The sequence below is a fragment of the Rutilus rutilus genome, assembly GCF_951802725.1.
Source record: "Rutilus rutilus genome assembly, chromosome: 19".
Classification (NCBI taxonomy): domain Eukaryota; kingdom Metazoa; phylum Chordata; class Actinopteri; order Cypriniformes; family Leuciscidae; genus Rutilus; species Rutilus rutilus.
The window spans coordinates 11,057,299-11,191,627 of record NC_140232.1 but is presented as its reverse complement, the minus strand read 5'-3'; the positions used below and the strand labels follow the sequence as shown (position 1 = coordinate 11,191,627).

The 134,329-nt window shown below is 36.9% G+C and overlaps 8 protein-coding genes across 10 annotated transcripts in view; 2 read left to right on the top strand and 6 right to left on the bottom strand.

The window, feature by feature from the left end:
- LOC311278078 (E3 ubiquitin-protein ligase NEURL3-like) overlaps positions 1–1,256 on the bottom strand; it is a 3,778-nt gene extending 2,522 nt beyond the window's left edge. Inside the window, exons 1-2 of the mRNA XM_084388659.1 lie at positions 1,148–1,256; positions 18–530 (exon numbers count right to left, since the gene is read on the bottom strand). Coding sequence (XP_084244785.1) covers positions 18–530; positions 1,148–1,166 — 532 coding nt within the window. The 5' untranslated portion in view covers positions 1,167–1,256. The remainder of the gene's footprint in view (positions 1–17; positions 531–1,147) is intronic.
- A 10,930-nt stretch (positions 1,257–12,186) lies between these two features.
- On the bottom strand, positions 12,187–14,930 carry LOC311278865 (E3 ubiquitin-protein ligase NEURL3-like). The gene is made up of 4 exons (XM_084389954.1): positions 14,859–14,930; positions 13,303–13,806; positions 12,750–12,896; positions 12,187–12,663 (listed from the first exon to the last, which is right to left on the bottom strand). Exons 1-4 carry the CDS (start codon positions 14,875–14,877, stop codon positions 12,488–12,490), a joined length of 846 nt encoding a protein of 281 aa, XP_084246080.1. The 5' UTR covers positions 14,878–14,930; the 3' UTR covers positions 12,187–12,487.
- Positions 14,931–21,912: 6,982 nt separating this feature from the next.
- LOC311278852 (uncharacterized protein) lies at positions 21,913–26,709 on the bottom strand. Its single transcript, XM_084389946.1, has 11 exons — positions 26,560–26,709; positions 25,975–26,472; positions 25,773–25,892; positions 25,536–25,658; positions 24,896–25,146; positions 24,574–24,717; positions 24,268–24,482; positions 23,852–24,119; positions 23,616–23,776; positions 22,622–22,860; positions 21,913–22,511 (listed from the first exon to the last, which is right to left on the bottom strand). Exons 1-11 carry the CDS (start codon positions 26,561–26,563, stop codon positions 22,252–22,254), a joined length of 2,283 nt encoding a protein of 760 aa, XP_084246072.1. The 5' UTR covers positions 26,564–26,709; the 3' UTR covers positions 21,913–22,251.
- Positions 26,710–31,205: 4,496 nt separating this feature from the next.
- On the top strand, positions 31,206–34,337 carry nkx6.3 (NK6 homeobox 3). Its single transcript, XM_084389062.1, has 3 exons — positions 31,206–31,909; positions 32,935–33,104; positions 33,755–34,337. Exons 1-3 carry the CDS (start codon positions 31,492–31,494, stop codon positions 33,983–33,985), a joined length of 819 nt encoding a protein of 272 aa, XP_084245188.1. The 5' UTR covers positions 31,206–31,491; the 3' UTR covers positions 33,986–34,337.
- A 3,448-nt stretch (positions 34,338–37,785) lies between these two features.
- Positions 37,786–70,151, bottom strand: inpp5l (inositol polyphosphate-5-phosphatase L). Its single transcript, XM_084389562.1, has 16 exons — positions 69,596–70,151; positions 56,018–56,059; positions 55,083–55,183; positions 54,711–54,798; positions 51,271–51,334; positions 49,974–50,077; positions 49,342–49,394; positions 48,904–49,023; positions 46,916–47,000; positions 46,725–46,820; positions 44,574–44,648; positions 44,416–44,489; positions 42,551–42,662; positions 42,264–42,332; positions 42,107–42,166; positions 37,786–39,909 (listed from the first exon to the last, which is right to left on the bottom strand). The coding sequence occupies exons 1-15, from the start codon at positions 69,653–69,655 to the stop codon at positions 42,125–42,127; spliced, it is 1,185 nt and encodes a 394-aa protein (XP_084245688.1). The 5' UTR covers positions 69,656–70,151; the 3' UTR covers positions 37,786–39,909; positions 42,107–42,124.
- A 3,164-nt stretch (positions 70,152–73,315) lies between these two features.
- Positions 73,316–113,901, bottom strand: LOC311279090 (glycerol-3-phosphate acyltransferase 4-like). Of its 3 annotated transcripts, XR_014625520.1 has the most exons (14): positions 113,811–113,901; positions 111,371–111,877; positions 103,642–103,714; positions 101,695–102,028; positions 98,606–98,680; positions 98,344–98,433; positions 96,154–96,247; positions 95,948–96,063; positions 90,876–90,931; positions 90,010–90,095; positions 81,868–81,996; positions 80,715–80,740; positions 80,490–80,569; positions 78,066–78,118 (listed from the first exon to the last, which is right to left on the bottom strand). XR_014625520.1 is itself a non-coding variant. In XM_084390353.1 (13 exons), exons 2-13 carry the CDS (start codon positions 111,536–111,538, stop codon positions 78,010–78,012), a joined length of 1,410 nt encoding a protein of 469 aa, XP_084246479.1. In that variant the 5' UTR covers positions 111,539–111,877; positions 113,811–113,901; the 3' UTR covers positions 73,316–78,009. The 3 variants fall into 3 exon arrangements, 2 of the variants coding, with proteins under 2 accessions (XP_084246479.1, XP_084246480.1); XM_084390353.1 differs by lacking the exon at positions 80,715–80,740 and having other exon boundaries at positions 73,316–78,118; XM_084390354.1 differs by lacking the exons at positions 80,715–80,740; positions 113,811–113,901 and adding an exon at positions 113,569–113,798 and having other exon boundaries at positions 73,316–78,118.
- Positions 113,902–120,758: 6,857 nt separating this feature from the next.
- On the top strand, positions 120,759–121,928 carry LOC311278864 (C2 calcium-dependent domain-containing protein 4C; the record flags this gene model as incomplete). The annotated part of the gene is made up of 1 exon (XM_084389953.1): positions 120,759–121,928. One exon carries the CDS (start codon positions 120,759–120,761, stop codon positions 121,926–121,928), a length of 1,170 nt encoding a protein of 389 aa, XP_084246079.1.
- An 11,106-nt stretch (positions 121,929–133,034) lies between these two features.
- On the bottom strand, positions 133,035–133,982 carry foxb2 (forkhead box B2; the record flags this gene model as incomplete). Its single annotated transcript, XM_084389453.1, has 1 exon — positions 133,035–133,982. The coding sequence occupies one exon, from the start codon at positions 133,980–133,982 to the stop codon at positions 133,035–133,037; it is 948 nt and encodes a 315-aa protein (XP_084245579.1).
- Positions 133,983–134,329: the final 347 nt, after the last annotated feature.

The window sequence follows — 134,329 nt, the reverse complement described above, 5'->3', positions numbered from 1 at the left end:
TACATCAGAAGCCTCACCAAGCATCATCACTGACGTGGTCTGTCCATAGACGTCCACCATCGCCCAGACGGGCCACTTGGCGTTCAGAGCGGTTTGTGTGGTTTGCTCTGTCTGTGTTCTGCCATCAGAGCTCCGTATGCGCAGACAGCCGTTCTTCTTCAACCAGAACTGAATCTCTGAGCCAGGGCGACAAATGCCCACGGGAACCACCACCGCCGCGAACAGTGGAGATTGGGTCAAGTCTGGGATGGCCAGAGGGGGTAAAGTTGTCTGCTCGGGTAAAATATGCGTGAATCCAACCCGCAGTGCTCCGTGCCAACGCCGCACGCAGTGCTTGACGACTCTCAGGCAAACTTTCTCCTGTATCTTCACCTGTCGCCCGCTGAACGTCAGTCCGTGGCAGAATGATGAACTGTCCCTGGTGACGCGACGACCCCCGTCACTCAGCGTTATCAGAGGACCCTTCACTTCTGAGTGGAAACAAATCGCTCTCAGGCTCCCGTGCGCGTGACACACGCACTTCACTTTCTCTGGAAAAGAAATAAAGGGTTTGTCATTTGAAATTCATATCTAAGTGACCACGCGGTGTGTTGTGGACATTTCTGTTATGATTCATTTGTCTTTTTTGCAATACACGCAAATACTTAAAAACGCAATACATGTAGGCCACTGTACAGTAATTTGCAAAATAATTTAACTGGTTCTTTGTTCGGTTCAAAAGAACCGATTTGCGAACTTAGTCGTTCCAGCTGTTCAACTCACTGACGGCAATAGCGCTTTATAGCCACTAGAGGCCGCCGCTGCTCAACTGTCAAAATCACTATTTTGGACAGTTTCGTTTCAAGCATCACGTTACGCACATTATTATCGAGCTCAGATTCTACAATGTTGCACGGTAAATAATAATTTTATATTATTGACGCATAATATAATCTATTTATTTATTGACAATTTTATTGTATAAATTACTGTAAACTAATTGGTTGGTTAACGTTCTTAAAACAAAAATAAATTACATTTAGAAACTTGCTAATTAAAAAAATGTAAATAGCCTACCAACATAACTATTTTTAAGCTTGACATATTGCTTTTTCATTAAATTATATTGTTGAAAATTTACAATTTGGCTCTAGTGTCATCTTCTTACCTTTCGTTTTCTCTGTCATCCTGTTTTCTTAAGCAGCTCCTGATATCTTCTGCAGGCTACATTCGTTTCTATATCTAAGTATGGGGGATTTGTTGCTCTTTAAATGCATGTGTTGTGGTTTGCACCTAAACACGAGGATACTATTGGAAGGAGTGACTAGGGGCGGAGCCCTGGAAAGTTTTATTTGAGGATGACTACTATTCCTCGGCAGTCGGCACTAAAATGACAGCAATAACTGCTCGGAAAATTTGAGATATTTAGTAATCCATTCGTTTTTTGTACGTATAAACTGGTAAGCAAAAGAAAGTATTTGGGTATTTTATTTATTTTTGTCTAATAGTAATGCAAGATTGCTAGCAATGCTATACCCAATGCCTGTAGTTGACTTTCAACTTCTAGTGAGTATAAATGCTAAAACAGCTAATAACCTAAAGATACAATAGTAAATATTTGGTTCAGAAATATGTATCAGTTATTCAGTTATATACAGACGGATCTAAAGATCATGAAACAGGACATACAGCATCAGCAGTGTACATGATTTAGGAACAAAATAGCAAAAAGAACAACTAATATCAGTCTATTCAACAGAAATGCTTGCAATATTGCTGGCTCTTCAGTGGGTGCAGAGACCAAATACCTGGTCATATTATGTTCAGACTCTTTTGCAGCATTTTCAAGTTTAAAGAGTGGGAAATCATCAGATAGATTATCAGATTTTACAACGTTTGTTCAGAATACAGCAAACAAGAACAGTTATTTTATTAGTAAGAATACCTGCTCATATAGGGGTAGAAGGAAATGAAGTGGTGGACCAAAAAGCAAAACAAGCATTAAAACACTCAAACTTAGAGTTAAATGTTCTAATGAGTAAATTGGAAATAAAAGGGCTAATTAAAGGATATGTGGCAAAGAAAACGGGACAGTGAAAATAAAGGACGACATCTATATAATATTCAGAGAATAGCTGTGAACGAGCGGAGAGGTTTTGGGAATAGAAGGGAAGATAGCATAATATCACATCTCAGAAATTGGGCACTCTGCTCTTATTAACCAGTCACTACATGACTGGAAAACATGAATCTGGATGTTGTGTCAGATGTGATCTTCCTGAAACAGTCGAGCATGTTTTGATAAAGTGTCCAAGTGGTCAGGGGTGTTCACTGATATGCTCACACAAAAATCGCTGCAAAAGATGCTTTCCAACAGGTGTTTTACCATTCGTTGTAAAACTGTGGACCTATTTTTCCAAACGCCTCACACTCGTACATTCTTCCGTTGAGAGCTTGAATAATAGACACTCCAGCCCAGTTGAGCCCAACCGGCGGAGTAATACCGTACCTCACAGCACATCCAATACAAGTCAATGGAGTTGGACAAAAACTACGATAAAACCTGTTGGAAAGCATCTTTTGCAGCGATTTTTGTGTGAGCATATCAGTGAACACCCCTGACCACTCGGTGAGTTTCACGTCTTTGTAAACGAAAGTTTAATGCGTTTTAGGAAGGATTGTTCCAGTGCACCTATACAACCATTGTGCAGGTGGGGGGGTGATACCACAGAAACCGAAAATTCTCGGGCCAAATTTCAATCTTAACCATTGTATTTCATCAGAAACGATCTGAAAACAGGGCTTTAAGTGTAAAATACCGAACTTATGAAGGATCAGACTTCACATGATACGGGAGACCATTCCAAAGCTTGGGTCCAGCGACAGAAAAGGCCCGATCACCCTTTGATTTGTAGCGACACCGAGACACATTTAAGAGGAAGTGATTGGAAGATAAGTGCCTTGAGTAACTGTTTTGAGTATCTGGATTACATGACTTTAAAATTGTTACATTTTCTGTGGGCATTTTGTCAGTCTGACCCATGTCAGCCCATGGAGCTGAACATTCTGACTTTGCGGAAAGTAGTTACATATTAAAATTACTTTTCTTGAGTAAAGCAACTAAAGCAATACAACTGCTAATATTAATTGTGAACATTGTCTTAAGTTATATATTGTTCAGGCTGTTGTGTGCCACATTTTGAATAGTCTGTAACCCCGGGGATACGTTGCCAGATTAGGGTAAAAAAAAAAAAAGATAATCCACAATATTGACAATCAGTGGCATCGCTAATAACTTGACCCCTGTACAGTTTATTACATTATTGGTCACTGGGTGGGGGGTTGTAATGGGGATGATTGGGAAAATACCTGGAAAAATCATTGCCAAGAACACTCAGTCCCTCACGTATGGCAAGAGATGACCATTGAATGACCAAGAGTCGGATACGACTCGGGAAATGGGACAGATGTGTTGCTGACTATTGTTGCACCAGTTTACTTTCACTTTTACTCGTTTGCTTTTGTGTTTCATTCTTGTCATATATTTTTGTAATTCAATAAACTTTTGTCATTTCTTGACTGTGAATGCAGAAATTAACAAATACACTGGACAAGCAATGTGTATAACTCGATCAATTGAGTGTTATTCACTTTGCCATTCAGACATTTCAATGAGCCATTTGTGCAATTCCAGTTTTTCTAAAAGTAGGGCTATTTCCTGGATCAAGGGCACTTTTTTCAGGGTTCTGTCACTGTCACAGTCCTGACACTCCTGTTTTGTCTTGTCTGTGTGTCTTGTTTCCTGTGTTTTCATGTCATGTTTTGTCTTGTGTTGTGTTGCATGCACATGCAGCTTGTGTTTTTCACTGGCTGCGTGCTTTCATGTTTTCTTGTGGCACATGGCTGGTGAATGTGTTGAATTGATTGTCATGTTTCCTTGTGCCATCTGTTCTCCTGTCATTGTCTAACCCATCTTGTTACCTGATTATTGATTTATTTGCCCCACCTGTCCTCCCTCGTTATCTGCTCTCCATATTTATTCTCCCTGTGTTTGCAGTTCTGTGCTGGTTCGTCATCGTAATACCCTGTTGTGTCAAGTCAAGTCAAGTCAAGTCAAGTCAACTCATCCCCTCCCCCTCGGGGTAGTTTTTGTTTGCATTTTGTTTTATTTTTATTATTAATAAAGACCCATTGTTCTGCACTTGAGTCCTCACTCCTTTCACCTACTCAAAACCTGACAATTTTAGCTTGTGTTTTGCTCTTTGGTGGGTTTAAAGCTCAAGAGCTTTGCAAAGCAGTCAACAACAAAAACACAGTTGTATTTCAATTTCATTTTGAGTGTTTATACATTTATGATATAATTTACTCATTCAATCATTCACTAATCTCATGATAACCACCATTTGATAGGGATACTAAGGAAGACTTTAGAAACAGAGGGCTTTAATACACAGAGAACAGCTGGGGCAAATGAACTCAATAGCCGCGTTTCCATTACCCTTCAAATTGCGCAAATTGAAATTGCGAATTGAAAATACGCCCAATGGAAACAAGTCAATTTTGCAAAAACTCCCATTTATCGCAAAAAAAAAAAAAAAAGTTTACGCTCGCATGAGGTGGTTTTTCAGTCAATTCGAAAAAGAATTATTTCGCAAAACTGCAATGGAAACAGTTTTTTGCGCATTTACAGGTCACCTGACCTGACGTAGATGACGCGGTATGTTTGGACAGAATACGAGACAGAGTTCTTTATTAAATTCATATAAGACAAGAGAATTACAGGAATAATGGATTCTAAACCTCAAATAAATGCCACAATCAAGACCTCGAAGCAGAAATGAGGGAGAAACACCCAGAAACACCCCATATACATGTGCCGCTCACAAGTTAAAGGGTCGTTAATGGTCCAATATCCCCTTATCTGTTTTTACTAGTTTCCCAGATATTTCTATCTTATGTTAATAGTGGTCTTTGTGGTATCTCTATTGCTGACAAACAGATACTCATCAGTCAGTTGGCTGATGATACCACTCCTTTTTTGCATGATGCTAATCAAGTTCCGTTAGCACTAGAATATATCCAGCAATTCTCCAAAGCTTCAGGCTTAGTCTTGAACCTTTCGAAATGTGAACTCATGTCCATCAAAGAGTGTAATTTATCACAAATTTGTAATATTCAAATTAGAGATCAGGTATCATATTTAGGTATTATTACAACAAAAAATGACCTAGAAAGATGCTCTGTAAATTTGAATCCACTAATTGAGAGTAGGCTAGGCTACACAGAAAAAACTGTATGGCTCCAGCTCCAGCGAGATCTGTCATTAAAGGGAAGAATTTTACTAGCCAAAGCTGAGGGCTTGTCACGGTTAACATACGCTGCTCTTTCTTTGAGTGTTGACACCGCCATTCTTAAAAAAATTGATACCATGCTCCTCAACTTTGTTTGGAAGAATAAAATCTGACATGTTGTCAGAAAATCTGTACTTATGAACACTATAGAGTAGGGGGGGTTAAACTTTCTTGATTTTACCACTTTAAACAACACCTTTACAATAAACTGGATAAAAAACTTTATCAATAAGCCTGCATCTATCTGGAATTTGATCCCTAATGTTATTTTTTCCAAACTAGGGGGTTTAAAATTCTTATTAACCTGTAATTATAGCATAATGAAAAATTTTCATAGGCAAATGTTATTAGCTTGGTCCCTCATCTTTAAACACAAATTTACTCCTCACTCTTATATAATTTGGAATAATAAGGACCTAGCCTACTGTATAAACATAAATCTCTTTTCTTTGATAACTGGGTTAGTAATGGAATTATTTTTGTATCTCAACTTTTCAATCAAAATGGTTCAATTTGTAATTATTCTGAGTTCTTGGTAAAGCATGGAATTCCTGTTACTCCAAAAGAGTCGTGGCTGATGCAGTGCCACAAGGAGTTATCATGCTTTATAAAGGATCTCTTTGTCGCTCAGTGGATCTGTGTAAGACATTTATAGGTAAACAATGCCTTTCTTCATCTAAATCCAAAAACAATAAGAGAATTCGAGTCTTGTTTCAGGAGGGGTCTGTTTCTGTGCCTTATGTAATTTCTTATTGGAATGGTTTTGTAAGTGATATTCCATGGAAAAAAGTTTGGACATTACCTCACAAATACCTGATAACTAACAAAACGAGAGAAATTAGCTTTAGATTAATTCATAGGTTTTACCCAGGTAAGTGCTTTCTCAAAAGACTTAAGAATGACATTGATACCCTCTGTTCTTTCTGTTCAGAAAAACCTGAGACTGCTTTACATTTATTTTGGAACTGCTCTTTCACAGTGACATTTTGGTGTGACATTTGTGATTTTATCAATGTGAATCCTAACTTTGAATTAACATATAGAAATGTAATTTTTGGTTTTCATGAATGTGAAAAGAAAAGTGATATTTATTTTATAAACCTTATTTTTCTGTTAGCTAAATTTCACATTCACAAATGTAAATTTTCTAAATGCAATCCTCTTTTTTTGAGATTTAAACATGAAATGAAAATATACTTTGAGTCTATTGAGTTTTCTAAAAACTTAAAAGCTACTGTATGAGAACAGTGGCTGTGTTCAAGGACTTGGCACTTAATCTGGACTGAAAGACTGAAGGAACTTAGTCTGGACTGAGGGTCTCAGGAGTATGGTTGTAATGTAATGACAATGATGATGGCTGTTGTTAATGTTTTTGTGGTTTTTTGGGGTTTTTTTTTTTGAACATTACACATATGATGTTTGTCAATTTAAAAGATAATTATGAAAGTCAAGAAAGTCGCAGTTTGTCATAAAACAGAAGAGTAACATTTAGATTTATGTGAAAATCGCTCAATGAACTACATCTCTCGTCTCGCACTATGTACGTCACCGTTGCTCGTATGTGTGCACTGTGCAGTCTGGTACAAAACACTCAGGCATGACGGCGTAATGTTACGATTATAACGTAAGACAATAGAAAAAATGACAGACGTTAGCTTCAGTAAAGTTAGCTTCATTCATTGAGAGAAAAGGTATTGACGTCACATGTGCGCCTTTTGGGTTTGTAGTCTTTGTAATTACGTATTTTCACAGTCTTATACCTCAACAATTTTACATCAAACTGCGACTTTCTTGACTTTAAAATGTATCTTTTAAATTGACAAACATCATAAGTGTAATTCAGGGCACAATTCAAACGAGATCAAAATATTTGTTGCCTCTGGCCATTGACAATATTTTTCTGAATTAAGGTCCCATGGTGTTCAACCGGAAGGGGAGGGACTTAGGCTCTCTATAGTTTTTTTGTCAACATTTAGAAAAGAATCGCAAAAGTTTTGCGCAAATCTGTAATGGAAACGCGCCTAATGACAGTAACCATAGTAACTAACAGGATACAGCTGAACCAAATGAACTAATGAAGGAGGAGTGGCTAGAAACTGAACAATGAACACAGAGAAAGTCCAAACACAAACAGAAACGCGACATATAGGGCCTCAAACTATCTTTTTGCCACACCTGCCAATGGCCGGTGACTTTATATTATATATATATATAATATTTTTTACCAGCCGTGAAACTGTTTTGGCAAAAACAGGCAGTTATGACACCTAAACCTAACACTGCAGTGAAAATTCACAATTTCAATAGCACATCTAAACCGAACTTAACTAATATAAATTTAAAACATTATTAAAGACAATTAACAGTAGTTTTCAGGTAGACAGTGAATAAAGTAATTAAATACAAAATAAATAATACTGGATAGTCTTCACTGTATCAATTAACAGATGAATGCATATTAAAGTTACAAAAGTTTTTCAGTCAAGAGCAGTGAGTGATTTTTTTTCATTGTCTTTTGTTGTTTGATTAACATTAAAAACAGACTGAAGCAGAAATATTAGGCTGCTGTCTCTTTAAGACTTAATGCACGATTCAATATACACAAGCGTGTTCTTTCTCTACTGTTTCTTCTACTTTTTAAGGGTTAATGACACACCTTTTGTTTTATGATGCGTCATTTTAAACACATTTTACCTCATTTTAATTATTCTCAGGTTAGGTAAAGTAAGTCAAATCTGTCCTAAATAATAAGCATTTGAATTTCCATACTTACGATATTTAGATTACAGAAGACTTCTCCGTGGTTAGTTCAGCTCAATCTTTTGTAAAACAGAGACTTATGGCAGGTGAGCTTCTTAATTTCAATTATATATATTTTTTATTAAATACAGGTTAACTAGTTTACATAAAAGGTACTAATATATGAAATAAAAGTAAATCAAAACCAAATAATTTACAAGCTTTTAACTTCATGAGGCACAATGGCAAGGCATCTAACACCGGAGAGGCCATCCTTGGTGAATCAGCGTCTGACTGGACATGTCATTCCAGCTCTTTTTAAAATCCATCAACTTTTTGACATCTTCAGAAATTCCCTCCTGGAAACTCCCAAAAACTTGTTCATAGGTAAACCCCTCCTGGAAACCCCCAAGGACTTGGTCATTAAAGCTTTTGCTTCTTCGTCCTCCATCTTCTGGACCCTTTCTTCAACGCATTCTGTATCTCGTCCGCAACACGTAGACGGTATTGCTTGCATTTTTCTTCTTTCTTTGGCAAAGCTCTTTCTAATACATTTTCAATTTCTCTCTACTCTGCTATATGCTTAATAAATGCTTACAAGATTCAGTGTGGTATGTTTTTCTTTATAAACAATTTTCTCAATAAATGATTTTACAACAACAACTTCTGGTGTCTTGCTTTCCATTATATAAGGTTACCATTATGGTTGACTTCAATACATAATTGCTTCATACACAAAAAGGCATATTTATAATAGAAAAAATGTGCATATTCCATAACACTTTCTACTTTAGTGTTTTTTAAGCTCTACGATTGCCATTTTCAGTCTTGGTTAATGCACCTATGAATCATCCTGCGGAGTCAATTTCCTCAGACAGGGACACATAAATGGCCAAAAGTGTAGATACCAAAACCTTATTCCAGCTACACCCTTTTCTAACAGGTGCATAAAACCAAGTACAGTTATGCCCATGAACATACATGTAAAGTAGAGTGCATCTTGATATGCTTGAGGGACATCGTCCAAAATCAGACATCACTGACGCTCTTGTGTCTGAATGGGATCAAATCCTTGCAGCCTTTTACAGAAGAGTAGAAGCTGTTAGAACAGCAGAAGAGAAGACCAGCTCCCTATTAACATCCATCATTTTTAAATTAAATGTTAAAATTTTACTTTTGGCCAGAGGTGGAAAGTTACAAAGTACATTTACTTGAGTACTCTACTTAAGTACACTTTTTGAGTATCTGTACTTTACTTGAGTATCATTTTCTTCTGGAAACTTTTGACTTAACTTCACTACATTTGAAAGACAAATATCGTACTTTTTACTCCACTACAATTCTGTCATGGTCCTTGAGTTAGAAAGTAGTAACGTCACTAAGGGGATGATTTTGGTTGCAGGGGTTGCATTTTGGTCGGACATTTGGATTTCTGGTTGGAAATAAAAATCGCGTTGACGTCAGAACCCGACTGATGTTGGTTTCTGACATCAACCTCATTTTCATTTTCAACGTTGGGTTTGGTCTTCTAAATGCGAATTTTGTCATTGTTTTGGAGCACACTATAGATAACAGTAAGGCTAACATAAGCCAAAAAAACTTTAAATAGGGCAATATTTGAGGGAACAGCCATTCGGGTGTCCGAAACCATTGTGGACATTATTGCACGTATTTATTTATTGCACCATTAATGAACTTATTCAATCTCACATTCAATCCCACTACTGGAACTGTGTTCTAGAAATAAATTTGATATTGATATGAGGCTAGGCACGCATAGATTCAGAGGCATAAGGTACAGTAAGTATTACATACAACAATGCAACAATAATAAAACAATGCATTGACATTTACTTTTTACTTTTGATACTTAAGTAGTACTTCTGTACTTTTACTTAAGTAAAAATCGGCCTTCACAACTTTACTTGTAACGGAGTAATATTTGACCAGTAGTATCTGTACTTTCACACAAGTAAGGAAGTTGTGTACTTTGTCCACCTCTGCTTTTGGCCACATCTATTTCCCTAAAAACATTTCTGAACTGAACTGACTCAGAGCTTACTTCAGGTCAAGGGTACGGCTGTCAATACAACTACTGTGGATGAATGGATGCGTTCTTAAGTTAATGATAAGTTTTTTTATTATAATGCGATAATGTTTTCAAAATAACCTACCGAATTTATTGATATTGTCCATAAATACAGGATGTTCATCTCTACATGGTGTAAAGCTTATCTTAAGATAAGCTTCATAGATAAAGCATAAAAGTAAATAAGTTTATAAAGATGCTCAGAGAAATGTGTGTGTGTGTGTGTGTGTGTGTGTGTGTGTGGGGTGGGGAGGTGGGTATTTTGTATTATGCAGTTGGACAGGACATCATTTTAATTTACTAATTAATTTTCATATGAGTATGTGCTGTATTGAAATATTTACATTTTGATAGTGAACATATTAATATGACTAACCCTATTTTCAAACAGTCAAAATGCTCTGGTTTCAAATATGTTGCCAGAAAAAAAAAGCTATTGTTTTATCCCACTTGATGTAGATGAGGTCTGCACAGGTCCAGCATCCTTCCAGGTATGTTTATTCCTAATAAATGTGTTTTCTTTCCTGCCATAACAGTTTTAGATGAACTTCAACCTGTAATAAAATATCATACAGGTTGAAGAGAACCATTCTCAATCTTCTCAAGTTATAAAAGTCTTAAATAGACTTGTGCAATTTGTTTCATTTATTACCTTATTACGGATTCAGAATTAATCACCTCTAAAATTCTGGGAATTTCACAGGATGCAGTTCTGAAGATATGTCTGCTATGTCTCATCATGTTGAAAATGTAGGCCTACTAGGATAAAGGGGTGCGTTCCCTGAAACCAACTGTGGTTGCAAGTTCTGTCGTTACCAACACAATTAAAAGGAACTTGCGACCATATTTGGCTAACGATGCTTTTGGGAAACGCACACCTGACCATGTCAGTTGGTCCCTGACTCTTTTAGTTGCCCTCTACATTTATATTTCTATATGGGTCTCTTATATTTACATTTTCAGAATGTGTTTTAGTGTGTTAAACAATATATTTTAAATTAAACTTTACTCCTTTATTTTCAACCGCCCGTTTGAATCTGATTCAATTCCTTAATGACAAGTCACTAAGTATTTTATTGGTTTATTCCACGGGTTTAACCGAGGAACAAGTTTACAACGAGTCACTAAGCATTTCAAGGAAATCACATGTCAGTTTATCTTATTATTTTGTTTGACTTTTATCATGTGAGCACTCTGCATCAACATCTTTCACTCTGAAAGAGAGGAAACGGTCTTCTGGGAGGAAATAGTTTGCAACGTATCCAGTATTTTTCCTACAGCATGAGCAACAGTGGGGTTGGCGCTTCTGAGGAGCTGGAGTGGTCGTGGCCTGGAGGAGGAGAGTCAATGGACAACTTTCTACGTGTGCCTCGTAAACCAACCACATTACAGCCTGACAGTAAATCACTGTACGCGGATATCTATTTGCTATCTCTAAAATGGCAAGGCTTGTGGGTTGCTCTCATTCAGTGCTGAGAATTTACCAACATTAATTAAAACCTTTTAGCCAAATGAATGAAAATTGTATATGCAATTAAAATAAAAATAAAATACATATTTAAATAAACAATTGTGGGAAAAGTCATGTCCTGAGAACACACTTTTAATCTTTAACTTTGACAATTACAATTTTTCAGGTATTACACAGGTCAGTGTGGTTTTATTGAGTTCACTTTTAACCCAACAGCTAAAAGAAAAATATGATACTGGAATTTTAGTTCGTAGGACATTATTCACAAATATTATTCTAATTTAAGAGCATTTTGAACTAGATGTTTGAAAACAATAAACCAACTATAGAAGCACACGATTGTCAAATAAGACTTTTGCAAACTGTTTAAACTTCCCTGTGTGTCAACCCCCCCCCCCCCCCCCCCCACCCCCCCCCCCCACACACACACACACACACACACACACTTTTAAATGTAGGGTTCTTCTGCAGCACTGAAAGTCACATTGTTGAACATGAGCGTCATAAAAGAGATGACGAATAACTGAGCATAAAAAGTCAGTCCTACAAACTGTTTACATAAAATGCATTTAATACAAAATTAAAAAACATTGCTTATATTACATATTTACAATACATACATATATATTTAAATCATATTACATATATATTTACATAATAGATTAAGAACATAATCTGATACTTTCCATAAATAATCAGATTGTAAAATAATTTACAAATGAGAAATAGTGCAACTAGAGAGAATACAAAATATAATAAAAACATGTGCACAGTGCAGTGATAGATTTGTACATTAAAGCAATTCTGAAATGAATTGTACAAAATACATTCAACAAACCAGTTTAAATGGGATGAAAACTAGTCATATGGTTGTAAGGAACCCAAGGGATGACGACACAGAGGACAGGTCCCAAACGTTATGAACACCCTCATGGCGCACGGACTACAAACACATGTATGACCACAGCTCAAACGAATGTTTGCCACATCACTGTAACACACTACACATTCCTCACAGTCAGGAGTTTCATGATCTGAGGGGGAAAAGAGAAGAGATGAGGTGCTGAAACTACATGTACTCGATCATGCAATGACTGTCATGCACTTATGAGATTCTTACCTGTGTTGACGAGATTAGGGTCTCTCTGCTCCAGCATGCTCATTTTTTCCTTCTTTATTTGTAACATTTCTTTATCTTCAGTGTGTTTGATGTGTGTGAGAGCAGGACAGGACCTCCTGGTGAAGATGCAACGTCTCTTGTTGGAGCCTATAACGCGGATACACAGATCACATACACTGTTAGGCAGGGGAAAAAAGAACTAGGCATATATTTATGTCCCTGGTTTGCTTAAGCCTCAAGATTTTACAAAAAGATTTTTTAGAGCGGTCAAAGTTAACACGTACACTTAAGATACTAATGATATATATATAGCCTATATTTACATCAAAAAGTAAAAAAAAAAAACTTGCCTCTTTCTAACAGAAAAGTGTTATGGCGGTGCAATGATGAATGAGATCCTAATCAGGTTATTTTTGTGCTACAGTATATTTTTGGAAGTAATCAAAATATAGCACAAAAATAACCAGCTTTTTTTCAACAACAACAAAAAAATATACAATAATTTATGCCCTCAGAACACAATATGATACTGTACATCAGAAGTCTCACTCACCAAGCATCATCACTGACGTGGTCTGTCCATAGACGTCCACCATCGCCCAGACGGGCCACTTGGCGTTCAGATCGGTTTGCTCTGTGTGTGTTCTGCCATCAGAGCTCCGTATGCGCAGACAGCCGTTCTTCTTCAACCAGAACTGAATCTCTGAGCCAGGGCGACAAATGCCCACGGGAACCACCGCCGCCGCGAACAGTGGAGATTGGGTCAAGTCTGGGATGGCCAGAGGGGGTAAAGTTGTCTGCTCGGGTAAAACATGCGTGAATCCGACCCGCAGTGCTCCGTGCCAATCCCGCTCGCAGTCCTCGACGACTCTCAGACAAACTTTCTCCTGTATCTTCACCTGTCGCCCGCTGAACGTCAGTCCGTGGCAGAATGACGAACCGTCCCTGGTCACGCGACGACCCCCGTCACTCAGCGTTATCAGAGGACCCTTCACTTCTGAGTGGAAACAAATCGCTCTCAGGCTCCCGTGCGCGTGACACACGCACTTCACTTTCTCTGGAAAATAAATAAAGGGTTTGTCTTTAGAAATGAAGTGACCACGCGGTGTGTTGTGGACATCTCTGTTATGATTCTTTTATGATTCATCTGTCTTTTTTGCAACTTGTGTTTGCTCGGGGCTTTCCAGAACGTCCGATTCGCGAATCAATTCTTTTGAGGAGAATCAACCGGTTGAGAAAAGGTTCGAACGACTCGTCCAAAGATCGGACTCGAGCGTTTCTCGAGTCAATTCTCACTGAACCGAGAATTTATTTGTAATATAGGGTAAATTCAGGTCGATTGGGACACTTTTCCCAGTCATCAATGGCAAAACATTTACGACGACGAGACAGTTTTATCAATCAACACACACACAGGAAATAAGGTTTTAATATTCGCAGAGAGATTCAATTTAAATTCAGTAGGCCTATTGTTTAATGTAAATGCAAATTATATTAAGGTTCTAATTAATTCTAATTAACATTCATGAATCATGTCTGCAACAACCTGAAATGGGACACATGAAATGAAAATAAACACCCTTACTGAAGCTTAAAAACGCAATACATATATATAGGCTACAGTAGGCTACAGCATCAAAAAAAGTCACTCCGGAATAAATGTAATTTGCATAAGAATTTAACTAGTTCTTTGTTCGGTTCAAAAGAACCGATTCGCGAACTTAGTCGTTCCGGCTGTTCAACTCCCTGACGGCAATAGCGCTTTATAGCCACTAGAGGCCGTTTCGTTTCAAGCATCACGTTACGCACATTGATAATATTGAGCTGAGATTCTACAATGTTGCACGGTAAATAATAATTTCATATTATTGACGCATAATATAATCTATAATGTATTTATTTTTTTGACAATTTTATTGTATAAATTACTGTAAATTAATTGGTTGGTTAACGTTCTTAAAACAAAAATAAATAATTTACATTTAGAAACTTTCTAATAAAAAATTTAAATAGCCTACCAACAGAACTATTTTTAAGCTTGACATATTGCTTTTTCATTAAGTGATATTGCTGAAAAGTTACAATTTGGCTTTAGTGTCATCTTCTTACCTTTGTTTTTCTCTGTCATCCTGTTTTCTTAAGAAGCTCCTGGTATCATCTGCAGGCTACATTCGTTTCTATATCTAAGTAACTGCATGTGTTGTGGTTTGCACCTAAACACGAGGATACTATTGGATGGAGGGACTATAGGGGCGGAGCCCTGGAAAGTTTCCTTTGAGAATGACAGCAATAACTGTTGGGAAACTTTTAGAAATTTAGTAATCTATTCGGTTTTTGTACGTATAAACTGGTAAGCAAAAGAAAGTATTTGGGTAGTTTATTTATTTTGTCTTATAGTAGGCTAATGCATAACATAAATTGGCTTTTTAGTCATAATTTTACTAAATCATACAGCTTTGCTGGGAACATGAGTGTATAAATCTGAATAGCTTTGGATAGAAAGCAAATAAAGAGGCTCATCATATTGGAATAAGTAACTGTGCTGTTTTCCCTATGTATTGCCAGCAACACCTCCATGGTTATTCCCAATGCAGTTGACTTTCAACTTTTAGTGAGTATAAATGATAAAAACAGACAAGAACCTACAATACATAAATATTTGGATCAGAAATATGTATTAGTAATTCAGTTATATACAGACGGATCTAAAGATCCCGATGCTATACAGCATCAGCAGTTTATATACCAAGGTTTAGGAATAAAATAGCAAAAAGAACAACTAATCATATATCAGTCTATACAACAGAAATGCTTGCAATGTTACTTGCTCTTCAGTGAGAGACCAAAATACCTGAAGTGGTCATATTTTTCAGACTCTTTTGAAGCATTTTCAAGTTTAAAGAGTGGAAAATCATCAACTAGGCAAGATGTTCATCAGATGTGATCTTCCTGAGTCGAGCATGTTTTAATAAAGTGTAAAGGTTACGGCAATAAAAGAATACAACTTATTAAGCACTTCAGAGATATCATAGTTAATGAGCTTTTCCTGCAGAATGTGTTAAACAAAGATACAACTGTAAGAGTGTTTAATATTCTGTTTAAATATCTCAAAGACAGAGTTAATGGATATGATTTAAGATGTACGTGTAATTTGTTGGTTCCTTTTTTATTTATTTATTTCGAGTTTTCCCTCAAAGTCAATGCTCCACACTCCATCCCAGTAGGTGGCGGAATATGGACCAAAAGCTGGTTTGCCAACCGCCACAAAACGTCAAAGAAGAAGAAGAAGAAGAATTATACAGCTTCAACAACATTCAGAAAACACAGTATAATTTTAACTTTCACTTTGAGTGTCTGGGTCAAGGGTACTATATTTATGACATCATCTCATAAATCATCTCATGACAACAACCATTTGTTTAGTTTATAATTGTTTAAAAGGGGTAAATGTGGAAATGAATTAAATCTAAATGTATTTTCTTTTCAAGCATGTACATTCACAATGTGTGTGTGTGTGTGTGTGTGTGTGTGTGTGTGTGTGTGTGTGTGTGTGTGTGTGTGTGTGTGTGTGTGTGTGTGTGTGTGTGTGTAAAACTTAGCTTAACTAAAAGAAAATGACTTGTGAGTGATGCGGTCCCGAGGACTTTTCTATCGCTTCAGAGGTGTGTGTGTGTGTGTGTGTCTGTCTAAAATGTAACCCTGACCGTTTTACATGCCTTTTGTTAAATAATCACTCATTATTAAAATTGAGATATTTCGATAATACCTCAATTGTATGGAACGTAAATGTCTATGTCATTGTCCATCTTTATTATGTGGGTTTAGGGGGCGCGTAGATATGTACGGAACGTTTTTTTTTTTAAGCGGAAAATGTATTACTTTCAAATGTATTCATTTATAGTGTGTATATAAACAAATATATATTTTATAATGACATCATTATACATATACATATACATGTACATTTATATGTTTTAAACACAATTATGATTGCTGTAGTAGGCTAATATAGCAGGGCATTCAGTTACTTTTGAAAGGACAAACATAAGGTGTATTTCATTAGACTTTAACTTTGCCAGCTATAAAAAAAATCTAGCATTTCCTCACGTTTTACCACTGATTTTTAGTGACAGTCGATATCCACTGGCGATGACAGTCCCCCCCCCCCCCCCCCCCCCCGCCGTGCCATACCACACCCACTCTCCTCCCTTCTTCTCACAGCCATCCACGCCCATTTAGGTTGCATTTTTCAAAAAGATTGTGAGCTAGACTTGAGCAGTTGAGCTGAAAGAGGGGGGTTTCATGACCCTTTAAGGAGCCACACCTTACTTAACCAGTCAAAAAGAAACCTAAATATTGTGATGAGAATGGATAGGCACATTCTCTGTACACTCATAAAAAGCATATGATTAATTAAGCTAGTGTAGTCATTAACAGTGGCATTTAACAGGCAACGTGCACCACAATTTATATACTCTTTAGTCCAGTGAAGGAGGCATGAGAAAGAATTGCTCACCCAATACTGTTATCATTCTCATAGTTGAGTCTGTTTTGAGTACATCTGGGTCACATGATTTTTGAATTTTCTGTGGGCATTTTGTCAGTGTGACCTAAAACCAGTATGTAATGGGTATGGTTGGGGAAATACCTGGCAACAGAATATGCCCTGGATCAAAGGCACTTTAATTTGTGTTTTGCTCTTTGGTCGGTTTAAAGCTCAAGGGCTTTGCAAAGCAGTCAACAACATATTCAGAAAACACAGTTGTATTTCACTTTCATTTTGAGTGTTTACTACATTTATGATATCATTTACTCATTCAATCATTCACTAATCTCATGCTAATCACCATTTGGTATGTTTATAATTGCTTCAAAGGAGTAATGTGGAAATGAACTGAATAAATGTATTTTCTGTTCAAGCATACATACACTATACATACATATATATATATAGCCAGGGCATACAATTATTTTTATGCCACACCAATGGCCGATGACTTAAGAAAAAGCTTTACCGGCCATAAATATTTTTTGTTTTACCGGCCATGAAACTGTTTTGGCAAAAACAGGCAGTTATGACCGAAACCTAACCCTGCAGTGAAAATTCGCAATTTCAATAGCACATCTAAAACGAACCTAACTAATATCAATTTAAAACATTATTAAAGACAATTAACAGCATAGTTTTCAGAAACTGAATAAAGTAATCAAATGCAAAATAAATAATACTGGATAGTCTTCGCTTTATGAATTCACAGATTAAAGTTACAAATCTTTTTCTTTTTTTTTTTTCATTGCCTTTTGTTGTTTGATTAACATTAAAAACACTGACTGCAGCAGAAATATTAGGCTGCTGTCACTTAAAGACCCAATGCACGGATCCAATATACACAAGCGTGTTTTTTCTCTACTACTTTTTAAGGGTTAATGACACACCTTTCTACTTTAGTGTTTTTTAATCTCTACGATTGCCATTTTCAGTCTTGGTCAATGCACCTAATCATCCTGCGGAATCAATTTCCTCAGGCAGGCACATTTAAACCACCACACATAAAGTACAAGTGTAGATACCAAAGTCTTATTCTAGCAATGCCCTTTTCTAACAGGTGCATAAAACCAAGCGTCCAGAGCTATGCACAAGAACATACATGTAAAGAAGAGTGCATTGATATCCCAGACAGCAACATAGTGTCTGCCCAGATCCGATCCACATCTGGTACACGTTGAATCCACATGTACCAGATGTGGCCCGGATCTGGGCCGAGTCCGACACTATGTTGCTGTCTGGGATGCTTGAGTGACATCAGCCAAAATCAGACCCCTTGATGATCTTATGACTGAATGGGATCAAATCCTTGCAGCCTTTACAGAAGAGTAGAAGCTGTTAGAACAGCAGAAGAGAAGACCAGCTCTCTAGTAACTCCCATTGTTTTAAGAAACCGTTGCAGTTATATACAGTAGGCTATGTCTAATAAAATAAGGTCAAACAAATTGCACAAGACTTACAAGTCAACCCGACACACACACACACACACACACACACACACACTTCTCTGAGTGTCTTTTAGTAGTAAGCTTATTTACTTTATCTATGAAGTTTATCTGAAGATAAGTTTTACACCAGAAGTAGAGATGAACAGCCTGTATTTATGGACAACATCATTACATTTATTAGGTTATTTTCACAACATCGCTCACTTCCTCTACGAAGTGAAATGAAACATTATGGCATTATAATGTTCAGCTTATCATCAACTTAAGAACGCATTCACACATCCACAGTATAGTTTTATTGACAGCCGTACCCTTGACCTGAAGTAAGCTCTAAGTAAGTTCAGTTCACAATGCGCTAAATCAGAAATGTTTAAGGGGAAAAGATGTGACCAAAAGTAAAAAATTTGGCATTTCATTTAACATTTCAGCTTTTTATGCTTAAATTATGGGACTGTCCATAATCAAACCTGCAAGAGTGTAGCTATGTTGTCCATGATGGATTCAGAATTAATCACCTGTAACATTCTGGGAATTTCACAGGATGCAGTTCAGAAGATGGTTATGTCTGCTATGTTTCATCATGTTGGAAATTTACTAGGTTAAAGGACACCTGTACAGGGGTGCGTTCCCTGAAACCAAATGTGGTTGCAAGTTATGTCGTTACCAACACAATTAAAAGGAACTTGCGACCATATTTGGCTATCGATGCTTTTGGGAAACGCACACCTGCCATGTCAGTTGGTCCCTGACTCTTTTAGTTGCCCTCTAGGCCTACATCTATATTCTATATTATTGGTCTCTTATATTTACATTTTCAGAATGTGTTTTAGTGTGTTAAACAATATATTTTTAATTAAACTTTACTTAGGCTATTTATAATCAACCACCCGTTTGAATCTGATTCAATTCCTTAATAATGACAAGTCACTAAGTATTTTATTTCCAGAGGTTGGAACAAGTTTACAACGAGCTCAAAAGATGATGTCACTTAGCATTTCAAGGAAATCACATGACAGTTAGGCTATCTTACTTGTTAGACTTTTATCATGTGAGCAGAGTGAAAGAGAGGAAACGGTCTTCTGTGAGGAAATGCATTGCAACGTATCCAGTATTTTTCCTACAGCATGAGCTACAGTGGGTTTGGCGCCTCTGAGGAGTTGGAGTGGTCGTGGCCTGGAGGAGGAGGTTCACGTGTGCCTCGTAAACCAACCACATAGCTTTGACAGTAAATCACTGTACGGGGATACTACAGTAGTGAATGTATTGCCGTTGTTTTGGATCAAATGGGGATTATTATAACTGGGGTAGAATACACTGTGTTCTATTCTTGCCAGTTGCCATTCTTCTTCTTTGAAGCCCTCACATTGAAACGGAAACAATACATAGCCTATATATTTTATAATAATTCTGGGATGAGGCAGTTCCCACCCCGGTATCCGCCCCTTGCCGGTTAAACATGTCATTCGCTGCTGATGCGCTGTTCAAACTTGCGCTTTACTGAGCGCGTACACTCGACGCGCACATGCACTAAAAGCCTGTTACTGGACTAAGTTATCTTTTGAGTCTTAGGCCTATATTGCGCTAATACTGTCAAATACAGACATTGTTTACATAAACAAAGTTGGTTATGTCTAAAGTCAAAGCAAACTAAGAAAATTAATTAAAATCTGCTTATGCGCGTGTATTAGACGTGTCGCGTGCAGTTCTTAAAGAGACAGTAGCCCTAATAATAAACATGCTGCCGCTTGTCCTTAAAGAGATAGTTCACCCAAAACCAAACAGTTGCTGGTCCCCATTGACTTCCATACATAGTAGGAAAAAACATTTACTATGGAAGTCACAGGGGTACATCAACTGTTGTGGTTACTCACATTCTTTCAAATAACGTTTATTTTCAACAGAAGAAAGAAACTTATTTGGGTTTAAAACAACTTAAGAGAGTAAATTATGACTTTTTTGGGGGAGAACTATCCCTTTAATGTTAATAAAACAACAAAACACACAGAGGAAATCATTCACTGCTCTTGACTGAGAACTTTAAGTCTGTTGTGTTTTATTTTCATATTTGTTCATTTAATTACTTTCTCATACTGTTAAATACACCTATAGCTGAAAAAAATTAAGCAGTTTATTTCATTTGTATATTAAGTTGTGTATGTGTAATATGTATCTCTGTTCTTAATTTTTAATAACAAAGAAAATAATGACAAAGATTTTTATCTTCGCCACTTTGGCCTAAATGTCTGCCATTCTTTTTTATTTTATATTTTGTAACCTATAAGGCTTTGTTTTTAAAATAGGGAAATTAGTTTGGCTGTAATACTCAGTCACTTGCAAAATAGTAAAATCAACATGAAAAAAGAATCGTGATAAAATCGTGATTTTCCTGAAAAAAAAATCGTGATATGATATTATTGCCATAAAAAGTGCCTAGATGTGCTTAGATGCTAAAAATGTGTTATTATTGATCATTATATCACACTACAATTAAACATAATGAAACATTAATTTGAATTGAAATTGTTTTATTAGCTTAGCTAATATAATTTATTAGCTTTTTCTAGAGATTGCAGTCATACATGAAATGGTGAAAAATGACTTGAAATAATACTGAAAATAGGTTAAGATGAATGTTAAAGGTGTGCCCCCTAAAAGCACAAGTGGCCCCTGCCTGGCCCCCCCAGTTACTGTGGTCTAGAACCGCCACTGCACATGGGGGCTTTTCCTGAAGCCAAATATGATCGCAAGTTCCATCGATATCAACACAATTCAACCGAACTTGTAACCATAGTTGGGTAACGATGCTTTTGTGAAACGCTCTCCTGGTAGACAGTGTGTTACTACATAGGTTTGGCATCTAAAACTGGTTTACAGAATGATGATTGGCAGGTCCTATTCTCTTTAATCTGCAAACTGAACATTTAAGTATGCAGTGAATTTAAAAAAAAGCTATAGAAGATTCAAATAAATATGAAAGAAGAAGAATATGTTTTGATGTGTGCAGGTATTCATTGTTTACTTGAAATATTTGTATTTTTTGAAATATTTGACCTAATAGTTAGTTCCTACTCTACACTGTATGAAATCACAGTTGAATCGCTGAATTGCTGTTGTTTATCACTCCTCCCCACCAAACCAGAGAAAGAAACACTCAATTTGTTTATTTTTTAACCGTTTATAGATGCATGACTGACATTAGAGTTGCACTTTATTTAAAAGTGCATATACTTACAGTGTATACTTAGCCTACTTAAGTTAATACATATATAATACATATATAGGTTTAGGGGTAGGTTCAGGGTTAGTACCTAGTTATTACCCAGTTATTGTAATTACAGTACATGGGGAACAGGGCTGTAAAATAAATGTAAACATGTCAAAAATATACAGCATATAAAAATAACTGTACATAAGCGCTTTCTTTTCAAGTAATGAAATAGTAGCTTGTATATGGTAATTATATATTTCAGATGTGAATGTTTCCATTAGAATATTGAACTATATACGTTTATGTTCTCCCAAATTCAGCCGAATCTCGGATTGCTCTCAGAAGCATTCTGTAAAGTTCCACTTCATCTTTTACCACCCTGGGCAGGAACAATCCCATCATGCATGTATTAGCATATGGCAGACGGCATCCACGCTCCTCTGGCTGGTAGAAATTAATGCTGGGCTTCTGGGAGAACCCAAGCGGTGGGACTTCATCCGCTCCAGTTATGAAGGCCAAAATCTCCTCAAAACGCAACTCATTTTGTGGAGCTTTTTTATCTGTTGAGAGAAAAATTACAAGCTCAAGTCTTAACAAATTGCCAATTACAAGCACAAGTATGCAATTACACAGTTTATTTCACAGTTTACTTGCTGACTAGGAAACTCACCCTCAATCATCTGAAGCACCAGTTCCCAATAATGTAAAGTCTCCTCTTCAGCCGCTCTCTTCTTGGTCCCTGCTTTACTCCAGTGGATTTGGAACAGGGCTGTGAATGTGCTTCTGGAAAGGGGCTCATGCATGTTGGTAAAGATGGGCAGAAACTCAACCCAGTGAGTTCTTACCATATCCCAGAACTGTCCATAAGCATTCAGTCCCTTTGTGAACTGTTGAATCATATTTGATGTTCTGTGAAAATTAGCAGAGACTGTTAAATGACTATTCTTATATTTAAGCAGTATCAAACCACAAATATTACTAAGTAGATAATTATTTGTATAAATATACTAAACAGTGCTCTTGGAAGTAACGACTAGTCAAATTAGAGGACCGGAACTAACTGTCGTATAAATGAGTGTTAAGGCTCTTTCACGTTGAGTGCGCCGCAATAAAGTAAAGCAAATCGCCTACGAACGGAGCTTTCTGAACGTGAAACGATTGATTGCCTTCAGCTAATTCACGCCTGAGCGATAGGTGGCGCTGACTGAGAATTTTGTATGCTTTTTCAAGCTCTTCAGATCGCATAATTCAGTGGGAAATGAATACAAATTTGTATAAAGACCATGTAAGAATAAATATGTTCTCAGACACCAATGATACAAGAACTCAACATCCATTCTATTCTCTTCTGGAATACTTTTATTCAGTGTTTAGGCAGGTTTTCAAAACAGCGCCACCACTGTGGCTCAGGTAAGCTCAAATCTATTGGACGGCTCGTTTCATTGTTGACACACTAGCCATAAAAAATCTTGCTTTGTCAGGTTGCGATTGATCACGCCCGGTGTGAATAACTCCATAGGGATCTATTGTTTCGAATTCAAGAGCGTCATCACGACATACATTCTCGTCACTTAATCGCGCTCAGTGTAAAAAGCTCTTTAATTTGATAAAAGCAAGAGTAAATAATGTTTATTATATAAGAGATCAAATTTTTATATACATACCTAAGATATATGTAATGTCTAACTGCATAGGAGTAAATCTTTGGTACATCTTGGATGGAAATTCCAGGTCTGTATATTCCAGGGAATCCACAGTCACATATCCAGTCGCCATGCTCTCTCTGAAGCCTATAGAGGTCTTTTGTCGTTTTACATGACAAAATCTGAAAGCAAGATAAAATGGTTAGAGATCTTGTAGCTAAAGAAGGGAACAGATTGATGGAGAAAGAGATAGAAACCTTTTTCAGTTTGTCCTGAATGTCAGCATCTGGTATCAGGTGCCAGTCAAAGTCTTCCAGTTGACATTGTTGGGTGCACATCAGCTGGTACAGGCAAGGGTCAAAAGCTTTGAGTCCTGGTCCGCCATGAGCCACAGACCACGCAATCAGCTTCCCTGCCAACTCATACTTGTGTTCCTCCAAGGCCATCTGGTCATAGGTGAAGAACAAGTGTCCAGACGGTCCCTCAAAGATCCCCAGTGAGCTTTGCACCTCCATCATCAGGATTCTGAGGCCAGGGTAAAGATGGAACGAAATGCCATTCATGTCAAAGTCAAACAAAACTGTAATCTCACTAGTGCATGGTTCCTGTGTAAGAATGAGTTTTCTACTCTTTAATGAATCCAAATTAAAAAAAATGATTGTAAGTGACATACCTAAAAAACTCTCTCCGTGGACCTCCACAGTCGAGTGCTTGCTCACCAACAAATGTCACGAGGGGTATTTTGGTCCAAGGGAAATTGCAGTTGGAAAGTGCATCTTTAGCACTCTGCAGCAACTTCTTACGAGAAACCAATACTGAAACTTGTTCTTTCGCACTGAGATGCATGTGCTGAAACTCTCTGAGCAAAGAGCTAACGTCCATGTCCTCCTGTTGAAGAGATGTGAATACTGCCTTATGCTGCCTTTCTGCAATGTCAAAGGTGTATGTAAGGTGTGTGTGTCATAATAAAGATAATTACCACTGATGAGTTTCGGCTTGAATCTGAAAGGTAACTGTTGGTTGAAGGCAGCCGGTTCCTCTGTTGTGCAGGAACAGGTGGAGGAGAGCGTGATGGTGAGAAAGCATTTGCATTCATGACTGACGATAGTGTTTGCGCAGTCATCTGTGGAAAAAGTAGTTGTATAGTAGTGTCAAGTAATTGTTAACTAGCAGGTTGAGGTGCAAAAAAAAGTGCCTTCAAAGAACTCCAGTGCTTAAACATTTACATTAGTACTGTGGCACTTATTAAAGTATTTCAGAACTGATTAAATGAATAAATAAATAACAATTTCCTACTATACCTCATTTAAAACAATGTCCGTCTCAGGAATTAAATAAAGTTCGCTATCACCAAGCTCCTTTTTTATTTTCTTCAGAGTGACTTCATGTAATCTGCAAAGTCTTCCACGTTTATCAGCCTTTGCTAAATGGAAACCAATCAAATCCAGATTGACCAATGGATATCTGGAGCAAATGAAGCAATTCAGCTCTCTCCAAGTCCAGTTTAGATCTACTCCTCTTGACTCCTGACTCCTCCTCTGGACAGGTATGCCTAGAAAGCATCACATAGGACATATTGTAAGATTCTCAATGTTTCAAACTGGTGTCAATTGTAAACGTTATGCGCACTATGCTGGTGATGTTTTTAAAAGGATAGTTCACCCAAAAATGTAAGTTCTGTCATCATTTACTCACCCTCATGTTGTTCCAAACCTGTATGAGTTTCTTGCTTCTGTGGAACACAAAAGAAAATATTTTAAAGAATGTTGGTAACCAGACAGTTGACCGAGGCCAACATTCTTCAAAATATCTTCTTGTGACTTCAACAGAAGAAAGAAACTCATACAGGTTTATGAACAACTTGAGGGTGAGTAAGTAATGACAAAATGTTCATTTTTGGGTGAAATATCCCTTTATGCTGAAAGTAGCTATATAATGTACCTAAACCAGCTCTTGTGAGATCTGAACGTTCTTTGGTGCTTGGGGATGTCGTCTGGTTGGCAAACTGTACAAGGAAGAGACTCAGTTTCCAGTATGATGATGTTTTCTGGACCGTTCTGGTATCTAAGCAGGATTTTTTAAAAGTCAATGGAATCAGTACACTGGGTTCTAAAACTAAAAAATATGCTTGATGGATGGTTCATTATTGATGTTGGCGTCTTAAGAAAATCTTTTCACCTGTTTTATGATAACTATGCTCTTCCTCTGACATTTGTCTCTCAAGCCGTCTCGTCAACCAGTCTATGCCACCGTCCGCGGGACAAACCGGGCATGATGTTCGACTCCCCCTCCTTGAGCCTACAGCACATTATTACAAAAGATTTTATAATCAATTCTGACTGAACTGCAAAGAAAAGTCTTTTTCGCATTCGGTACTTACCCAAAAGGCGGACGGCACTTGTGCTCCCGTACAAATCAATGAAAACCCACAGTGGATTGTTCAGGTTCAGTCCTTTTGTTTTGAGGTAATATTTCTCCCCACCTTTCTCTTGGATAATAACCATGCCTGCATAGTTCATCCAAAACTGAAGCTCTACACCTCTCCTACACAAGTCCTCTGGCACCGGCACAACGCAGTATCCCTGTGCGTCACTGAGGTCTGGTATAGAGGCAGGTGGTATATTGTTTCTTTGTGGGCAGATGTTGGTGAAACCCACACGGAGAGCTCCATCCCATGATGAAGTGCAGTCCTCAATACATATACACAGCTTTTCGTCCACCTTTACAGTGCGGCTAAGAAACGCCAAACCGTTCATAAAGGTGGAGGCGTCTCTGGATGCGAGTCTCCCTCCTTGGCTGAGGGACACATATTGACCTGTCTGGTCCACATTGAAAGTCATCGGACCCAGGCATCGACTTCCACACATGCGATCGTGCCCTAAAATAATACAGATGAATCTTACAGTCAGATTGACAAACCAATGAACCTAAAACCACTTTATGTATTTTGACCAGTTGTACTCACTCATTGTTGGTTTGTCTTTGCCTCATGAAAAGGTCCTGATGTTCAAGATGTTCCTGATGTTAACTCAATCAAACAACTATTTGTGACTGCTTTTACTGTCCAAGTCGTTGCGAGTCCCATGAGCACAGAGCCTGTTTTACTTGTCACACTGGCTGAATGAAGAGAAGAAAAGAAAAGAAATGAAAAGAAGAAGGGGACGGGCTTACAGTATATGCAGGTGAGGCACAGTGAGGAAAATTACTAGCTTACTGTTTGTAATTTGGTTTTGTAATTACATTGTAATCACAAGGTTTCTTTTTAAAGTGGTTGTTAGGCAACTCCTGATTCAAATAAAGTATGTCTGTTTCATTTCCTTATAAATGTTTGAGAAATTAGGTGGAGCTGAAAGGTGAATCTCACAAAAACATGTTGAGATCACAATTTACTCCTGAATATACTGTATATATCATGTCATTTAAACAATGGCATAGATGAGAATTCGTATTATTTCTCATCAATTTAATGCATTAGCTAAGCTAACAATAAGCAATATGTTTTGTAACAGTATTTATTAATCTTTGTTAACATTATCAACTGTTCATTTTTAGTTCATATTAGCTCATGTCAATTAAATAACATTCACAGAGACAACTTTTGATCTAATAATGTATTAGTAACTGTTGAAATTAACACTAACTAAGATTAATAAATCATTTACCAGTATTTTTCATTGTTAGTTCATGTTAAATAATGTAGTTAACTAATATTAACAAATGGAACCTTATTGTAAAGTGTTACAGTTTAAACTTTCACAAATGGAATCACAAATATTTCAGATGAGTTCTTTGGTCGATAAGAAAAATCCAGAGAACAACAATCTTGACCAGTGAGTTTATTTCTGTTATGAATATAGAAAGTTTGTCATTTGGCTCATTGAAATACTGGTGAAACAAGACGTGGCGAATAGTTTCATGACAGGTTTATAAGAAAACAAACACCTAACACACTGTATTATTCTTAATTATGTTTAGGGTTTCAAACTAGAAATATGAATCTGATGCATGAGATTAATGCAGGGATTTCACATTATTTGAAATCGCCAAAGTGAGGAGGGCCCTGCATGTAATTTTAATGTAGAATACCAACGCAAATGTTTTTTTTAGTATGACTTACCTAATTATATTCATGTATCATACAGTAAATAGTTCAGATGGGTTTGAATATTCATGTAAAATCAATTATTGATTGAGGTAAAACCTTTTACAGCAGGACATTTCTCTGAAATCAAAACATATGGAAAATCCAGGGATTAGGACCATCCCACTTTCCTTTTCTGCATAAACATATATGTGGCAAGATACCGTCATAACGAAAGCAAAAGTATGACTCCTGACCACACATGACTAATTCTAAAAATATCTGTTTGTTTTGGCATGGGTTTGGTTTTTAACACAATAATATAAATTGCCAGAAACAATAATGAAAATAGAAACAATAAAAACTCAAAAGTTCTGTAGAATGTTTTCATTTTAATCACATCATCTTTCTTTCATCACATCATTTTTTATCTTTCATCATTCTGTGAAGCAATGCAGTGGTTAAAAACATGCGGAAACATAACAAGTAAATAATGATGAAACCTGCCTGACATGAGGGTTATCTGTAAACGCAGCAGATGACTTCAGGAGTTTATTTATAATGAATAAATAGATTTCAGATTAGCACACAAACACACTGCCCTTTTGTATTTGACCCTTCAGTACACATGAATACACAGACGACCTACTACATTTGTTCAGATATATACACAACTACACGTGCAGTGAGCGTCTGACCTTCCATTTCTATCTTGACGGATGTGTCGCGTTTATCAGTCACAATCTTTAACATCTTGTTGTTGTTGTTGTTGTTGTTGTTGTATGCAGAAGTCACTTGTCGCAGTGACTGGCTGCAGAAAACTGCACATCCACAATTTGCCAATGATATCAGTTGTCAAAAGTGTATAATTATCAGCTCTGTTTAACGTACTGTATTTATTTCAATCCATTCTGGTGAATAATGGACATTTTCACACACTGTGCAAGTCCAGATTGTACAGGCATGTTACTTCCAATTATGAAGAACTTTCCAAACCTATAAATACCCTTAGAGAACCTAGATGAACAGATGAAGAAGCCCTGATCAGATGAAACAAGATATAGTGTCACGTGTAAACAAAAATTCCATGTAATCGTTTGTCCTAAAACATCCCTTTCTCTAAAGTTAATATGATACAAAATATAATGAAAACTTTTTCAACACTCATTTGTTAACATTAGTTGATGAATGAACTAACAATGAGCAATACATTTGTTACAGTAGCCTATTTATTAATCTTTGTTAAAGTTAGTTAATAAAATACAGCCGTCCATTGTTTGTTCATGTCAGTTCTCAGTGCATTAACTAACGTTTTCTATTAAATCTCTTTGTACTAAATGTCTTAATACAAAGCCAAGTTCAAGTTGAGACAAGTTCATCAGCTTAATTCTCTCACTGATCACAGATTGTCAGTTGTTTTTAAAGCATCGTCAGAGTCAGCTTACTGTATTTTCCAGTGATGAAACAGAACAGTATTAAAGTAGCCTACGTATATATGCACATATTGGCCGTGTTGGTATGAGGACACAATACTTTATAAATGTACTGATTGGTTGATTATATGCTTCTAGCACTAGTGCGTGTTGCTCTTGTCTTCATGCGCTGACTGAGGGATTGTCAAAGGTCTCTATATGGAGATTGTTGTCTGACATCTATCGCCCTCTACAGAGGAAAACAGGTTAAAGCAGCCCACACAATTAAATACAGATAGGGAATTTTTCATTATAAAACCTAAACGTCATTGGAAGAGGTTTTTTAATAAATGTCTGGGAATCCCTGCATAAAAAAATAAAAATAAAAAATAAAATAAAATATGGTGACCAAACTGTGAGCATAAAGCATTGGTGAGTTCTTTCTTTCTTTCTTTCTTTCTTTCTTTCTTTCTTTCTTTCTTTCTTTATTTCTCATTCCTTCCTTATTTCCTTCCTTCCTTCCTTCCTTCCTTCCTTTCTTCCTTCCTTCCTTATTTTCTTTCTTTTTCCTTCCTTATTTCCATTCTTTCTTCCTTCCTTATTTCCATTCTTCCTTCCTTATTTCCTTTCTTCTTCCTTCCTTATTTCCATTTTTTCTTCCTTCCTTTCTCTCTCCTTATTTCCATTATTTCTTCCTTCCTTATTGCCTTTCTTTATTTTTTCCTTCCTTATTTTCTTTCTTTCTTTCTTCCTTATTTCCTTTCTTTCTTTCTCCTTCCTTCCTTCCTTCCTTATGTCCTTTCTTTCTTTCTTCCTTCTTTTCTTTCTTTCTCATTCCGTATGTTCCTTCCTTATTTCCTTCCTTTCTTTCTCCTTCCTTCCTTATGTCCTTTCTTTGTTCCTTCCTTATTTTCTTCCTTCCTTATTTTCTTTCTTTCTTCCTTCCTTTTTTCTTTGTTTCTTTCTCCTTCCTTATTTCCATTCTTTCTTCCTTCCTTATGTCCTTTCTTCCTTCCTTATTTCCTTTCTTCCTTCCTTCTTTTCTTTCTTTAATTATTTTCTTTAATTATTGTTATTATATCTAAGGTATATATATATATATTTATTATATACACACACACACACACACACACACACACACACACACACACTCTCACCTTTTTTTATACCTCAAAAACTGCCACTGACACTACACCACTTGTGAATGCTTGTGTCAAGAAATTTAAGAATTTATGCATGAACTTACACAATCAATATCTCAGTACAAACTATAATTGTAAAACCCTTCTTGAGCTGGACAGAATATCAAACAGTGTAAGACCAGAAAGTCAAGGACAATGCCCTAGTTAAAGGTCAGACTGACGATTTAACTTTTGCTCTCAGAAAATGGGTGTACGTTGCTGTAGATTCTTTACACTTATTTCATTATATAACATTGTTATTTGTCATTACCTTTGTGCGCTTGTTACATTTAAGTGTACATATAAACAATTGCTTACAAACCATTGCATCTTGCAATTGCATTACATCTTTGAATAAACACATTAAACATTTGACTACATATGAATCAAAAGTACTTTGATACTTTTAATTAAAATTGTAAATTGCTCTACAATCCCAGAAATACAATTTAGATGCAAATGAATATATTTTGAGGAATTACGCAAGTAGAGAGGGGAAGATTTTGCAGCCGATATTAGTAAGAAAAAAAAATCTGTCAGACATAGTCACCAAACATCTTATTCATCTTCCACAATGCCACAATCATTATGAAGAAAATGACTATGTCAAATATATTCCCAATGACCATTGAAGATGACAAAAATCCCATTTCCTTGTGTTACGCTTCCAAGCTGCTCCTCCACAGCCACGGCAGACGCCCCATTAAAAAGCTACTTATTCTCACCCAGACTTTTTAAAAAACTATTAATCTGTTGACAACCAATCAAAGGCTGTCCCACTGCGAAAACAGACCAATGAAGAGATCAGGCACGTTGAGCGCTTAACCAATCAAGACAGGGCATTCTGATTCTGTCCATCATTATGTTGGACTGTGTAAGGTACATCTTATTTATGACCTGCAACCAGAGAGCCAGTGGGACATTTGTCTGTGCAACTGAGAGTGGCGCTGGGTGTTCACTTCGGAGTTCCGGCATCCATTATGGACTAGTTAAAAGAGTTGAGAAGAGGAAATAAAAACAGACTCTTACCTGACCTTTCAGACACTTTGAACCTGGTGTGATGTGAGGACCACACTGAGCGCTGGAAATACTCCAGATTATTCAATCAGAACTCAGATTAGAACTGGACTATAGACCCTTCGGAGTACTGGATGTCAGGACCTTGGTAATCATCATCCTCATCCTCATCATTGGAAACAGAAGAAGAGCGCACACTAGTTTCCATGGAGTCCAATATTTCAGGGTCTTTCCTCTTCAACAACAGCTTGAACCAGTTCCCCTCAGACATCAAGGCCCCGGTGTGCCAGTACTCCATTCCCAACTCCTTCTACAAGCTCAGCCCCGCCAATATCAACGCTCAGCTCCAGGCTGGCACTCCGCATGGCATCAGTGACATCCTGAGTCGATCCTTGATGGGCGGCCCGGGAACCCCCGCGCTATTGTCCGGGTACCCCACCATGGGTGGCTTTGGGACAGCTGTGCCCAGTCCAGGGGTGTATTATAATCGGGATTACGCCCCATCGGGACTGAGCGCTTTCCCTAAAGCCGGCGTTGAGTGTTCGGGTATGAAGGGCAAAGGCAGCAGCTGCTGGGTGGATGGAGGGTACGAGTGGAGAGGAGCGAGACAGCAGTGTGCCAACAGTAAGTCGTTTGAAAAGAGTATATGTGTGATGTCATACCAACGATGTGACATTTACTAATACTAATTTACCTCCTTATTTACTATTTAGTACAGTTTTGTAAATTGTTTGGATATCATACAGAAGAATAAAGAAAAATCCCAATTAGACTGTATTTAAGGACTTGACTTGATGAGATCAGGTTAAATGTGAGTCCAGTTAGTGTGAAATTATTTAATATTAATATTAAAAAAAATCAGTGGAAATGTTATAAGATTTAATAAATCAGTGTATATTAAATTGACTACTGTAAATTATATTTAAATGAAAGGTTGTGGACAATATTTTAAATGACTTTTTTTCAGTAAACAAGATACAAAAATATGTTTTTAATGAAAAATACTTAAACTTATTAAACAGTTCATTATTTTAAGATTTAAGTGGAAAGTTACAAGATTTAACAAATCAGCGTGATATTATCCGTGTTTATAATATTGACTGTAAAAAAAGAATATTTAAATGAAAATATTTCAAATGACTTTTTTCAGTAAACAAGATATAAAGAATAATTGTTTACTTTAAATAACTGTAGGCCAATGATTTTTATAACAGTTCATTATTTTAAGCTTTAAGTGGAAATGTAAAAAAATTCTTGAAATATAAAATTTCAAAATATTATTATATTAATATTATATTCAAATAATTATTTGTATACAATATAATAAACATTATAACATAATTATATCAAACATTTGACATTTTCATAGACATTTGTTGTCTATAAAATAAAAAACTTCTTCTATAATACCAGATGTTTCTTTTATTTTGTATTTAAGGTTATTCTATTCATTCCAAGATCTCTTAGTTTCAGATGTAACTATGAATGTTTCTAACATAAAATAAAAAATTGTAAAAGTAAAATTGTTTTCATTTCACTGATTCCTGCTTTGAAGTCACGAGGTTAAATAAAAGAAAAATTAAGTCATATCAAATGTGTCAGCACATGCAGATTTAGTTGGGAGACACAATCTTGTGTTTTCTCTGTAGACGGTGGGCATCACACTGAGACGGCGGGGAAAAAGAAGCACACAAGACCCACTTTCAGCGGGCACCAGATCTTCGCTCTGGAGAAAACCTTCGAGCAGACCAAGTACCTGGCAGGACCAGAGAGAGCCAGACTGGCATACTCACTAGGCATGACTGAGTCACAAGTTAAAGTAAGATAACATAATATACTACACTGTAAAAACTATTTTCATGATTTGTTATCAACTTTGTTGCTTTTGTCAAATCAACTTCGATAATTAAAGGGATAGTTCACCCAAAAAAAATCTGTCATCATTTACCCACCCTCATGTTGTTCCAAACCTGTATGGGTTTGTTTCTTCTGTTGAACACAAAAGAAGATATTTTAAAGAGTGTTGATAATCAAACAGTTGATGGTTGACTTCCATATTAGGAAAAACATACTATAAAAGTCAATGGGTACAGTCAGTGGTGACGGCATTCTTCAAAATATCTGCTTTTGTGTTCAACAGAGGAGAGAAACTCATACAGGTTTGTAACAACATGAGGGTGAGGGTAAACCAATCTCCTTCATTCTCACATTTATAATTTCAATAAACAACCAGGTTACTTTTTTTTAATTTTTTTTATTAAACCCACAATAATAGTTTAATAGGTCGATGTAAAATCGCTTACGCCAAATTGGTTGTGGATTAAAGTTGGTAAAGTTGTTTACAAGCAAACAGCTAAGTAGGTTCTGTCTAACTGACATTCTCAAATGTTTGTTGTGAGAGTTTATTTATTTGTAACGAGTTTTAACAGCACCTGCGTGAAGCTGACACGATAATGTGTTTCCTCTCAGGTGTGGTTCCAGAACCGGCGCACTAAATGGCGGAAGAAGAGCGCGACGGAGCCCAGCTCCACACAGGCCTCACGGGTGGAGAGTGGAGGAGACTGCTCAGAGAACGAGGTGGAGGACGAGGAGTACAACAAACCGCTGGACCCCGACACGGACGACGAGAAGATCCGACAGCTGCTGCGAAAACACCGCAGAGCTTTCTCAGTACTTCGCCTGGGACCGCATCACCTCTGAAGGCGAACGCGCGTTCAACAGGCCGCTGTACCATTACACCAACATACAAACAAACACGCATATTCATACACTCAAAAAAACAAAAAACAAAACAAGGGGTCTCAAATTATACTAATACACAGTAATATGTAACCGTTCTCTGTAACACTTTCTATGAAAATTACCACCATTTGTTTTGCCAAAAAAAAAAAAAAAAAAGATACAGAAATTATATGGGGTGATCAAAATGGAACTTGCTATTAAACAGTCGCTTTTCAGCGGTACAAGTTTAAACAGTAAAACAGTTATGATATAGGCCTATAAAACTATTAAAGAAATGGCAAAATAAAATGTAAAAGACGACTAAATGTTTTGGGCAGTGTGTAGCCTAATTAATTCATTGTATAAATGTTGTAACAGAAAAAAAAAAAAAAACATTTGTGGACTAGAATTTTTAATAAAAAGATTAGGCTATAGTTATTGGGATATTGATCTTTCTTGCGTGACAGCTAGGCCTAATACTCTGTATAACAAATTATTTTAATAATTTTAATATTGAACTATTCATGGCTATTCATTTGATTATGCATTATAACATTTTATACATACCATTGTTATTGATTATTGTGTTATAATACAATGTATTATCTAAATATATAGCCATGAATAAACCGTTATAATTTATTATAGGCTATTGTAACTGATGACAATTATTTACGAGAACATACAATTGACAAAATTTACAAGGCCTTAGGAATCAATTTTAAGGCATTGAGAATACATTTATGTTGCATAATAAAAGCTTCAAAGAAAGTGTCACTGTAAAAAGTGATCAGTTGGCTTAACTTAAAAAAAGTGAGGAAACCCATTGCCATAAAATTAAGTAATTGAAAGAAAAAATGTCAAGTTCCCATAACTTAATTTTTTCAATTACGCATGAAGTTTATCTACTTCATTTTATGGCAACGGGTTTCCTCACTTTTTTAAGTTAAGTCAACTGATCACTTTTTACAGTGTACCCAGTTGTCTTTGAATTCTGTATTAAATATTGCTCAAACTTATTCAGAGCTAAAAAAACATTATAAATGCTCATGAAACAGGGATAACATCACTGTAAAAAGTGAACAGTTGGATCAAAAATTACTTCAATTGGTAACACCTAAAGAAATTAAGTTTTCTCAACTTAAATTATCACGTTATATCGTGAAAAACGTGATAATTTAAGTTGAGAAAACTTAATTTCTTTAGGTGTTACCAATTGAAGTAATTTTTTTAAGTTGATCCAACTGTTCACTTTTTACAAGGAGATATGGTCAAATGCAATCAGATACATAAATCAATACCGAATGAACTGCATCCTCACTCTCTTTATAACATTACGTCACTGTAGATCTGTACATTCTTCCCTTTCTTCCAAAAGTTACAAGCATTTCATGTTGTGCCAGTGAAGTTGAACTAACCTGCAACTGCAACCCTCTCAGTCCATAAATCAGGTCAAGTTCAGACAGGGATGTTTAGTAATAAGAGAGCATGTTTTCAATAATGCCATACAAGCACTGTAGAGATACTATTATTTATTGATTTTTAAAAACTCTTGAAGACAGGTTAGAAAGATATTCCCCCCAATAATAAATAAATGAAACCATAAATAACACTCAAATGTTTAACATCTAAAATGCATATAATCTAATGTATATGATCTGTAAATGAATTATTAATAACAATAAATTGCTGTTTTGAATGTTGAGTTTGTCCTGTTATTTTGAAAATCTGTTCAATCTTTTAACGTTTTAAAGAGGTAAATCAAAACTTTTAAGCATAGAATACTATGAAATCTTGAGAATATTAAGTTACATTTTAAGTGAATGCCTGAGTTTAACCTGTTGGGGAAAAAAGGCAGTTTGAACTGTCAATAAATGTAAAACTTACTCTGATAATTCTACAGCAAATCAGCAGGCACTGGATATAAAGTGGTCATTGTCAGTTTGATGAATGTCATTTAACTAATGGCTCCTTTGAGACCAGTTGTCTACAGGGAAGCATTAGTCAGATCTCAGATCCTTTAATCTAAATGAGAGAGCAGATGGTGGGAGAGTGAATGTGTGAGTGTGTGTGTCTTGTTTGGCATCTGCTTGTTATGGACGTCTTAACTGCACACCTCAATTAAAGGGTCTTACAATGATAATGACTCTGGAGTCTGGATTGATCAATTAATGTGAATGGGGTCAATGTGAAACAATTGACCAAACAGGCATCAATGGATCTTCTCAGTGATGCTAATTTTAGCACCAGTTGCAATATTTAAAATATGGAGAAACTCAACGGCTGCGTCTGAAAGCTGAACAACGCTGCCTCCGCAGGCAGCATAGGAAGTTAACAAGGCACAACCGGATCCAATGATCGTGTCGCATCCCGTCTCTATCTCTATCTAATGGATTTTTGTATCCTAGACGTATCATTCGCAGCCTTTGATAAAAATAAAAATGGTGTCTGAAAATTGCAGTTGGTGGTCAGTTTGTGTGTAAATGTGTATTTACTTTTCCGCACTTTTGATTTCTAGCGAGAAATTACTATTGTAGTAAATAAATATTCACTTAGTTGTCACCAAGTTGCCATGCGCAAACACTGCCTACGAAGTCAAGGCATTGAGGCAAGTCAGCTGGATTCATTATCATCAATGTTTTTGAATAATAAAAAAGGCTCAGTTCTAATCCCGCATTAAATTGTCAGTAAGGTTTTAAGAAAAGAAAAACATTTATTGTCCTGGTTTCACAGATATGGCTTAGATTAAGCCAGGTTTAGGACTTGGTTCAATTAGGATTTTTAAGTAGCTTTTAACAAATAAATGCCTCGGTGAGCATTAGAGACTTCGTTCAAAAACACAAAAAAATCTTACCAACCCCAAACTTTTGAACATTAGTGTATGTGTTCATATATTCAAGAGCAATTTACATTTTTCTATCTATCTATTTATTTACAGAATTTAAATATTCTGTTATATGTATCTATTAGGCAAAAAAAAAAAAAAAAAAAAAAAACACAATTCGACTGATCAGTTGATGAATATATACATTTTATTAGGAAATAAGACATAAAATATTTGAGAAAAACATTCATTGGTGCTGCAGATACAGTAAGAGGGTCTTTAGACCGTTTCAGGCCAGTCTAACATTCGACAGCACATTAGGTACACTAGATGCACTGCTACTGTTTTACTGCATCTTATGTCTGTTACAACCGATCTGCCAAACACAAGGTCTGTCAAAAATCATAAAATGGAGAAAAAACTATATTTGGCACATTATCAAGCATCATGTACATCTTCAATCACAAGAAAGTTTTTTTTCTCCTGCAGTTTTTAGGTATGAATATGACTGTTTAAAGGGATAGTTTGCCCAAAAATAAAAATTCTGTCATCGTTTATTCACCCTCGAGTTGTTCTAAACCGGTATGAGTTTAGTTTTTTTTGTTCTGTTGAACATACAAGAAGATATTTTGAAGAATGTGGGTAACCAAACTGTTGCTGGTCCCCAATGACTTCCATAGTGTGAAAAAACAAATACAATATCTGCTTTTGTGTTCTGCAGAAGAAAGAAACATACAAGTTTAGAACAACTCGAGGGTGAGTAAACGATGACAGAATTAAAATTTGTGGGTGAACTATCCCTTTGTTTACTCCCAACAATCTATAATTTCATAATGGCAAATGTTCTGATCTTATCGACAAGTTTCCTCCTGGCCCAGCAGTCACCATTTATTTGAAACTTTTCACAATACCACTGCCCGTTTCCTTGATAGACACTATATAACAATATATTTTTCAATGTTTCTAGGGTGGCTCCATGGCAGAACCTGATTTCACCAAGTATTAAATGTTCCCGGATCAACATCTTTGTTGATCCTGGAACCACATTCTAACCAGTAAGATTTGAGGGACAAGTGTATGTCAAGTTTAGGCTTGCAACCATGGTTAGGTGTTTCTACATCAGTGTTATTCACAGATTACTTCCCTCTGATTTTAGAGATAACTTATGGATAGGGTTAGGTTTAGGGGTAGGGATATGGTTAGAAATGTTGTTCCAGGATCAACAAAATATGTTCACCCAGGAGTTCTTTTTTTTTAAAGAAGAAGAAAAGTCAGAGTCACAGAAAGTAGAAATAACTTAAAGGTTAACATACAATAAGCAATGTGACTGATTTCACAATTGCTATGAAAGAAAGATCCCTTTTATTACGGACTATGAATGCTCACATCACTGCTAAGTAAAATACTTCCCCAAAACCAGTGCAAACATGAATGGCTACATACACGTGTAACTTAGCATGCTAATAACAGTGCACATAAATCTCAAGAGACTGTAGTGTTTGTGTTTATCTGTAAAATCTCAAATGCTAAACGACTCCGTGGCCTCCTATTGAACCACGGTTTGAAGCGATGCCCCAGAGAACAGTAAATTATGTTGACCATACCATGAATCAACTTCAACAAGTCCATTATTGACAGGTGGGCTGTACGATTTAACCCTCACACGTAAATTATGCGTGGGGGGGTGTTCAGATTATATTGATTTAATCAATAAATTCCGGTTTGGTTAAGAAATCACGGCCCTATCACATCTGGATATAATCCCTTGTAGAGATCGTTTGTTTGATTTGGGTTTTGAAATGAGAAACATGTTGCTGAGGACATTTAAAGGGATATTTTACTGTAAAAGTGTGTCAACTTAAATCTTGCATATTGTCGGGTTTGATTATTAATACATTTCTGAGCATCAGTGACTAACAAAGTGATTCAATAACAGTTGCGCAGCCCTACGTATTTACAATTTAAAGTCATTACATAAAGCAACGCATAAGGTAATTTACCACAAAGAATCCTACTATATGAAACGTGGTAATTAAAACTAGCTTTAAACACATTTAACGCTGGACCAACACCAATGAAAACCTTTATAGAGTGGTTAAACTTTACTAAACAATACGAAATACCCAAGATCCAACGCAAATAAAACAACAAACAGATCTGCGAACGCTATGCTCCACATTAGCATTCCACATTGCACTAGTGCTCTAATTAAAAGTCTGGGGGCTTCCAGGCCAGGGCACTCTGGGTGGGATTTCCATAATTCACAAGTGCTAATGGCTTTATAACTTGTCCCTTGGTGTCCTGTACATATTCTATTGATCCGAGAGTCTTGACTAACAACCCCGCAGAGACAATGACTGAAGCTGAAGAACACGCTGACAGCCATAAGTGCTGAGGCGAGTGTAAATGCAAAAACATACGGTTATGAATCCATACTCACACATGCATAAGAACTGAAAAGCAACTAGGTAAAAGCTAAAGTGTCAGGCCGCACTTTACTCGATGCACATGCACACGAACGATGAACGTCAATGCAAAGAGATTCCGGAGTGAAACAGCAAACAAAGCTTGTGCGTGTCGCAGCAGCTTGCGTTTGGATACGGTGTGCTATTTTCAGCATACTTGTACTTGCATTCGCATACAATGAGTAAAAAGCAAACGAATGGAGTTGTAATACCCACTCAATGCAAAGTCTTAAGCTTAGTTGTTTGTGAAAAGTCGGGAGTTGAGAGCTTTGAGAAGTCTTTGTGTTCTTTCTCTTGGTCCTTTTTTGATTTTGTCCTATTTTTCTTTGTTCAGAAATTTCTGAAGTCACGCTGACTGAACATACCTGAAGTCTTTGTTAAATGTGCATTATGATGAAAGTAAAACTAAGAGAACATATCAGAAAATGAACAGTTCTTGTCCTTTACATTGTGTGCCCACTTGAGTTTGCCAGGAGATTTCAGGGGGTCCTGTAGGGGTTTCCTCATTGTCTCGGTGTGTGAAAGTGAGTGTGTACTTGTTGTAGAGCCCTGGTATGATCGGAAGAGATGACCACAGAATAACCTCTAGGAACACGTCAACAACACAGGAAGTCCTGATAAAGAGAGAAGGAGTGTTAATCGACTTAAAAAGAAAACTTATTTATGAAAACATATTAATCTTGCACATGACAACTTTGTAAATTAATATTTGTTTGGTTCATGGGTATTTGACATGAAATACTTTTTTAAAGGGTGATTAAAAAATGGCATGTGACTAGAGACATACACTTCCCATTATATATGAAATCATTTTAACCCGAAATCTTGATAAAACCATTCAATGGTTTTGTTCATCTAGTGGAAATGTGTTGTTATTATTTTTAGTAATTGTAGAACAAATGTAAACCGTGCAAATAGAAAGAATTAACCAGGGTTTATGAATGGACTGAAATGGGTTTATGAATGTATAAGAATAAAACAGAAAATGTATATTGAAATGTATAATATTGCTGAGAAGTTCGTTTTAAATGGGAATGTGTCATTGTGTCTTTTGAAAATTTTGATTATACTGTATTTCATTCCATTTTAGTTTTGTCCATTTGAAATAAAACTGTTCTTTTATCTTTCTTATTCATTTGCCTTTTATAATGTTTGCATTTTTTTTAATTCTCTCTCCTTATTATACCAATGTCAAGCACTTTGGATTACCAATGAGTGTTAAATATATACATATATGGTATGTAAATAAACTTGCCTGCTCTTCTATAATCTGTCTGTACGGTATCACAATTTGTGCAGATTATTGTATTTCTTGGTATTGTCTGGTATTGACACTGCTTTTGTACAGTACTGTACTGAATGTACACTGAATCTGAACCTTTGTTTCCAGCCATTTTCGCAGTCTTAAATGTTTTACAATGTACATTGTATTGTCTTGTACATAATATTAAACAAACAAACACAAAAACCCCCTGCAGAGTCCACTTTAGACCCCAATTCCTCAATTTAAGCACCAAAGAATACTAATGTCCATAATTTAAGGCTTTTTGGAGATTAAACGACAGACCAGCTTCAGTAGTAAACCCATCTAAACACTAGACAAGCGTAACCTATAGAACACACATAAAACTGGCAGCAAAACAAAATCACTGCCCTAAAAATGCCAATATGGGACAACAATGCAGGATAGATCTGTGTTCTGTGTATCTGTAATTAATGAACACTGGTGCGTTTATGGTCCAGAGCGGTGGAACTGCTTGCGTAGGCTTGAGAGCCAGGGAATCCAACAGACATAGATCAGGAGACGAGCACCGGGACCCGTCTTCCATCATCTCGGCACAGCGTCACAGTAAATGAGGGCCGAGGGGCGGCTAACGGCTCCTCGGGGAAGATCAGAACAGAACGCTTAAGTGGACTGACGGACATTCTGCGACTCAAACTGGAAATGGGAGAGGTGTACTTGGGTGGTTGACAAATAACGTGGACATAAACCTTTTTTTCAACATCAAGATGTTATGCCCTTTTTCAAAGTCTTGATTATGTTTTTGGGGTCTAGTAGGATTTCATGTTTGAATGTACAAAAAACATAATTTTTTCACATATTTTACATTGTTGCAGCACCTCTTTTCCCAGACTGCCAGCAACGCTCTGTTTAGTTCTGGTTTCTATGAAGCCCCTCCTTCTAAAAAACACAATGTGCTCTGATTGGACTAGTGTGTTGTGATTGGTCAACCGCTTCGAATGTGTTTTGGAAATGTCACGCCATACTTACCATAACTGCGAGGTTCAAAACGCTACTAACACAACTCAACCAGGCCTCACCCCCCTTTTTTGCGTATGCCTTGGTTGGGAATTATTTCAATTAGGAATATTGTAGCTTTTGTTACCTATCAAAACCAATTTCATCACCTTTTTGTCTTTGCTATTTCACTTGTGTGACAAATTTATGAGTAAAAGTACAAACATTCCATATTTACTCAATGAGTAAAGACATGCATAATATAAAATGAGATGCATCATAATTATAAAATTACAACTATGCAATTTAAGAAGTTCGTGTCACACTGCAGTTAATCTTCAACATAACAAATAAAGTTAATTTTATTGGTGACATTTTTACAATTTGAGGTAATTCAAGAAATGATATAAGAAATAGAACTGAATTAAATGGCAATATAGTTTTATTGTATTTCTTTACATTACACCAGTATATTGTATTGTCCATATTATAAGAATATATTGGGAAAAAATGATTTTATACTTTGTTGTTTCAGGTCAAGCTGCAAAAGTGAAACAAATGAAATGCCTCACCCTTTGACTCTCCTAGTGTCAATGTGCAATTGTCTTCATTGGAAAAAACAGGAAAACAGGCTGGAGAAAAGATAAAAAATAACCAATAAAATAGTCATTGATTGAATCATCCGTAAGCATTCGTTGAAACATTTTGATTTGGAAGAGATCTGATCACCTTGTGGTCTCCCATGCAGATGTTGGAGCCCAGTGTGTCATAAACAACACCACTCTCACTCTCTTCCCTCTGCAGACAACAAACAATAAATCAACAAAAAGCAATACATGTAGCTGTTCATTCATCTCAAATGCGCATATTGCATATCCTTTGGTACCAGATTTAACACATGGATGTGTAATACAGATGAACATATTTAGTTATGGTGTAAAAGAATATGTAAGAAAAGAAGAAGAAGAAAAAAAACGTCATTCAAATCACAATAAACGTTATAAATGTAAATCTACCCGGTGAATGATGTCTCCCGCGCTGTGGGACATTAGGATGCGGTCACACCATGCCGGGCATCGTGTGTTCATGTACTGTGTAGGTTTAGTGTAGTCCTCACTGTATGGGTAACTGAAACATTAAAACGATACAAGCAGAACTCAGACATGAACATTACACTGTTTTGGACTGACAATTACAACTCATTATTTAACGCCTCACTTTGCAGGCACATTAAGAAAAAGTCACAAAATGTCAAGAAAAAAAAAAATCATAAGTTAACCGGTATTTCAGAAATTTTAATGGGTAAAATTCGTGATATCATGATGAAACACTACCGTTCAAAAGTTTGGGTCCGGAAAGATGTTTTTTTCTTATGTTGACCATGGCTGCGCATTTGATCAAAAATACAGTCAACACTATAATACTGTGAAATATTATTACAATAAAAAAAAAAATCGATTTTAATATATATAAATAATGAATTCCTGAAATGTCAAAGCTGAATTTTTAGCAACCATGACTCCAGTCTTCAGTAGTGTTGGGGGTAACGTATTACAAGTAACATGAGTTACGTAATCAGATTACTTTTACTAAGTAACGAGTAAAGTAACGCATTACTTTTAAAATTTACACCAAAATATCTAAATTACTTTTTCAAATAAGGAACACAAGATACTTTGTTTTCCCATTTATTGACTGACAGCTCTCCTGTCCTCAATTTGAGAGTGCAGAGGCGTTGTGTGTGAACATGATGGTTATTGTAGTTCTGCTAATGTGAACATGCATTTACTCTTCTCACTTGCACCAACACTGATTCAGTATTCCTCAAAATGAATAAAAACAGTGAAATGCTAACCACTAAGCAAACCTGCATGTTGAATAATATACTATTTATGTATTTAATTTCACTTTATTAACCAGTGTCTTTGCTGTTGACTTTCGGTGGAATTCCACCATACAAATAAGCAAACATGACTTTAGTTAAACATCACATTTGTGTTTCTTTCTTTTTTTCTTTCTTTTTTTTGCTGAAGTGAGAGTGTGGAACTTTCTTCTCGTGGGTCATCTCACATTTGGTGTGAAAGGGCCTTTGCATTTGCCAAAAATAGAACTTTTGTTCAGTTTGTTGTTTAGTCCAGCCCAGGCGAGAAAAAGTAATGTAATGCATTATTTTCCATAAAAAGCAACTAATTAGCGCAATTAGTTACTTCTTTTAGGGAGTAACGCAATACTGTAACGCATTATTTTTAAAACTAACTTTCCAAAATACTGGTCTTCAGTGTCTCATGATCCTTCAGAAATGATTATAATATGGTGATTTGGTTCACAGGAAACATTACTTATTTTTATCAATGTTGAAAACAGTTGTGCTGCTTAATATTTCTGTGGAAACCATTATTTTTTTCAGGATTATTTGATGAATAAGAAAGTTATTGATGAATAAGACATTTTTATATTTTCTAACATTATAAATGTCACTTTTGATCAATTTATGTGTCCTTGTTGAATAAAATTATTAATTTCTTCAAAAAAAAAAAAAAAAAAAATCTTGCCGGCCCAAACTTTTGAATGATAGTATTCAAAAGTAATGTATTTATGTAAATTAATAATGATAAAATATGAATCAGGAAATAATGTGATGTAGGACCTGATTTTACAGTGTCCATTCAGATTTGATTGGTCCATGAAAAGTACAGCTAATATTATTATCATATATATATTTTTTAATGATATACTTTGTTCTGCTTTTGAAAGACATTTCTTTTCTGCAAGGCCAGAGTCTGATATTATTTAGATTTTTACACTTAAACTATTGTGCCCTATTTAATATTGTGCACTTTACATTCTCAGGTGTTTAACGAGACTTTTTAAAGTTGCTCACCTAGGAGGAAAGCGGATATCCTCCTCTGTGATGACGTCGTGAAACTCGGAGATCTCCTTATCATACTTCAGCAGCTGAAAGACAGAACTCATTTCTAGTGATACACTCCTTTGATTCAATTATAATCAATGTCTTATTTCTTAAAACAAAGTTCAAACCTCTTTTCCATTGTTTTCTCTGAACACGGCCTGGTTCAAGTAAGCAAATAACTTGGTCTCTATATGAAGGAGAACCTAGTGATGGAGTGAGGAAAAAAAAGAATGAAGTATTGAAAAGAAAGCAAAGGAACAAAAAATGGGTAAAGAAAAAATAAACACAAAGAAAGACAAAGAGTAAAGACAAAGGTGAAAAGAGAAGGACAGAGGTTAATGCAGGGCATAAAAAACTAGCAAAGAACGGAGAGTAACTCCAACTTTGCTGGCACAAAAAAAAAAGAAAAAAATGAAGCACAGGTCTGCAGGAGTGATCTAAATGCAAGCTCGCATTTCCAGGACTGGCAAGAAGTCAATATCAACCGTCCAAGAACCATAAATCTGGCTGGACAGTGTACTGGATATGTCTGAGCGCACACAAAAAGAAAAAATTAATCATCTCCTGGATGCTAAGTCAGAGCCTTTAACATCTATGTTTACAAAACCTCAGGAAAGCAAGTGTCTCGGCAGATTTGGTGGTGGCTCTGGTGGTGAATTCAGATTTTATATATATATATATATATATATATAGTACTAAGTAAATTAATAATGGTCACATGTCAATTAATAATGGTCACAATGGCCAAAGTCTGATTCATACACAACCATTCAAAAGTTTTTGGTCGGTAAGATTTTTTTATGTTTATAAAAACAAAAAAAAATTCATATGCTCACGAAGGCTGAATTTATTTGATCCAAAAAAGCGTAATTTGAAATGACTGAATTTTCAGCATCAGCATTGTCAAAGTGGGTAACACTTTATAATAACTACACACTATTAATCATTAGTTAAGCATTAGAAAACAGTTAATTCATCATTTATAAAGCATTAATAGACATTAATAAGCAATTTATAAATACAGCTATAAATGCTTTATACTTGATTTAAAAGCATATCTATAATTTGTTTAATAATTGTATTTTCATACTTTATTAATGATCAATTTATCATTTCTAAATGAAGTATTGCATTATTTACACACCAGTTATTTAAGAGTTGTCAGTGGTTCATAAGATCACTTAGAAATTGTAAGTAAATGATTAATAAACTATTTAAATGTACATTCATATATCTTATTATTCAGACATATAGTAATAGTTACTTAGTGTGTTAATAAATGCTTTAGTAACATGTATTTCTACTGTAATTCAGGGTTAATTCAGGTAGTTATAAAACATTTAGTAGTTGTTAGTTAACTATTTTTGTGAGCTAATCTAAAGTGAGGACTAGTTATGCCTTGTAAAGCATTTACAAGGGAGATTTAAAGGCTGTTAATATTTATATGTTCTATATCACTGTGTTGTGTTTGTTTCCTTTTTCTGTTTAGAAGATAACTGAGTCTTTAAATATCCTTTATACATGCTTTACAAGGCATAAATAGTCCTCACTTTAGATGAGCTCACAAAAATAGTTAACTGACCACTACTAAATGCTTTATAACTACCTGAATTTACTACATTTACTTACAATTTCTAAGGGATCTTATGAATCAGCTGGCAACTCTTAAATAACTGCTTTGTAAATAATGCTATACTTCATTTAGAAATGATAAATTGATCATTAATAAAGTATGACAATACAATTATTAAACACATTATAGATATGCTTTTAAATCAAGAATAAAGCATTTATAGCTGTATTTATATACTGCTTATTAATGTTTATTAATGCTTTATAAATGATGAATTAACTGTTTACTAATGCTTAATTAATGATTAATAGTGTGCAGTTATTATAAAGTGTTACCTGAAAGGGTCTTATTTAATCGGCATTTATTTGAAACAGAAAAGACATTAAAAAATTTTACAGAGGATTTCTGTCAATTTCGCTCGATTTAATGCGTCCTTGGTGAATAAATAAAAATAATCTTACTGACTCCTAAGTTTTTGTTTATGTACAGAAACCAACAATTACTGGAATGTGTAAATAGTCCGTAAATTTACCTCAGGTTAACTTTTGCAATGTCTACTGAATGACTGGATCTTAATTTGTAGGCTTTTCTCAGAAATAATTGATATATGCAAATGTTTGTGGTTAATTTGATTAAGAAATCAGCATATAATATACCTAATTCAATATCTCTTTTCATCAAAACAGCTTTAAAAATAAATAATCACCTGGTGGTCATTGTCTTTCCCTTCACAAATGATTTTTTCTACCTCGTTGCTACTGTCTTTTTTTACCGTCTGGATATCAGCCGACATGGAGAGGTTCTGAACACAAACAAATACACATATTAATCGTTATATAATTTATGTGTGTATGGTCTCTTTGGTGTGTGTGTGTGGAGTATATCAGTCAGATTTACCTGTACTAGACTGAGTGTGTCAAGGCGGAAATTGAAATCCCCAAACAGAAAGAAGGGAAGAGAACTGTAGCTGTTATCTTCCATCCTGCAAGACAAGAGAAAGAATTTGATATGGACCACAAACCACATTACAACTCAATGTCTTTTCTCCTCAAAGGCAACATAACACAGCATTTAACTGATGCATTTCTGTGTAGGAGAAAATTCAACTGGAAATAATGTTGACTTGGACTCGATTCTATTCAGGCTTTGATTTGATCATGATGAGTGAACTATGATATTATAGGTTAATATTATTATACGTCCGTTCAGAGGTCACTCATCTGCCGGAACTAGACTCGCGTATGGCCGTTATTATCGGAAGCCAGTGATTATAGTTTATAAAGTTATAAATATGGATATTTTTCTTACAATTACGCATAGCTTCGCTTCAGAAGGCCTTTATTAAAGGGATGGTTCGGAGTAATTTCAACCTAGGGTCCCTGCACTAAGCCATCCGGCTGATTTCTCTAAATAAGCTCTAACTTTAATAATGTTCGACAAAGGGAAAAAAAGCTTCTGGGGGGGGGGGGGGGGGGGGGGGGGGGTTTGGCTCGAGGTCATGGTGCAAAGGACCATCCTTTTAACCCCCTGGAGCCGTATGGATTACCTTTATGATGAATGAATGTGCTTTTTTGGGCTTCAAAATCTAGGGTACCATTCACTCTCTTATTACAAAGCTGGGAAGAGCCAGGATATTTTTGGACAATTGTGTTTGGCTGAAAGAAGAAAGTCATATACACCTAGGATGGCTTGACGGTGAGTAAAGTATGGGATATTTTATATAAATATATGAGATCAGTTTGTGGGTGAACTAACCCTTTAAAGGTATAGTGGAGGATTTTCTTTTTCCGGGTGGATCATCAAGACTATTGGTCCTCCTAGTTGTCAATCATTCTGGTGATATGTTTACGTAAGGCCGTCGTACGTGCTCGTCCCTAGGTAGTTTTCGCTTTCTGCGCATGCGCACTTTCAGGTGTATATGTGTGGTGAGCTACGGTTTCAGCCATTCATTGAAGCTCGCCCGTTCTCACCGGGTTTTTTCAAAATGTCTGAGGGTCGCAAGAGAAAAAGTGTCTACGAATTGTATGACAAGAAGAGAAAGGCCTTTGAAGAAAGAAACAAGACCAGAGTGTTTTTGGGAAAATATTACACACGCTGGCGTGCGCTAAAAGCACAGGTTGTGTTTCCAACTGATGCCTCAGTCGCAAAGTTTCTACTCGACAGGTAAAGGAAAGTAGGCTTGTATGAGCCATGCCGACAGCAACTTGTAAACATAGCGTGCACGAGGAGAACTAGGCTCGTGCATGCTCTCTCGTGCACACGTTTAATAAGCGTTCCCTCTCGGGAGCAGGTAGAGTGTTGCGCATGTGCACTTTTTCAAAAAGTGGAGAGGGCGGTTCTTTTCTAAAATTCAGGAAAATCCTCCACTATACCTTTAATGAATCTAGGGATAACGTGCACTAATGCATGTTATTTAATTCTAATTTCATGTTGTCTTTGCATCCACTGTCATTTGTGACCCTGGACCACAAAACCAGTCACATGGAGCAATTTGATGAAATTGAGATTTATACATCACATGAAAGCTGAATAAATAAGCTTTCAATTGATGTATGGTTTGTTAGGATAGGACAATATTTGGCCAATATACAACTATTTGAAAAAAAAATCAAACCATTGCGAAAATCGCCTTTTAAAGTTGTCCATTTATGTTCGCAATTACGCTGCAATCACTCACAAAAATAAATGTTTTATAGTAGGAAATTTACAAAATATCTTCATGGAACATGATCCTTACTAAAAGAAAAATCGACAATTTTGACCCATACAATGTATTGTTGGCTATTGCCACAAATATACCCGTGCTACTTATGACTGGTTTTGTGATCCAGGGTCACATTTGTATTACTTGAAAGTATTTAGACAAATAATTCAGAAGCACAAACCTGTTGATGACATATCTGAGAGCTTTCTTGCGGTTTGCAGAATACACTGATGGACTAGCGTTGCAGGCTATGAGGTTGGAGGCGTCGTGAAACAGGTGAACGTTCACCAGGTCTAAACCCCTGCACACACACACAGATAAACACAAGATATATTATATATGGGGGTCTCTGTGACTGATGAGGGACATTAGCTGATAGGATGGAGTTCACAGGCTCCATTCATTTATCACTCAGTCTTCAGGTTCCTGTACTGCTCTATTATACTGCTGCCATGTGTCTGCTATTAATGCACTTCTGATGACATACTATTCCATTAACACACAGCAAACACAAAGTGTTTTCTTTGAGCTGAAGCCAAAAAACACTTACACGATAGACTGTAAAGAAAATTATGGGGGACATCTCAAAAAGTGAAGAAGAGTGTGAGTGAAAACATACTGGTTGTGAATGATCCATCGTGTCCTCATGTAGCCTTTTCTGGACCACTTGAACTGTAATGAAATGCACACACACATATGCATAATAAAATTAAGGAGGCATCCATATCATTTTATAGACAGAGTTCGAGTAATCAATTATCAAGTCAATGACAGTATTAAAAAATGAAAGTATATTTTAGTAATAACTGCATGTTTAATTTAAATGACCAAACATTTAGATTTTGCATACAACCTTGTTACTGCATGATTTTCCCCTCATTATAAAATATGTAGCATTCATTAAAATTGTGACAACTAAAAAAATAACATAATTTGGACCATTTGTACAGCATGATGGGAAGTAAAAATCGTATTCCACAATATTACAGACATGAATATGTTTAATGAATTAATGAAATGTTAATCAATTCTTGAAATAATCGTTGATAGTTTGTTCTGATTCCAAGTTTCTTTGTGTTTCAAGGTTTATGTAACAAATGCTCTATATGAGAGCATTTAACCAGTATAAGTGTGAGTAAATTAACCTGGTGCATCCCTAAAAATGTAGTCAAGACAGAAGTGAAACAGCAAAGAGAAATTCACTACAATTGTTTTTAAAAAAAAGAAGAAGAACACTTCACACACACTTACATCAGGCCAAAAGTTCTTGGGGAATTTCTCTTTTTCCATGGTAGTCACTCCTTCCAGGGAGCCCACGTACTTGTTATGGCCTGAGACAGCTTTAAACTCCTTCACTACAAGGAGGAGGAATAAACAAACAAGACATATTGTAAGAAAAACATGCAAATGCAAAATCAATATACTAATGTTGGAGTTGTCGTGCAGCTGTAGCCTGTGAGAGCAGGATCTATGAGACACTGATTTGATAGGGCACCAAATTCATTGGTCCACTGATCTAAATGGCTCTTCTATTAGTCCTCTTCTTGAGAGCTTATTCATGAGATGCTGTGGCTAGAACAGATGAAGGCTCGAGAAAAAAAGCTTATGAGGTTAAATCCTGTTCTATCAGAGACACTAACCAAACGAGTCAAAGGAGAACATTTATTTATGTTGTGTTGGTTGGAAATTCATCTCTCTGCTAATAGCAGTAAATGTCTTGTGTTTCGGCCAGTAAGATTGTGTGAATTTCTCAATTGGGCAATTGGGAAAATCCTTGTACCATTTAACCCACTTCATTACACAATTTCCACGAAATATTTTATCTTGATCTTAATCTTTAATACAGAATAAAACATTTTGAGAAGCAACACTGTTCCTCAACTGAATTCCATGTATTCACCTGAATATGTTTTTAATGTAAAGCATCTTTTTGATTTTACTTCACTTTATTCATTAAAAACTATTTCCAATGGAGATTGATTCTCATTTGTTTTCATGACTGTAGTTGTATCAGTAAATACAATGTTTTTTTATAAGCATAAATTAAAGCCAGTTCAAATTATGTATACATACCATATAGATACAAACATATTTTTTCTTTATGTTATACCATATTTGTTCTTTATATTATATTACAACAATTAACATTTTTGGGATGTACTTAATTGTCATGAAAATAATGTCACAATGCAAAAATCTTAATGGTCCTAAAAAAGAAAAATATAATTTCCTATTATACAGCTCTCCTGAATGCTGAATTATCAAATATTTCTGAATAAATCGCAGCTCATCCACAGGTAACAATGTATGACCAACTGACCACTCCATAACTGCTAAAATATTTTGTTTATTTATTGCTAAAAAGCCATGTAATAAGCAGGATGATGCACAATCAGCTAGTCATTATTGCAAAATAACCCCCGACGTGGTGATCGGGATTTTGTAATATGACCAGGACTTGTTCTTGAAAGGTTTTGTGAAATTCAACCATAATATTTTATAGTAGTATAAATACTTTATAGTACATTTATCTAAATAAAACTCTTACCATTGAAGTCATATTGTTGGATATTTTTCAGTGACTTGTGGATGAAATACATGCTTCCCAGAGCCTAAAATCAAATAAATAAATAAATAAATCAGTCAAGCAAACAATCATACATTATTTTGTATCCCGAGTGGATACAGGGCTAAAAAGTCATGCACAATAAGGGGTTAATGGAGATGTCCAATGTCTGAAGAGCTGCTTTGATTTTAGATGTTGTTGATGATGTACTCGCATCATAATCATTAAACCCTGACTTTCAAGACTCTGTTACAGTCGAATTCCTTATCCAATCATAAACTTGCCCATAGTTTTGGTACCCCAAAAAACACCTAGATATGCCCATGCAATACTCTACTCACAAACCTCACACACGCACACTCCCTGCGTTTTCTGACAGCACGCTGAATGAATTTAATGTACTAGCTGCTTGCTCTGGTGAGCGCACATCAATCCAGCTCCGCTGAGATCAATACGGACAGAAAATTAAAACAATCACACAGGGATTAAACACAGGGCCCTCCTGTTGGCCTAACACGAGCCGCATGGATGGCAGAGAAAAATGACCTGCCATTGAGGGATGTTTTGACATGAAGCACACACACACACAGAGTCAGGTTTTCTTCAGAATATCCATCCCAGGAGAAAGAAAGAAATCTTGTGAGAGAAATTGTACTTTTTTAATATGATAGTGCTTTCTAGATGACCAGTCTTGAGAGACTGGACATTACAACAGGCACATGTGCAACTCAAGCACAACAGCTCCGGCAGGGACCAGAAATGATTGGGGAGAGAGATGGGAAATTGGACTGGGAAATGACACAGACTGGATTAACCTTTTTTGGGTTTGTCTGTTGAGAATGCTATATTATAAGAGATTTCTTTTGAAAACATAAAAAATCTTACAAACCACAGAACATTTGACCAGTAGTGTACTTGTTTTGTTAGCCATGAGCAAAGACAACAGACTTCAAATTACATACTTCCAGATTTCAATTCTTTAACACTTTAAGGCTAAAGAACTAAAAGCCAATATATTGCATTGCTGTAAAGTGTCATTAAATACTGTTGACAAGGATTGACTGTATTTGAAATACCACTGGGCCATGGGGAAATTTTGGGTCTGTTTGATAAACAAATAATTGTGTGTTGGCAAAAAATATTCAAATCTTGCTAAAATTTTCCAGCTTTTTATAATGAAGGTCCTCATTGCAGTGCATGAACTCACACACACAGCCATCGGCTGTGTTAACACCCACCTTCATTCTCATTTGTCTCACATCATCTGTATTGATTTGTAATTAGTTTTCTGAGGGTTGTGAATCATCGCTTGACTGGGAAGAGAGTGTGCGTGTAAATGCAGAGAGTGTCTGGCACACATCGTACAAATGGTGTTTAGATAAAAAAATCACTTTTAAGTCAATACATTTTTATTAAACCCTGCACTGGCCTGATTGATGAAGATAGGTGTAAAGCTGCAAGTGTGCTGATCTCTCTTTAAGTGTGAATGTGTGTGTGGGGCTGTGGGTCCTGTTGAAACAGGCTCATGATGTGATGAGCCAATTTTTTGACAGAGATGATTTGTGTGCATCTATGACATTTCTATATTTGACATAAATTGTATAATTTGGGAACAAAAACTGAGGCAGGTGTGGCAAAGGGCCCACGTACAGAAAAACTCACTAACCTGCATCAACAAAACAAATACTCACCCACTCACTCACTGACTCACTGACTCACTCACACACGTAGACATTCAGTTTATTTATCATGTTCAGATGAGAGGGGCCTAATCAATAGTTTTAATCTGGAGTTAAACGTATTGACTCGGTCTGCTGCCTGGCCACTCCCGCACATTAACCCAGTCCATCAAGGTACAGACCATACACATTGTGTACAAACACACAGACAGCACCTCTCACCTGGGTGGGCTGAGGGTTAATACCCTGCCAAACACCAGCAACTTATTTCTATTCACAGATTTTACTAAGTTACTTTGAGTAATGAAAGGGGTGCCCCTGGGCTCTATTTTTGGTCCATCACTGTTTTTAGATAGTAGCTGGCCAATAATTTACTTAAAGGGATAGTTCACCCAAAAATGAAAATTCTGTCATCATTTACTCACCCTCAAGTTGTTCCAAACCTGTATGAGTTTCTTTGTTCTGCTGAACACAAAGGAAGATATTTGGAAGAACGTTTGTAATCAACAGATCTCGGTCCCCATTGACTTCCATAGTAGGAAAAAAATATACTATGGTAGTCAATGGGGACCGAGATCTATTTGGTTACAAACATTCTTCCAAATATCTTCCTTTGTGTTCAGCAGAACAAAGAAACTCATACAGGTTTGGAACAACTTGAGGGTGAGTAAACAATGATAGAATTTTCATTTTTGGGTGAACTATCCCTTTAAGAGGTCTTTGTCATTTTATATTTTAATATGGTCTCCCACTGTATGTTCCACTGAATAACTTAACATTTTTAAATCTGTTGTAGCACTTTGAACAGTTACAATAAATTCAAGGGTGTTGAAATTATGAATTTGGACTGATCCAAAGGACTGATCTTGTTTTTGAGGTCAACTCACTGACTCAATGATCTGGTCGCAGTCGCTAACAGCTTACTGTGGGGAACAATTATCAGTTAAAAACAAAATAAAATATCAGTCTGTTCCTCACGAAAAACTACTGGATGGCTTCAGAATACTATTTATTAATTATTTTGCAACACGTAAGTAAGCTATTTTTCTGTGAATGTGCAAGACTCCCAATTCATTAGCCACTACAGATAAATATCTAGAAGAAAAACAAAGTGCAGTAAACAGTCAAACTATTTGCACTATGCGTTTTTATGTTTGCGATAATACATTAAAATTATATGATAACAAATACGATCTTGCAATATCCAGCAGCATAATGGAAGCGAATGACAATGCAAGCTTCGCACAATCAACTTACAAAGGCCAAAGCTGCTGTTACATTAAACATAAGGTGGATAGATTACTATTAATATATTTAAAAAATATATTATAATTTTTTTGCACCTTGAAAGCCCCCTGTCCTCATTCACTTTCATTAAAGTGAATAGTGGCCAGGATACACATCCACTATTTACTTGTATATATAAATCTATATTTGGTTTATAATGGCAGTAATAAATGATTACAGAATTTATATTTTAAGTGGACTATCACTTTGACTTTGAAGCACTGCTGTGAGTGTAGGTAAGAATAGCACTAGAATCACAGTAAGGTGAGTATTGGAAGAACAATCTAAAAATGGTTGTAGGGCTCTATCTAGTGGACATACAAACCAACCACAGCACTGATGTTGCAAAAGACAACACATTAAGTAAGTGCATGACAGTTAAATGTGTTTCCCTTGAACTAAATCACTAGGGAAACAAGTGAAAATATCAGATATTGCAACAAATTTAACACTCACCGTGAAACTGTCCACAGCCTTGAAATGACTGTCTACATAGACACAGACTCTGTCGAAGTCTGCCATCTCAGAGCTGGACTCTATGGTCCTATAATCAGAAAAAAGGAAAGGATGAAAATTATATAATTCTATATATCAAAATAGAAACAATAAATCCTTTGTAATCTGTTTAATACACTGCTATCACATCATTCAAAAAGGACTGAAAAATAATGCTACTATCACATTATTTGGATATTTCTGGACATGCAACAATACATCAGAATACCATGGTATATAAACACGGTAATCAGGATCTGATTCTGACGACACTGCCACAGTACTTTTTAATAAGGTGACTTATTTTTAGCACACAATATGCCATATCCTCACCAGAAAAAGTTCTCTGCGTGGCCCATGTTTAGCATATAGTCCTTTCCACCAACTTCCTGGAAGTGCAGGGCGATGAAGCGTGGCTTGTACATGTGGACCGTCTAAAATGATAAGATTTACATTAGACATACAATTAATTCACTATTGTGTTTATCAGCTGTTGAATCACAGAATTCATTAAAGGGATCAAATCATGAGAATAATATAATAATGTTTTTTATTTATTTTTTATAAACAAACATACTGTAGCTAGTACTGTACTGTAACTTCTCCAGTCACATAGATGTAGAAGGGATAATATAATTCCTAACCCCAGAAAAACTAACCATTAGTAGAGTAAGATTCGGGGAAAGTCTAAATTGTTGTGGTCATGTCAGTCTGATCTTAATAGTTTGTGTGGCACATTTCAACATGGATTATTCTTTTCTTTTTTTTTACATTTTTATAGAAAAATACATATAAATATATATATTTTAAAAGCAACTTCCAAAAAAACGTTATTGCTATCTTTGATAAAGTTGCACAAATAATGTTACCAGGCAAAAAGACAACCACAGACTATTCAAATACAAGGTAACAGATTTTGTATGCATTAGATGCAGAGATTTCCCAGCAGGAAAATCATTAAATCTGTGATTCAACTTCGTTTTGCTCACAACGTGACAACAGCAGATAATATAACATGATTTAATGGTGTTCCAAAGACAGGTTGTATAAATGAGAAAAACACCTTTAGGTTTACAGTGGCTGAGTAAAGTTCACTCTGCAAAGGTGTGTGTTTACAGCAGGTTTGAACAGATGGAGAGTTTAGACAAAGAAATGTGCGTGTGAATATTAGAGAAAAAAAGAAGCTTTTAGTTGTTCTACTATGCTACATAGAGCAACATCAGATGTGAGTGTTTGAATGAGAGAAACGTTAAAGACATCAAACTCACCGTGAAGAACTCTCGCAGCCAGTCTCCCTCAATTTCACCCACCTGAGAAAAAGAACCAGATTTCCCTGTTAGGGCACTTTAATAATACTAATAACATGGTCAGGTTATAACCACTGCTTTAAGCTTTGAACTGCATTGTGGATCACATTTACTGGGAAATGGATCTCATTTCCATTCAGAGATATTAAGTTTGAGTGCTTTGATTGTGTCATTACAGGTAAATGTGCCACTGAAGGTCTTTATCAAACCAGTCCAGTAATAACAAGTGCTATTTTAGTTCTCTAGACAGACAGACAGATAGACTTGAGGTGTGTTATGCACTTTGCACATTTACTTTGTATTTCACAGCTGAATTTTAAATGATAATAAAACAATAAAGCAGCTGTGAAGCGATATATATCATGAAGAGTCTGAATGTTGTCACCCATCCATGGGGTGAAAGTACAGTACATCCCTCCCATTAGATTATCGAGTTACTCTAACCTCTTTACCAAACTGGACAAGAAGAAATGCATATAATAACAAATATGATATAACAAAGATGGTCGTATATGCAGCATATGCTTCTGACAGACCAGATCTAAAACTCAAAGAATGAAGCTATTGTGTGTTAGAAGATTTTGAACAAAGAAAAACATTAACATTTAAAAAACAGCATGAATAATTTAAGAACTGAAAGCAAAAAACATTTAAAAGTGAGTGTGTGCGTGTGTACTGGCGGAAAATGTTGTTTAAAAAATGTTAAACCGTTATCTGAAGCCTTTGAGAAGCAGGTTTCAAATACGGTTAAGTCTGATACTTTAGACATCAATCTATGAAAAGTAAAGGTACTGTTTCAATGTCATAAACAATATGTCGCAGGCTCAATTTTAAGACAATAACTTAGCATGTAATTATAAAGTGGAAGAGATTATAAACACATGGTTGAGATCCACAAACAAACAGAGCAAATGTTTAGATAAGTGTTAAACAGTGTTAAACCTTTCAGAAAAATAAACCAATGAATGGCCTTGTAAGACAAACATAACCTCAGATACTTTAATCTCCTGAGATATGGACAACACAAACACATACAGTCATTTGTCTCCACACCCCTTAGAGTGAAGTTGCGAGAAATCTTCTTTCCCTTCTATCCTCCCTTCACATTTGTTACTTCTCCCCCACTTCCTTCCCTTTACACATTCTTCTCTTCACTCACTTCACTTAGAAAGATTATATAAATGATTATAATGTTCTATGTCAATGCAAGTGAATTAAAAGTCACGTTTGGTATCATTTAAAATGTCTCATTGTGACTGGTGCAATGGTCTCGTCTCCACAGAAGTAAACCAAAAGGTAATAAAGATTTCAAGAGTTTAGAGATACTTTGCTTACTGTGGTGGGTGTGCCCCTTTCCCAGAGTCCTTCATCCAAACTAACTCCTGTTCCCTGACAAGGTGCAAACCCCTCAAGGTCTATAACCCTAGTCAATGCAAATTCCTGTTGTAAGTTCATGCACCACATTGGGGGGATGTTTTGTCTTTAGGCATTTAAAGAAATGCTAAAAAAGTCTTTCAGACACTCTGCATTATGTATAATATTTTTGTCAGGTATGCATCTTTTACTCCTTATTCCAGAGCATTATCTTTTAATTGATTATGTAATTGACATGATACATTTACCTGACTATTGCGTTTTTTTTTACATTTGGATTAATTCTGACTTACTCTGAAATGATTGACTCAAGTATAGATTACGTTAAGTCCATAACACCACAAGTCTACACTCAGGTTAGTAATGGACTAAAATACAGCTCAGCTGAAGTTTTAGAGCTCCGACTAACACATTGGCATTAGTCATGTATATTTAGAATGTAGAGGCTAATAATGGGTTTTTCCATCTAGAACAACAGAGTGTTGTTAGACCAATCTAAATAGGGACGAACCTCAACATCTGATTATTGTACAGTATTATTCTAACTAAGTGCGGGAAACCACGGCATGATTATACATTACCATTAGAGAAAGTTAAGTTGGTCAGCTTGGTTCTATGGCAATGGTTAAATATAGTCTTGCCTTAATTTAGTGTGTACAGACCTACGGGGACTACATAATATACTTTTGGTAATTAACAAGCATGGTGCGTTATCTAAAAAGTAGTAGTAAATCGCCTCTGTTAATGACCAATACTGACGAGTTTGTGATTATGAGGTCGTATACCCGGCCGGTGCGAGACTCAAAGTATTATAGGAATCCGGATGAACGATTGTGATTTCAATAGAGTTAAAGAGTTAAATAGAATAATCGAATGCGTGGCTGAACTATTATACAAATGACCAATAATCAATTGGGATTATAACCTAAATTAACTCTGCTCAGAGAACATTTGGTCCCTCTCTACAGAGAGTTAAAATAACTCTGAATCAGAGTTAAAGTTAATAAGATACTTAAGTGATTAATTAAGTGATGATTGGGCATTAGTGATGAACACCTGCTGTCAACAAGCAGAATCACTGAAGGAAAGAGAAACAACAAGAACAGAAAAAAGAGAAACAAGAACTAAAACTGACTTCCAGCCACAGCCTTAGATGAAATCAAATGAAGACAAAAGACATTAAATCTCTCAAGTTCTCAGCAGAGGAGGATTAAACAATTTCACAAACAGCATTACCAGCTTCACTTATTACTAACCAGATTGACTTAATTGGTGTCATACGTCTAAGGTCTTATTGAGAATTAACAGAGGTTTAGATGTTGACGATTTATTGAAAATGTTTGATCACCATTATGGTGATCGGTGTTTCCTTTAGTTGGGCAGTGTGACTCTTGGCTTTTTTTGCGAGTTTGTGGTTTTTGTAACAGTTTTTTACCAAAACACGTAATTTGTTACAAAGAAAGCCAGAAACAAAGATGAGCAGGTGATACAGTTTTCAACAACAAAAAGTAGAATAATGCACTTATCTCATCACTGTCCAAAAGTGGTTATTTGATGTTAATAGATTATATTCACTAACAATTCTCTCGGATCGGACTTTCTGAATTTTGTTTTTTAAAATACATTATGGGGAATTTCTTGTTGTTGAAAACTTTATCATCAGATCATTTTTGGTTCTTCATTTTCTTTGCAACAAATTACGTGTTATGGTAAAAACTGTTACAAACTCAACAAAACAAAAAAACTAAGTGTCAAACTGCCCAACTAAAGGAAACACTGATCACCACAATCACCAAACATTTTCAATAAATCACCAACATCTAAACCTCTGTTAATTCTCAATAAAAACTTCTGACGACGTCTGACAGAAATAAAGTCAGTCTGGTTAGTAATAAGTGAAGCTGGTAATGCTGTTTGTGGAGTTGTTTAATCCTCCTCTGCTGAGATCTTGAGAGATTTAATGTCTTTGTCTTCAGATGATTTCATCTAAGGCTGTGGCTGGAAGTCAGTTGTAGTTCTTGTGTTTCTCTTTTTCTCTGTTTATTGTTTCTCTTTCATTCAGTGATTCTGTGTTCATCGTTAATGCCCAATCATCACTTAATTAATCACTTAAGTATCTCATTAACTTTAACTCTGATTCAGAGTTATTTTAACTCTCTGCTGTAGAGAGGGACCAAATGTTCTCTGAGCAGAGTTAATTTAACTATGGGGATTTTGCTGTGTAAATTCGTGCTTAAATTACTTGAGGCAGTCTCTAGGGAATGAAGCAGTGCATTCAATATGCGTATACTTGAATCTGAAGATTCCGCTGAAGATGCCGCGGCAGGTAGAAATGCCTTGTATTTGAGAGTAGGCAAAGGAATTAGGATCGACTTGATAAAGCCAGCAGCCATATAGCTCTAAAACATGAAATGGTTTCAGGAAGGAGCTTAGATATTTCAGTTATGAAGGTTGATATTGAGAACTAGGTTCAATGATATATTTCAGACGTGTGATATTTGTAAGCACAAATTCAGGTATTTCAAGCACACCCTTGTGAAAAAGAAGTACACTTTAACATACGGTTAAAAACTGGGATTGTCATGTTTTTGGACACTCAATTACATGTTAATTGTGTAAATGAAAAATGATTTATTATAGTTTAAATTTATATGAAATCTAATAAGCTGAACTTGCTTTTTTGACCTATTTGATATGATTATAAATGCAATATTGAATAACACACTACAGTAAAAATAATAACCAAGTATTTTAAACTTTAAAAGTATTTTAGTCAACAAGAAAATAAGTGTAGGCCTGCTTCTTTTCCAAACATTTTAAGAAAAAGTTTAAAACACTTTAACGTAAAACTTTTAATTTGACATCATTTCAAAGTACACTTTTAAACGTTTACTTAAGTGTTAAGAAACAGTCATGAAAGTGCACTCGTTTTAAAGGGGTCATATGATGCTTTTGAATGTCTTACTTTTCCTTTAGTGCGTAATATATCTGTTTGTGCATGTATAATATCTACAAAGTTACAAAGCTCATAGTCTCCCACAAAAGTATGTATTCTATCTAACAGAGAACACTGATCCTGACCTGCCTAAAACGCCTCGATTGAAGTCCAGATATGAAATATTATGTGATATATTAGCATAATGTCCGGCCAAAGGCATATGCAAAGAATAAAAGATGAGCCTTCAGTAAATTGTAGTGTTGTCTTCATGTCGTGGAGACGCTGTGAATTTGATGTGAAAGCAAAACCCCTTTGTTTGGCCTTCAGAAAAGTGATCTGTAGCTGTAAATGTCAGAAGAATGTAATGCTTGGTATTTAAATGTGATATCACAAGCATATCTGTGGTAAGAGCTCTTTTCAGTCTTCTGCATTCTTTTCCTCGTTATTATTTTCTCTTTTGCTTTGTATTTCACTGTAACAGATTGAAAAATGACAACATATGTTGCATTTGTGGTCTGCTCTCCTGGTTTACTGTATGATACATCCCATGAATGATTCACTGGAATGCACTAAGAATCTCTCGTTTCCTCTCCAAATCCTCACGTCTCTTTCCAAGTTCGTTTTCACACAGATGCTTTAAAATGTAATTCTTTCCAATTTGTACCTCTAATCCCTATTAGCAGGACATTTATAAAGCAGGTAACTACAGTATTTGTTATCTGTCAAAATGACAGAAAACACTTTGAAATATTATCACTCAATGAACATTTTTGATTAAGGCAACATAAGTTAAATAATATAGACAAATATTACTAAAGTGAGTTTAACACGTCCGTAATAAAGCTGCAGAAATATCACACTTTTGGGGTTATTCATGGTGTGTTGTAGTAATTTGTTAATGCTTTTACACAATTCAATTTCCTTTTAATGTTTGATGGTTAAAGGGTGAGAAGAATAATGTCACTTCATTGTACAATGTACATTTTTTTAAGTGTATTATAGAGCGAGACTTTCACTGATTGTTTACAGTTTAACGCAAATTACTCCCATAATTCACTCAAAGCATGATGGGGCATAGGAAAAAGGTGGATATGCTGAAGTTAATAAATGGGTGTGGGAATTTCCCAAATTTTGAACATGGCACTTGCAGGACTTTTACGGAATACCCGAAACCTCGCACCAAAAGGATAGCCATATACTTAGTTTAGTAAGCAGAAATCTGAAACATGATACTTCAAATTAGAGGAAGAAGCTGATCTCGATTGAAGTCACAAGACCGATTATCACGTTTATGGATAAAAATAAAATTAAAACAAGAAATGGGTCAAGCCAAAATGGGCCAAAAATGGCAAAATATTTAGTGGTCTTTTAATGGTCTTAACCATTTTAATAAATAAAAAATACCTAATCAGGAAATTAGCAAGAATTACACAAATACTGTAGATAAAGTAAATTATCTACAAATAACTTAACATAGTGCCTTCCCCTTTGTTTTCTTTAAATGCTTAATCCATGTGGGTAAACTTGCAGACAGCTATTTACAAGAACAGTCAATGTTGTTCCACCCAATGTTGATGGCTTCAAACAGTTCATGAGTCGTTGAAAAATGTCTCCAAGTTAAACCGACATAAACTTAAGTTTCATTGCGATTCATCACTCCACACAACTCTTCAGAACCACTCTGAATCAAACTTCCCATATTCAGCAAAAAACTTCATTTTGTCTTCGATGTTTTCCTGAGACAGCAATGGCTTTTTAAGAAGTGCTTAATTTGCTTAAATTTTGCTCATTTCTAAGATTTGTAATAGAATTAAGACTATTAAAAGTTTAGTGTTTAGCCATTTTGGGCTTGAACCATTTTCTACTTAAAAAAAATACAATTTCTGATAATAAAAAAACCCACTCAATTACAGTAACATGAGTATTTGTAATTCGTTACTTCAAACCCCTGCTCATGGATTTAGTAAAATAAATAGTAAAAAAAAAAAACATCAGCCACAGATGACTGAATGATACGCATCATATTCAAAAATATCTGTATCTACTTCCTAATAACACTGGCTGCTACAAAACAGACCAGTTTTATCAGTGTCACAGATATGTGCCCCCGTGGTATGCTATATAACCACAAGTGTAAAATTCCAGTTAACTCAACGCAGAATAGTAAGGTACAGGACTTTTCAAAGTTCATTTGAGAAATGTGTTAGAGGGCAGACCACTGCTAGTCTGTCTGCGGGTTGTCTAAAACATAGGTGTCTGCTTAACATTTTGCAGTTTCATTTGCTTTTGCGTCTCTTTTGACGCAATGACCACTAAAAAAAGTGAAAACACAGACCACTCCCTTCCTCAGCCTTGTCAAGCATGCAGTGAAACCAGGTCACGAGAATTTGACTGCACAGCCGTGAAAGAATGGATGGAAACAGCAGACCCTGACTGTAGTGAATTTGACAGGGCTCAGAATAGAATTGCATCTGATGCAATTTACAATGTTACTTTGATCTTATAAAGACCTTTTATGGACTGTCGTTCGCTATCTTTGTTTTCTTAGTTCCACTGAATTTGAAAGGGTGGGGAGGCCAATGGAAACTTCCTTCATTTCAACTCTCAAGAGGATTTCCCAAATTTGCAATGCATCATTTCCTGTTGCCTGCTCCTTACAGTTGACTTAAAATAGCATAGAACTAATTTCATTGAATTAGCGTACTTTTAAATGCACTGCAGCATCTATAGGGGACACTAGCAGAGGGACAAGAAAGCTTTAAACAGCTCTGATGAAGTGTTGATAAAGAGTTCATCAGATACAGTTGCACCTATGCGTTCGGTTATTCCATCGCAGACTGCGTGACTGTATGATTTGATCTGATATGCGTACATGTTCAACTCTCCAAAAGAAGCCATCGGTTTTCAAAAAACGATCACTCATTGCTGAAACGCTCATTGCATAACAAAAGGGCATTGACAAAAGAGTCTTCAGCCAGAAACATACTTCACAAGTATGCAAAAACTAAATTGTTGTTATTGAAGTTGCCATAAATGTATTTACTTTAACTTGTTTAGCAAGATTCTCTGCAAACTGTTGCTCTGCAATGACAGCACAATAAATACAGGAAGATAGTTTATGAAAACACACTAGAATCCTTAATGTGCCTTGCGGTCATACATTTTCTAATAGATTTTTGACAAATGCGATAACTGGTTATGAGATCTGATATGTATTGGAACAACTAATATACTATTTTTGTGCGAATTTTGCAACAAAACATTAAGAAATGTTTGAAAAAATAAATGTATTAGGCTAAATAAGAATTTATCTTCTGCATGAGAATATACGACATGATGTTTTTAGGAACATGAAGGGTTTGTTTAGCACAGTGACATTATCATTTTACGGTAATACAGATCAAATGAGTAAATATTTCAACATTTGGTAACACTTCATTTTAAGGTGACATACTTACACATTACTACATGTACTTACTATAGTAATAACTGTAAATGATGCATAATTACAAGTAACTAACCCTAAACCAAACCCTAACCCTGTAAAGTAAAAAATTTAGTAGACATCATGGTCATATTTGCTGACCACAATTTGATTTATGCTGAAAAAAAATGTGGTCATTGTCATAAAAATCTTAATCACTTATTACTTTTATATTTTCTTATTTATTTAGACTTTGAGGTGAACCACCAGGGCTGATTTTATCAAAAACATTGTAAGTCTAAGTGGATCATAGAAACCATTAGCACCAATTGTCTCTACTGTAGGCTCAATGCTTTTAGGAAATGCTGACATTAAAGGGTTAGTTCACCCAAAAATGAAAATTCTGTCAGTAATTACTCACCCTCATGTTGTTCCAACCCCGTAAGACCTTCGTTCATCTTCGGAACACAAATTAAGATATTTTTTATTAAATCTGAGAGCTGGATCACTCCTCCATAGGCTTCTAAGACATTATAACTTGCTGGCCCAGTGACTACAGTGGCTCAATCTTAAGTTTATAAAGCGACGAGAATACTTTTTGTGCTAAAATTTTTTAAAAATTAAAAATAACGACTTTATTCCACTATTCATTTCGAGTTTTTTCACGTAGTATAACTGCGCAGCGCTTCTGTGTAGTGCGTCACACGTAGGCTCACTATTGGCCGACGCTGGTCATGTGTGTGATGCGTGTGACGTACAACACAGAAGCGCTGCGCAGTTATACTACGTGAAAAAACTTGAGGCCCAGAGAGAAGGAAATGAATAGTGGAATAAAGTCGTTATTTTTGTGTGTTTTTTGCGCACAAAAAGTATTCTCGTCGCTTTATAAACTTAAGATTGAGCCACTGTAGTCACTTGGACTATATTAACGATGTCTTTAATACATTTTCTGGGCCAGCAAGTTATAGTGTTTTAGAAGCCTATGGAGGAGTGATCCAGCTCTCAGATTTAATAAAAAATATCTTAATTTGTGTTCCGAAGATGAACGAAAGTCTTACGTGGTTGGAACAACATGAGGGCGAGTAATTACTGACAGAATTTTCATTTTTGAGTGAACTAGGCTAACCCTTTAAGCATTTTCTGTGAGATTCGACCTTTCACTAAATGTTATCACCTCATTAGACATGATGAATCGCAGCTAAATACACCAGACTCAAGGATCTTGCAAAACTTAAAAGGCCTGGTAAACCCTTCTTGTGGATAAGAAAAAATTAACCATTTTTGGAAGTCTGCTACAACATTTATACTGACCTATTCAAAAAAGAAGCGACGAAGGGTTGAAGTACTTTGGGAAAAGATATTCATCTGTTTACAGTCACAATGGGCTGTGACATGTGCTTTTTCTCAGCCAAACATGGCTGGAGGAAACTGGGTACGGGGCCAAATTTCCACTTGTAGCCTCAGTCCTCCATACACACAATGAAGCCAATGCTCTAACAAATACAACTAAAACACAACTCCGGAAAGACTGGGCTGAACATACATAGTTTGAGGCAAAATTATCTCTATAACAAGATTTTAACATTTTCTAAACAACAAAAATAAAGCAACAATGCTATAGCGGGTTGTTGGACATTCAGACTGAAAGCAGAAGGTCTGGACTCTATCGCAGCTTTCATTGACCAAGGACCGCCCAAGAGGATGTTTGACTGACATGTAACGCAACCAATCACAGTTCGTTTTCTTCCGCAACAGGCTTAGGTGCGTGAAAATGTGAAGTCGTGATCACTTCAATAACAGACCGGGCTGCATCTATAAATGATTCATTCCAGAACGTTGTGCAAATTTACCGCAACAATGGAGCCGTGAATTTCACATACTTTTGAAAATCCAGTGTTTAGTTGATCCTGGTCAGCGCTCATTGACACAATTGTAAACACAACGCCGTTCTTCTTCCACGAGGGAGTTCGGCGTCACGGCATTTGTCTCCAGGCGGACCGTTAAATAAACACAACACACACGTCTCCTGGACATCCAGTAGAATTCAACCAATCAGATGACGACTTTGAAACTCCTGAAGTGTTTCCAAATAAGTGTGCCATATGCATCAGACGTTTAGCCAACGGTCCGTGGGCATTGCCTGGCTTTCAGGCAATGCTTGGGCCCTCCTTAAGTGTAAGTGTGTAGTTTTCTATCCAGTTTTAACATCTGGAAATCCAATTATTTAGAAATGTAGTAGAATCCTTCACCTCATCAAGCCTCATGATTTGACATGGTATCAATCATGCCTTTAGCGCAAGCAGTGGACTTAACTTACGTTAAAAACTTGATGAAGAAATTGAGCTAAAAGTTCTATCCAGTTTAACTCTTTTACCATACTTGACAGAATTTTACAGCAATCAATGTTTTCACGGTTATATGGTGGGGGGATGCTATTACAAATCTTCTGAAATAGTACAGTATCTCCAGATCCAAGAACAAGCGAAGAAGCAGAAACAAGCGAAAGAAGCATTGCTTACGCACATGTAAGCTAACACGATCATAAAACATTAAAAAGCATATAAATCAAAACTGCCAAATGCTACTGAATGAAATGTCGACCCAGGATGAGGTGTAGAACTGTGTTGATGGACTCAATCTGCTCCATCTATGTTTTGATCATCGTCCTGAATCTGACCCAGACGTGGTCTTTGACAAAAACATGATTTTCTCAGTATTTTGTTTAAAATGTTGTTTTTGTTGATAAAAAAAAAAAATGCATGTAGATAGAATAAAATATGTTTTTTTTTTTCAGAGCAGAGGCTCTGTTCTTTGTTCAGATATTCGTACAACAAAATATTCTGGGGGCCATTAAAGTTTTGTAAAAGTGATCAAAAATGCTGCGGTGCTGGGGAAAGAGTTAAAAGTGTCTTACTGTTGCATGTGAGACTAATCTACTGTCTATGGTTTTACAAGATGATATCACCTGGTGCTGGAATTAAACGTATACAGTCTACTTAACCATTGTTTTTCACCAAAATATCCACTGTCCACCATAATGTATGGACATTTTCATGTTTTAAGGTATCATGGTTTCCCTAAAAGTCGACTGAGCACACTGTGTCAGGCTTCAACCTTTATTCTTTAAAACTATCTAGAATCTATTTTTATACTAATATTATCAAGCAACATTTTTGGCCTTTATTAGAGAGGACAGTTGAGGTAAGACAGTGATTGGGGAGAAGAGAGAAATCGGAATGATTTGGAAGTTGCCAGTCTTTTCTTCCCTATTGTGACATTGTGAGCAAGAAAAACTGTAGGTTGGGACTTGTTTTTGTCTTTCAGGAATTGATTGGATCGTTGTGGTTTACTACTGCTCTGATCTCATGAGAGACCGGTTATTCTTCCTCGCATTAAAAAACCTCATCAGAGAAGAGATTTCTTTGGAAGTTACTTTGATTAAAGTCCCACTGCAGTCAATAATGTTATCCCTCAAAACTCATCTTTGATCACTACAATGACATACTTAAATGTTTTTTTCCTGTGAAAATAATTTCTTCATGCATTAAAATACCTTCAATGTAACTCTACACCCTTGCTTCATTTAACATATGCGGACCCATGAATTTGCAAATTACCCCCGCCTCCGCTTAATAACACGAGCTCAGAATACCTGTCAACACTTAGTCAACTTTACTGTAATAAACTCTACACATTGACAAGTGGAAATACTGGTTTATTCAGCCATATATGTTTGAACCAGAAACTGATTTAGAAGAAGTGTTAGAGTGAATTATAGCCACAGGCGATGTATCAGAATGGTAATGCGTCGGACTCTACAACGTCGGACACATAATGGTAATTAATATGATTAGCCTTTTGCTTGACTATATGTTATCAAACAGCTAATCATGTTTTGATAATGTTAAACAAACCATTTTCCCGTTCACCATTTCAGTCTGTCTTCTAAAAATCAGTATCTTTAGAAACACTTTGAACAACTTAGAACGTCAGTGGAGAAAGGCATATAGTTCATCATAACATTGTAATATACATCATATACATAATTCACCCAGCATATTGGCAAACATACCAAATGTTATTTATCAACAGAAAATGTACCAGGACCTGACATCTCTTGACAATCCCCTGCTTCACAGCATAGTAAATTATATGCTAATGCCTTGGCCACATCTAGACGGGATTGGTTACAACATATTTGTGACGTAGAGAACAAGGGCAATTTCGCGTAACAAAATTGGGTGTTTCTAAATTTGTGGTTGTTTCCAAACTGGTGGGTGTTTATAAATCATCCAATGAAAATTATGCCCTTCACCCGACCCCACCCCTAAACCTATACCCTCACTGTGATGTGGGCAAATCAGGTGACGCGGTCGAAAACGCCCCTCGTCTGTACTGATCTGGTAACTCCTATCACTCTCCTGCAGAGACCTATACTTGAGTTCAAACTGCGTTTTTGAAATATATTAAAACACCACATATAAACAACATTAAAAATTTGATTTTCACCACGGTGGGTCTTTAAAGATTACAAGAACACATTACTTAAAAAAAAAAAAAAAAAAAGATAAATCATTTATAATAAATACTGCAACATTCCACACACACACCCAAAGATTTGCACATTTTGATTCCATGGTGATTTTAAAATAATAACATACAAATCACTTGAATAAGGACTAGTAAACAAGTACTAGTGAAACTGAAAACAAGTACTAGTAAAACTAGTAATAAAAATGGACGAGTGTGTCAGTTTTAAAGAATGTAAAAACAACTTGCAATAAACTATTCCATTTTTATTCACACGCAGTAATGCCAACATTACTATTCACGCTTCATTATAAAAGCCCATGTATTTTTATTCTTCAGTTTAGACTGACATTCTCCCGTCTTATTCTAGTTCATTACTGCAGGCCAGAGTTTGTTGTAGTAGTCTAATGTTGCAACTGCTCAACTCCTCAGTTTCGCGGTAGCGCTTTGAATCCTCACAACTCGCTGTCAGTTTCCTGTTTTATTTGAATACACACAAGGGCCGGTCGCGCGGTGTGTGATAGGTCGTTAGACCTGTGGGGAGGTGCTGTCAAACAGCACACAGTGAATGGGAGAGGATATCACTCTAGACTGGGGACTCGTGCGCTAAAGGCCCAGTGGAGCGAAGGAAACCTGAAGTGGGTTCACAGCAGCAGTCCCTGCGATATGGAGGAGCCGCATGAGAAACGTCCAGCTCTATCACTGATGAGAGAGAGGCGTCGGAGCCACTCGCGCAGGACGCGTTCTTGCGTTCAAAAACAGCGAGACGCAGCGCTACAAAACGCTGGCGTCTCGAGAAGCGTTTTAAAAGTTCAACTTCTTTTAACTAGATACGGCGACTTAAAACGAGACGCACAAAGCTGAAAATGAAACGGTCAAAGATTCAGTGTTTACAAAGTGTTTACATGAAAAAAAAATTATACAGCGCAGAATGACGCATGGCGGCGACCCTTGTGAACGGCCCCTTAATATTACAACGGTTGAGTTATACAATTATACAGACTTAAATATAGCGCATTTCAGAGCCTTTTAAAACGCAGCTATCTAGGAGGGTGATTTGGCCTACCTATATTTATATAACGACTGTTTTTAACATTACCTAAGCAAACGCAGATACTAGCGCTGAACAGCAGGTTACTAGTCAAATGCGTGCAGTTGCAAAGGGACCAGTTTAAATAACAAAAGTACAAATAATTTGTTGCGTAACTCATTTATGATGTTGAGCAATATTCCACCTGGAAAATAATAAGGAATGTAAACAGAGGCGACTTACATTGTCAAACAGTGATCCAACGTTTGCAGTGACTAGTAAGACGTCCGTGTACATCTCCATGATAAGAAGCAAGCTGGAGACAAGTCTAATCTTACGACGGAAATCCCACTCGCAGGTCTTTATTGGAGGAATAACAAACGGCTTAAAGATAAGATTATAAAAGTCTAGCTATCTCGCCCTGAAGACAGAGCCCACGAGAGCAACGCTCGCATCTCTAACGTTACTCCTGCTGTCATGAGGAAACATTCACATTCACGGCGTTTCTCTTCTTCAGTTGCTCAGCGGTTGACACGGAGGGATTTCTCCTCCTGTCTTCATGGTAATCGGACTAGGTTCTTATTTTAAGCTGAATTAACCCAGCGTCGAAGCATCTGTAGCCTCGGAGTTCCTGCCGTTTCAGACTTAACCAAACTAGTTGCGCTGTCAATGTTATGTTGCATGCGAAGCTCCGCCCTACACATGTAGTACTGTGAGCTTCTGTACAAATGAGAAGCGTCAAAGTTTCCGTGTGTCATTCAGACCTGACTGAAGCGAGGTATCTAGGCCCTTCTGTACTTACTGAATTCATGTCAGGTCACGTACACACACAAAAAGTGTTGCATATAATTTGTATTATACACAAATACACACACACGCGTTATGTTTTCATGTTTTATGGGGACTTTCCACAGACAATGATTTTTATACTGTAAACCTACCCATCACAGAAAACTTTCTGCATTTTTACATTTTCAAAAAACTTTATACGTTTTTTAATAAATAAAAATACACCGTTTATAAGCTGTTTTCCTTGTTCCCCCACAAGGACAAGAATTTCAGATATTGCCATCTTTGTGTGGACATTTTGTCCCCATAAAGTATAATATCCCCATAATATATATATATATATATAAAATGTAATTTCATGTCACAGGTTCATAAAAAAGAGAAACCAAATACAATTATATTTTGTATTTTTACATTAACTATGTAATTAATTCATTAAAACCAAGTATAAATCCCATCAATTTAGTTTTTAAGCATTTTTACCTTTATTCCAAAAGAATAACTAAAGGAACAAATTTAAACGATATATTTTATTTGTGAACTGATGTTCAGCTGTTCTTTTTTAATAGTCAGCTTATTTTCATCAGTTATCAAGCTCGGAAACACTGATCACAGATGAAGATGTACCTTTAATCTCACCATTGCTCACTAAAAAATCCCTACAGTCATCATGGTTTTAGTCCATTTCGAGTTAGATTATGACGTGACAAAGCGATGATATTTAAATGGCTGAGTTGTTTACTTAGTTTTTAATTAGTCTTCCCATTAAATGGCATCATTTTGTTCATTCAGACCGATTCACGAAAGCGCATGAAAACAAGGGGTGGGATTTATCGCACAAACCAATCATATTTAACCATAATCAATAGCGCAATGGGTCTTATGTGACTTTCCCCCATTCATTCTCAATTACCCCCCACTAAACCCAGTGCACGCTAAAGTTTAGAGTGTCTGTTAAAAGTCAATGGGCTCTGGGGAGGCAAGAGAGACACAGCAAGTAACTTTATTTGCGGGTGTCGCTGTTACACAGTGTTACTTAAAAAAAAAAACAAGTGATTTATACACTTTTTAATATCACATTTTGTAATATTTGCATTGTTTTATTTTTCAAATATGGATTATATTCTCATACAATTTTTTGAAGAGGCACTGCCTTCCTTGCCTCCTCGGAGAAACAACACCCCTGATAAATACATATTATATATATTTCGAGAGAGAGGGAGAATTAGAGCATTAAAGTAAAATGTCTGCAACCACATTTAAATCTGTTTTTGGAGTTTGGAGATTTTAGGTCACTAATCCAATAAGTAATTTTGTAACATGAATCATGTGAACTCTTTTGTTCTAAAGGTCAGATTTCCTTCCATTGAAGCAAAAGATGCTATTTGGATCGTTCTCGCATGAGGCTGGAGAACATGATAATCAGGTTTTACAAAAACTTCTGTGGAGTGCAAACAACAGAAAGCAATCGAAAGCAAATTTCCGCATCTCAGGTTAAACTACAATATGTGTTATTGTTGAATAACGATGTCATATGCAATATTCATGGTATTTATAACATCTCATGCAATATTTATTGCATCGTGGCATATATTATGTAAAAAAAATCCCACTAGCAACAAAAACGGATGTCAATAGTTTCTGTTCTGCATCTGTGCTGTTGCAGAACAACAAATTAGATAAACGAAGACATCAGTTCATAATCTAGTTAGTTTGATGGATTCACAGCTGGTAAAGGTAAGGTAATTGTGCAGAAACTGACGCACATGCTCGGTGTTCCCTGGCAGACACTTAATTGGAGTCCGTTTGTCATTTTGAATGTTCCATCAAAACTGATTTGGAGATCTGGAACTCATCACATGGTAATGCAAAAGTGACATTCACCAGATGAAAACTATTGGCTATTTTAAAGATCTGTTAACATCTAAATCGAATCCTCTGTGCTGAACATGTGAAAACAATAAGCATGTGGTTTACTGCTGTTTTTTTCGTGTGTGTGTGTGTGTGTGTGTGTTGTGATCTATCCATCAGCTCTTTGGCTGGGTGAAGTCATTGTTTCCCCTCTTGGTCTACAGGGTGTTACCTAAGAGTTGGCACTCTTCAAGTGAAATGTCACCATGAAGGAAATTCTCTGTTTCTCAGGTCAGACTCCAGCCCAGCAACGGCAGGCTGAATAGATGTTTATAATTCATGTTAAGTGAAAGGACTCTGGCAAGAACAACTTGTCCCTCTGGTTCAGTGTTTGACACAGTTCTCCAGAAATACGTCAATATAGAGCCTAAAACCAATGTCAAGTTCTCCGTTTGTTTTTACAGCCTGCTCCACCTCCGCAGTAGCGATGGGACGTTCGGATCATTTTACTGACTCGGATCTGTCTCGTTCAGAAAAATTAACGAATCTTTTTTTGAAGTCATTTTGTTCATTTCAGCAGAATATTATTTAAATGTTACATGGTTATAGCCAAATGCCCTAACACATTAACTTACTATAAGTTGATCACATTTAGAATAAGAAAAAACTATTATGCAGCCACAGCCAAATGATGAGAAACAGCAATGATTCATTCTTTACTTAGGAAAAGAAAATGATTCATTCTTCAGGCTATATGCAATCTTGTTAGTTCACCTCACCTCCCTATCCACGTCATTCATTCTTTTGTCACGTCGCAGTCCCACAAGCTGAAGCTTTGCAGTCTGTACAGGAAACAGAAATGATTAGTTCACCTCTCGAATCTTCAGGTCCGAGTCCTTCGTTTTATCTCGAGTTATGGAAAACAACCATCATGACAGAAATTCAAAAAATTATAAAGTGTAAGAAATTTGAGACCAGAGACGCATCACGTAACTGTAAGAGTAAAAAAATAAAAAAAACGAACTAAACTAGGGAATTATTAACTAATTTCCAAATCCAACACGGCTGTCACAAAGAACGAATGATCGATGATGAACGAATCATTTCTGTTTCCTGTACAGAACCTTTGGGATGTTCGCAAAATGAACAAATCAGTGAGACAACTCGTTGTTCCCGAGACATATTAAAGACTCGTTCAAAATGAACGAATCGTTCATGATCGATCCCTACTCAGGGACAGGCTTTTTATGGGTGAGCCACAAAAAGCAAAGGATACTAGAAACGCTTCTCGTCATAAACTTGAAACTGACAGAATGTTGTGTTGAAGTTTTTTTATTTTCTTGTATGACATATTATATATAGTTGTACACGACTGTATCACATTAGAACATTTTGAACGAACAGTGACAAACAGGTGGATGATTGGCAGGTGCTGTTTTAGAGCGTGGCAGCAGTCAAATCACTGGCAACACACACACCCACTCACCTAATGTAATGACAATGTACAAATCTCACACTTTCTTCTTGTAGGATGGACTAATCTAAAGGATATTACGATTTTTGTAGTGTCTACTGTCCATAAAAGTAGCATTGTTTACTACAATATCAAAGAAAATGTCAAAGACACATACAAATCCTCATGAGAGCCAGCAAAACGAGTTTGTGGGTGTGTATGTTTAAAAAAAAGTCATGTTTTAAATCCTACAATGACATGTTTGAAACATAAAACATTATTGTTCTTTCATATTGGACATCAGGATCTATTTATAAAAAAAATAAAGGCAAGTTTATATTAACAAATGTTTTAGAACTTTTAATACAAAAAAAGCTGTGAGAATGTCTAAACCAATGAGAATGTGTTTTTGACCTGTAATGTCTCCCCACAGGTTTTGACAACTTACAAAATGAATAAATCACTAAACTGTAAATAATAATAATACACTTATCACTCAAGGATGATATATGGATGCATTCAATTGATTAAACCTAAAAGTAAAGACATTTATAATGTTACAAAATCATCATCATCACAACTGTTTTCAACATTTATAATAATCAAAAATCATTGTAATATGCTGATTTGTTGCTCAAGAAACATTTCTTAACGATCATGTGACTCTGGACACTGGAGTAATAAATAAATAACTTTTTAAAATACAATAAAATAGGATAGTTACTTAAAAATATATATTATTTTTCACAATATTACTGTTTTACTGTATGTTTATATATAATAAATGTGGCTATAGTGAGCATAACAGACTTGTTTCAAAAGCCTTTGAATGCTATACAAAATAAAATACTGTACAACTGCTGCTTTTTCAATAAAGTTTTTTGAAATACAGTAATTTAAATACAATCATTGTTTTGCAGAAGCAGATGTTTTTTTTTTAAATGTCAGAAATTTCTAAAAACAATAAAAAGAAGTTGTCATTCAATTTCGTATCTCAGAAAAGCCTGTCAGATAAAAGACTGAATTGCTGGATCCCAGAAGGATACTGAACTGATGAATTGCTAAACATATATGAGAAAAAAAAGCACAATGTCAGTGAATTGGAATAAGTCCTATATTATCAATGGCTCCCACAACGCTGAGCTTCAGTGAAATCTCCAGTTGAGTCCTTGAAAACATGAGCAGCTGTATATGGTACAATCCTTGACATGTTTATACAAACTCACTACGTTTCCACTGACAGAGCCATTTATATGCGCTCAGTAACTGGTTTAAAAGCGTAGAGAAAAGAGTCATTCCCACATATTGAGCCCAGCAGCCGAATTGCTTCACACGCTGGTATGCGGTCGTCCCATTTCAGATCACAGTAGAGATCTAAAGCTTTAATTACTCAATCAAACTTTATTACAGGCAGACTTGTCTTTAAAGATGTAATTTTGTGGAGTAACACAACATGGGGCCAATTCAATTCCACTTGCATGCTTGTAGATGAGGGATAATTATATTTAAATACTTGTCACACTTTCTTGAATCAAAACTCCATTGTACTGTACATGCCTCCTTGAGCTAATATCCAGGCTCTGTGAGACACGCTGCTCTTACAAACGACTAATGACATGATTATGATGATGGTTGAATGAGAAATCCTAATATAACCATCTAGGTTGGTGCAAGATGGCTGCACACACACATATGAAGGTTAATATTCAGAACTTCACAGCTTGAGTGTTTTTTTTTAGAATGAGATATCATCCAATACAAACTAATCGTATTCACTAGAAGCCAAAAAGTATCTGAGAAACCGCTTTACACATGTGGCTCAGGCCACTCAAGCTTTAACACGATAAGCTAAACAAGCAACATCTTGTTTGTTAGTGGTTGTAACCAAACATAGTCCTGAAACAAGACCTGTGGTACATTTTCTTTTTACAGAGCAAAAAGGGTTCTCGTTGTGAAACTACTAGCGTTCATTATGAGCCCTTAAGTGCTTTAGTTTTAGAGCTAGATAGTAGTTGCATACAGTGTTTTCTCCCGCACAGTATTTAGCTGTTATGCCAATGTTTTTTTGCAACGACATGGCAATTTCTTAGCTGAGTTAAGGCCTTAATGTTCTGTGCGAAAGTTCGGCACGATAAATATTTTAATTTGAACAACACGAACATTAGCATGCCGTAAATCCAGCACTTTTCCAATCGCTTTTCCATCACACTGAAAATATAATCGGCCAACCAATAAGATTTGCATCTTTGGTCACATGCCCAAAGCCGCTGCTGTTACATAAAACTATGACTTGGTGGAGTTCACAAAAAGACTGTTTTGCTAAGAGACCGAAGAGGAAACCGGAAGAGGCTCTGGCCCTCCCAAATCAATCCAAAATAGTATGCGAGACTAGAAGAAGTGTGTCCCAAAGCATAGTCTATTGAAAAGAGTATGCCACAAGTCCCCAGATGGTCTACTATTTCTGTGTGGATCCGCGCACACTCTTAACGGCCAATATTGCCCACAACCCATTGCGCTTTGAAGGAGAATTCAGTTCAGAACTACAAACACAAATAAAGTGTTAAAAAACTACAAACATGGTGGATGTGCGCAACCGATGGTTAGGTAGAGAGGTTTAGATGAAGGGGTTTGAGAGACTAATAAACATTTAAACTGATCAAAAATATCCGTGTTATCTTTCATCTGCAACAACACTAAACTTTTATAAAGATCCGTTTGGCCATTAACTTTTAAATGCATTATTGTGCAAAAATATTAGTTTCTCCACATGAAAGACCCACAGATCAACGTGCTACTTCTTTTCTCTCCGATACAGAAGGAAATGAAATGAAACGTGTTAACTGTGACAAGATGATTGGCAGGCCAGTTTACAGTGATAAGATGAGCGTAACTATGCGACAAAGTGACTGTTAAACTTATTTGTTTGAAATGGCTTTTAATTGATGGTACAGTGTCATGTTATCTGTTTTATTTCATTGTGTTAATGTTTATGCTATGTACATCACATTGGTCAACAGTTGTTTTAAATAGTGCTTTATGAATAAAGTGACATTGACATTGTTAAAAGACGCAATTTAATGAGGTGATAGTATATCCCAAAGCTCGTCTACTCTTCTGCTACACAGTCAAAAGTATGTACTTTTTCTTCACAAAAAGAGTACATACTTTTAGGGCGTAGTACAAGTAGGCAAATTGGGATGCAGCATAGGTCTCGGTGAAAACATGTAAATACTGTTCCTTCCATCACTTTACATGTTCAGCCTGTCTGCCTTTTTTACACATTGGTCTAAACAGAAAAAAAAAACGAAAATCTGATAAAATTGTGGTCAATAGTGCAACATTGTTTTTAGTTACCGACAAACAGTCATCGTCTGATGAGTCATCAGTTATCGCCTGAATCAGTCAGAAAACGTACTGAACCAGATCAGATTATTTAAAATGAGAAGAGATCCAATAACTGTGTTGTGTGCACTTTTTGAAAGCAATGTTATAGATCCAAACTTGCAACAGATTTTCTGAGTTTTGTTGTGCTAAAATGTATTTTAATTAAAAAAAAAAAATGTTAACATAGTCTTGCTATTGCTTAACAAGTTGTCCCAATTTTAGGGTTGGTTGATCTGAAAATAAAAATAAATCCTTTAGGAAACATGTATACAGTACATGCAGCATAGTGTTGTTTAAACATCACAAATAATGTTTTTAATCTGAATTTATGCAGTACCTGAAGAACATGAAAAGTTCATTGAGTTTTCAATTGGCTGTAACTCGGCCAATATCATTAAGACTCTTAAGGTTTGACTTCCATATGTGAATGGAAATCTGGCAAACAAGAACAAGAAAGAAAAAAAAATCTAACAATATATAACCAATTCTTCTCAAACCCTTCACACAGGCTTGATTTGTTACATGGACGTATTTTGAAAGGTCAATGCAGATTACATGTCTGCAAAGGTAATCTTCAAATTAAAATGCAGGTTTGCCATGCATATTTCTGCAGTTTTCTCCAGTTAAAATCCAGGATTAAAGTGACTTGCGCAGCAGAAGTATAGCAGAGAGATGGAAGTGCATAACGGAAAACTCTCGGACACCTACGTGCAGCCTGATGAGGCGTTTCCTTGAGCCATTCATGGCCATCAGATTTAATAGTTTATTGCATCCTAATGATACGTTAAGAGTAAATGATAATAAGAGAAAAAGAAAGAAAAAAATGTTAATTAAAAAATGAAAAAAACTAACCAAGTAATAAACAAAAAAAAGAGAAAGAAACCATTAAACTATCACATTGCATCCTTATGACTCCTCGTGAGCCACCCGGCCACTATAGACTGACACACGCTACACTGGCTTCGGTCAAAGGAACATTACGCATCAAAACGCATCTCGCGGACTGTTTTGATCACGACCTGACCTAACACTCGACAAGCTTTGATCCTTTTCACAAAGAGGAATAATTAAACAAGGACAGCTCTTGTGATTTGAAGTGAAACAAATCCATAACGCCGTTGTCCGGGTCTGTGAACCGTCTCTTGCCCTCCAGGTCCTCACCTGAATCATCATCCTCTCCTCAAGAACGACTGCGGTCCGCTTGCGTTCCAACCAAAATCTTGCTGTAGATTTTTTGTTGCTCCTCTTTAAAAGCGTCTTTCACTTTCCCTCGTTTCAAACCACCATCCCTAAAGAAAAACACAAACCCAGTTTCAACTAAAAGGACATTTATCTGAGAAAACCAGCTTTAATATCCAACGTCTGAATCAACATGCACCAATGCTACATTTTTCGATGTGCGAACAATGTGTATTGTGAAAAACGCTATACAAATGTGAATTGAATTGAATATGGCTAAGTTGGTTTGCTGGTCTCTCAAGCCCCGGGTATACTTTATTTTCCGCGTTCCACTTTGTCTCGTGCAAAGTTGAGAGTGCGAGCCTTTCAAAGTATACTCCTTTGGCCTCAAGCGTGGAAAGACACGTTCGCCGCATGTGCACAATCTAGTGCAGTGGTTCCCAATTCCAGTCCTCGTGACCCACTGCTCTGCACATTTTGTAGGTCTCTCTTATCTGACACACTCAGTTCAGTTCATGGAGTCTCTCCTAATGAGCTGATGATCTGGTTCAGGTGTGTTAAATAAGGGAGACATACAAAATGTGCAGAGCAGTGGGTCACGAGGACTGGAATTGGGAACCACTGATCTAGTGGATTTATCACTAGATAAATTTGTCACTCGCACATGTGCTGTTGTCCGTGTGGACACAAAAATTGGGCTGCATGCGGACGGTGTGCGTGGACAAAGACTATAGAATAACACAAGATGAGTCACCCGTATTGTTTTGAATGGGGAAAAGTGCAATGCTCAATATGGCGGAATAAGTCCCGCCTTCTAAACAAGAGCCAATCGCTGATTGGTAAAGTCATCGGGTCACTGCAGCTGCGGTTAGAATTGGGTTCCTATAGAAACAGTCAGACGCGTGCACATTAGCTTGATCCAGCCTGAAATATGTCATTTTCTGTCATGATTCGAGCGTTTAGAAACAAAATTTGTGAGACAGTTGTTGTCAGATTTCATTGGTGATTTCAAACATGAAATGTAAGCGTAAGCTTGGCGAACATTTTTGGAGAATTTTATGTTTCCCCATTCAAAGAGATCGGAGCTGCACTCGCATGCCCGAGAGGCGTTTCAAAGATGGCCGCCGAGTGAAATGACTTGTCTTAAAGGGGCATTCCACCCATTTGAACATCGTTTTTTATTTAAAGTGGGTCATATATGTAGTCGAAATGTAAAATAAATTTTGAATTTGGTGCCTTCGTGACCGAGGAAAGACAAAAAATAACTTCAGGACGCATTTGTATGAAAGACAACAACTCCCACAATGCACCACATTGCACAGCTCCGCAAGCCACTCCCACTAATCCAGAAAGCGCATATCTGCCTATAAGAGAAATCACTCTTCCGTCTACAAGGCTAGCTACCACCAGAGCTCGAAATTCATTTCACATTCACACAAAATGTCTAGTTAGTTGGCGAACTCATTACTCCTCGTTTGTATTTCTTTCGAAAAGGTGAATTATTGCATGGTACCTGGATGTTCAGTCAGAACATATGCGGTGCGAAACTAGGATAGTTCTCAACACAAACGTCCGTGTCCTCGTCTGATTCAGAGATTTCGTCCAGGAGAAATTGTCATCGTGCCGCAGACGGACTCTATCTCTGTGTTCGTAGCGGTTCGTAGTTGCATAGTGAGATCACCGGCGCCACCAGTCCGCCCTAACTCGAGCCAGTCCAGGCTCCTCGTCCGCGGCAGGCAGGTCTTCTGCCTCGGCTGCTCTTCGCTATAATGCGGCTTGTAAAGGTAGCCACAAACACCTGATTAAAGCATCAGACTTCCGAAATCCTCTTCTTCTATATCATATTGAGCACTCTCCTCCGCTATTGTCATAACTTTACATCTGTCTCCACAGCGCCTGTTAGCTTAGCTTCAAACAAGATGGAGGATATTGCTTTCAGTTTCAGAGAGTAAAGTCCCACCCACTGATCTGTAATAGGTCTGTAGCGTGAGCGGGTCCCACCCCCTGGGAAAGATGAGGAACTAGTGCTTGTAGTCTCAACAGAAATCCCCCCCTCTTACACTTCCTCCTACAATGACGCAAAATGACGATTTTTGCGTCATTGTAGGAGGAAGTGTAAGAGGTAAATAACGGATTTCTCCCGTCTCAGGGGAAAATGAGAGAGTGTTGCACGACCATTCAATAGTATGACTGGGTTTCTAACAATGCAAAGCTTAATGCAAATGGGTGGAGTGTCCCTTTAAAGGGACTTTGGCGTGGACGTCTAAGGACGCTTGAAATCACCTCACATGGACAGCAGAAGTGTACTTTGGGCTTTAGTCTGTAGAAGGGCTTTGTCAGGCTAGGAGACCAGCTTAAACCAGCCAAGACCAGACATTTTCTGGTTTAAGTCAGCCAGCTGCCACATATCTCTCCATCTACGGCTTATATTAGTATTTGTATTACTTCTCTTTGGCCTTAACATAGCTGAGTCCGACTTACCACAGCAGGTCCACCAGACCACCCTGTCTGGCAATGGCTGCCTTTACTCTGTTAGCAAACTGCACGGCATCCTCATCTTCCTGAGGGAGACAAAACAGACCTTGACAAAAACCTTGATCTTGTGCTTTAAGAGTTTGAAATTTATTTTTCATACTTTTTACAATTATTTTCAGCTCATTCTATTAAAGGGATAGTTCACCCAAAATTCTCTCATCATTTACTCACCCTCATGTCATCCCTGATGTGTATGACTTTCATAAACAAACAGACACAAACAAAAAATGTATGTAAGTGCGTTGTGAATTTTCATATTTGGGGAACTATCCCTTTAATAGCAGGTTTATCTAAAACAACAGTAATGTTGCTTAAATATTAAAGTCTCTTACAATAGGTTTACATACATCCAAGGTCAAAACACACTTAAATGTTCTCATAATACACATGGCACGTAACCATATTTCTTAAAGAGTCTGAAAACAGTTTGTGTAAAGATTCAGTCTCTCTAATCTCTGCTCTGATTGGTCAAACGGTCCAGTCTGTTGTGACAGAAATGCTTTAAGACAAACCATGTACAAATTCATAAGTCAACACCATTGAGGAGTATTTTCTCCTTAAAACTGCAGTGAACCAAAGACCGTCTCAAAAGCGCGGTCTCAAAAATCACTGGTGTTTCTGACATGACAAACTACCTTGTAACCAATCAGGTCAACGTGTGATCGTCAACGAGTGGATCTCTGAGCTGGTGTGAGTGACTGGAGGCGGGGCTAATTTGCATATTCATAGAACCGCGTATACTAAATGAGGCAAGGTTTTTTCAAGGAAAAAAAAATTAAATATGTAATTTTGGTGATGAAAGATTAGACTAAGGAATACAATTAATGACTACAGGAGGACTTTAAAACTTTGCAGACCTTTTGCATTTGCAAACAGCTATATATTACACACTGCATGAAAAGTAATATTCGAAAACGCATTATAGGAGCACTTTAAAACAAGCAATAAGTATATCAAGGAAGGGCTTCAACATTCTTCCAGTGATTTTCCAGAGAACTTCTGTAACATTCAAGGTGGGGCGGAACACATTAGCACAATGATTTACCTATGGTGACCATTTCCGTTTTTTTGGAGAGCCGAGAGCCTACACATGCATCAAAAACAATGGTCTATTTGTTTATTTGCATGCCCACATGCAAAAACAGATGTCTATTTCCAATCTGTGGTGGGCGGACAAAACTTCAGACAGGCTGTCCAAACCCACTCAGGCTCATTTGTGTTTGATTTGTGTATTAAATGGACCAACGCAAAAATAGGTCATTCATACCACAGAGATTTTACTGCATTCACAGAGATGATGAGTTTGCGTGCATGCCGGCCTTACCTGGCGGCTCATCGGAGGCAGGTACCACACACTGCAGACGATGGCCCAGCTACTCATCATTCTGAGCAGATAATTCACCATCCCAAACTTACTGCTGTTCCAGAAGGCGTCCCCAAACCGAGGGTCATACTGCAGAAGCACAAAGACACACATAAAATACAGTGCAATCCCCATCACAATGCTGATGAAAGATAAAAACATAATTTCCAAATGATTTTTTGGGCAAACATATCGAAACATTCTTAAAACAAGATCAAATCCATACAAGACAACAAACTGTAGACAATCGCACTTGTTTTCACATTATATTTCCTGAATTAAGTTTTGCTTTCGTTGTGAATTGTTACAAATATATGTTTTATGTAAGGAATAATTGACGAAGGGCCGATGAATTATGTGTGGCCGCTACACCTCGGGTGTGCATTATTTTCTAATAATTCACCAGATCGGAGTCAATTATTCTGCTTATACTACGGTTACCACATCTCAAGACATTGTTCAAATTATGTATTTCAAGACATTTGCTCTAGTGTGTGTAGGACTAATTTCTTGCGCATCTCATCCCATGCCTCCGTTGCTAATTCCAAAACGTAATTTTAGAGCTAGTAACAAAGGCTTAAAGGGATAGTTCGCCCAAAAATGATATTTAGCCCATGATTTACTCACCCTCAAGCCGTTCGAGATGCATATGTCAATCTTTTTTCAGACAAACACATTTTCAGTTATTTTAGAAAATGTCTTAGATGTTTCAGTGGTTATAGTGTGAGGCTATGGGGTTCAGCTCGTTGAAGTCCGCAAATGAGCATGCATCCTCCACAAAAGTAATCCATCCGGCTCCAGGGAGATAAACTAAGGCCTTCTGAGGGTAATCCGTGCGGTTTTGTCGTAAAAATATACATATTTAAAACTTTATAAACGAAAATAACTGGCTTCCGGTGGCGGTCGGCGCGCGTTCATGGAGATGGAAGCGTCGTGACGTAGAACGAACGTGACAGTGCAGCCAGAGAGCAGAGCAAAACAAAACTCTACGTTCGTTCTACGTCACGACGCTTCCTACGCTACGTCCTACGTCATATGCCAGCATCCATCTCCATGAACGCGCACCGACCGCGACCGGAAGCCAGTTATTTTCGTTTATAAAGTTTTAAATATGTATATTTTTACGACAAAACCGCACGGATTACCCTCAGAAGGCCTTCGGTTATCCCCCTGGAGCCGGATGGATTACTTTTGTGGAGGATGCATGCTCATTTGCGGACTTCAACGAGCTGGACCCCATTGCTTCACCTTATAACCACTGAAACATCTAAGACATTTTCTAAAATAACTGAAAATGTGTTCGTCTGAAAAAAGATTGACATATGCATCTCGAACGGCTTGAGGGTGAGTAAATTATGGGCTAAATATCATTTTTGGGCGAACTATCCCTTTAAGCCACTGATAGCAAACTAATACAGTTACCCGAGTCTGTGCATCTCTCAACAGTGTTCGGCAGCAGCGTCTCTACTATTAGTGAAACTGTAAGTATATCTGCTTCAAAAACAGCATTTTTATTACCTCGTTAATGAGAAATGTCACGTAGCTTTTAAGTTGCTAAACTGTTTTATTGATAAAATTGACAACACGTTTCGGTGTGTGTGTCCGTACTGAATGTGTGTGTGCGTATGAGTGGAGAGAGTGCGGGAGAAAGACTGTATGTGTTTCCGTACATAATAAAACGTAATTTTGTGGCAAAAAAACATGGAAATAATTTGATGTTTTTATCCTATTGTTTACTATATTTATTTGCTTGGTCTGTGTCGTTGTGGGTTTTGGTTCTTTTGCTGTTGTAGGCTGCAAGGACCTTTAAAATAACTGAAATCATTTAGCAAAGAGATATGGACATGTAATGCGTTCAAGACCTGCCTGGAACTACTTTAGTCGTGCGTTTCCCTGAAAATAATTTGTCAACCAATCCGATTCAAGCATTCAACAGCCCTGTAGTATAAATATAATTTTTATATACAATATTTCATATACATTTGTATACAAATCAAACTCCTTGCTGTTGGCTAGTGCCATGCTCTACTAACTGGCCACGGGAACTTTTAAACTGTTTTAATAGGGAAATTAAGTGATGTTTATGCTTAAAAAACACCAATAAGGTAAAACAACAAAACACACAAAAAATGTTTGCTTTAAATACATATTCCTGCAAGCTAATATAAAAATAAAAATAATTCAAGAGCTTTTCTCTGAAAACATGTCTTAGAGCCAGATTTACTAACAGCTTGCTCCATCCAAACCCTCTTTTGGGGTTATGGTTAGGGTTATCTTGCTTTAGTAAAGTTATTATTAACAAATACTGACTAGGACATCAACATCCCTAATCATCTGCTCTTCATCATTTTTCTTACCATAAAAGCTCATAAAGTACGAGAGGAGGAACCTTTGAAAGTAGCTTCACAGATCAAAACGACAGTGAAATCTTACAGTCTACCAGCTGCAGCATTAAAAACGCAAATTCATTCATTCTGGTCAGTTCAGGCATTTCTCTAGAACATTACTTTAAGTTTGGATTAATATATATTTCCAGTATGCTACAAGTGTAAAAGGCACATGAATGGGCATTGGGCACATTTGCCTATGTAAATGATCAGTGAAAGAAAAAATGTAAAAGAAAAAAACGTGACTTAAAATTCCACAATAATGATTATTTCTTCTTTTAAAGATTTTGAGCAGAAACAAGATTATGCTGAATTTTCTAGGTCACAGATTTGATAAGCAAATTAGTGACATGAATCATGTGAACTCCTTTATTCCTGGTTTCACAACAACTTGTGGTCATTTTTCAGTTCAACTTGTTAAACTTGTCAAACTGTTAACTAATTCAACTAACGTAGCATGAAAAAGAACTAATAACTACTGAGTCTGATGTCTAATTTAGATTTATTCATTTGTTTGTAATATTTTAAGTTCTTGGTATTATTAAAATAGGGCTTGTATGATTTAGTTCATTTTGAATGCGTATTTGTTTTTAGTATTATCAGTATAGGGTATAGCATGTTTTAGTTCATATATTATAGGGCATAGAGTGCTTTAGCGAAAGTTTTGTTTCATGAATGTAGTTAAGTAGATAGATTGATGTTGTTTGTGTGCGAGGACTGAATGTGGTTGCTGCTATTGTATCTAATTTATCTAATTTCCTAAGAATGATTAATAAAGTATCTCTCTATCTATCTTTCTATCTATCTATTAGTGGTCTCAGACTACTGTGTGTATAATTCAGGTATCGTTTATGATCATAGCACAACAGGGTTTTTCCTGGGTTAGAAATGGTTTTCAGTGGTGGCGGATGAACAGGGTCATCAACACTATCAGTTCACATGGGTACTTTGTTCTGCATGTACAGTACCCATGTGAACTGAGAGCCCAGTCCTGACAATGCGTCTAAAATAAATGTATAGAAACAGTTTGTAATTTTAACTTATCCTATTTTTTTCATGAAATAAAAAATAACCACTGTCAGGACAGATCAAAAACCGTCTGTAAAAATCTGTACATTTATATGTAAAATGATTTAAAAGAGTAAATGATTTGAAATGTTATTAACAAAATGAACAAAATGTACACATTACATAAAAAGTGGTAGATCAATTATTTAGCATTTACACGAGACGTAATGCACAGATCATTTGACATATCAGATTCAATATCAGACATAAATACGGTTGTCAATCCTGTGTTGGAAAGAAGGCTTCTATCAGCGGATATATTAGGGATCCACTGATAGACGCCTGCTTTCAAACGCTCCAGTGTGTACCTGTGTAAGCGCTCGGTGAAGAGCGTCCAATATGTCTATTTACAACATGTTTTGGAAGCGTTGATCATTGAAGCCAATCACAGACATATATGTTGAGAGCCAGAACACAACAGCCAATCAGAATTGTTTAAGAATCCGCTCAACAGCGCTCAAAATGCTAGGCGGAAATGCTGGTATCGTCACATTAAAAAAAACAAAACAAAAAAAAACAAGTCGGTATCTTTGACAACACTATTCTCAAGTTTATTTTAAGGAAGTGAAAACTTGTGAAATTTTGAAATGTACCATGTTTATAAAATAAGTTGATAAGTAGGTAAATGTGTCAGTTCACACAAAGAACAGTTTAAGCTTTTAAAAAAGTATAAGCATAAAATTTACTTTGAAATGTTGAATTTAATTTACAGACTGAAAAACTTTTTGTGCTGTTTTCTAACAGTTTGGACTTGAATAAAGAGAGAAAACCTGCACTTAAGCTTTTCACAGGCTTTTTGTTTATAGTTAGACAGATATTGTAATGTATATGTATATGATTATCTAATAATACATCGATTATCGCAGAATTGCTGTATCGTGATATTATCGGTATCGTGAGACATGTTTCATGTATCGTATTGTATCGTATCATGAAGTACCCTGTGATTCCCACTCCTAGAATCTTCACAAAGTGCTTATACAAAAACTCAGCAGTTTAAATCATCTTCACATTAAATGATCAAATAAATATTTGGCAAAACAAAGTTTCATTTTGGCGGCCACCAAAATATTACCAATGCAGTAAAACCCTGCACAAACACAGGACGAGCTATGCACCAAAGTTTAATATTTAAAGGGACACTCCACCCATTTGCATTAAGCTTTGCATTGTTAGAAACCCAGTCATACTATTGAATGGTCGTGCAACTAAGTAAAATAATGTCAAATGTTTTTGAAACAAAAAGCCTGTTGAATTGCACTACTTGAAAAAAAATAGGCATTGCATTAACCATGCTTGCATTTTAATGCATTGTATTTTTAGGGCTTGCATTTTTATGGGCTGAAATTCAACATGGTTGAATATTTAAGCTGTGAATATTTCAATTAAAAACATTTCAAACACATTTTCATTATTAAAAATTCAATAATCCATATTCACCTTTCATATTTCACTTCCAAAATATTCAAACTGTTTAAAAATACAACCTATAATATTCAACAGGCAATTTTCGGTCCATTTTATTTCGCTTTGCAAATTCGCTTCCACAAATTGAGTGGTTCAAATTCGACAGTAAATTCAACGGAACTGCAGGAAAAGCAGTAGATTACCGAGATACTCTCCATCTGCTGTTAGTCAACCTCGCCAGCAGGAGGTGCAAAAGCGCTTGTTGTTGACGAAGACAGAGCAACAGTTAGAACAAGCCAATGAAGCCATTCATTCAATGAAAATTATTATCTGTGTCAGTATATATGCGGAAAAGATGATAAAGACACAAAAGCTGTGTTTATGTTTCATTCAATAACTTCATTGTTACTTTCCCTGTGTAGCCTACATGTCATCAGCTTTCTCTACCTACGTGAACAGGATTATAATCGGTTTCCCTCAATACCTCACACTCGAGGATTCCCCTTCTGTCGGGACAAAACGCTTAACGTAGTTTATGGACTAATACAGTGATATAAAAGACCAAACTCGCACCTTATTGGGGATGTAGGCTGTCCTACTATATAGGCTAGATGGACTAAGAATATGAACGTAACGTAACGCGCAAAGTTTCATGCAGAGCGTTTCGTGATATACTGGCATAAAATCAACACTTGAGCAATACTAACACTTTCTCTTCTCTCTCTCTCTCTCTCTCTCTACAGTATAGTATAGTAGGCTATGCCTACGTGTATTGCATTAGCTTAAACTGGGAAGAGTCATAGCACTTGCATATTGTTTTCCTCCTATTGTTAGTTTAACTGTAAATCGCTTTGGATAAAAACGTCTGCTAAATAAATGACTAAATGTAGCCTAATAAATGTAAAATTGGCTTGACATTGGACATTCGCACATTTAGGGACCGTCTCTAAAGTTGCATAAAACATTGGCATACACGTTTCTAACTTCAATAGCAAACTTTAATTTATTTGAATAAATATCAAAAATCCAAAGGGTGCGCATTATGCCTGACACTACATGAACACTTTACAGTTGGTTTTATGGCTGTAAGTCGTTCTATTCAAATGCTATTGAAGTTAGAAACGTATATACCAATGTCGTATAGACTTTAGAGACGGTCCCTAAATGTGCGAATGTCCAACGTCAAGCCAACTTTATGCCAGTCTATCACTGGGAAACGCTCTGCATTAAACTTTGCGCGTTATTCTGAGTCAATCTGCTTGCCTGCGAGTTTGGTCTTTTATATCACTGTAATTAGTCCATTAAGCTATACATTAAGCGTTTTATATGTCCAGCTGGGGAATCCTTAAGTATTGAGGGAAACCCTAATAGCTTGCATGCAGCACATCGCCACAATATAAAGTTAAGGCAACTAAACAACCAAGAGAAATATATGTCAACCTCAAAAATGTAATATTGGATCTGTATCCGCATCGGGGAATAACATTATAATCTTGTTCACGGTAGAGAAAGATGCTTGTAGGCTACACAGGGAAAGTAACCGTGAAGACACTGAATTTAACATAAAACCGCCGTCATAATAATCACAAATACACTTGCATTGCTGTTAAATGAGTTTTATGAATGAATGGCTTGTTCTAACTGTTGCTCTGTCTTCGTCAACAACAAGCGCTTTTGCACCTCCTGCTGGTGGGGTTGACTAACAGCAGATGGAGAGTATCTCGGTAATCTACTGCTTTTCCTGCAGTTCCGTTGAATTTACTGTCGAATTTGAACCACTCAATTTGTGGAAGCGAATTTGCAAAGCGAAATAAAATGGATCGAAAATTGCCTGTTGAATATTATAGGTTGTATTTTTAAACAGTTTGAATATTTTGGAAGTGAAATATGAAAGGTGAATATGGATTATTTAATTGTTAATAATGAAAATGTGTTTGAAATGTTTTTAATTGAAATATTCACAGCTTAAATATTCAACCATGTTGAATTTCAGCCCATAAAAATGCAAGCCCTTAAAAATACATTGCATTAAAATGCAAGCATGGTTAATGCAATGCCTTTTTTTTTTTTTTTTCAAGTAGTGCAATTCAACAGGCTTTTTGTTTCAAAAACATTTGACATTATTTTACTTCCATATGCAACACTCTCTCATTTTCCCCTGAGACGGGAGAAATCCGTTATTTACCTTTTACACTTCCTCCTACAATGACACAAAAATCGTCATTTTGCGTCATTGTAGGAGGAAGTGTAAGAGGGGGGGGATTTCTGTTGAGACTACAAGCACTAGTTCCTCATCTTTCCCAGGGGGCGGGACCCGCTCACGCTACAGACCTATTACAGATCAGTGGGTGGGACTTTACTCTCTGAAACTGAAAGCAATATCCTCCATCTTGTTTGAAGCTAAGCTAACAGACGCTGTGGAGACAGATGTAAAGTTATGACAATAGCGGAGGAGAGTGCTCAATATGATATAGAAGAAGATGATTTCGGAAGTCTGATGCTTGAATTAGGTGTTTGTGGCTACCTTTACAAGCCGCATTATAGCGAAGAGCAGCCGAGGCAGAAGACCTGCCTGCCGCGGACGAGGAGCCCGGACTGGCTCGAGTTAGGGCGGACTGGTGGCGCCAGTGATCTCACTATGCAACTCATAGACTGTAAGATGCAACTACGAACACAGAGATAGTCCGTCTGCGGCAAAGAATTTCAACGATGACAATTTCTCCTGGACGAAATCTCTGAATCAGACGAGGACACGGACGTTTGTGTTGAGAACTATCCTAGTTTCGCACCGCATATGTTCTGACTGAACATCCAGGTACCATGCAATAATTCACCTTTTCGAAAGAAATACAAACGAGGAGTAATGAGTTCGCCAACTAACTAGACATTTTGTGTGAATGTGAAATGAATTTCGAGCTCTGGTGGTAGCTAGCCTTGTAGACGGAAGAGTGATTTCTCTTATAGGCAGATATGCGCTTTCTGGATTAGTGGGAGTGGCTTGCGGAGCTGTGCAATGTGGTGCATTGTGGGAGTTGTTGTCTTTCATACAAATGCGTCCTGAAGTTATTTTTTGTCTTTCCTCGGTCACGAAGGCACCAAATTCAAAATTTATTTTACATTTCGACTACATATATGACCCACTTTAAATAAAAAACAATGTTCAAATGGGTGGAATGCCCCTTTAAGGATCAAGGTCTGTTCCTAACCCAAAATCTTCATTAGGGAAGTAATATTTTCTGACCTTTATGGCGACGGGGTAGACAGTCGAGCCAATTTCAAAGCTTCCTTTCTTGAACATCATTACTGATGTGTTATTAATGCAGGTACCTGGACACAAATTATATGATGAACACATGAAACAAACGGAAGACCATATTAATAACAACCAGGTCACTTGTGATAGCAGTCACTATAAGCTTACATATGTAAAACACTTATTAGAAGAGAAACTGTAACAGGCCAATTGTAATGTTTTTCCATCACATTCTTTCTCTCCCTGAAAAAAATCAAGAGTGATCAAGGCCGGTTGCAAAAACATCTTACACAAAAAGGTAGATTGGTCTAATTTGAAATCCGAAAAGTAAGACTGATTAGCCCTAATTAATATCTAGTTGGTCCAACTAGTTCTTAAGACACAGTCTTAACATAGTGGCTGTGTTTATGCAATTGGGCCCAGTTCACTTTGTAAGAAATGTTCAACAAACATTATAATTTTGAGTTTTGGATGTTTGAATGTCCAGTATTTGTTTCCTGCTGTCAAGTTATGACGGCTTTGAATTTAACATTATATACACTACCATTCAAAAGTTTGGGGTTAGTAAAGTTGTATATTGTAAAATGTATATTAAAAGAAAAAACATTTCTTTTTTTAATATATTCAAACAAAAAACTGTTATTTTGAAATGCTATAATATTATATATTATATAATAACTATAATATCTTACAGTGTTTTTGTTCAAATAAATGCAGAATAAGATACATCTTAAGCATAAGATCTTACCAATCCTAAAAGTTTTGAATGGTAGCGTATGTAGAAAAAAAATGGGTAGTCTCCCCTAGTTTCCCTTTCACATCAATAATCCTTTCTGAGAATGAGTTCAGCTTACCTTCAGGGAATATGAGGATAGGCAGTTTGCTTTTGTCTTTTACATGATCACTCAACCTGAAATAAAACGCATTTGATTAATGACAACAACGATATGTGAGAGTGTTATAAAAGAACCAGTTTCAGTGCGATATATGAACTACTAATGTTAATTTGCATTTTTTAGAAGAAGAATCGAGGGACCAGTTGCAGAAACTTAACGATTTTTAGACGATCTAAGTGGTCTACGAGTTTGCTTTAAACTTTCACATTTGAAATGGGAATACACAAAAACAATTGACTGGATTCTAAGAGTTTTTGTGGTTGTAATGAAAATAGTAACATATCCTTCCCTCATGGGTCAATTTGACCCCCATACCCCCACACACACGCTTAAATAAAGGGATGAGACTTTAGAACATCCCCAATGCAGAACACACTCACAAACACAAACACACAGATGTACACAACTCACACATAAAAAAATACATAATACAATTAATTTAAAAAAATATATATATTTTTTTATTTTAAGATTTACTTTTAAATGTCTAAATTTAAGTTTCAAATTGGAGTTTTGTTCCCAAATTCCTGTTTATTTGCTTTATATAAAATATCCAAAGAGAAACTTTAGGCCCCTCTCCTCTAGCGGCAGTATTCATAAAATGCAGATTAATGTAATTTTTTTCCACAAGAGGTCTGCGATACACTCAATGCATGATTTATTATTGATGTTTTCACTAGACCTGGGGCCCGTTCTTCGTACGTTGCTTAAAACATCCGAGATCAAATGAGACATCCAAGATGATATCATTGTGCTAATCATGATCTGGCTAACTCGGTTCTTCGAACACAATTGCCGGCTATGATTAGTATAGCTGGATTGAGTCATCTGAGATAATTGCGCGTTCATGCGCTGGTTAAAAGGGGATATGTATCGATAGTAGAAACATTGATCAGCAACGCTGCTATTGGCTGCTCAGCGTGGGCGTGGCCAAAGAGTGCGCACAGTTTTTCTCCTTAGCAGAGCAAGAACTAATAGTCAAAGTTTATTCGGAATTTTAATGTTTAATTAAAACGCCAGGGAACACCTCAAAGTCTACAAAAGCCAGGAGAGAGGGCTGGCAAAAAGTAGCAGACAATTTAAATCCGTTAGAAGTGGCCATGTTAGATGTTTTTACCACTTATTAGCCTAAATTTTTGTATTTTAATAATTGCATAATTACTTTGTTCATTGTAATGTCAGAGTCACCACACTAGAACATGGGAACAAATAAAAGTGAAGTACAAAAATATTCTACATAATGGTAATTTTTTGTTATATAGTCTCTTTTATAAAAGGCACTGTTAAATAAATGGTTGTCTGATTATAAAAGCAACCAAGAAAAAGGTTGAGAAAAGAAAAGATCTTAGTAGCCTACACTGTAAAATAATTTTTGCTGCATTAAATTAAGGCATAAGTCATTTCAACTGTTAAATCTTGAGTAATGATGAATTGCTTTGACTTGTGAAAGTGAAAACTGATAAACTTATGTTAATGTAAAAATATTAACACTTGTATCTGTTCCCAAGAAAGTGGTGGCTGAAAAAATATGTGCAGTAAGTGGACATTTTCTAACTTTCCAAAATAAATAAAGTATAAGACTTTGTAATGTCCATATGTTTCCATTGCACTGGACAGTGAATAAACCCTCTCAGATAACTGTCGGAGGAACTAGCCTATCTGCAAGTGCATAAAGAACTTTACTTCATTTATACTTGTATGCTTTATGGCTGCAATATAAGTTGCAGGATTCCACATCTACAGAAAGGCCTACAGAAGAGTCTGCACAGACAGAGGAGACATAGGCCTACAGGTGGGCAGTGTAGAGCCAACTTTTCCTTTTTATTTGTTGCATGAGGCATGTGTCTAATATCTCTTGTTGCAGGCACTTGACCACTGGCTTTTCTTTACAAAGAACAACTGAAATAAAACTCAAGGAACTAAGCATATTTGTATTTTATTAAACATTTAATGAAAAGTGTGTTTTTTTGGCAATGTTGTGTAATATGGCACATGCAACAATGTCACAGGCCCTGTCAGGTGTTCAACCCTCAAGAGTTTTCAGACACTGACATCTTCCCTTTAGTTAGCCAAAGTTCATTTCATTGTGTGCCCTTGTCCTGGCTAGAGCTGCATTGTAACTGGTTTGGGTCAGGGAATGGGGTCATAAAACACCTGTCTGCAGGCAGGAATATGTCATAATCACCTATGAAAAAATGCAGTTCTGTTAGGATCAGCATAAGTGTATGTAATACAGTGATCTTGATATTTAAGTGTGGAACTTTCTTTACCACTTTCAAATAATGTGCATAAATGTGAATCTCTGAAAATGCTTAAGTCATGCACAGATCCTGGACATTTTGCTTTCACATTTGTGATATGGAAGATTTTAGTCAACTGCCTTTTTTTTTCTTTTTTTTTATATAATAGGCCTATTACTAATCTGGAATATTAAGAATCACAATAGTAACTGGGCTGCACATTTACATTGTGAACCCTCTTTCTGTTCACATAATCCCCTTCATTGAGGCCTTGATGGCAGTCTATAGCCTATAGTCTACCAATCACGTTAGTGAAGCCTGAGTGACATATAGTGTAATCGGCATGGTCATGATTGCATGATCTTCATAAAAAATTATGATAGCCTAAAAAAAAAGAAAAAAAAGAAAAAAGGCTTTAAAAAAAATGCTTTACAACATTGGGTCTTAAGTGGCTTGGAAATGCCAAAAAAACACAACCTAAAACTGTTTTTTAAACCTAAAAGCGCCAGGTAAACTCCGAATGACACGACAGACAGCACTTTCCATCAAGTTCTCCGCATCTCCAATAGTGTAAAGGAAAGAGCCACTCGCAAATAATCTTAGGGCAATGCAAACAGTTTGTGCTGTAGTTAAAGCCCGACTCCGACAAGTCGAAAATAAATGTGCGTTTCCAACAAATTAATAATGTAAACGACAATCTCACGAGTCACGAGAAAAAATATATATCTCAGAAAGTGCACTATCGCGCTGCGCTGGACTTCCCGTATCAGCTCCGCTTATAAAGCCGCAGTCTAATCCTGATAACATGAAATAAGCCTGCTCCCGAGCAGGTTTAAGATTGCGCACCTGTTGCTATGACAGCAAGTCCAGGATGAGCGTCGAAGAACCAAACAATCCAAGATCATGCCAAATCCCCAACAATCAAATCCAGCTAACTGAGTTAGCGACGTACGAAGAACGGGCCCCTGGACTGGAATGAGGTATTTATTGTGAAACAATGTAAAAAAAAATGCTTATTTTCAATTAAAATAGTACAATTCAAGAATCTAGAGGCAAATAAAATAATCACCAAAACATATGTAAAAAGAAAAAGCATGCATTTAAAGATAATATTTTATCATAATAGACTGATATACGATTTAAAAAAAAAAAAAAAAAAAAGTAGTGTAATTTTTTAGGCTCTGGGTCTCTTTCGAACACTCAGTTGTGATAGGCGTGCCGCATTCAAGACTTGGAAGTAAACACCCACTGCTATGAGTGGGTAGCAGTTTTGCATATTCAAATATTGTAAACGTCCCTGTCATTACATGTGTGGAATTGTTTTGAAAACTTCAGATTTTGAAAAATACATTGTTACATAGTTGAAACGTCTGCCAACCATGTGAAACATTTATGCATATTATTACATAAACTTTATTTGCCACAACCAAGACTTATAAAGCATAAGTATATGGAGTTAAAAGGATGACTTTCTGTGTTTCGGGTAAATAGAATTATGAATGAATGTACCGTTGTTTGTCACATTGTCGTTATTAAAGGCTATTCATAGTTCATCCTTCTCGATGAAGTGAAAAACGTATTGTCATTTGAAGCGTTGTGTTTTAAATAAAATGAACTGTGTTGTAATGTCTTACTGATGACAAAACAAATGTTGCTCACCGTCACTTTTATTCAGAATTACAGTGAATGGCTTAGATCAGAACAATAACAAAAGCGTTCTCTAACGTGCTTTCTTCATTAATGCCATAGCAAAGGAAAGAACAGCGAATCACAACTGTTCAGTTTGACTGCGGCGCTACAGTATAAATACTCGATACATCAAACGATCTGTGTCAGACAAAGCAATAGTGACACATGGTGAAAACACTGTTACACTTGAGTATTGTGACATTACTGTCATATCCAATGTAGTTGGCACTGCATCATCTTTTATTTTCAATCTCTCTGAAAAGCCTGCGTCTAACCGTGTCTTGTTTAAAAAGGAATCTGCAGTAAAATGAAGTCAATAAACGAACAGCATCTTACTGACGCAATCTGACTGGAACTTCATTAAAAATAAAGTTCATCCAAGTTTTCCTTTTTGTTAGGATTACAAGATGGTGTTTTTCCATAACTTGGCACATTAAAGCATTAAAGCAACACCAAAGCACTTTTCCTCTGCGGTCCCCCAACAGGTTGGAAGCGGAATTGTCCATTACTGCTGTCGTAAATAATTTAGCCTACTGCGCGCAGCCTACCGTCGCACGCACGCTATTTGTTTATCCAGTAAAATAAAAGAATCTTTGGTGTTGCTTCTCACAGGGATCTCTATCGTATTGTGGCTGGAGTAATCCTGTGTTTGCGTCTCTCAGTTGGCGGGGCTAAAGAGGCAGTGATGTAGATCTTCTTCTACATAAGGCGTTCTTTCGTTGCACTATGGCGTAATAATGTGACAAAATACGAAACGAGTCGTTTTCTGAGCTTGGCTTCAATAAAAGCTGCTTTTGGACTAACAAGGAAGTTTTGTGTTCAGAAACTTACAGGATATTTGTATAGTGCAATGACCATTTTTCAAAAGATTAAAGTAAATTTGATTTCTCAATTCATGACCCCTTTAACCAAGGGGTTAAATCAGTCTTACTTTTCCAATTCAAATGATACCGATCTACCTTTTTATGTAACTGACTTTAAAAAGTTATGACCGGCCTTGAAGAAAAAAATAAGACTTGTCTAAGCAGTTTATGCAACTGGCCACAGCACTTCTGTTCAAAATCCAAAGAAATCCAAAGAAAAGTGTTGATGCTGAGTTACCTTTTAGCCACTAGATGGCGATCTTTGACTTCTAATCGCTCAAACCAAATGTGTGGACAAGCTTTCACCATAGACCTCTGAATGAGCCCCATCAGGCCCCCATGGATCTGACCCACCTTTAACACACACACACACACACACACACACACAATTTATTTACCCTCTGACCTTCTTTCTCAAATACACATGAATACACACACACTCACCATTGCATAGCATCCATCACTGGCCAGTATAATGACATCAATGGGTGAAGTGTGGTTGGCAACACAGATGCCTCCATTCTTGGGTTTATTTTCACTGTTCCAGAGAAAGACACAGATAGGAGATTGTGAGTGTAAATAGTTACAGGAGAAACATGGAGAGCAATGTTTATGGTAAGGTAAACAGGTTAAGAGTTTGTACTGGCAACCAATAGTTTAGTAGCATCTTCATATTAAAGGAACCAGTTTGACTGGTCAAGGGAGAGGTCCTGAGAGAAAGAATGACAGGAATGACAGGCTGAGATAATGACAAAGAGAGCACTGGAGAAGTTCAAAATGAGATGAATCAAGTTTACCTGACCTGTAACTAAGACACAAAGCCCCTGTTAACTCACTGTTACCTTCCGGTGTCATGAACTCTGACCCCACGCTGTTTGTGTGTCAGATAACATCAAAATCTGAACCATCTATACAGAACATGCAAGAGGAGTTAACATTCTCAAGAACCAGTTCTCATTTACTGTAATTGCATGGAAAAGAGTGAATAGAACATCCTTCAAAATGTTTCCGTTTGTGTCCCAAGGAGGATAGTCAGACAGGTTTGAAGAACAGAGAGAGCTGTGAGCGTGTTATTTAGAATGTATGACCGGGTGTGCGATTGGGAGTGTCATTTGAGTGCATGATTGTGAGGGTGTTGTAGCATTGTAAACGTGTGTGTTTTTGAGTGACTGTTAGAGTGAATGATTGTGAGCATATACTGTATGTGTTTGTGAGTGCCTGGTTGAGAGAGTATAAGTGGGATGCATGTGTCTGATTGTGACAGTGTGTGTGAGTGTTTGTGATTGTAAGCCTCTGATTGTGAGTGTCTGTGAGTGCATTTATTGAGTGTTTGATTGTGAATATCTGATTGTGAGAGTGATAATGAGCATGTGCTTTTGAGAGTGTGTGTGTGTGTGTGTGTGTGTGTGTGTGTGTGTGTGTGTGTGTGTGTGTGTGTGTGTGTGTGTGTGTGTGTGTGTGTGTGTGTGTGTGTGTGTGTGTAAGTATGTGTTTGAATGCAAGTTTACTGATTTTGAAGATGTGTGTGTGATTGACAGACGCTATGCAATGGTGAATGTGTGTATTTGTGTGTATTTGAGAAAGAAGTTCTGAAAGGGTTAATTGCGTGTGTGTGTCTGTGTTATATTCACATTAGATTAGCGTTTTTTTATTTACATGGAGACCGTTTGCATTTTCAGGCACCCAAAACTTTACTTATTTATTTGAAAGTGTTGTGTAAACAGCCCCTTATTGTGACCCTCTGAGTGTTTGTGAGCGTCTAATTATGTGATTGTGATAGTATGAGACTGTTTAATTATGGGTGTCTGATTGTGAGCATGTGTGTGTGATTGACAGATGCTATGCAATGGAGAGTTTGTATTTGTGTGTATATGAGAAAGAAGTTCTGTGTGTGCGTGTGTCTCTTATAGGCTGATTGATAGTTAGTGTCTGATTGCGAGAGTAATTGTGAGCATGTGTGTATTTGAGAAAGAAGTTCTGAAAGGGTTAATTGTTTCTGTGTTTCTGTGTGTGTGTGTGTGTGTGTGTGTGTGTGTGTGTGTGTGTGTGTGTGTGTGTGTGTGTGTGTGTGTGTGTGTGTGTGTGTGTGTGTGTGTTTAGGCTGATTGATAGTTAGTGTCTGATTGCGAGAGTGATTGTGAGCATGTGATTTTTGTGAAATATCTGATCATCCTCCATAACGCAGTTGCTATTTACATATCACACGTCTGTAAACTTCTGCATTACCAAGGCAGTGGCTGACGCATTTGTATTACAGTACATTCCAAAAGAGCGCTGTTATCAGCCCCACAGTGAAAAATGAAAACATATCTGTACCGGCTAGGCTGGGTTGGCACGGAGTGGAACGGTTAAGCAACGCGAACGGTTTGGCCCGATGGTGGAAAAGCTATAGTTTGAACTATATATATATATATATATATATATATATATATATATATATACACTGTATAGTTAGTGTCTGATTGCAAGAGTGATTGTGGGTGTGTTATTGTGCATGTTTGCGAGTGTTTGTTTGATTGTACATGATTGTGTGTGATTGCATGTGACTGTCAGATTCCACAATGACCCATAATGCCAAGGCTCCTGACGGTTGGAGATTTCCAGAAAGCATGCGTATGATCTGTGGCGTTTTACCTGTGATGGTATGTGATGATAGCAGTCAGCGCTCTCACACAGATACGGTAACACATCAGGTGCACTGTTTCACTGAGAAAATTTTTCAACCTGCAAACACACAGGGTTAACATCCATATTAAATCACACTCCTGAACAAACTTATAACTAACTTCAAAATATCTGACAATTTATTGGTCTCACAGACTGGTCCAGCACTAGTATAAGAAAGCAAAACAAATAACAAAAAAGGCTTTTTTTAATATAAAATCAAGTTTCTTACCTCCCATTGGGCAGAAGACCAATAATGGTGGTGAAGACAACCAATAGGCTTATTCCTGTGATTGCTAATGTTAGCCTGATAAACCAAAAAACAAGACATTTCAACTCAAACATTGGAACAATCATTACAAAATGTACCCTTTAAACCTTTTTCTTTGCATTTCTCTGGATTTGTTAAACGTAAGAAGGTATGACATGCTCCATGTAGAATAAAAAAAAGCCTCTTATATAGTGCGCAATACTGAATTGAGTTCTCGTACACATCTTCTCGCACTTGAATGCACACAAAATAATGCCAAATATTATCGTAAACACAGCAGGTTGTCTTAAGTAAAGAAAATGCATGTGCGTCAGAGTATTGGATCCAGCATGAGGTCTTAAAGTGACAGCAGCCTAATATACCTGCTGCAAGCTGTCATTAACGTTAATTAAAGAACAAAAGAAAAAGAAAATCACCCACTGATCTTGAATGAATAACTTTTGTAACTTTAATAAGGATTCATCTATATTTTATTTATAAAAAGAAAAGTATGTAGTGTTATTTTACATTTGATTACAATTTCAGTACCAGTTGTGCTATTGCTAATTTGTTTCTTTGTTCTTAATTTATTACTTAAGATTGCATTACAAATGACTAATATTCAATAATGTTTGAACTTTATATTAGTTAGTCCAGTTGTTTTTTTCTGTGGTATTTTTGTTCAAAACCATAAAGAGTGTTAGTGTTCTTTAGGCTGCTGATTTTTATTCAAGGTAATCAGCGGCAACAAAACGTTTTGCCAAAAGACAGAATAAATATGTTTGATATATAAATGTTTGATTCAATGTTTTCAGTCGAAAATGACTGAGTCATTTTATTTCACGATAACGATAAATATCACAGAGTAATTATTTGTGCTTTAAATAAAGTTATATCACACTTTTTGATGCCACTGAAATCTCATAAATCTCATCACTAATTTCAATTTCACAAAAAAACTAATACTAGCCAAACCAACATAAAAAACCAAAAAAAACTCATGCTTACTGAAGAAGATAAGTAAACAATCAGTGATAAAATAGGAACAAAGAAACGAATTACAAGCAATAGGACAAAAAAGCTATAATAGAACAGACACAAATTAAATAGACCTACCTGAAAAACTACAAGCACTAGATAGGACTATAGAAAAAGGCTACTACATAAATTGTATAAAGTAATCAAAAATTACACTGCATTGTCTTCACAGTGTAAATTAAACATACATTATATTATATATTCTTATTAAAGTGACAAAAGTAGTTCAGTAAAGACCCGAGCAATGAGATTGTTTGATTAACATTACCGGCACAGTGACCGCTGCCACTTTAAGACCGAATGCGCAGACCTAATATACTGATATGCGCATTCTTTCGCAATTGTTCACTTAATGCATAAAGACTGTGTTTATGAGGATACTTGCAAAGAGGGGCATTTTGAAACATAAGTGTGTGTGTATTGGACCGTTTAAGCCCAAAGAGTTCAGTACTCAAGCGCTGTATGAGCAGGGGCTTCATGTGCGCACGTTTCAGGTGTGTTCTCAGACAAGCGCACGCATATACCGAGAGCATACAGTCCTCTTTTGCTGCTTACTGCGCTTAAACGGTTTAAAATTACTACTTGTTTTAAAAACACATTCATATGATATGTTTTTGTGAAGGCGACACCACGTGACCGTAACCGCGATAGAGACGATACTCCAAAATTTCACAAATTTCAACCAGTTAATCACGTCTACTGGTATTAAAATTGGAATCGATAAGTAGAATCGGAATTGATTCATTTTCAAACAATACCCATCCCTTCTGGAATTTGTCACAGGTCGAATTCAAACCTACATCCTACATTAGTTATATGATCATAACTCCAGGAGCACATGCACTACCCACTCCACCATAACTTTGACCTAATGGATGCAGTTGTGCAATTAATCGCACAATACCCAGGTGGGCACATCAGATTAAACAGAGCTCAGATATCAGGCACTCTTCCTCTTCTCAAATGTGCACACAGGATGGTGAAGTGTTTCTATTAAGGGATGTGGGTTAAGGCCATTGCCCTGACTGACATTAATCCTACAGAAGCTCCATATGGCCCTGAGGGGCAGCAGAATTAGCCTGTATTTTAAGACACTAAATTCAGACGTGCGTGCCAAAGCAGAGCAAACGTCTCAGAATGGACCAATTAGAATGATGTCAAATTATAACATCAGCCAACCAAAACTAATATTTAATATTTATTCTGACAGCACTTTACAAAGCCATTAACAGTTTACAAGTGCTGCAGAATTTTTTTCGTTGCTATATTACATACAGCGGACCTCAAAATGTAGTTAATGTACCCAACAATACCATATCTTTTATGTATTTTCCATAGACATGTAAATGAGCAGTGCCCTCTGCTCCTTTCTTCATGAAGCAGCCGTTTCTAATTTGAATATTTTTTTTTTTTGGTATTCATACTGTGTAAACATACTGTGGCAGTTAGCGCTCAGTCAGGGCAATAACATAATCATTTGTTCATACCATGGTGTTACTTTGCACACCAAGGTACTTCAAAGATAACCAAGGCACTACCATGGTACATGTACAGAAATACATAATATTAGCATGGAACACGTGTCATAAACCAATGGTAATACCACTTGTTTGTTGTTAGCATTGGCCTCATTTTATTATTTATTATTTTAGAATTCTTCTCGCTAATATTCACATTTGATTATTCCATAAATAAGGGTTTATTTGTATTATTTTAAAAAGGATGCACAATATATTGGTTTCACATCCATTATTATTATCAAAATGAGAGATTGTCATTGTCAAATGTAATCTTTGGTAAGCCTCAAAATGAAAATCCATTTTTCATACTGTACATTAAAATGAAGTGATGCAAAAATTTGTGATTACTTTAATTTTAGTATTTAATTTTTTTATTTAGTTAGACAAAACACCATAAAATTATAATAGCAGCCATTTATGGGTTATTGGCCATAAAACGAAAATAGTAATTAGCATCAGCCTGAATTTTAATATCTCTGACTTTTATCGAGCCCCATTTTTCTTCTTGCTCACCTGAGGGGCAACAGGAACCCATAACGGATGATGACGCCAAAACCCCACAGCACGGTCAGTCTGGTGCTAATGTGCTGGAAGTTATAGTTGCTCCTGGTCAGCAGGTTCCACGACTCAAGTTCTTCTGCCGAGAAACATTTGGTAACCTCGTCATCTACGATGCTTTCAATGCCACGGCGGCAAAAGTAGAAGGTGTCTGACATTTCAAACTCTGATGAGGAAGGGGAGGGGCCTGTGGCGGCGGAGGCGGAGCCATCCAACTCTCGGCCGCTCCCGTTTCGCCGAATCTCTTTGAGCTCATCTTCCAGTGACGTGGGTTCTTTAGCGATAATGCCTGAGATAAAATGATAATGCAAACATACAGTGTCTTTGTGAAGAGCAAAATTCAGAACATTATATAACAGAGCACATAATGTCACAGTCTAGGGCGTAATTAAGTCAATTTTGAAGAGAGTGGATTCTGGAATCCACTGCTGCTTCGATGTATATCTAATGAGTGATTATAATCAAGGTATTAATCAATATTTATGCTTCTAAATATCAAATGAGTTGAATGACTTCTCTTAGCTTATGAGATTTTACTTCGTTATAGAAGTTACCAGTGTGATTACTGAAATGTTCTTTTCATGTATTCTTTAATGTCTGTATTAAATATCTGAGCCCATGCCAGGAATGCAGTAACAGTGTTCGCTCATTTAGCCCGGCTTCCAGAAATGAAATGTGGATTCGTTTTACATTTACATTTACATTTACGCATTTGGCAGACGCTTTTATCCAAAGCGACTTACATTACATTTCAAGGTACACATTTACATTCTTATCAGTTCTTGCTTTCCCTGGGAATCGAACCCATGACCTTGGCGTTGCAAGCACCAATGCTCTACTGTTTGAGCTCAACATGTGTTAAAACATATCTCTGTTCTTCTAGCTCATCATCATGACTATAGGTCACAAGGGTCATTGGAACCAATAGTTTAAGTGACCGTTTCTTAGCATTTACTTTCCTGTTCTACATTAAAGTGTCCTCTCATTGAGAGAAAGAACATGTTTTCTTGATGTTTTGGGAAGAATCTCCTGTTTATAGTTAGAGCCCGACCAAATCCAACCTTGAAGAAGCTGTGTGTCTATGTGTGTGTTAGTATTCTTGGTTACAGGCCAAGGAACAAGTGGCATTATTGGATATTGACTGACTTGTTTTCTTCGACATGCTGACGCCTAGACACACAGTCTTGTGACCTCATTCATACCTAACATAGGGTCCTGGTGGCAGCCGTACAGAACTATGGAGATGTGCTACTACCTATCAGTCCATGTGTGGAAATGTACTATGTTGATCTATTTCTTAGCCAATCAGAATCATTCAACCTGAAGCAATAACGTAGGTGAAGGGTATAACTGCTGTGATCTTAGTAACTGTAACAGGGCGGCCTATGAACTCCTTGTAAGTCTTGAAGCTGACTTCTGCCTGATGAAACTGCAAACTATCTTCAGTCAAACTTTTCTTTAATTTATTATAATTCTGACTCTTGTCTTAAATTGACTGCACTTCTAACTCCTGGTCTTAATTAATCATATCTGGTCCTTGTGTCTTTAACTGTAAATTCCCGAACAATTTGTAAATTAATAAAAATTTTGAATCAAAAAAAAAAAAAAAAAAAGTTCAAACATTATATAATGTCGTGAAACAACTCAAGCAAATGCAAACACAAGCAAATGGGACACAAATGTAGTGTGACCGCAATTAATTGTTGTCTGATCTTTCTGTGGATAGGCCAGCTGACAAAACCAACCACGGTACAAGTCCTGTGAGATCAACCAAGCACAGGAGACACACCAAAACAAGCAATGTCATACAGACTAATAAGCAGATGAGCACACAGGAGCAATAGATCATTTTCCCATAGGTGTAATTGTACACAGTGCTTACACAGACACTGACATACTTACTATTAAGACTGTAAGGCTTGTACAGAAGATGGTTTTTCTCCTTGGCTCCTCTTTCCATCCTCACTGTGGCCCACTGGAAAACAAAGAAAGAAAAACAAACTCAATTTAATTTGATCACTGCAACATACTATTTAGTTAAGAATTATCTTAATTATTTAAGAATTAGTAAAGAATTAGGGGTGGTCTGAATATTTAATTGTATACAAATACATCTATTATTTAAAATATTTATATTCATATTTAACTCTCTGATCATGCATGAAAAATCTAATTATGGGGGAAAATATCTAGTATGTAATATAGCAGATAATGTGCAGTCAGCCAGTCATTAATAAATAATAAACCGCAAAATAAATCAGTTATACTTCCTCTGTGGATTACATCATAATGGCCCTTAAAATAAAACTGCCTATTTCGTGATTTGAAAACACATTGAGGTGGACTGCAGCACAGACACACACACACACAAATACACACTGAATGTTCCCCCAAGGAACAACAAGCACTTTATTGAAAAGCTGTGGGAGGAGGAATAATGTCAGCATGTTAATTCAGGCATGTGGAGCACACAATACACACAACTGACTTGCACTGTGTATCAGTAAACACTGAGGGGCTGGTTTTGATATCTTGCTAAATTTACCACAGGTTTTGCTTGAACTTCAATGCTTCAATGTCATATTCTTCTAATATGTAATACTTTGAGGTTAAGGACAGTATGTACACGTCACAATTGTCATAATGTTGTTCCTGGTGCTCAAGGGACAGTAAAACTTTGCAATCTTAAGGGTACATTTGTTTCAACAACAATGATGTACTAAAAAACGGAAACATTTTTCTTTTGCGTTTTTTTTTGCATACAGACGACAACATTGTCAAAACGATCCCCGATCACACAGATCCGCGAAAATGACTAAAAACGCTATATGCATGCCAGGCCAGTGGTTGGCGATGTCACTTTGTAAAGAAACACGCTCCTATAGACTGAATAGTTATACACGTTATACATGTTTTTGTAGTTTATACAGAGACGATAACGGTATCAATTTCAAAAACTTGCACTTTGAAACCCTTTTTCAAAGGTTTGCATTTTTCAAGCCCCTTGTAAATGAACAGCCAAAATGCATCAAAAGTTTTACGTTGAAAACGGCCCCTAAATGTGCAGCTCAAACTGTTTAGATGTTTGTTTCTAAAGCTGGGATGCTTCAGATCCTGCAGAGCCATAGGTGCTACACACAGCAAGGAATAGCACTTTTTAGCATTTCAATTAAATATTACTCTTTCTGTCAGGGCCACTATCGTCAAATACGATTGACAATTAGCATACAGTTTGGATTGGCGGTAAGAACTGGTAAGAATACTGTCATGTGTGTGCGGACCAAATAGCTCAATACGAGAGGCAACGAGAAACGCAAAGACGTGAAATAAAATCACATCATCATGTTTTATAGAAGAGTGGTTTGATTAAGTGGTGGAAATAACAGATGATGGACACAGAACGGTAACAATTACACACCCACCCACATGCAAAATCAAAATACATAATTTCATTAGTTTAAATAGATTGTGTGTGTGTGGGGGGGGGTTTCAGGGATGGTTAGATCACTATAAAAGAGTTCACATTCACTTTTCTTGAAAATATTTAGCTATTAGATCTATTTAAATGCTTCAGTTTGTTTTCATATTATAATAATATAATATGTAAACAAATTGAAGCATTTAAACTGATATATCACCTCAAATACTTCAATTCGGGGTTTTTTATATTATATTATATTAGGCCTATATTGTATTACATTATAAGCCTAATAAAGAATTGATCTTACAATGGTATTGTTTAGGGCTCCTTGCCATTAAAAAGTTTGAAACTGCCTGCTAAAGAAAATATTGAAAATTCATAAGCAATAAACAATCATTTAACTGTACAAAAACACTTTATGGTAACACCATATTATAGCCTGGGTGCCAGCCCGAACCCCGCCCACAACATTTTTTGGTCGGGAAGTTCGGTCTGGACTCGCTCCGTTGAGGAGCTATTATGCCCGAACAAAAATTGTTCGGACCAATCAAATTGTCAGGGCGGGCTTTATACGATGATGGACAGATGAGCAACGGTAACGTAATCATCCATGTCACCAAAGAGCGCTTGATTTGAATTAGTTTACAACAAAGACGACTGCTGCTGGGAATTGAGATTTCACGAGTTCACATTTACAAATAAGTCAGATAGAATAAATGCGTATATAAGATTTCACACAAATAAGTCGATAGAATAAATGCGTATATGACGTGCTGTCCGAGGAGAGGGCTGTGGGCTCGGTAGCCATACTCCCCCGTATTCCTGGTTGTGAGAGAACAAGACAAGAGTGAGGATTCGGGGTGGTGGAGGGATGCTGAAAAACTGTCAAGGAGTGTTAGGTAAGTTGACAGAGTGAATATGCTTCCTCATGCTAATAGATAGGGTAACGTTAGACATGGTATTGTTTGATGACAAGTTGATATTGGATTGATTATTTGTACGTGCTCCTCCCGAACTTTGTTTATGAAACATCATGTGTAGATTCCGCCATCGCGTCTGTTATAGAATATATCCACAGCGCATTCATTTTAAAAGAGGAACAGAGAGCCGCGACATTTTGTTGGTTGAAAATATGAATGAAGAACATGCGTCATTTACTCCGTTGCTCTGATTGGTTGTAGGTCTATCCAATTGAGTGCAGAGGTTTTTTTTTTCCTGGTTTGGTTGAGACACGCCCCATAATCAAATCTCTATGGAGCAGTATCAGACTCACATTCTGACTAGAATCTGAGTATGACGACGTCAGGCTAACCATATTATACACTATATTATAATATTGTAAAGAATTTAACCGTCCTGCATAAGATTTTGTAAATCATTTTTCATAGGATTTCTTGGTAGAGACTGGTACAGTTAACAACACTGTAAAAAAAAAAAAAATTGTCTTTACATTTTTAATCATTTTTATCTGGTGTCCGACATTAGTATCTATGAATGTATTAGTATCTGGATGAAAGACAACAACTCCCAGAATCGGTTGCTTCACTGCCCTACACTTGCTTCACTGCCCTAATCCAATCCCAAGTCACTCCTACCGGTTACAGAGGGCAGTATCGGAAGAAATTATACAACTAGGCTACTAGTTGACTCGAAAATGAAAAGACGCCGTTTTATCGTGAGATCCCACCAACTTATGGGTGGGTTGAAAACATGCAGAACTAGCTCCTACTACTGGCTGTAGTCTCTGGCCAAAAAAAGCCTCCGATGACTCATCTGAGGTTTTTTTCCAGACACACAATACGGAAATCTCTCGTCTCAGGGGGACATGAGGGAGGGAAGCACGGTTATTCGAAAATACTACCGGGTTTCTACTGATACAAAGCTTAATGCTAATCGGTGAAGTATCGCTTTAAAAGCGAATTATGCAAAATTCACTTTTACATGGTGTTTGAACATAAATGTGTGTTGGCAGTGTGTGTACACAACCTCTCTATAATGATAAAAATCCACCCAGTGCTTTTATTTAAATCCCCATAAATCATAAGCACTGTCTCAGAACAACCCATTCTCAGATTCAGGGCAATGTGATGTACTTTTGCACAAGCCCCTCCCACGACTGTTGACTGACATGCAGTTTTAGCATAGACCCGCCCCGAGTGAGTTCGCCATTGTTTTGACGCTGGAGCAGCTGTAGACAAGAATGTTTCCTAAGGAGTTTTGTTATAAGATGTAAGAATGAACATAGCAGTCTTCATTTACTCTCGTTGTTCCTCGGGGATGGATCTGTACCAGCTGTTTGTGATCCAGCTTACAGTCTCCTGAGCGATAGGCCTAACGTTACTGGACACGGCAGTAACGGAATGGAGAGCGCACAGTTTATTACAGTTCATCTGAGAGGTTTTACAGATATGAAGTTTACCAGTTTATTAAGCACCCCCTGAAAAGATGTGTATATATTTGTTTACTGTTAGTTGTAATGGTGTAATTCGCTGTGTATGTTGATGATAATGAAAGGGAGAGAGAGAGAGTTTATGGATAAGACTTTACAGTTTTTATACAGTGTTTATTCATCTCTTACGGTGATTTTCTGGAGTAAAACTGACGCTTCATCTTTTGTGTGATGTACAATAAACTTCATAAAAATCATCAGTGAATTTTTGGCCATCATTCGGACGCGGTCCGCTATAACAGGCTTGTACTAATAGTGGATGAAAGCAAGATGAAAAATAAGTTACAACCGTAATTGAACTAAACTATACCCTATCTCCATACAGCATTTATTCTCTGGCTCTGTGGGCATTATTGTCCGACATTATTCTAAATGAACACCGCTACTGAGAGTTTCTGTTTTGATATTATCATTGCGTGAGATTGTCCTGACACTGAGCGCGAGCTCGTGAGGCTCCGCCCCCTGTGCCGGCAGCAGCAGCTCATTTGCATTTAAAGTGATACACACTAAAATGGTGCATTTTTCTCAGCCTCAAATAGTGACAATTTAAACATGCTGTAAAAAAAATTCTGTTGGGTATTTTGAGCTAAAACATACACACTCTGGGGACAGAGACTTATTTTACATCTTGTGAAAAGGGGCATTATAGGTGCCCTTTAATACCCAAATAACATGAAATTTGACTAGAATTTCGCAATTATTTCAAGAATTTCTCTGCGTCACTGAACCCGGTTTTTGAAGGATTGTGGTAAGTCACTCGTTTGCAGAAGAGCCATAGTGGCAGGCAGAAAAAAGGAAGCCACAAGCAGTGAGATTGCACACCACTTACATAACAGCTTCAGACGGATGTGAGGTAATGCTGAAATAAATCAACCACAGCTGGAGTGAAGCAGCCCCTCAGCTCTTAACTTCACCTCCACGCCTGTCTCTAAATTTCTTTATGATTATTATATATAGTAACAAATCAGAAATTTTTTAGAAACATTAACCAGATGTGCACTTGAGCAACATGTTCTCATCATCCAGATCTCATTTCTTGTACCTGGCCTCTTTCTTACACAGAAATGGTGTTCATACTTCCTGTAGGTTCAGGACCAAAAAAAAAACAATTCAGTGAACTCCCAACTCCATTTACATCAAGATGGCCAGAATTGAATAAGACTATGAATATGCAAAACATATCAATTCCTCCTCTGCTAATGTCTTTACTGCTAAAAAGACTTACTACCACAACAAAACCCACTCTAAGCACATTTATAAAATTACAGACTGATATCCCTTCCTCCATTCATTGCTAAAACACTTCAACCAAGTCTCTACCGTTCCTGCACAGAACAACCTCCTGGACAACAACCAGTCTGGTTTCAAAAGCGAACACTCAACTGAGACTGCCCTGCTCTCGGTTATTAAAGCTCTGAGACTGGCAAGAGCAGCTTCCAAATCCTCAGTACTCATCTTGCTGTATCTGTCTGCTTCTTTTGACACCGTTAACCACCAGATCCTCCTGTCAACCCTCAAGACAAAGGGCATCTCAGGAACCGCACTCCAATGGTTCAAGTCTTACCTCTCAGGTAGGTCCTTCAGGGTGTTGTGGAGAAGTGAGGTGTCTAAGTCGCAACATCTAGCTACTGGGGTGCCTCAGGGCTCAGTGCTTGGACCACTTCTCTTCTCCATTTACATGTCATCACTAGGATCTGTTAATGTCATTAATTTTTTCCTATCACTGCTATGCTGATGACACAGTATCCGACGGTAGCTGCTCGCATCTCAGCCTGCCTGACAGACATTTCTTGCTGGATGAAGGACCTCCACCTTCAACTAAACCCTGCAAAGACAGAGCTGCTTGTGGTCCCGGCCAACCCAACACTACATCACAACTTCTCCATTCAGTTTGTCAACCATAACTCCATCCAGGACAGCCAGGAACCTTGGAGTTGTGATTGATGATCAGTTGAACTTCACAGGCCACATTGCTTGAACTGCCTGGTCCTGCAGATTTGCCCAATACAACATTAAGAGAATCAGGTCTTTCCTATCAGAGCATGCTACACAACTCCTTGTCCAAGCTGTTGTACTATCCAGACTGGACTATTGTAATGCTCTCTTGGCAGGACTTCCAGCATGCACTGTTAAACCTCTGCAACTTATCCAGAATGCTGCAGCAAGAGTGGTCTTTAATGAGCCGAAGAGAGGCCATGTCACACCTCACCTCATAAACTTGCACTGGTTGCCAATCGCTGTTCGCATCAAATTCAAGGCACTGATGTTTGCCTACAAAACAACCACTGGCTCTGCACCCCTATACTTAAACTCACTACTTCGGACCTATGTTCCCTCCTGAAGCTTGCAAGTGAACGATGCCTTGTGGTGTCATCTCAAAGAGGCACAAAATCACTTTCACGGACATTTACCTGGACTGTTCCAAGCTGGTGGAATGCCTAACTCAAACCATGCTGCTGAGTCTTTAGCCATTTTCAAGAAACTGCTGAAGACATCTCTTTCATCAACACTTGACCCATTAATACTAACACTTACTATTCTACAGTATATCTATTTTTTTTTAAAAACACACACAAACCTTGCTACGTGTATTGTGCTAGAGTCTAGACTAACTGGGACTGGTCACAGCATTTGCATATTACAGCCCTATTGTTAGTTTGATTGCTTATATTGCTCTCCTCATTTGTAAGCCACTGTGGATAAATGCGTCTGCTAAATGACTAAATGTAAATATCATTGTGTTCTGGAAGCACATGAGAAGTTCACACTACCAAATGCACTCCATAAAGAATTTCAAAAAAGATCATGTTAGTACCATAGTTTTTTTGGACATGTATCATGGTAGTACCATAATAATATTATTTTATATACCTTAGAGCAGTGGTTCCCAAACTTTTTCTGCCAGGCCCCCCTTTTGTAGAGTAAAATATTTTTTACCCAATTTTCTTAAAGAGATAGTTCACCCAACAATGAAATTTCATTGATTCATTGAGTGAGTCATTAATTATTCACCCTCATGTCGCTCCAAACCTATTACTCTCATCTTCAGAACACAAATGAAGATCTTTTTGATGAAATCTGAGAGCTTTATGTTCCTGTATTGACAGCTACGCAACTACCACTTTGACACTTCAAAAAGTTCATAAAGAGATAGTAGAGCTGATCCATATGAGATAAGCGGTTTATTCCAAATTTTCTAAAGAGACTTTTAGGCTTTTATTCACATAAACATTAATCAACTCACAAATCAGTTGTGTTAATTGGAAGATCAAGCATATTCGCTTGACGTGCGAGAACCAATGAGGTTAATTCTCGTGTTACGCATCACATTTCAGCTTATCTAATAACCAATGAGGTTAATTCTCGTGTTACGCATCACGTTTGAGCTTCTGTAAGAACCACTGAGGTTCATTCTCGTGTTACGCATCACGTTTGAGCTTCTGTAAGAACCAATGAGGTTTGTTCTCGTGCGTCAAGCATGTTCGGTTGAGCTTCTGTTTATGTTTGCTGATCAATGTTTAAATGTGAATAGAAGGCTAAATTAAATCTGTTCATCATATAAAGCAATCGAGTCTCTTCAGAAAATATGGGCTAAACCGCTCAATTTATATGGATTAGTTTTACAATCTCTTTATTAACTTTTTGAAGCGTCAAAGTGGTAATTGCGGAGCTGTCAATGTAATTAATGACAGACTTGTCATTTTTGGGTGAACTATCCCTTTAACCATCCTGAAATGGAACAAGATGATCTTCCAACTCACCTTAAAAACCTTGAGCAGTGTCTTCATGTAGAGTCCACGGATGCCAAAAGACAGACCAAAAATGGCAGGAACAATGATGAAGACCAAAAGCAGTGTGACCCACAAAGTGAAAGAAATGCCCAAGAGCATACATAGCAGATTACTAAAAGGAGAAATAAAAGGGCCCATTTTTTATTTTTTTTAAAGTTTCTTTCAGGAAGAAAATAAATAAATTGGGAAAGGGAAGTGGACTTCCCACAAGCCAACTTTCTCAAGCACTTTTAGGGTCAAAGTCTCCAGAGCATGATGTGGAATGAGTCCATAAAGAAGACTGGTAACATTATAAAGTCTTTTATATCCATTGGTGTACGACTGGATGAAGCAAACACATCTTTCGATGTGTGGCACTGCCCAGAGGCGATTTACTTCGCTTTTAATGAATTATACATTGGCAACTTTGCAACTTCAGATCCCTGTAGACTCACAGAGCATGACAGCTCTTCCCTCAGAGCTCTGAAATGAAGAAACCTGGAGAACGTGAAAGAAAACACATACAGGTAAAGGATTACAGTTCACTCAAGTACAGGGCAATTCCACGCAAAACTGTCACATCCATAACGCCAACACAATGCCATGGTATTTAGTTGGCGTTATGGATGTGACAGTTTTGCGCAGAATTGCCCTACAACCTTATTCAAATCAAACAGATAGTGGCGCACCCACCAAAGTAAACGCAACTGGTTGATCACAAAGCCAAACAAAGTGGCCTGCATTCAGTAAAAGCTACACTGAGATCTCAAACAAGGAGATATTTGAGCTCATAGAGCTCCCACAAGTACAGTGGTGGGAGACACACTTACATAACAGAGAAGAGAAGAGAAGAGAAGAGAAGAGAAGAGAAGAGAAGAGAAGAGAAGAGAAGAGAAGAGAAGAGAAGAGAAGAGAAGAGAAGAGACTAATGCAACTAATGTCAAAATTTTACTCCAATAGGTGAAAGTATCCAGCCAAAACAAAAAATATTCTGAAAGTAATCTGAAACCAATGTTGTTATTGTTAACCTTTGCAAGGCGTGGGCCTTTACACAACAACAGTGTTTTGGGGGCCTGAAAACACTAACTTTTGAAAACGAGATTCAAGATACTGTTATTATTGTCTCCATGTAAACTACTAAAACGTGAACAGTGACGTCATGCGCATGCATGTTCAGTCTATAGGCACGAAGTGTTTCTTTACAAAGTGGCACACAGCGTTTTCAGTTGTTTTCGCAGATCCATGTGATTCGGGTTCATTTTGAAAAGTTGTCGCCTATACGCAAAAAAAAAAACGCAAAGGAAAACCTTTTACGTTTTTAGAACATTGTCATCATGTAAACATTAATGTACACTAAAACAATTTATTTCTTTTTGGTAATCGAAATAAAGATGAAATAAAATATTAAATAAAATATATAGATGAAAGAAATATTAGAGGAAAAACTCAAAGATTTTCAATGTTGCTTAAAACTTGAACAAAACTTAGAAATGCTGCCTTGGCAACTGACTGAAATAAATAACTTTAATGACTTAATAAAATGGGAATAAACTTAATTAAAGCTATATAGAAATATTTCAGATTATATATATATATATATATATATATATTAAAAACGACAAAAGCACAAAACAAAATGAAACAAACGAAAGTTTAGATAAATTATAATATTATACTAATAAATGAAATAAATACTAGTATATAAATAATACTAACACTGTCTGAAGAAAACTGGGATACAATGAAGATTTTCACTGAAGTAGTTGAAGCACTACTAAACTATGCAAAGTAACCTGATTAATCACTTTTTTTAAGTCTTGACTTATTTTTTATTATAATTTTTTTTAGAAAATGCATGCAGTTATTTTTATTAAAATACAAGTTAAAATTTATTGCTTTAGGTAAAAAAAATTCCTTCATTTTTTAAAATTAATTTCAAAAAATATATTTCACTGGCTGTTTAAAAAAAAAAAACTTAAGAAAAATTAATGGGGGAAATTAATTTGACTTGTCAGCTAAATATGACTATCTAACTATCTATATTATAAACCTCAAATATAATTTTTATTAGTTAAAAACAATTCTTAGAAACGTACGTTACAGTACAACTAATCAGTTTCAACAGTACTCGACTTGCAGCAGTAGCCTAGTAATGAAGTACAATTACTCAAGACAAGTAGCCTACTTACGCATCATGTTATCTGTTGTGTCGCTGTTAAAAAATAAAATAAAATAAAAAATAAATACTTGATCCACTTGACTAGCTGACTTTATGATCAGGTAATCTCTGCCAGCTAAAGCTTTCAGCTAGTTGGTTGATGAACAGAAGCGGATGGTCTGATATATATATATATATATTTTGCCTATCATTTTACACAGACATGCCGCTCATCCTAGCATCACGTGTGTTGGTATCAATAGAAACACTTACTCTGCGCTTTATGGAGCTGCTTCGTTCTCAAGCTGAAGGCGCGTATTTATCGTGCTCACCCGACACCGGCAGAACAGACTGTCACGGAAAGGATGCAAAACAGAAGATCCGCATGTCGTGAGTGACGTACAAACTGACGCGTGTCCGTGACCACACCAGTAAGGAGTAACGGATTTACATGCGGCAGACGGATACTTTCCACCAGGGGGCGATTAAAGCATAGATATGTATATAGATTTCAACATTCGACCGCTCAAGATCTCAAGACATGTCGGCGAGCCCGCCATGTTGGAACGGTCAGCGTGTCGTCACTCACAGCCACTACATTGCACAGAGCTGGTTGTGAAACCGCCGAGGGATATATATAGAAGTCGTTAAAAATATGGATTTTTTTTTTTATATATATAATTTTCAAATCACAAATATATGTGTTTGGTTAATCATGAGAAGCGCTGGTAAAAGACAAGTAATAGGTTTTATGTGATCACGCTGTCTCTGTGCTGCTTCCACTACAGGTTGGAAACTAATTCACATCTGAACAATGACACAGATAAACTCCAATAGTATTTCATGTAAAATGGACATGGATTAAATGCATTTATTATTATTTATTATTTGTTTTCTTACCAATTACAGGCAAATTCCAAGCCTCATCCCTTACCAGAGATAGTCTTATTATTTATTTGAAAACAGTTAAGTTTTCAAAAAAAACATAAAAATACTAAAATCCACCTGGTGGTGCTGCAGGACTGTATTCTATGCCAATTGCAGTACAATTGCCATTATAATTGCCCCACAGACACGATTATGTCCTAATAATCATAATAAATAGCATAATACCTTTTGGTAATACTTCACGATTCACTGAAAATGTTTCAACTCATCAGTAAAAAGAAAGAAAAAATACTCAAATGTAAACCAAATGTTTGTTGTGTGAAACTGTATTGATATGTGTATGTGTTTTGACTTGACGTCAGTTTATTGTGAAATCATATCCAGTTTTACAATGATAGAAATAAAACAACCTCCAAATGAACTACAATAGGCCTAATGCATGTGATTATCATAGCTAAACACATATGTGTAAGGTAAACCAATGTGCCATATAATATGAACCAGTGAAAAACACTAATAATAAACATAATTTCTGTCATGACAACTCTTGGCAACTCATGACAACTCTCGTGTTTGGTGTGGTAATGGATATGGCAATGTTAATGTATTTTTGGAATAGATCTGCTACACTGCTGCTGCTGTTATTCATAGTGTACAGTCACATGACTGTCGTGGAGTCCTGGAGGGCAAAATAGCCATAGAACTTGCAGCACAAGCATGTCAATTTTCCATCTTAAAAACAAAAATATGTGAACAAAATGCAAGTTTTGGGCACTTGTGATCCATGCAGCAACTGCTGTGGCTGCAGTATTTCAATCACTATTGTTTTGCCCTATTTTTATACCCTGGTAATCCAGAGTTCTCGCGAGAGCACAAGTTGTATTTGCTCAGCGAGTTACTCTGGTGTCGAGTAATGATGCTCATTAAATATGCCCCTCGATCTGAGCTGCACCAATCACATCGGGTTATCTGATATAGGCGGGCCAGAGGTGAGCTAAACAGATGACGACAGCGCTGTGACGTCAAAGTCATTAGTAAACATTGCAAGATGGCTATGGATGAATACCAGGGGGGAAGGAAGTCGACCGGAAGTTGAAGTCGGCCGCGTGCCGCCATCTTGTAGCAGAACTTCACCTGCAGTTAGCATCCCATTGACTCCCATTCATTTTGGCCTCACTTTGACAGCGAATAACTTTACATCTGAGGCGTTTAAAGACTCCATTTGTCCATTATTTATTTCTAAAGAAACACGACAATGTATAAAATGCTCCATTACCTTGTAGCTTACGTTATGGCCCTGTAGAAGCAGTTTTTGTAAAAGTAGGCTAACGATTGCGTCATAACCACGCGACTCTCTGTCGCACAGTAGAGAGATTACCGTATGGACGGGAGGAGAAGCTCGCAGGCAATCGGGGAGACGTGGAGGCAAAATGACAAAATAATTAATCAGAATACCTAGCAAAAGTTTCTCCTGCTCCAGCTCATGGACAGCTCCTACTCACACTCTCCGTCTCTGCAAGATTCGGAAGGGAATGATTCAGATTTCTCTTGGCACAGCTCCTAGAAGACAGACGGGTTGCTCACGTGGTCCGTGTAACGCTTTGCTCGGTTTGAGTCTGCGCGTCAGGAAAGGAAGTGCTAAGAAATCGCGAAAAATGGGCTTCACTTGTCTCAATTGAGTTCCAATGGGGTCGCTGTGTCCATTTCTTTTACTGTCTATGATGAATACCAGTTGTTTGAAACGGCTTTGGCCGCTACAATGAACGAGTTAGACTTTGCTTTTTATCTAAAAGAGGAACAGAAGACACCGCTCGAATCGTTCCTTTGCAAGAAGGACGTTTTTGCTGTTTTGCCGACCGGATACGGTAAGAGTATAATCTACCAGTTAGCTCCGCTGGTAGCTAAGCATATGGGGCTTGTTGTGATTGGTCGTAGTGTTATCCAATTGCGTGCAGTGAGATTTTCAAATGCATGCTTGGTGCCGCCCCTCGAGCTGGCCGATTTTCATTAGTCAACGCCAGACGATTAATCTTTTAGATTTAGATATGGATTTCCAGGCTACTATTTGTACGGAATTTACGTAGAAAGGCTGTTAGAATTAAAGTCCCCCTTAAAACTCACCTTTGAACACCAAAATGACATTTAAAAGTTTTGTTCTTGAAAAAAAAACTACACCCTTGCCTCATTTAGTATACGCAGTTCTATAAATATGCACATTAGCCCCGCCTCCACTCACTCACACCAGCTCAGAGATCCTCTCGTTGACGATCACACGTTGACCTGATTGGTTACAAGGTAGTTTGTGACGTCAGAAACACCAGCGATTTTAAGCTGCGTTTTTGGTTCACTGCGGTTTAATGGAGAAAATACTCAGCAATGGTGACTTATGAATTTGCACATGGTTTGTCTTAACATATTAAAAACACCACATAGACAAACAACATTAAAATCTTGATTTTCACCACAGGGGGACTTTAAAGGGCTGATCAAGCAGCATAGATGGAGGGTGAACCGATGCCAGGCTAAGGAGGTGCTTAAACCATATTGGTGCAACCCACCCTTAAAGTACCTTAATGTCCAGTGATATTAAAAGATCAAATTCAGTTTATACCTTTTTGATGATGCATACTATATACAGGCGAGAAGATGAGGCCGGAAAATTAAGGCAACGCGTTTTCTTTATAATGGTTTTTGATGGGGAAAATAGCCTATGCATCATCAAAAAGGTGTATATTGAATATAATATTTTGTCTTATTACATTACTGCAAACCTGGTCAAAATGACTGGCAGGCAGCCGAGGAAAACCTTGTTTTGCCCTCCTATAAGCATGACTTGACGTGAAAACTAATTGCTGCTGTTGGTTATTGCTGCTGCTGCAGAGCAAGTATGGGACTTGCTACTGCCATTAAATACACAACACACTGCTGTGAGCATGACATGCTGCAGCTGTACAATACATCAATTACCTGTAGCAGATCTATACAGGTGGAGCTGGGGAAGGTGGAGGGTTTCTGAAAGTGTGATGCAACTGCTACAGCTGACCAAGTATTTGAAGGTTGAGCAGCGAGTTCATTGGCTATACTGATACAGCAGGAACCAATCAGCGGATTGAGTTAAGGACCTCTCAGCCTGCGCCATCTGTTTCATGACAGAACTTTGTATTTCTACACAAAAGTATTGCATAAATAATATACACTACTGTCCATTTATTTGATCAAAATTACAGTAAAAACAGTAATATTGTGAAATATTATTACAATTTAAAAATAACTGTTTTCTATTTTAATATAAAAATATGTATTCCTGTGATGGCAAAGTTGAATTTTCAACTGCAATTATTCCAGCCTTAAGTGTCACATGATCCTTCAGAAATCATTTTAAAATGCTGTTTTGGTGCTCTAGAAATATTTCTTATTATTGTCAATGTTGAAAACAGTTTGCTGCTTAATATTTTTGTGGAAACTGTATGATGTGTCCTTGCTGAAAAAAGTATTCATTTCATTTAAAACTTTGATTGGTTGTAAAAAAAATCGTATTGAAATTTTGTGGATAATTCCACCCACCCAAATCCTGACGTCAACCTTTAATCAGGACACTAGACTGGTCAGCTGGGAAGCGGGACTTCTGACCTCTACATGAAGGCTAAACCGGAGAACAGAGCCTGGCCACACTGTTTTCTAAGGAAAGGTTCATCTTTGAAGTGACACAAATGATGCCACTGTTGACCTTTAAATGTTAGGGGGGAAATCATTATCCACATCCATCTGACCTGAGAACAGTGCGGATCTCTGTGATATAACTGTTTTGGGGTAGGTTAGTGGGTGTGAGAGCTTGTCTGAAACCAGTTGTGGGGATTTTAGATCAAAAGGAAACCATTCTTATTACGCTGCACACAGAGGAGAGAGAGAGAGGTGGCTTATAGGACATTAAATGTGCTGTGATTGGCCACTGTGCATTGAAAGATATGATGAACAGACCAAACCGAACACTTAAACTTACAGATGAGCAACTCCACCACAGATCATCCAAACAGGTAAGGGCAAAAAAATCATCACAATACAGTTTGGTAACAGTTCACTATAATTCGTTAGCATTCATTTTTATAAATGCATTAGAGATCAACAATACTTTCACAGCTTTTATTAATAAAGGTTGATATGAATTTATACATGTAATACATCGTTGTATAAATTAACACAAATGTATTATGAACAAACATGAATTAACAATGAAAAATAATATTATTAATAAAAAAGTCTATTTTTGAAAAAAGTCTCTTATGTCACCAAGGCTGCATTTATTTGAAATATCATTACAGTTTATAATAATGGTTTTCTATTTAAATATATTTTACAATGTAATATAGGCTATCCCTGTGATGGCAAAGCTGCATTTTCTGCATCATTACGCCAGTCTTCAGTGTCACATGATCCTTCAGAAATCATTCTAATATGCTGATTTGACGAGAAACATTTCTTATTATCAGTGTTGAAAACAGTTGTTTTAATATTTTTGTGGAAACCAATGCATTTTTCTGTATTGTTTGATGAATAGAAAGTTTAGAAACTGCATTTATTTATTTAGAAATGGAAATCTTTTGTAACATAAATGCCTTTACTCACAGTTTTGATCAATTTAATGAATCCTTGCTGAAAATATATTTATTATTAATTTTAAAAATGTAAAATATTAAAAATATTAATTAAAAAACTTTTGAATGGTAGATTAATAAGTACTGTAATAGGTTTAAAATTTTACTTCTATACTTTATGCATTTTATTGCTGAGTTGTTGGTTAAAAGTTTATAGAAAATGTATGAACAGACAACAAGCTGTCACTTGTTCAAGATTTAGTTTTGACTGTGAGGTTAGGAGAACTGCAACAGTAAATTATGATTATAATATGAAATAAGAATTGTGTTTTGATTTTTTAAAATAAGTGATGAACATTATTTTATTAAAGTGTCCAGTTGAAGATTGTTCTTGACTTATCAGTTGATAAATATAGTATTTTAGTAAACATGTATCATTCAAAATAATCTATGCTTAATTTGCTTTAAAATGAATAATACATTTGTATTAAAATACTGTAAATACTGTAATATAAAGACTGTATTTATCAACTGATAAGTCAAGAACAATCAAAAGAATTAATGAGTGGTTAAAAAGAATTGCTACCATAAAAATATTCAGTAAAAATAACATGTATTAAAACTATCACTACTTTTCAATAATTTTAGGCTTTCTTATTTGAGATACATTGACTTAATAGAATTTTCTTTTCTTTTCTTTTCTTTTTTTCTTTTCTTTTCTTTTTTTTTCTAGAGTTAATTGCATTTAACTCCTTTAATGGGGGCAACTGTAACAATACTTGTATTAAATTCAATATAATGATCTGGTCTTTCTCAATATAAATACATTACTATTACTGTTGGCACATATAAATGTTTCTTAGGTTTGTTTTAGTATGTGACTTATAAAGGAAAATGCAAAACTTAACTCAATTTTATAAGTTAAGCTGGTTATAATAATTTGCACAAGATAAAAGATATTTGTTCAAATGAGGATTATAGAAATGGTCATGTTGGTGTAAAATGTGATGACAATATTGTTGATTCACATTTTCTATAATAGGTGCATCCTTATTCATGTATTTGAACTACTGTATTTTATATCATTTAGTAGTACAAATAGTGCAAGTGTGTCTGAAAATTGATTGGTTACCATGGTAAATGGGTTACAATGACCTTCACTTTAGAATACTGATCAAAATAATTAGTAGTTCCTTCTGAAACTGACAAGTCATTACTTTTTAAAACCTTACAAAACCCTCAAAAGCTATACAATAACTTCAGTCAATATTAGATAGTAATCATGCTTTTAACTTTAGAATACTGATCCAAATCATTAGTAAGTCCTTCTGAAGGATTTGGTAATACTTGAGTCATTACTAGAGGATAACCATTACCTTCACTTTAGAATTAATTACATTATGCATTATTGATGTTAATTATGAACCTAGTAGTTCTTAGAAGTTCTCTGAGAGGTATAGTGGTTATTGGTTAGCTACTGTACTAGTGAATTACCGCATTCAACCGAGCGCTATTACTTACTAATTCTTGTTAGTTAATAGTAGTTACTAAAATGTTAATAGTGCATTACTCATTTCTTCCTATTTAATTATTCATTAATGACAGAACTGTATTCCATAGTGTTACCAAATAAACTTAGTATAAGTGTATAGTGTATAGTGCGTTAGTTAATACACGTTAAATAGTATTAAACGTGTGTTAACTTTTTAAAACTGTTCCCCCCCCAGCATTATCAATCACAATGTGGATCCTTCAGAAAGTACAGGCGGGAGCAGAAAGTCTTCCGATGCAGATTAATCATCTCATCAGCAAACATAAAGAGGAGATTTCAGCCAAGACCAGCATCCTCAATAAACTGCACTGCAACGTCCTCACACCTGATCAAATTCCTGACTTTTTTCTGCCGCCCAAGCTGACCAAGCACAGCCTCGTGGCAGACGCAGAAAAAATTGTGCAATGTCTGAACGAAGAAAAAAAAGTTCTCAGCTCAGCAAAAACATCATTGTCAAGACCTGGTACTGCCCAGCCACTGAGAGCGAGTCTAAACAAATCTACAGCAGCCTTGAACAAACTCAAACCCATTCCATATTCGCTGAAATGCTACGAGTACGGTTTATTCGAGAGTCCGAACACGCGTCGCAAAGAGTCTTTGTTCCATTCGACACTTACCAGTTACACACTAGAACGGATGACCATCAGAACACCCAAATTTTCCTGTAGAGCAGTGCTGAAAGCGGCCAGCACTGAGAGTGACACGCCCTCTGCTGACTCCTCCCCTTATTCCACTCCTCCACCAATCAGAAGAGAGGATTTCACCAGCAAACAGTCATTGTCTGAAGATCCAGTTCAGGAAGATATTCAAGCCTCTAAAAATGAGAAAAATAAAGTTCACTCCACTCCTGACAAAAAGTCCACGTCAAAAGTGCATCACCATGCTAAAGTTATTCAAACGTCCCGTTGCACCAAACTAGCCCCGCCCATCCAGTTCCCATTGGACATGCTGCACTGCCAGGAACGCTTCCATCAGGAACACGTGCTTCCTCTTCCTCAGAGAGGCCGTGTGCGCATTTCCGCCTTCAGGTCCAGTGCGGCCAGGTGCTCTATGACAATTCGCATCCGCGTAGTCTCGGTTGAAGGCTTGAGAGATCCTGGTGACCCTCGGCCTTTGACCTGCAGCTTGACCCTAAGCCTCACCCCAGGCAAGCTGCAGAGGCAACACAGCGCCATCATCAGGAACTGCCGCAACCCTGTGTTCAATGAAGACTTCTTCTTTCAGGAACCAGAGGAGCAGCAGGGCATTCTGGGAGATCTGGCCCTCAGACTGAAGGTGCTGGATAAGGCCTCAGGATTGGGCAGAGGAGTGGTGCTGGGAATTGTCATCAAACCTCTCTGTCAGCTACTGCCACTGTGAGACACAAACACTCAAAGAAGCATGCTCCATATTTGCAGTCCCAAGTGTCCAGAGATCCAAAGTGTCATTTTGACTGTAATAGATCCCAGTTTGTAGTTCTAAATTAGCAAGTATTAGTTTGAGCAATTAAGAAATTCTATGATGTACTGACGTCATGACCAAAAATGATCTGGTTTATTGATATCGCAAACATGTTGCGTTCCCCTAAGAAAGTTTGCATTTGCTAGTTAAGTGTTTGCATTAACCCGAGAGACTTCTGTGAGAGAACACAAAAGCATTGAATTTTTTTTCCTCACATCACCATGTCCACAAAGCCACAGGGTTTGCCAAAAAAGCGTAATGCCTTCTGACGCTGCGGTACACAGGGAAGAATTTTTTTTTTTTTTTTTAATGGATGTCAGTGGAGGAGAGGCTTCACTACGCTGAAAAAATAGTTTTTGGGGGGAAACGGCTAATCATTTAATGAATCATCTGCCCATCGGCTAATCTTCAACATGTTTGCGCTTAATCATTCATTTTGGATTTATCTATTTTTAGAGTTTACACTGAAAAAAATGCTGTTTATAAGAGAAGTCACAGACAATTGCTTAACAGCTATGATTCAGTTTACGGCACTTCTCATTCATTTCTATGGTATCCGCAAACAGTGATTGACTGTCAAACATCTCTGAATGAAATTCAATGATGTCAAGGTTGTAATGTGATTGGTTATCAAGGCACACATGATCCTGGGTCAGCCAGAAACTTCATCTCTGGGAGCCTCTGCTGCCACCTTAACCTCAAGAAAAGGCACACTGAAACCCATTACCAAGTTCAGTCGATAACCGGAAAACCCATCTGCAGAAACCATGTAGAGATAAACAGTTGGACCCCTCTAGTTGCAAACTGCAAAAGTTGCAACTCAAAAGTTGCAAACTTAGTTTTTTTTACAGTGAGTCAATCCCCTTTATGGTTCTGGAGAATTCCACCACTGGTATTATATTAAGGCACCCGTGGCTAGTGCAACACGACCCAGACCTATCCTGGACCACTGGAGTCCTGAAATGAGGCGATAGCTGTGTCCCAGGATGTTTCCGTCATCTTCCTAGACCAGTACAGCCACTTCCGGGGAACTCGATGTCCATTGACAGCCCTGTGGAACAGCAATCTGTGGATATTCCAGTCTGCTATGCCCCTTTCAGTGACGTGTTCTGTCCCAAAAAATCGTCGCTGTTGCCTCCACACTGGCCATGGGACTGTACCATCAACATTATCTGGGTGAGCCAGTGCCCCATGACAAAATCTTCCCTAAATCACTTCCAGAACAGGAGGCGATGGAGGAGTACATAGAAGAGGCTTCTTCTTAGTGGCAAAAAAGGATGGAAATCTTTTTTGTATTAACTACAGTATTAACTACAGAGGTCTCAACAAGATGACCGTCAAATTCAGGTCACAGCTGAACTCTTGTTTATCCATGTACTATCGAATCCCAGAAGACATTGTATCAGACAGAGGAATCCACAGTTCATTTCCCAGGTATGGAAGGCCTTTTTAAACTCCTAGGTGTGACCGTAAGTCTCTCGTCAGGTTACCATCCTCAGTTGAACGGGCAAGATGAGAGGAAGATCTAGGAGATTGGGCACTTCCTGAGAACCTTTTGCCATGGCCACCAGAACTCTTGGAACCAATTCCTAGGCTGGGCCTAATACAGGCAGAACTCTATTTGTCAGCCAGCCACCATCACTGGACTAAATCCCTTCAAGTGCGTACTCAGCTACCAGCCTCCACTGTTCCCATGGTCTGGGGAACCACCTGATGTCCCATCAGTCGATCATTGGTTCCGAGAGAGTGAGAGGGTCTGGGACGCTGCACATCACCATCTGCAGAGAGCAGTGTGCAGACAAAGAACCCAAGCGGAAGTCTGGAGAGACGAAACACCAACATTCCAACAGGGACAGAAGGTTTGGCTTTCTACCCGTGACATCAAAATGCACCTGCCCTGCAAGAAATTGAGTCCCAGATACGTTGGCCCTTTCACCATCACCTGTCAGATCACCTCCCAGTCACCTACCAGTTAAAGTTACCATTTGCACTACAGAATTCACCCTTCATTTCCAGAAGAACATTCATGGGTCTCCAGGGATGACATAGATCCAGCCCTCCTTACCACATACCGTGAGACTCACCCAGATCTTCCAGCACCTTGAGGAAGAGGCTGGACACCAAACTACCATATCTGTCCGCAATTAATCACCTGCATTACCTGTAGCTCATCTTTATTAAATAAATAAACAACTCTTGATTTTATCTCTGTTCCGTAAGAAGTATAGTACAGTATTTACTAGCTTTTTTAAAATATATTTTCAGCTTTTTTTTCTATTTAGCTTTATTTTTGTTTCAGTTTTATTCTTTTTTCTTGAACCTCAGATTTGTAAACGTTTTAGTTAACAATAAGAACACTGGTTTATTCATTAGATGTCTGTCACATTCAAATATTCACTCACCGATGAATGATTCCAATCATTTCTTTCATAGGCTACTCCACTCTTATTGGATAATATTGTATTGTATTATGTATTATATGTTATTTCATGGCTTTTCAGGTAAAACTACACAGTAAAACAAACAAGATGTGACAAACTGCCCCAACATCAATGTGACAATTTGCCCTTATTCATCAAGTGAATACAATCTCTGAACACAAGAGGGCGAGTGTGAGTTTCTGTATCACATCTCAGCTTTGACTTCCTCAAGCACTCTGACTGCGATCTTTACAAAGTGTTTGACTAATTGAGATGATTATTACAAAGGTGTACAGTGTGTGAACTTTCTTTTCCTCTCTCACACACAAACACACACGTTGCAGGAGTGCACATGTTGTAGGGCCAGTGTTAAGCAGATAGAAAGAGAGTCCTAATTAGTCCAATAAAAACCCAAGTGCCTGCTCTAATAGAAAGATAAATGTGCAGGGAGGCAGCACAGGACCTTTCCTTTAACTGCTGTCAACAGCCAATTAACTCTAAATGAGCAGTGTGTGCATCTCTGAACACTCATCAGACACTGGCTTAAAAAATGAGACTGCACGCATGGACACACACACACAAACACACACATAAGCACGTTCACTTAGCTATAAAAACGGGGACATTACATAGACGTCTACTGGCAGCTAGTTATATATTTAAGTACTGCAACAAATAAATTGTCCTTTCACAAATAAAGAAAAAATATTTACTTTGTTGTCTTCCCAAAAGGAGTTTTTTCAGGTTTTACTTATTACAAATGGTAAACTTGAACATCACACTGCAACCAGTCAAGGGAGAATGGGGCAAGTTGTCACAAGGTTTATATCAGGAACTATGAGGTTTTGAGACAAAAGTCCAAGTTAAGTTCTTAAATGTATGTTTTCTAGCAGTGTTTTTTGTGCTTTCAAACATTTAGTTTAAAACTCTTTTAAGTTTTTATTTTTTTTTGTAAAAGGTAACAAAATTATAATATCATTATATTTTTGCTGTAGCTGTTGATAAATCAAAATAATAAAAACCACACTGAGATACATTTAGACACAAAGTCAGGGAAAAATTGAAGGCAGATGTGCTTAAAGATATTTTTCATAAATGTCAGGCCAGGGATGGTTTAAATGTTATAAAATATGATTTATTAATAACTTTATAATTTTCAGCTTATTAATTAAAGTAGTTTTTGTTCAGAATATGTGTGTGTGTGTGTGTGTGTGTGTGTGTGTGTGTGTGTGTGTGTGTTTCATAATTGCTTTTCATATATTGTTTAAAGGCCATTCATAGGTTGTTTAATGGAATATATTGTGCGTGTCTATACAGAATTAATAATAATAACTTAATTAATAAAAAAAAGCAATAATAATAAAAAATCATTTAAAAACATGGTGTCCCCAGAATGTGTCTATTAAATTTCAGCTCAAAATACCCCAAATCATTTATTATAGCTTGTCAAATTTGCCCCTTTTTGGGTGATTCCGTTTTTGAGTGCATCCCTTTAAATGCAAATGAGCTGCTGCTACACTTTTTACATTTCTGGGTTGGTAGATGCACCGGGGACCCGATTATAGCTCTTAAACACGGAAAAAGTCTGATTTTCATGATATGTCCCCTTTAAAAAATATTTACTGTAGTAAAAAAAAAAAAACATTTTTCATTACTGTAGTAAGACAACTAGTCCTGTCTCCCCTATACAGTTTTTTAGGACAGCTGAAAGTTGTGAAAAACTTTCAAAACTTCATAAAGGCCTGAAAAACACTGACACTATGGCTTCAGAATTCATGGAAGTAATCAGAGGAAGTAGTCAAGCCCCAGACAATCTGCTATATTGAGCACCATTAACACTGGGACTTGGCTGCATCTAACAATCCTTGTTAAAAGGACAACCTCCAACCATTTCAATTAGCCCAGAGGGCAGTCCGAACGTGGCTGTCTTTTCTTTCGTGAATCACTAAGAAAGAGAGAGATTTAGTGATCAGCGCTACAGCTCTGGTGACCTCTACTCATCTTTTGTTAATGCATGGCAGATGAGCTTTTTATTATGAGTCGGTGACTTATGGCTCGAGGTGTGTTGAAGGGGAAAGGCAGAAGGCACATGCCAAGTAATGAAGCTCAGCCCTGAAAGAACAAATCAATGTGATTTCATTGAGCTCCAGCACCTGAGAGCTGCCATGAATTAAAAGCTACAGAACAAGAAACTACTGTATAATGTCTTTAAGATCACTTCCAGATACTTGAAGAACTCAGTTTTAATCAGTCTACCAATAATGTTCAACATTCATGCAGAATGTTTAGAAGAATTTTCATTGTTTCTAAATCTGAATACCTGTCATTTTTACTATTTCGTTGCTGTCAACGTGTCAGTTTGATGTTTGCATTCAAGCTCTTGTGTTACAGGGGTCATTGGATGCCCATTTTCCACAAGTTGGTATGATTCTTTAGGGTCTTCATGTAAAGTTTGCAATATACTTCCTCAATGGTTGTGTAAAACATCACCCTTTTTACCTTTAGCTCTTTTCACAGCGACCCGTTTCGGCGCATGTCTCTTTAAATGATAATGAGCAACTGCTCACCCCACCCATCTCTTCCATGGGGCGTCACACAAGACACGAAAAGTGCAGCCTTGGCGGACAGTATGCAAATGGCCGAGGGCGGAAATATGCTAATACGGGACAGTCCGTCAGCGGACGTGGGCGGAGCATGAGCAATATGACATCATATTGCTCAGAAAATCCAAACGGCTTGGTTATTGAGAGTGTTTAGACTTTTTGAGGATAAAAAAAAAGAGTGAATGGATTTTTTTTTTATTGTATGGTGGTTGTGTCCACAAAGACACATAGACACATTTCTATGCAAACACCATATAAAAGTGAATTTTGCATCCGATGACCCCTTTAAAACTAAATTAGTAGTAATGTTGTTGGTTGCAGTATAATGATGTCTCAAACTAAGGGATGGTTAAAATTTGAGGGGGAAAAACACAATAAATACAAAGTTCTGTCTTGAAACTCTAGACGGCACAGGCTAGGTCCTCAACCTTTATGCTCGTAATCACATCATTATCTATAGGGCACAGCTGATTGGTTCCTGCTGTGCCAATGAGCTCGCGTGCTCAATCTTCAAATACATCGGTAGCATTTGCCTTAGCAGTGCAGCGCGCATTCAGAAACCCTCCACCTTCCCCAGCTCCACCTGTATAGATCTGCTACGGGTAATTCATGTACGCTATAGATCTTATGTAGCCCTTCCCCTTTTCAGCGCTGCGCTCCTTGTCTTTTGTCTTCCAGTCTGTATTTTCACAGTGATTTTGCGTATTTATGAATGAACGGCTCGTTTAAAATCTTCCCGGTCTAATGACATTTGTTAAGACATCTGCTTTAAACATTACAATCCTCACGATAACTTTCGTTAACTTTACAAGAAGTAAATCCACTTTACCAGCTAATTACTCCTCAACAGCGATGCCATAGAAATATACAGAACGATCGCAAAAACGGAAGTTCAAAGATAATATTCTAAAGATGGCTGTGCCCTTGTGTTTCTGGCGCATAAGGTCTATATAGTACAGCTGCAGCATGTCTTACTTGCTCACAGCAGTGTGTTGTGTATTTAATGGCAGTAGCAAATCATGTACTTGCTCTGCAGCAGCAGCAATAACCAACAGCAGCAGCAGCTTAGCAGATCTATTCCACCAAGACCAAACATATCAACATTGTCATATCCATTATCATGTCAAACACTCCGAGAGTTGTCATGACAGAAATACTTTTAAAGACAATTTATTATGCTCACTATAATATAAATAATAATAATTCTAAAAATGAAAATGATAAAAAAAAGCAAGTAAATCTATACATAAAGGTGTCTGAAAAGGACCAAAAATAAAGGATGAAGGCATAGTAAAACGTTTTCAAGATGGTCAATATAATAAAAGTAAACATGTTGAAATTTGAAAGATTTAGAATTTTTTTTTTTTTTTATGGTTTTGAAATGTCACTTATGCTCAACAAGGCTGCATTTATTTGATGAACAGTAGGCCTAATATTGTGAATTATTACAATTTGAAAAAAATATTATTTTAAAAAGTAATTTGCCCAGACAGCAACATAGTGTCGGCCCAGATCCGGTCCACATGTGGTACGTGTGTGTCAAATTGAATTTTTAGCAGCCATGACAAATATGTTCTATGATAACATTTCCATTAAGTAATGAAAACATTATTTTTAAATGTTCTCAGAATGTTACAAATTTCCATTTTTTTGTAAATGGTTTAAAAATATTTTTTCCGTGTTTATGCGAAGGCCAACAAAATATTAAGGGAACGTTCCATTTTAACATTTTAAAAACATTGTGGGAGCGTATAGCTTTTTAAATGCTGAACATTTTTAAAACGAGTTGTAAGTAAAAAACGTTGGACAAACGTGCAACAAAACTTGTCATGAACTATGTATAAATAACGTTTTTGTGCTAACGTTTTGATAATGTTATTAAAGACTGCGTACAAACATTCTATTAATTTTACTAGAAGAACGTATTTTCATAACTTTGAGAGAACCTTGCAAAACATTAGCCAAAGTTCTGAGAACGTTTCCTGTTAGCATGGGATTACTCCAGTCTTCAGTGTCACAGGATCCTTATGCTGATTTGGTGCAAGATACATTTCTTATTGAAAACAGTTGTGCCGCTTAATATTTTTGTGGAAACCATGACATATTTTTATACGAAAGATGCAAGATTCTTTGATGAATAAAGTTCAGATATTTTGTAACATTATAAATGTCTTTACCAATGTTGGGGTTGGCGTTACAATATTGGGTTACTCCCTGAAAAAGTAACTAATTGCAATACTCAGTTACTTTTCATGGAAAGTAATTACGTTACTTTTGAGTAACCCTTTCTCACCTGAGCTGGACTTCAGCAATAAAAAAGATAAAAAACAATTTTGCTTGTTAGTATGGTTGAATTGGATTATCGAGGGTCAGCAGCAAAGACAATGATTAATAAAGTGAGATTAAATACATAAAGTATATTTGTGTATTTTAACATATTTATAATTTACAGCTTCGCATAATATTCGGAGTTTGCATTTCACTGCTTTTATTCATTTTGAGGAATACTGAATACTGAGTAAATGCATGTTCACATTAGCAGAACTACAATAACCATTATGTTTACACACACAACGCCTCTGCACAATTTCTCTCAACATGAAGACAGAAGAGCTGTCAGTCAATAAAAAACTGGGAGGAAAAAAAGCTTGCGTAACTTATATGAAAAAGTGACTCAGATATTTTGTTGAAAACATAAAAGTAACATGTTACTTGTACTTGTTACTTCAAAAAAGTAATCTGATTACGTAACTTGTAATACATTACCCTCAACACTGGTCCTTACTGTCCCTTTTGATCATTTTTTGCTGATTTATTTTTAATCTTCCTGACTCCAAACAGTGTAAATTTAACGGCGTGTGTTATCTGTTGTTGAGCGTTCTCCGTCACTATGTCTAAATATGAACAAACAGCCTTCACACTAAAGCAACTTAACAGTAAAAAAAAAAGAGACAGACAGATTAAACACTGAATCTGTCAGTTCAATTATGTGTTATGAGGAATTAAGAAAATGTATCAATTATAATATTATCAATCCACACTTGATTTGCAGCCAGAATTCTATCATTTATAAAGAATTATACAGTTGCACTAAGTTGCTGTGCGGTTGCCGGGGTTCATGGTGGCGAGTAGCTTCATGAATTAAACGGTTCATTATGAAGGCTGGGTCTTTGCAGTCATTAAGACGGGCATGAATGTGTCACCTCCACCCCTGTTGAAGTCAGAGTAATTAACAATAATACCTCATATCAAATTCTGCTCCTCAACAAGCCGCAGACCAGCAACTTCACGATGACCTCATTCCTATTCATCATCCTTTCCATATAATCCATATTAAAGACTCAAATGTTGGAAAAAAATCTGCATATCTTTCTCATCGAAAAGTCATAGCGCAGTCATAATTGCGATAAGAAATGGTCACATATTTGCTTTAAACGGGAGGATTTTCTTGTGCACTGAATCACTTGGCGTGTTAGATTTTCAACAGGCGCTTACATATGCAAAATGTCCCATTTTGTTTGAAATTTACACTGCTGCTTATGGTAAAAGATGAATTTGATGTCTTTTAAGATGCCAAGAAATTCAGATGTCAACCGTCAGACTGTAATGAATCCTGAGAGTAATGAAGAGAGAGGAAAGCAAGTGCAAGAAAGAGAGACGGATCATTTTCAGTGACTAGATATGATGTGGGTGTAGTTTTCACATCAGGCTGCCACTTGTGCATCTTATTTGTTCAGAGGGCAGGTTCAGCTCACTCCTGGTGTGAGTGTGTGCTGCAGCGCGCGTATGAAGACGTATAAAAGAGCCTTTGCCATGCTAAACAGTGACACTCTAAATGGCCTCCCAACTGGCAGCTTTTGTGTTGTGAAGAGGACCAGCTTCTCAACTTCAAAGGTGAAATTTATGTCAAGACGAGCAGGACAAAACAACTTTATCAAACGGCTGCTTTTGAAGTCATGCGGCCGTCTCCTCCGGCGCTTTATGTGAAGCACAGCATCCCAGACACACACACACATAGAATAACCTTTCGGCAAAGAAAATATATGGTCACCCCAATTCGTGGTCAGTGTATCAATGTCATTTTCATGAAATATAATATTATCAAAATATTAAGAAAGTGTCACTTCTATCAGGCAATCAAAAAACAGGCCACGTTTACATGAACAGACTGAAATTGAATTTTGCTTGTACACAAAACCAATGTTTGCTTCTTGAAAGTTCATATTTGATTTCATTTTTTTGTTCTCTAAAAATCTCCAGCACATATTAATTTTAGATTAATGTTTGATACTTTAAATGCAGGAAATATTGCGCTGAACATTTTTATGCAAAAAAAAAATTCTGCATATGCTTTACTTTTTAATATCAGGTTAGGTCTTCTTTACTGTACACAAACTGCTGCCTTAAATTTTGAAGTACAATCAACTTGGATGTTTAAGTCATTTCAACTTAAATTATATTAAATTGATTGTATAACTTATAAAAAAAAGTTTGAATTATTTTGATGAGTTAAAGCAATGTTAAAACATATGTTGTCATAACTTATTGATCATATCATTTTTTACAGTGCACTTGTAGATCTCCTAAAATGGCCAAATTAGAAAGTTGCATTAAAAAAAAACTGATCTCAGAGAATGAATTGACTCCAAAAGAAGATCAGACATGCAACACTCAACGTCAGGATGGATTATGAGGAAAATGCTCCTCTGCTGGACGGCACCATGCTTTCTGTAGTTTGACAAACAGACTCTTTCGTCTCTGTGCCTTGGAGCAACAATTGTCTTAATGTTCCAAAATGGCGAGGAAGCGAATCCATTACTATTAAGCTCTTTATGCTTGTGGATGTTCAGCCACTGTCTGTCAGGATTCACCGTTCAAAATATGGATTTGGTGAAAGAATTCACAAAGTGGAACACGATATTGTAAATATTCTGTGAAAGCGCATATTGTACTAAATAATATCAAAAATATTGTATTGTATTAAACAAAATGAATTTCCAGATACATTAATTTAAGTATATTTTAAAGAATGTTATCTATTAGCTACTACCTTACACATATGCGTTGCATATATGTCTTTAATTTTACATATATAAGAGTAAATATTTATAAATATACTGTATATATATAAGAGTAAATACAGCTTGGAGAACTAACAGATGTAAACAAATGAGAAAAAGTCACATAGAAAAAAAAGACATTCCACTGCACAGAAACTGGATTGAAGTGTGATTTTACTCTAAAAATACTTCATTTACAAATCTTATACAATTATACTGTTTTTCGAAACTCACATGCCACCTTAAAACAGCACACTTAAACCAGGCCTGCTTTTGGTCACTATAATTGTCTATTTGATTGTTTCATTTTCATAAAATATTTAGATGTCGTGTTAGTGCAATTCAAAAGCTGAAATCGATTATATTCTACACATATTTACATGTATAACATTTACGGTAATATATAAGAAGATTTGAACATAAATGTATTTTCTATTTTACACAGCAAAATTCACTTTGGGTTTTTTCACGACTCTCTCTCAGACAGAAATCCTCTTCACTGTTTTACCAGTGTCATTCAAGCATGCAAGCCATAGTCGTGTGCAAACACACAATTTTTAAATTCATTTTACAGTCTGTGTATCTTTAATGTTTATAAGGCTTCATTTTTACATGTTTAAAAAAATGTACATCAGATACATGTTTTTCCTCATACCAGTTTATGCAGTCCTTTGTACAGTACACAGTTTTTAAAAGAAGTTCAAACATGTACACATACCTCATCATTCAACAAAGCAGAAAAGCGCAGAGCCGAATATGACAACCTGCATTCTGCAAAACATAAACTATAGTCTGAAATACACAGCCATAAAAGCTTATTTAACACTTTTTAAAAGGACAGTGGCAGATCTTCTGGAACAGGCTCGGCATCTCAAATCAGTCCACAGCCGTCCCCAAAAGCATGCTCTACGTACCCACCGCCACCGGTCCTTTTTTTTGGGCTCAGGACTGCAGGAGAGCATGATGGAGAGACCCGCTTTTTTCCTCAACAAGAGTTGTTGCGTCTCTCTCCATCAGTGATGCGCTTCTCGGGCACAGCTGCGTTACTCCCGGCGTCATGCCAGTCAAGGAGGGGACCGTGCCCAGGGTTGGCGTGGGTTTGATGGGCACTGGCACGGCGGGCATGCTCTGGGTTCCCGGGTGGTGATGGTACAGCCCCTTCACCGCCACACTGAACGGTGGGTAGTCTGACGACACCGGCTCGGACAGCATGCCAACGTGCGGCCACACGGAGTTGACCATGCCGCCCACGGGCACGGGATAGCCGAGGTGATGCATGACCGACGCAATGGGCAAACCACTGGCCATCACTCCTTTATAGTCTCTGCCAATCAGGCTCTCGATGGCGAACGGGTGCTTGAAGCCGCCGCTCTGCCCGCCGCCAAGCGTGTAGCTCTGGAAGTGAGAGAGGCGGCCCATGGTGCCCAGGTACTCCGGATGTCCCACGCCCAGCTTGCTTGAATGGTGGTGGGATTGATGCAAGGGGTGCTGGGAATGGTGAGAGTGGTAGGAGTGCAGCACGGGGCCACTCTTGCAAGCCGAATGCTCCACCCGCAGGAGCTTGAACCGCTTGCGGCGGCGGAGGAAGCTGCCGTTCTCGAACATGTCTCCACAGTCTGGGTGCAAGGCCCAGAAGCTGCCCTTGCCCGGTTGGTCGGGGCGCCGGGGGATCTTGATGAAGCAGTCGTTGAAGGAAAGGTTGTGCCGGAGTGAGTTCTGCCAGCGCTGAGTGTTCTCACGGTAATACGGGAAGCGGTCCATGATGAATTTGTAGATGTCGCTGAGGGGGAGCATCTTCTCCGAGGAGCTCTGGATGGCCATGGCAGTCAGAGAGATGTACGAGTACGGAGGCTTCTGGTCACTGTAGGAGTTTTTGCCTGGCCGAGGCATGGCTTTTTAAAAAATGATGTGCTGTAACACTCAGAAGCAAGCCAGCATATCGTCCATTTCAATTAAAAAAGAAAATCATTCAACGTGCTATTGCTCTGATTTACTTCATCTGTTTGTTTTGAACGTTTACATCTGCTTTATAACACGAAAGTCATGGAAACAGCTTAAAAGTCAAAATCCACAGGATTAAGGCAAAGCCAAAGTATGTCAAAGAAAACGGGACCGTTTTGAAAGTTACCTCTCTAAATGATACTCCGCACACGCGCGCGCGACACCTGCGTCCTCTCAGAGCGCGAGAAGTTCTCCCGGAGGATGCGCGCACTCGGTTTTGACTCGCAGAAGATCCG

Bases quoted from the DNA above. Each gene is read 5' to 3' on its own strand.
- LOC311278865 (XM_084389954.1), bottom strand. The intron at 12,897-13,302 runs GTGAGTGAGACT...TCCGCGTTATAG, and splicing joins CACGTCAGTGATGATGCTTG to GCTCCAACAAGAGACGTTGC. The intron at 12,664-12,749 runs GTAAGAATCTCA...TTTCCCCCTCAG, and splicing joins CCCTAATCTCGTCAACACAG to ATCATGAAACTCCTGACTGT.
- LOC311279090 (XM_084390353.1), bottom strand. From the start codon at position 111,538: ATGGGCCCTTTTATTTCTCCTTTTAGTAATCTGCTATGTATGCTCTTG. The intron at 98,681-101,694 runs GTGAGCAAGAAG...TTGGTTTATCAG, and splicing joins GGGTTCCTGTTGCCCCTCAG to GCTAACATTAGCAATCACAG. The intron at 81,997-90,009 runs GTCAGAAAATAT...GTGCTTCTGCAG, and splicing joins TCTACCCCGTCGCCATAAAG to TATGACCCTCGGTTTGGGGA.
- nkx6.3 (XM_084389062.1), top strand. From the start codon at position 31,492: ATGGAGTCCAATATTTCAGGGTCTTTCCTCTTCAACAACAGCTTGAAC. The intron at 31,910-32,934 runs GTAAGTCGTTTG...TTTTCTCTGTAG, and splicing joins GAGACAGCAGTGTGCCAACA to ACGGTGGGCATCACACTGAG. The intron at 33,105-33,754 runs GTAAGATAACAT...GTTTCCTCTCAG, and splicing joins TGACTGAGTCACAAGTTAAA to GTGTGGTTCCAGAACCGGCG.
- LOC311278852 (XM_084389946.1), bottom strand. The intron at 24,718-24,895 runs GTATAGTAGGAA...CTTTTTCCACAG, and splicing joins CGGACATTGTTTTAAATGAG to ATGACTGCGCAAACACTATC. The intron at 22,861-23,615 runs GTATGTATATAA...TAATTTTCACAG, and splicing joins AGACATTACATATATCTTAG to AACATCAAATATGATTCAAC.
- inpp5l (XM_084389562.1), bottom strand. From the start codon at position 69,655: ATGGAGATGTACACGGACGTCTTACTAGTCACTGCAAACGTTGGATCA. The intron at 55,184-56,017 runs GTGAGTTTGATG...TTATCATTTTAG, and splicing joins GGCTGCGAGAGTTCTTCACG to ACGGTCCACATGTACAAGCC. The intron at 47,001-48,903 runs GTTTGTGCTTCT...CTTGTCTTGCAG, and splicing joins CTCAGATATGTCATCAACAG to GATGGAAGATAACAGCTACA.